At 40.8% G+C, this 144,179-nt stretch overlaps 4 protein-coding genes across 12 annotated transcripts; 3 read left to right on the top strand and 1 right to left on the bottom strand.

The window, feature by feature from the left end:
• The first annotated feature begins 35,824 nt into the window (after positions 1-35,824).
• Positions 35,825-87,460, top strand: Cry1 (cryptochrome circadian regulator 1). Its single transcript, XM_076919803.1, has 13 exons — positions 35,825-36,868; positions 63,938-64,046; positions 68,912-69,054; positions 71,562-71,746; positions 72,336-72,424; positions 73,511-73,651; positions 73,733-74,044; positions 75,550-75,701; positions 76,031-76,233; positions 76,339-76,437; positions 85,835-85,906; positions 85,979-86,086; positions 86,845-87,460. Exons 1-12 carry the CDS (start codon positions 36,711-36,713, stop codon positions 86,080-86,082), a joined length of 1,767 nt encoding a protein of 588 aa, XP_076775918.1. The 5' UTR covers positions 35,825-36,710; the 3' UTR covers positions 86,083-86,086; positions 86,845-87,460.
• A 5,516-nt stretch (positions 87,461-92,976) lies between these two features.
• Positions 92,977-122,273, top strand: LOC143435990 (four and a half LIM domains protein 1-like). 7 transcript variants are annotated; one of them, XM_076919795.1, is made up of 3 exons: positions 93,026-93,091; positions 95,221-95,283; positions 119,538-122,011. In XM_076919795.1, exon 3 carries the CDS (start codon positions 120,089-120,091, stop codon positions 120,926-120,928), a length of 840 nt encoding a protein of 279 aa, XP_076775910.1. In that variant the 5' UTR covers positions 93,026-93,091; positions 95,221-95,283; positions 119,538-120,088; the 3' UTR covers positions 120,929-122,011. The 7 variants fall into 7 exon arrangements, with proteins under 7 accessions (XP_076775909.1, XP_076775910.1, XP_076775914.1 ...); XM_076919794.1 differs by lacking the exon at positions 95,221-95,283 and having other exon boundaries at positions 92,977-93,091; XM_076919799.1 differs by lacking the exons at positions 93,026-93,091; positions 95,221-95,283 and adding an exon at positions 115,299-115,667.
• Mterf2 (mitochondrial transcription termination factor 2) lies at positions 93,012-100,313 on the top strand. The gene is made up of 3 exons (XM_076919793.1): positions 93,012-93,091; positions 95,221-95,283; positions 98,927-100,313. The coding sequence occupies exons 2-3, from the start codon at positions 95,242-95,244 to the stop codon at positions 100,136-100,138; spliced, it is 1,254 nt and encodes a 417-aa protein (XP_076775908.1). The 5' UTR covers positions 93,012-93,091; positions 95,221-95,241; the 3' UTR covers positions 100,139-100,313.
• Positions 96,799-116,304, bottom strand: Tmem263 (transmembrane protein 263). 3 transcript variants are annotated; one of them, XR_013106261.1, is made up of 4 exons: positions 115,934-116,069; positions 108,642-108,708; positions 103,910-104,426; positions 96,799-99,518 (listed from the first exon to the last, which is right to left on the bottom strand). XR_013106261.1 is itself a non-coding variant. In XM_076919802.1 (3 exons), exons 2-3 carry the CDS (start codon positions 108,700-108,702, stop codon positions 104,140-104,142), a joined length of 348 nt encoding a protein of 115 aa, XP_076775917.1. In that variant the 5' UTR covers positions 108,703-108,708; positions 115,934-116,304; the 3' UTR covers positions 101,433-104,139. The 3 variants fall into 3 exon arrangements, 2 of the variants coding, with proteins under 2 accessions (XP_076775917.1, XP_076775916.1); XM_076919802.1 differs by lacking the exon at positions 96,799-99,518 and having other exon boundaries at positions 101,433-104,426; positions 115,934-116,304; XM_076919801.1 differs by lacking the exons at positions 96,799-99,518; positions 115,934-116,069 and adding an exon at positions 114,906-115,058 and having other exon boundaries at positions 101,433-104,426.
• Positions 122,274-144,179: the final 21,906 nt, after the last annotated feature.

The following is a 144,179-nucleotide window of genomic DNA, read 5'->3' as shown; positions in this document are numbered from 1 at the left end:
AACAGTCCATGTATACTCCGAAACTGGAGTACTCACTTCACCTAGGCAACTAGATCTGCCCAAGAAGTCACTGAAGGAGCCCTTGCCAGGGGGAAGAGAAATATGACATAGCACAGTTGGAAGCATCGAATGAGAAAAATAAAACCTCAGAATGATATGACACTGAAAAGAACTGGGATTCTTCCCATACACATTATCACAGATTTGAGCTTCAAAACAGGTTTACGGGGCTTCCGTATGGCAAAGAACACCACCATTTGGACAAAGCAGCAAGCTACAGAATGGGTAAAGTTTTTACTAACTAAGCATATGATTGAGGACTAATATCTAAAATACATAAAGAACTAAAAAAAAAAAACTGGACATCAATAAAGCAAACAGTCCAATTTAAAAATGGAGTACAGATCTAAACAGAGAATTCTCAAAAGAGGAAATTCAAATGGCTGGGAAGCACTTAAAGAAATATTCAACATCCTTAGTCATCAGAAAGATGCTAAAACAAACTATCTTGAGATTTCATCTTACACCAGTCAACATGGCCATCATCAATAAAGCAAGTGACAGTTTATGTTTCAAGGGTGCAGAACAAATCCATTCATTGTTGGCAGGAGTATAAGGTTGAATAACCCTTATGAAAATTAATATGGCGGTTCTACAGGAAGCTGGGAATAGATCTATCTCAAGATCCCAGCTAGACCACTCTTGGGCATCTACCCAAAGGATACTTCATACTGCAACAAAGACACATGTTCAGCCATGTTTATTGCTGCTCTATTTATCATAGCCAAAAATCATAACTACCCAGATGTCCCTCAACAGAAGAATGGATAAAGAAAATGTGGTAAATTTACACAGTGGAGTATTACTCAGCCATTTAAAAAAAAAATGAAATCTTGAAATTCACAGGTAAATGGACAGAACTAGAAAAATATCCTGAGTGAGGTAACCCAGACCCAGGAAGATAAATATGATATGTATTTGTTTTTATGTAACTATTAGCTATTAAGTGTTCTTTTTTATTTATTTTTATTGGATATTTTCTTTATTTACATTTCAAATATTATTCCCTATTAAGTCTTCTAGAAGCAGATGACACTCCATATAACCACAGATCTGGGGTGTATAGAGTCACGGAAAGGGGAATGGATGGATCTTCCTAGGAAGGAAGAGACAGAGGCATCTGGGACTTGATGGCCGGCATCCAGGCAGAATGAAAGAGTCTGAAACATGACTTGCTTCACATGACCCTCCCTCGACATAAGCATTGGTGCAGGTGTGGGCACACATATACACACACACAAGCATGCACATACACACAAGCATGCACACACTCACGCACATGTGCACACACACAAGTAGAAATTATCTAGTAGTCTCGTTACTGTTTCTAAATTGAGAGCTTCCTCTCACTAGATGGCCTCCTCAGTGAGCCTCCCCTGACCCAGTGCTGCTGTCCTGTAGCTCCCTCTTTACTTTGCTGCTATTGGTTCTTCTCTCTGGTAATCGTCCTTCACATGCTAAATGCTTGACTTACTTATTTCCTCCTTCCTTTATAAGAGCCAGGGTCTGCTTTGTTCATTTCCATGCTCTTTCCCTCTGGAGTGCTTCCAAGCACACGGGAATCCACGATACAGTATATACCGGCAAGTGTAGCTAATCTGGGAAATGGCAGTTTGTCTGGCAGACATGAAACCTGAGACAGACTCACTAACATTTGTTGCTAGAGGGACATGAATAGAGAGAGGAGCAGAAGAAAAAGAAAATCATAGAAAAGCAGAGGAAGTCAGTCTATTTCAAAACAGGCCATTCTGCCCCCACACGCGGCTTCCATCATTTCCTGCTGCATGAGCCCCTACCATCATACCCCAAATGCCGGGAGGTACGCAACCTCAAGCAAGGAGATAGGCAGTCTGGGTCCTCCATTTCAGCCTCAGCATCCTCATTTAACATGAGATGGCTAATAGATTCTGTGATTCAGGAACCAGAGGCTGCAAGCTAAGCTTACATAACAGGTGCTGCCTCCTTCCCTACTCCACAGCTTTAAAAGAAATGTTACTATGAGTGCCAGTCTGCGCGAATAGCGCTGCAGAGCTGGGCACTCATGGCAGGGAACCTGAGACTCTCCAAGGAGGCAGAGCAGAGCCTTTGCCTTCAAAAAGAGGCAGGAGAGGGGTGCAGTTTTGCTTCCAAACCCTAAGGTGTTGGCCTTTGCAGTAAGGTAATCTCTTTCTTAGAGCGCCACCTACTGGTACAGCGGTTTCCAGCAAAGGCTAGCCTCAGCTTGTACAAAGTACTTAATCTTGACCTCAGTGTGTTTTAGAAAAGAATATTGCATATTGCGTGATACTTAAAGCAAGATCTCTCTTATAAATGAGGTTTCTATTGCAGCTTTACCATTTAAAAAATAGGGAGAAGAGCTTTCTGGGCCTTAGTTTTTTATAAGAAACAACGTTTGTCCTCTGCTTCACAAGACTTTCTTGACTTGATAAGGCAAGCAAATTCCTGAAGGGTCATGTGTGCTAGCCAAAGCTGAGTAGGGAGACTTACATTTTAATTACAGCGAGGGACATCCTGCTTTAAGTAATCTCAAGGGTAATCGACTCTTTTTTCTAAAGTCAAACAAGCTCTCCAGTTGTGTTTGCTTTTAAACTCAGCCTCGCCTTTAATTTGCTCCAAATTCAGGCCCACCTGTTCTCATAACGTTGGTTCTGGGCAATTTTAAACGACAGCATTTCACTCACACCCTCTTAAAACACAAGCCAATAGAGTCCGAGCCTTTTTGAGCTGGCAGCGAAGCCCGTGGAAGAGATTATTTATGAGGTGTTTTGCCTGCCTGAATCTGGGGGATGGGGAAGCAGTCCATAGGCTCCACACTCTTGTCCATCCCTGGCTTGTCACATGATGTCCTCAGCAGCCACTCCTCCAGGGTGCTAAAATTACTGTTTAGATTCCTTGATGCTGCCAGTTTATTCCCCAAATTAATAGAAGAATTTTTTGCAAGAAACATAAGGCGGTTAGTAACTAAGAGGGGAAGGGCTTGAACAAAAAGGATTACATATGACTTCATTGTGGACCAGGCAGGGGAAAGGCATTCTAACAGACTGAGATCCGAGGCACTGGTAACAATGGTGTTCATAGCAAGTAAGATCGTTTAAGGCCAACAGCCTTAAAAGATGGTATTATACACTCTTTTCCAAGAAAAGATAGCTCTGGGGAATTCCAGTGATCTTAAGTGAATGAGTTTGCATTGTGAGTAAATCTGAAAGAACTGATTTAAATCTTAGTTCTACTTCATTATCCTTTAAGATGCAGAGGAAATTATCTGTCCTCTGTTGCTTGATCTTCTCAATCATAAGATGGGATAATAAGAACACTGTCCTGGGTAGGCTGTCAAAACAGAGTGAGCAGCAAGAGCGGGAGGCCTCCAACAGGGTGATGGCTATTAACAATAATGACCCAAATGTCATATTTCTTTAGTCAACACTAACAAGGACATTCAAAGGCCAGAATGAGATAGTAGAAAGGGCACTGAGCTATACCGGGAGACTGATGGCTTTGTCCACCAATGCAAAAGAACTATACCCTTACCATAAAGGGAATAAGACATAGTCTTTATGGAACCAGTATAAGTGGCCATAGTCCAGGAGCACAGACTCAGGTTAACCCCCAAATTCCACATTCTACCATGGAAGTGGTTACATGAGACTGTATTTGTTACGGAACAAAGGAAGCCATACATCAAGGAATTTAACAGACACGGTGGTGGGAACCACAGGTAGGCAGGTTACTCAGAGAAATATCTTCTAAAGGCCTTAGATGCTACCCAGTGGCATTGTGGGTTGGTAGCATCTAGGTGGTCTCTTAATACATCCTAAGGGCTTATCTAGTATTCACAAAGAGTGTTGGATCACACAGAGAGGTAGACAATGGATGGTTATTTAGAGATCTAAGATAGGCCATGACAATCTTGGCCCTGGGCCTGCAACATTCCAACTCTTCCCAATCACTGAAGTTTTAATGACTCAATCAGATTTGTAGAACATTTAACACAGATTCCGTTCCCAACATCCACATGGCAGCTCATAACTGTCTGTTACTCCAGCTCCAGGAGGTCCAGTGCCATCCTCTGATCTCTGCAGGCACCAGGCTTGCATGTGCTATAGTACATATGCAGGCGAGGCACTCATACACACAAATGAATTTTTTGAAGTGACTTTCCAGTTCTGAGCACCAGAAATATAGTGATGATTATTCCTCAGGACCCAAGAAAAGCATCTCAATCTAAACTCTACTGTGTTTTTCCCTTCCGTTTGCAGTGCCATAAATAATGTATGTGTTTGAAGGAAGGGTCTCGTGTAGATTGTTACTAAGGGCTTGGTTTTAAAATGAGAGTGGGGACTACAGAGTGTGAACACTGTTGGCCCCAGGGAAGGGCTCTTTTGGGCTCTGTCACAACGTCTCTCTGTGGAGCTGGGACAGCTACAAGTTTGGTGCACAGTGGCCCTCCCTGTGGAGCAAGTCATTGGATGGCATTCAGGCAAAAGGAGGAGCTGCTTAGGAATTGAGCAAAGTGTTCCCCCAAGGATCTGATCTTAGTCACCACCATGCACTTCTCAAACTGCTAAAAATGACACGTGGGGAAGTGAATCAGAACAGCAATGTAAGGTCAGCTTAGAATGGAAGTGACTTCTAGAAATGAGATTTATGACTTGTCTTATGCCAGCAGCTTTTATTGGTTCCTTGGCTTTGTTGATTGGGGGTAGACACATTTAACATCACCAATAGCTACACTACTGTGGAATTTTGTTTTCCAGAAAAGTTGCTGCAGTCTTACTAACAAGTAAATGTGAGGGCCTGTCCCTTAAGAACTGCATAAAACCCAACTGTTGATGTCATATATTAACCCTTCACCAGGAAAGCACAACAAAACAGGAACTTCCAACGGAATCTAATCATGCTTTTCCCACCTCACCTGTCCAATTGGCAGTGTCCAGGAGAATGGCTTGGGCCTGGGAATGACTTTATGGGTTCTTTTGGTGAATCAACAGTACACATGTAAAAACAAGACTAAACTTTCATATAGGAAAAGTCTAACTGCCATGACAAAGGCTTCCCTTTATCCAAGAACCCAAAGAGAACCAATGAATCCGGTTTTATGGTAATTTTGTATAAATTTGTATACAGACATGAATAAAAATAGGATATACTCTAACTTTTTAGTGGGTAGAAGAAAGTTCTGGAATACTTTGGAAATCAAAGAGTTCAAATCAAATCAAGGGTTAAGCTAGAAGATAGGAACTCACTATACTATACGAAAGACTCAGATGAGTGTTTGGCTGTGTTGGCTGTCAAGAAATGCTACCCTGACGTGGTGGGGGTGTGAGGTTTTGAAGAGGGAGAAGACCTCAGGAGCAAGAACATCATGGTGGCCTCCCCTCGCTTTTCTAAGAGCAAGGCACAGACTCTGACTTACCTTGTCTGGAAGCAGATCATAAGACCCTCACCCCAGAAGGGCCAAGCCCAGTGCAGAGGAGGAAAAGCACAGTGGGCACAGGATGAAGCTGAGCACACAAGCCTTGTTAGTTCCCACCACAATCGCTAACACTGGGGCACAGCTTGCACCACCCACATTTTTACATTAACACTTTATACTTCATTGAAGCAAAGCGTAGAAAATAGTCTTTCCTAGACATTTGTATTTATTTTTCTTTTCAGAAAAAAAAACCATTATTTTATGTGTATGGGTGTTTTGACTAAGTATGTTTGCAGTCAGTGCCTGTCCAAGGAGGTACAGGAGGATGTCAGAGTCCCCTGGAACTAACAGAGAGTTAGGGATGTGCCAGGACTCAAATCCTGGTCCTCTCGAAGAGTAGCAAGTGTTTTAAGTCAGTGAGCCATCTCCCAGTCCTGAGTATACATGTCTGAAGGCTTTTGTGTCATGTCCAATTCTAACTAAATGAATTCATTACACTTTATTTTTATTAACCTGTCTTTTGTTATAAATATACCAGGCCATGACCTTCATAAAGAGTGGAGTGGGCAACATCTTCCCACCCCTACACTCTATCCTAAAGTATACTTTCAGGAAATAAAAACCATTTGTAACTACAAGACGTTGTCTTCTCCCCTAACCCCAACCCCCTTTGTCAGGTCCATCCCATTCCTTTGCATGGGGGAGGGGGCTTCCTTTGCTTTTCTTTCTGTCCCTTTTATTTCCTCCTAATATCTAAGCAGCCTGAGACCACTTAATTATGTCCTGCGCCTTTCTTTTAGTGCTCCCATTATTGGAAAGAGACTTCAAAGCATCCCCAACATGTAACCATTAAGATTCTCATTAAACAGCCAAGGGAAGTTAGTGGCTGAGAATATTATAGAGACTTGAGACTGAAAGGATTATATTGTCCAGTGAGAATAAAAGATTGCAATTAAAACTGATTGGATATGTAAATATAATACACTGCAAAGATCTTGTGTTTCAATAACATTAAAATGAGACCCCCCATTTGCTCTCTTAAGATTAAAGGATGCAGCTTCTATTGGGGAAGTTGTATAATCTATGAGGACTCGTGGGATTAGAAAGACATGTTTCATTACATGAAATATGTTATCTATTACCTATTACTGCCATGTGAAACTTGGCCAGATTTTTTTATGTACCTGCTGCACAAGACACACAGCAATCAAAGTCAAAGGGAGTTGGTGTTTCAAAAAGAAAACCTAGAGGCCTCAGATATGACTTAACACTTAAGAGCCCTCGTTCCTACAGAGTACCAGGGTTCAGCTCTCAGCACCCACACAATGGCTCACAACAATCTACAACTCCAGTTCCAGGAGCTATGAGTGGCTTCCTCTAACCTCTTTGGGTACCAGGGACACACATGATGTAGGCAGACAGACAAACATTCACACACGTAAAAATAAAATAATAAATCATTTAAAGATTTTTTTAAAAATGAAATCTAGGAGTCTAAAATTAACTGTATTAGCAAAATTCTAATTCATAGACAGAAGATCTTTGAATCGAAAGATAATTGAGAGGCAAACAGTATTAATGATTATTCCAGTAAATAGCAATAAAGTTCAACACACACTGAGTGCCTGTGATAGACAGATGCTAACATGAACTAACTCCTTTGATCCTGACAAAAGTCCCCTGGTCCTGTTCTGATCCCCTCCCCACTGAGAGGGTGGGGAAACCAGAGAGCAGCTGGCAGATGGCTAAGTTAGGATCTCAGTCTAGGAAGTCTAGCTCGGTGCTGAAGACCCCCAAACTCAGGAGACCCTTCCTCAAGTCTCAGGAAATCACGACCACCCAAAAATCACAAGAAACCATACCTGGATGCAATCAGCAGAGGTTTATTGGGGAGAGTTGGCTAGCCAAGGTCAAAACTGCATGTCCACACAGGAACAGAATTTCAACAAAAGGCCAGCAAGCTGAGGGGCTTTTTTTTTTATAGCACGGGGTGGGGAAAGGAAGTAATTTTCGAGTGGTTACACATGATTGCTTGTTTTACAAATTTTGAACATCAGCAGGCTGTAACACTGGGAAAACCTCAAAGGGGAGGGTAACCAAGAACAGTGGAAAGTTAGCTACTTCTTGGAACCACCCAGATGACTTGCATCCCTTTCTGTGGTCCAGAATGTGTCCTCCTGCCCTGGGCTTTCCCTACCCACAGGCGGGTCCCCCTCCCTGAGGCCTGAGGAATGTTGCTCTTCCCTGAATGTATTCGGGGCAGAGGCAGTAAAGACCTGAAATCTTCTTACATCCAGTTCTGAGTTCTGGAACCTGCATTTTTTCTGCTCAGGTCTAAGGACAAAGAAAAAGCCTGCATATATTTCATAAAATGGTCTTTATAATTTTTCACTCTACAGGTGCCTTTCCTCTTGTTCTCTCATGAAGTAAACAAAGACTGCCCTTGGTTCTTAATCCAGAGAACTCAGACATCTTTTAGAATTTACCAGAAATACTTCCCTCCAGACCTCCCCTGGTTCCTTAGGCCACATTTACCCCATTTCTTTTATTCGCCTGCCTAGTGTCATAGATGCTAACCAGCATTACCCTCACAAGTGTTGGAAGTTATTCCCTGAATACACTGCCTTCTTCGGTGTAATTCTCCAAGACAATGGGGTCTGTCATTATTTTTCTCATCTCTGTTCTCCTTAGGCCAGGCACAGAGGAGAAGCAGGATTGGTCTTCACTGGTAGATAAATAAACACATATCTGTCCTTGCTCATAGGAGACAACGAAGAACAAGCATCATGTGATATACAACACTCCACACTGGAGAAAACACTATGCTATGAGAACAGTTTACAAGCATCTCAACAGGGTCACGACAGATCAGCCATGACATCTGCTGGTGGTTTTGTATATCCAGGAAAAGCTAGTTTGCACACGGGAAGTCTGTGAAGTGGCTGGCTGGCACGCTGCTGGCACTTCTCAGCCACAAAGGCTATCCAGCTTTATTAGTCTCTGAGATGGATGCAACTGGAAACAGGCACGACACTACCAGCCTCACTAGCTCTGGCTGCAAAGCCTTGAGTGACAGTGACAAAAGGCAAAAATATTCCAGAGTTTTTGTTACTGGTTGCAATTTACAAGAAAGAAAGAAAGAAAGAAAGAAAGAAAGAAAGAAAGAAAGAAAGAAAGAAAGAAAGAAAGGAAGGAAGGAAGAAAGAAAGGAAGGAAAGGGGGTGTCCCCAAAGACTTGATTTATTATAAAGAGACAAGAGGCAGTGCCCTCACTTTATTGTAGGCATCTAATGAGAAGAGCTTAAGCTAAGATACTTGGACTATTTCCATTCCATTTTGAACCCTGGATCAGATGCCAGCTTAACCTGTTTATTCATTTAACCCATTTTACCTCCCAAAGTCATGTCAATGGGACACAAGAGTAAACAAACCAGAAGCAACCCTGCTGCATACAGACGGATTATACCATGGCAGGCAGAGGCTAAGGGCAAGTATAAAAACAACAGGGACCTACAGCTTGTGTGTGAACTGCAGGGGGTTCTTCTTTTAACTTTCTATTGTTTTTGTGCGTGTGAATTTGACATCATGTACCCCAATTCCACTCACCTTCACCCCTCGCACCCACCCTTGCAACCTCACCCCATCCCACCCAACAGAGAAAAAACTCTCATTGTGGAAGCTGTAGTGTGTCACAGTGTGTCCCAGTCTCCCTTTTGTCTACACTTCTTTGCTTGCCAATGTTCATTGAAATGAGTCACTGGTCTAGTATGAGGCCTCTGGCTTCTGCTACAGCATCAGTACAGGATCCTCACTGGGACTCCTCTTGTATATACTATGTAAGGGCCCATGATTCATCAAAGAATGATATCCCAGACTCAAATAGTATGCAAATGCAAAGAGTGTCATATTCTACAGAAGTCCAGCATGCTGGGGTCTCCCATTATCAAGATAGAGAGAGACCCCAAATGAGCTTGAAAGCTTAATTTAAATCACTTTAGGGAATTTTGGGATAGAAGGCCTCTATGCTAATCTATTGGGTCCATCTCTAGGGACATTCCATTACCAAGGTGTGGGGCTGGACACCTGCTGGGGAGGTCTGAAAACTGTTGCTGAGGAAGTAGCTGAAGAAGTCTGCTGCTGACCCATTGTCCTTGCCTCAGGCCAGGTGGCTGGAACATTCCATTACCTGGGCGTGAAGGCTGAAGCCTGGGGCTTTTTCTATTAGTAATTGACTTGCCTGGGCTTGCCTTGACTTGCCCAGTTTTTAGGCCTAGTCTCCTTAACTGCCAATTTGAGGTTTGTCCTGGAATCAGCCTAACCTTCTCACTGTTGCCCTGTGTCATAGAGATCTGTAGTTTTGGATCTGCAGGACACTTCATGAAATCCAACAATTCATCGGTGCGGTGGATGTTGGGGTGGGCTAATCCAACGACCTGGCTCTGGGCTTGAGAGGAATCTGAGCTGGCAAGCCTACCGGCACTCCTGCTTTCACACCCTCGGGGGCAGCTCACCAGCAACCCCTACAACCAGGACCAGCTCCTCCCTGCTGCCCAAGTGAGGTGCAGGTTCCACTCTTCCAAGTGTTGCAGCCAGAGAGGAGCAGGGCCAGGTCTCCCACTCTCAGGACCCTGGGGCCAGCTTGTCTAACTGCCATAGATGGCGAGGGACAAGGAAGGGGAGCAGAGTATCTCTCCCTCATCAGCACCATCACACGCAGACAAGAGGCAGGACCAGTCCTCCTGCACTCAGTGCCTTCAGGACCGGCTCACTTGCAACCCTCAGATTCAGAGCACACGCTCTCCCAAGTGCTGAAACAGGCAAGGGGAAGGGACAGCTCTCCTGCTCTCATGACCCCAGGGCCAACTCTCCTGTCTACTATAAGCAGCAAGGGGTGAGGGTGCATCTCTCCCTTACTCATGATGCTGCAGGTTGCAGGGCCAGCTCTCCCACACTCACATCCTTGGGGACTTGTTCACCTGCACTCCTGCTATCAGAGTCAGCTCTATTGTGCAGCCAAGGTGAGGTGCAGGACCTGCTGCTCTCCCTCAGCAGCAGCAGCAGCAGCAGCAGCAGCAGTGTTGAACGGCAGGGCCAGCTCTCCCACCTGCTGCGGATGGTAAGAGCAAAAGAGAGGAAATGGGATCCTTCCCTTGCCCATGTCACTGCGGAGAAGACAGTGGAGGGGCCAGCTCTCCCACGCTCATGCAGGGGGTTTCTTTTAAAGCTCTTTCAATAGCAAAGCAAAATACCAAAACTAAACATGTGCATTTCTCTGCATTTTTGTTATTTTCAGCAGACTGATTTTACAAAGACTTTATTATTGTTGTTGTTGTTGTTGTGCCTGCATGCATGTATGTACACCACATATGTAGTATTGGTAGAGTCCAGAAGAGGGCATTGGATGCTTCAAAACTTCAGTTAGAGATAGTTGTTAGCATTCTGTCTAAACACCACCCCACCATTACCTGGCAACAGCCAGGTAGGCCTGGCCCACTATAAAAGAGGCTGCTTGCCCCCTCCTCTCTCTCTTGATCTGCTCTCTTGCCTTCTTCCTCCCACTCTGTCCCCTCGCCCCTTCCTCCTTCCCTTCCCCCTCTCTCCACATGCTCATGGTTGACTTCTTCTTCTCTTCTCTCCTCCTCTTCTTCTTCTTCTTCTTCTTCTTCTTCTTCTTCTTCTTCTTCTTCTTCTTCTTCTTCTTCCTCTCTCTCTCTCTCTCTCTCTCTCTCTCTCTCTCTCTCTCTCTCTCTCTCTCTTACTCTCTGCCTCTCTTACCCTCTTAACTCCCCTCCCCATGCCCTGAATAAACTCCATTCTCTATACTGTTATGTGGCTGGTCCCTCAGGGGGAAGAGATGCCTCAGCGTGGGCCTGCTGAGAAATCCCCTTCCCCCATACCTCACCACACACTCCTATAGAATATATTCTTTATTTCTTTATCTTTTTATAAACACCTCAGTTGTGAGCTACCACTGAACCCTGTTCCTCTGGAACACTAACAAATGCTTCTAACTGCTGAGCCATTTCTTCAGCCTCTTAAGTGGATTCTTATCTAATGATTGAAGGAATTAAGAGGTCAAAAGTAAAGCACAAATGAATTATCCAATTTGGCTATTTTGAACTTGATGTATTATGTAATTGGACCAACTGGGAGAAGCTCTGAATTGGTTACTAAAAAATTTCTATTTTAGAAATTGTAGAGGGAATATTAATCTGGCAACATGGCCACTGTGGCAAGGGATCACATCCAAAGATATGATCTGGCTGAAATGCAGCTAACACCCTGGATTACAGTATGATCTGGGTAAAATACAGACATGCCCTTAGTACACACCTTTAATTCCTCTGATTGGAATTATTTAGTACACATCTTTAATACCAAACAATGTTTAAGTGAGGGGCAGACAAAGTGATGAATCAGAGAAAGATTTGACAGAATGAGTCAGAGTTAGAATACATCCAACTCTAGGAGAAAAGCTATTTAAGAACAGTTCAGGGAGAGTGAAGGCAGCTCAGTCAGTTCTGTTCAGTCAGTTCATCAGTAAACTGGAAGTTGAGTCAGTTGGGGATCACTGAAGTGAGTGCAGTGCAGTGGAGCTGAGTTTGTTTCCGAGTTCATGCAGTTCAGTGCAGGCCAGCAGAGGCAGTTCAAGTTAGAGAATAGGAAGGAGCTAGAAGATTAGAACAAATTACTGGTTAATATGAGGCCAAGCAAAGCAATTTAGTGAGAAGTTGAGAGAAGCTAGATGGATCAGCTTGGAGAGAAGTTTGGGCCAGAACTCAGTCCAGCTGAGTTGAACTAGTCAGAGTTCAGAATGAACTAGAAAGGGTGAGATTATTTGGCAGTTAGCCTTAGAGACAGCATTTACAACAGGTAAATAAACGTTACTTTTACAAGAAGTTCTGTGCATAGGCTACTCAAAGATAACAAAGAGGCAGGGGTTATAGAATGTGCCTTTGTTTCCTACCATTCTTCCCTCCCTCCCTGTGAGAGAGGATGACACTTCCCCAGCCTCTAAGACATCACTCCTGACCATGCAATTTGCTTGCTTAATGACATGTGCACAGAAACGCTGTATGTCTTGTCCAAACTGAAGCTTTGATATCTTTCTAGTAGATCTGCTCTCTTCATCCCCATACAACATCTATTCCAAGCATGAGGCACTCCTCCAGACTAGGTTCCAGAGTGGGAAAGATACAAAGCTGACCTGATCAGGAAGCAGTGTAATGCAAGCAAGGGTCATGTCATCAAGATCTGACAGTGGTTATTTCATATGACCTAGCAGGATACACTCAACCAACATAGTTCAGCAGCATCAAATAGGATTCAAATAGTGGCTTCAGGAAAGGTGCAGCCAAGACTCAGCAAACATAAAGTCCTATATAATGAGCCAGGAAATTAAACTCAAGAAAGGCTTATGGTCACAAAGATAACGAGGTCGGAAGCTTCGAAAAATGTTTTTGGTAACCATTTACCTGGTTACCAAGCCATTTGTAATATTTACCTATAGTAAGTATAGGTAAATATTACATATAACCATTTGTAATATTTGCCGATAGTATAATTTAGTCACAGAACTGCAAACTTTGCATCCTTTTCTAGCTCAATGGAATAACTTGTGGGGAAAAAATGACTTGTATTAACCATGAAATAGTCTCGACAAATCTCTGACCGTCTCTAGTTAATTGATAGTTAGAAATGGGTTTTAAAACAGAAATAATCAGTCAGATATGATTATATGGTGAGGCTTAGCGTAGTGTGTGTCAACTTGACAGAAGCTGGAGTTATCACAGAGAAAGGAGCCTCCCCTGAGAAAATGCCTCCAGCTGTAAGGGCATTTTATCAATTAGTGATCAAGGGTGGGAGGGTCCATTGTGGGTGGTGCCATTCCTAGGCTGGTAGTCCTGGGTTCTATAAAAAAGCAAGTTGAACAAGCCAGGAGAAGCAATCCAGTAAGCAGCATCCCTCTATGGCCTCTGCAACAACTCCTGCCTCCAAGTTACTGCCCTGTGTGAGTTCTTGTCCTGACTTCCTTTGGTGATGAACAGCAATGTGGAAGCATAAGCTGAATAAACCCTTTCCTTCCCAACTTGCTTCTTGGTCAATGATGTTTTGGACAGGAATACAAACCCTGACTAAGACACCCAGTAATCCAAACATTTGGGAAGGAGAGGCAGGGGGATCAAGGCTGCCCTCATCCTCTGCTACATAACAAATTCAAGGCCAGCCTGGGCTACATGAGATCATGTCTCATAGAGTCAGAACAAAACAAACAAAAGAACGGAAGGAAAGGAAAAAGAAAGGAAGAAAGGGATAAAAGGTGATATATATTTAAAAGTCACAAACACCCAAATCCTAAGACACATTATCATGCAAATCAGAACCAGGGATGGGCACTCAGGAGGGTGGAGGCAGAGAGACGGTGAAGTGAAGGCCACAATTCCAGACTCAGATATCAAAAAGTAAATGAAAGATAAAAGAGAGTATTTTGGAATGAACTGTACAACTGTTTGTCAAAACCAGATTAGGTGAATGTACTGTGTTATAGCAAAGCTAAGGCTTGGGAGAAGGCTCAGTGAGTAAGGGCAATGCTTCCTGTAAAGCATGCTACCCATGCTACCCATGCTACCCATGCTCAGACACCCAGCACCGGTGTAGAAAAGCCCAGCGTGGCTGCACGCACCTCTAACTCCCAACACTTTAGGAAATGTCACTGGGGCTTGCTGACCAGTAAGTGTAACCAAAATGGTAGCCAAGTTCAGTAAAGAGACCTCTGTCCCAAGAGGATAAGACAGAGAATGATACAACAGGACAGCCAATGTCCTCCTCTCGCCTCCACATGTACACACGTGGATCCACATACCACACACACACACACACACAGAGAGAGAGAGAGAGAGAGATAGACAGAGACAGAGACAGAGACGGGGGAGACTAAAACTAATTAACCATCCTGCTTTGTAAGTTTAAAAAATAATAAAGGAAATAAAATGCATCTGCTCTATCAGACATTAACTGGGATAAACTAATAAATTAGAATAAACAATCCTGAAGTAAACAAAACCATATGGAAACTTGATTTATTTTAAAGCCTATTATACACCACAAACTATATTTACAAAAAAGAACACATTTTATGATTTCTTATAGTTCTGTAGACTGAATGGTCAGTCTTCGCTGGTTTCTTTTTGACTCAACTTTGCAGCTATTTTCAACTTGCTGGGCCAGAAGGTCCAATAATGTTGGGGCCCAAGCTCGAGTCCCTGTTCGGGCGCCAAAATAATGTTGGGGACCGCACTAGCCCCAAGTTGGGGCGGCCAAAATAAATGTTGCAGCCCAGGCAAAATGTTGAGGCCCGGCCGACCCACGTTTGGGAGGCCACTGTATCCCGGCCCAAGCTGCTGCTCCAGTCTGCAGGTCGGGTTTCAGCAAGAGCGAGGGTGAGGGCAGATTCTACCTAATGTCTGAGATTCGTCTCTGATGATCCCTTGTATTCTCGGATCTCTGTCTATCTATTCTCTGATCTCTGGTTCTGTCTTCTATAGTCTGACTTCTAAGCCACGCCTCTAAGTTACACCTTTAATCATGCCCTTAGGTCTTGTCTCTAACTCTGATCTCTATAATCTCACACACCTTAATCTCAAGGTATCTAAACCAAGATTATCAGAGTGTTCTCAGCTGTTGTAGGCTATTGTAATTCAAATCTCATGTCAGGGTATATGGCTCAAGATGGCTGCAAAGCTGATAGCCGCTTTCTGCTAAAAGTCGGCCCCCAACAGTCCAAAATGGCTATTGTTAAATGACAGAGCCCCTAGTGCTAACTGTTGGGTTTAGGGTGTGTGTGTGTGAGAGTGTGTGTGAGTGTGTCTGTGTGTGTGTGTTCAATTGCTTCTATAGGCTCTCTCTATTTGTTAAAGCATGTTGTGGATTACACAAAAACTGAAGGGCCGGGCAGTGGTGGCGCATGCCTTTAGTCCCAGCACTTGGGAGGCAGAGGCAGACGGATTTCTGAGTTCGAGGCCAGCCTGGTCTACAGAGTGAGTTCCAGGACAGCCAGGGCTACACAGAGAAACCCTGTCTCGAAAAACAAACAAACAAACAAAAACAAAACACAAAAACTGAAGGAATTGATGGTGTTGTAAGACTCTGAGGAACCTTAGCTACTGGGGACACCTCCTTCCTTCCCCCACCCCCCACTCCCAGTGAACCATGCAGAGCCAGAGAGCGGAGGAGAGTGATACAAAAGCAAGAGGAGTCAATTGTTCCAGTGTGCTGGGGTTGTCCTACATCTAAAGGAGAGAGATGACCCCGGACAGCCCTTTCGGCCAGTTTTTATATAGTTTTCAGGGGTACAATAGAGCAACAGCCACTAGGTAAAATATGATTGGCAGAACAGTGTGACTTTTAAACTGATTGGTCCTTAGGAAATGAGGTAGCAAAGGCTTCCCTTGTCTGCTGGGGAGGGGAATGAGGGGAGGGGAGGACAAGCCAACAGTAGGTCTGCCCTGAAGAATGTGTCTATGTGCTCTGGGCTTCCCTTATCTGCAGGTGGTCAATGGTCGGTGCCCCTCCCTGTGGTCTTCCTGAGGAATGTATTTAGCCTCTCCCTTCCAGAGGGCAGGGGTGCCTACATGCTCTATGACCTCTTTCCTCCAGGGAATGAAGGATGCCTATGTGTTCCAATGACCTCTCCCTTCCAGGAAGAGAGGGGGGCTGCTGGAATTTTCCAAAGGCTCTGAGCTGACCTCTTCAGTGGAAATGGACACAAGGAAGAATTAGAAGCCAATGAGAATGAACAGACTTGGCTGACTTTCAAAAGTGAGCCACAAAAATCAAGCCACAGAAGACTAGAATCTACCTAGTTCAACATACATGAAGCTTAAAATAAAGAGATAGAAGAAATTCTTTGATTGGAAGAATATATATGTGCCTGTATGTATGCATGTGTTTGTGTACATTTAAAGATAAATAAGAAAAGGATAGACTTCACAATAGTGAGTCACCTTTCAGAGAAGACACTGAAGGAAGCAAAGAGCCCAGACTGGCTTCAAAGACTTGGGTAGCCTAGCTTTAAGCTACGTATTGCAGATGTAGGTGCTCATGGGATTATATATAAAACTTTTTTCTTTGTCCAGGTAGTTGGCTTAAGAAACAAGGATTTTTTTTTTATTTAAGTGTAACACCTTATTCTTTATGCTGTTGGTGACTAGGTCTTTGATTATTGAGTTATCTTAGTTTGGGTTCCATTGCTGTGAAGGGACAACATGACCAAGGTAACACTTATAAAGGAAAACATTTAATTGGGCTGGCTTGCAGTTACAGAGGTTCAGTCCATTCTCTTCATGGTGAGAAGTATGGCAGTATACAGGCAGACATGGTACTGGAAGAGCCAAGAGTCTACATCTTAATCTGAAGGCAGCCAGGAAAAGTCTCTTCCACAATGGACAGAGCTAGAGCATAGGGTCTCAAAGCCCACACCCACAGTGACACACCTCCTCCAACAAGGCCACACCCCTCCAACAAGGCCACATCTCCTCCAACAAGGTCTCACCTACTCCAACATTGCCATACTTTCTAATAGTGCCACTCCTTGGGTCAAGCGTATTCAAACCACCACATGTGGTTTGTTCATATGTTATTATGTAGCCTTCTAAATTGGCCATTGGAAACATTGTGCTATTACTTTTGCTAAACAGATAATTAAGTTCACATGGGATCAAATGCTTTTGAACTTTCTGACCCATCTGACAATGTCTAAAAATCAAATTTTAACTAAATCCTTTTGACTTTAAGCTAATGGGAGGTTCCAGAGTACCACTAGAATCTCAGTGAAATTTTCACCTCACCTTGTAAAGAAGAGATGTTAAATCAAATAGGTTTATTTGATGAGTCAGGTTACATGGGAAGCTCTGTCAAACAGGGAAGCAAAGCTAACATTATTCTAGGTTATATTTACAGGTGTTGCTGAAGTTATGTTAACATTCCTAAATATTTCATAGTGTGTTGTATTAGGGTTCTCTAGAGTCACAGAACTTATGGAATGTCTCTATATTTAAGGGAATTTATTGGAATGACTTACAGTCTGCAGTCCAACTAACCCAACAACGGGCAGCTGTGAATAGGAAGTCCAAGAATCTAGTAGTTACTCAGTCCCATAAGGCTAGGTGTTCTGTCTTCTGTATAAACTGGAATCCTGAAGAAGTAGGTTCCAACAGATGTGCTGGCAAGTAAGTGCAAGCAAAATGAAGAGCAAACACTTCCTTCTTCCATTGTCCTTATGTGGGCCTCCAGCAGAAAGTATGGCCCAGGTTAAAGGTGTGAGCCACCACTCCTGGATTTGGAACTTGCTCTGGCCTCAAACTCTGAGATCTGCTCACCCAGACCCTGGGATTAAAGGCATGTACTACCTTGCCTGAGCCTAAGCTTTTCATGGCCACTATGCCTCTAGATGTGGATAGTGGATGGGCCCTCCATTTCTGGATTGTAGTTTATTCCAGATATAGTCAAGTTGACAACCAGGAATAGCCATCACATATATGTGACTATAATTTTGCCTATTATAGCAGTGTATGTTACATAAATAAATTCTCTTTCAGGAAGGCTGGAAACAGAGGAAAGATGGATGTTTTCTGTCTGTGTCCATTTCCCTTAACAAAGCCATATGCTCCTGAAGAAAGTATATGCTATTCTTTTTTCTACTGTTAGATCCTAGCATAAGAGTCAACACACAATGAGCAGAAAATAAATACCTGAGACATAAATAAGAGAATATAGATGTCAGAAATAATAGCTAAATAATATATGGTCTTTATAAATCCTTAAGACATTCATCCTCTGTGGCTTAGAAAGACGACCATATAACAAACAATGTTGAACTAATATGATTAAACTTTATAGAAAGATTCTAAATTATTGATGCTATCCCCTGGAAGTCACAGCGCAATGAGTGGGGCTGTTCAAGAGGGATCCGAGGGACGCTGAGCATAAGCAAAGCTGTGCTAGAAGAAGAAAATCCATATCCACTCACTTGCTCAAATCGTTGGAAATTAGGTCTCAGCCATCTCAGCTGTTGAAATCTGGGAGAGAGCCTGCAAGTGAGCTGATCGTACAATGCTATGTGTGTCCTGAGTATTCATGCTGGAGGATTCACAAGGGAGAATATTCTCCTAAGTAGCTGTATAGACAGTGTCCACATCATGCACAGGGTACCAGAGAACACAGGGAAGATGGGAGTTACAGGTTTGGACATCTTTTGGAAATAACCAGGGTGTCAGCTGAAGGCAGAAAGCAGGTCAAGGTATAAGGACCACTGGAAGGGCCATCAAGTTTGGACAGCACACAGAGCATGCTTCACCTTGATGTGATATTTAGGAAGTTCTTTATAAAAGACCCAATGGAAGTTTCCCTTGGCTGACAAGACCTGTCCCTGGTCTAGCTCTCATCCCCTAAATCAAGGCTGATGGTTGCAGTTGGCCTTTCTTTTGCAGGAGTTGCTCAGACTTCCTGCCCAAATGCCTACATTCCCCTGTAATGGCTGTCTCCTAGGAACCACGGTCTCAACACAGTTTGGCATCAGTCACAGTATTTGTAGGAAATCTGTTTGACTATTGGCCTTGACCTTTGAAAGGTCAAATAGCAGACCTTTCAGACATTTCAACTTTAATGCCATTCTGGCATTCCTGCATGGACACATGATTGATGAGCAAGTGGCCAAGGAGTGACTATTGGATTTAATCAATAGAACCATGTCACTTAATCAAGTAAGGCATGCCATTCTTTGTCATTATTGATAGTTGAGCACATACTTTCAAATATAGGTAAGCATGTTAGATATAATTCAGAACAAACAGGACTGATATCCCTTGGATTTTGAATTCCTGTTATTCAATTAAAATATAATTGTTTGGCAGGGGTTGTTGTTGTTTTGCTTTGTTGTATAAGACAGGGTCTCACTATGCAGACCTATATTTAACAGGCCTAGAACTTGCTTATACAGACCAGACTGGCCTCAAACTCACATATCTACCTGCTTCTGCCTGTGAAGTTCTAGGATTAAAAACATGTGCCACCACATCTGGCTCAATTGTGTATTTTTAATATTTAAGAATAGAATGCCAAAGCAATTAATAATGACAGTGGGAGAGTTTTATTACATAAATTATAGTAAGCAATTGGTGATAAGTAGAGATAGCATTAACAAGAAAAGTTCCAGAAGAATACCATAATTTTTTTTGTTATTAAAGTTTCAGTAATGCAAACAACATGGATTAGAGTCCAATCTAATCCTCATAAAAGCATTGGGGGAGTTAGCAGTCCTGAAATTAGCCTTGCAAACTCTTTAGCATTTAGCGACTTCATTCCATTTACCCCATGTATCTTCAATTCTGTTTTCAGGAAGTAATTAGCATGTGGCCTAATGAAGCCAGATTACTTGCTGTAAACAGAACGATAAGAGGTGGCTTTCATCATTCTCCCTCTGCCAAGGAGAAACCACAAGGCAGGCAAGGGATTTTGGAATTGACTTGTCATGTATTCATACAAGATGTTCAAACAAGATGAAATAGCAGCTATTATCTTTTTGTAAAAGGCTTCTCAAACAAGACAGGGCCTTTAACAGCAGCACTTTGCAGATTAAAATACCAACATAGCAGCACTTGCCATCAGCACAGACTGTCTGCACAGAAAGTGGTCCACAGACCAGCACTGAGAAAACAACCACACAGTCATCCTTAAGGGAGCTAACATGTCTTATTGCTAATATTCCTATTGCACTTTTCCAGGGAAGATGTTAAAGTAAGTGTGTGTGTGTGTGTGTGTGTGTGTGTGTGTGTGTGTGTGTTTGCGCACGCGCGCCAGAAAAGCAAGTTGTAGATGATAATGCAGAGAAGTGTTATTTTGGAAGCTAATTAAACTGGTCCGTAATCACCCTTCTGGTCCCAAGATTTCAAAGGGAATTTTTCTCAAGCAGAAATTAGAGGCAGTAAGTACTTTCAAAAACATTACAAAAAAAAAAAATTGGGAGTCATTTGATGTCTGCTTCAGAAAAAAAAAAAGAGAGAGTATCTTTTTCAAAGTACACAGAGCTTTTTATTTATGAGATTATCTGAAAAAATTGTAAGCTAGCTATTAGCCAAATCTTTTTTTAAAAGATTTATTTATTTTATGTATATGAGTACACTGTAGTTAGCTGTCTTCAGACACACACCAGAAGAAGGCATCAGATCCCATTACAGATGGTTGTGAGCCACCATGTGGTTGGTGGGAATTGAACTCAGGACCTCTGGAGCAACAGCCAGTGCTCTTAACCACTGAGCCATCTCTCCAGCCCTAACCAAATCTTTCGTATCAGAGTGAAGAGTCTCATTGTCTCCCAGACAGAAGGGCGGGTTACTAGCAGTGGCAATATCACCACCCACTCTAAAGCGATAAACATAGTCAGTAAGGTTGTCTGGGTCTATTGGAATAGCTGAGGCCTTCACTAACATGGGTCACTTTCACCCAGCAGACCAACTTCATCTTGATCACATGGTGGTGGCCACAGCAACCCAAAATCAACAAAAGGGGAAAGCATAACACTTTCTTAAAATAGCTTCTATCAAGATATTCTTTATGGAGATGAGGATGCAGGAAGGTCAGGAATTCGTGGTCATCCTCAGCTATGTAATGAATTAGAAGCCAGGCTAGACTAGAGACCCTGTCTCAGACACACACGCACACACAGAAAGATTCCCTTTGACTTTCTCAAAGAGTGGATTTGACGAAGCCACCATGTTATTAACAGCTTTTCTCCCCTCCTGTTTCTGCTCCCACAGCAGGAGGCACAGCATCCTGCAGCCCAACCTGGCTTTGTATTTAGGAGCCAAGGATTAGAACTCAGGTCCTAAAACCTCAAGATGACTCTTTTAGCTTATGTGTTTGGATGCTTTGCTTGCATGTGTGCCTGTGCACCTTGTGCACGCCTGATACCTTCAGAAGCCAGAAGCGAATGTCCGATCCCCTGGCCCTGGAGTAACAACCACTGATAGTGGTTAGTCACCATGTTGGTGCTGAGGACTGAATCAATTTCAGGCCTCTGCAATCGGAGGCAGTGGTATTCACTGCTGAACCATCTCTTCAATCCATAATTTTAATTTTTATTCCCCTCCCGGCCCCCCAGGCAAGGTCTTTCTTCATAACCCTGGTTGTCCTGGAATTCACTTTGTACACCAGGCCTGCCTCTGCCTCCTGAGTTCTAGGACTAAAGGTATGTTCCACCATACCCAGCTCATAAATTACATTTGAATTGGAAAAACAATCATAGGAAACAAAACGTTTCTATTATCTAAGGAAGCCTTCCAGATGGGATGCTACAACCAACAGGAGTCCCTTACTCATAAGTGGCCCCTTAGAAAAGGTTGGTCCTACCATGGGCCTTCCCGCTCTCAGGAGCTCTCCCTCCTGCTCCAAGTTCCCAGTTCTTCCTCTTGAACCCTCAGATTTCATTGCAAACAGGGTCCCTCCCCCACTTAGCCAATTCTGCTGAAAATGAAAGCTCTTAGGGAGGAAAGAACTTAAAGACTTCTCTTTTAGTTTGCTGTCTGTGATGAGGGAAGGAGGGTGGGAATTTGGTGGTGTGTACTGAGATCACTTTTAAACTTCCATTCGATGTATTACAGTGGGGAAATGTAAATGTAGTCTCCTTGTAAGCCTCAAGAGATTAATCTTCTTATTCTGTTGATAAATCTAGTAGTCCATACTAAAAAGGGGAGGCTTGGGGTCATATTCTCAACTCACACAGACTAAAGTCCCTTTGACCAGTTCTGTTTACAGTGAGTTTAATTAAATCTCCCTTAAAACACTTTAAATTGCATTCATAAATTTAGCATTTTCAGTTTTCTTCTTTTAAGCACATTAGTTACCAATCCAGACAAGCAAAACATCCCCAAGTACTTACAGACTAAATTAAATTTATAAATATACTGAATCTCTTAAAGACACCAATACAGTACAGTTGGTGAGACATAAAATCTTCTCATACCTCCTAGCCATAGACCACAAATCTAAACCGTTTCCCACTGCACATTCCAAGTTGAAACCTAAAGATTAATCCCTCAGACAAACTCATACATCTCATTTTTTAAACACTGGAAACACCACACATGTGAAATCCACACAGATTGTCCCTAGCTTGCTAATACTGTGTATTTGCTATTACAGTCTTTCCATACTTATTTTCAAGTCTTCCCAAAGCTGAAATATATGGATGTGCACTGCAACCAAGGGAATAGGTGGTAAATCTCAAATTGAGTGGCTGTTTCTATCCAAGCAAGTAGCAGTTATCTTTTGCCAGAGACTGTTGGCCCAAAGTAAGATATGAATTCCAAAGTGATTTTATTTTCACCCAAAATTTAAAATGATGTATTTGCCCTTTCAGAAAAATAGTCACTCCGACTAGCTAAAATTCCTTTGTGGGGAGGACAAGCACTGTCTACCCCTCCTTCTAAGGCCCAAATGACAATTGTCTTAGTTAGGGTTAGTATTCCCATAATAGCACCATGACTAATAGCAAGTTGCAGAGAAAAGGTTTATTTGCCTTACACTTCCACATCACTGTTCATCAATGGAGGAAGTCAGTGCAGGAACTCCATTCAGCAGGGCAGGAACCTGGAGGCAGGAGCTGAGACAGACGCCATGGAGGAGTGCTGCTTACTGGTTCGATCCACTTGGTTTGCTTAGCCTGCTTTCTTATAGAACCCAGGACCAACTGCCCAGGGATGGCTCCTCCCACAATGAGTGGGGCCTCCCCACCAATCACTAATAAAGAAAATGGCCTACAGGCTTCCCTACCTGATCTGATGGAGGAGTTTTCTTAATGGAGGTTCTCTCCTCTCAGCTTTAGCTTGCGTCAAGTTGACATAAAACTATTTAGCACAGCACACTAAGGTGTGATTTCACACAAGGTCACCTGGGGAGACCATGAGTTTATTTAGACTTGTTTACAGAACATGAGGAAGACGTCATAGACAGAAGTACAACCAAGCATCCTGGATGGTTACCCAGCAGACATGATTGGCTCTCTGAGGCTGCATAGATTCCTTTTTTCTTCTCAATCATTCTTCGCGATTTAAATACTCAAGCCCCTCCCAGAGACCCTGAGGCCATGTGCTCATTAGGTCAGAATTCATTAGGTCAGAATTACATAGAAATGGTTGGGAGGGGTTGGGAGGGATGGCTTCATATTCAGAACGCTTTGACTTGAAACTAGAAAAGCTATTTATTTATTTATTTTTGGTTTTTTTAGACAGGGTTTCTCTGTGTAGCCCTGGCTGTCCTGGAACTCACTCTGTAGACCAGGCTGGCCTCGAACTCAGAAATCCACCTGCCTCTGCCTCCCAAGTGCTGGGATCAAAGGCGTGGGCCACCACATACTAGTAGGAACATGGAAGACAATGGTGCTGACAGTGATTTGAACTGGGCCTGGCTCAAGCGGTTCAGAGGAAAATATTACTATGTGACCTAGAGGCTCTTTTTGTGATATTTTGGCGAAGAATGTGCCTGCTTTCTGCCCTTGTACAAAACAAACAAACAAACAAACAAACAAAACCTGCCTCAGTCTAAATTGAAGAGTTATGGATTAACAGCTTTGGAAGAGGACATTCTCAAACAAGCTGTATAGTGTAGCTATTATTGGTCAGTCTTTTGCTGCCCAGTAGTGAAAAGGAGCAAGATGAACAAGTAAAAATGCAAAATGTACAACTGGAGCAGAAAAGGCGCAGCAAGAAGTATAAACAGATTTAAAGAAGATTCCATTGCTAGGTGGAATAAGGGGAATGGAGGCCTCAGAGCAAGACCCCACCCAACTAAGCTGCCAACTTGTGAAAAGGAATTTAAAAAAAGTTTAGGGTCAGGTGCGGTGGCACACACTTTTAATCACAGCACTCAGAAGGCAGAGGCAGGCAGATCTCTGAGTTCAAGACCACCCTGGTCGACAGAATGAGTTCCAGGACAGCCAAGCTTAGTCAATGAGGGAAACCATTGAAGCCAGGAAGCTGATGAAAAGGTATTTGAGCCCACGAAGATATCAACTTTTGCATGTGTCTGGAATTATACTCTTTAAAATTAAAGAAACAAATGTATCTTGAAAGTTGATTTTTAAGAAATGTGTCAGAGCTGGAGAGATGGCCCAGCGGTTAAGAGCACTGACTGCTCTACCAGAGGTCCTGAGTTCAATTCCCAGCAACCACATGGTGGCTCACAACCATCCTTAATGGGATCCGATGTCCTCTTCTGGTGTGTCTGAAAACAAAAACAGTGTACTCACATATATAAAATAAATAAATCTTTTTTAAAAAAAAGAAAGAAATATGTCTTTAATGAGTGATTAAAACTTCAAAAATTACATTTACAGAGAATAACCCTGTTATTAAATTCAACTGGAAAACCGATTTGATAGATTCTTAATAAGATTCCTCCTGGAACATGCAATAAATGTTAGCAATTGAATTGATTAGGCACTAGACAGGAAATAATCTCTCTTTTAAAAAAATCAATACTGGGGATTGAATCTATGGTGTCACACATGCTAGGCATGTGCTGTATCACTAACCTACACTCTCAGCCCTCCCCTGGGTTTTCAAATCGTTTTGGTTGGTGCATAAAGCAATGGGCTTCACTGTGACATCTTCAAGCACATATGTCACTACCCTTTGGTCCTACTTAGCCCCTACTATTGCCTTCCTTACCACCAAAGCCTTTTCATTATTTTTAGTTTGAGATGGGGTCTTATTAATTTACCTAGACAGGCCTTGAATTTATCCAGAAGCCCAGGCAAGTCTTGAAGTTCTGATTCTCCTGCCTCACCTTCCAAAGTGTCTTATAGTTAAGGGTTTTACTGTTGTGAACAGACACCATGACCAAAGCAACTCTTATAAGGACAACATTTAACTGAGTCTGGCTTACAGGTTCAGAGGTTCAGTCCATTATCATCAAGGAGATGATAATGGCATGGCAGCTTCCAGGCAGGCATGGTGCAGGAGGAGCTGAAAGTTCTACATCTTCGTCTAAAGGCTGCTAACAGAATACTGGCTTCCAGGCAGCTCGGATGAGGGTCTTCAAGACCATGCCTACAGTGACACACCTACTCCAACAGTGACACACCTTCTAATAGCGCCCCTCCCTGGGCCGAACATATACAGACGATCACAACAGGAAGCAGGATCTAAAACTGTGATGCTGGATCCAGCAAGAAATTGCTCTGAGTCTTTCAAACAAAGGAAAACCAGTGGAGGAATCAATGTTGGAAGAGCTATGACTATCGATCGATGTCCAAGAGTCTGGTGAGACCACCCAGCGGCAAGTCACAAGACTTGGAGGAGCAAATAGAAGAAATTGCCCTGTTTTGTTCCAAGATGCATCTCTCTCCTCACCCTGGACTTTTAAAAGTGTTTCACAGTGGGTACATGTGATCATGTGAAGGGAATTCAGTCGAGTTTAGAAACATAGGTGCCGTATGCTTTCTTTCATTTTGGGTTTTTTGATTTTTATGTAGAAATTTGATTGTCTAGTGGTCTAACGATCAAAGAGAAGGATTGTGGAGCAGTGGGCTGTGAGAAGCAGCTGGGTGCTTGGTTGAGCATAAGCCTGGCACCACGGACCCTTATTGGATGGCAGGAGTTCAGCTCTACTCCGGGGCCCTGGTTCTTTTCATTTAGCTTCAGCCTTCCACAGCCTCTCCCACAGAGAGGTCTATGGCCATTGGTCCCATAGGAACAGGCCTCAGCCCCTAGAGAGATTTACATACTAATGAGATGCCTGAAGGCCAGAGGGTGGAGCCAATTAAGCATTCTTCCCCAGCCCCTCCCCCTCTTTCCCTCCCTATTTAACTCAGGTCTGCCCTGAGGTTTGGGGGGGGGGGGTTTGCACATCCAGATCCAATCACCATCCGCCATGACATTAAAGCCTGAGAAAACCCATGAACTTTCTCGTGTCATTGGGGCCACCCTGTGAGGAACCGTAGAGAAGGCCTTTAATGAACTGTAGCCACAGCCGCCGTGCCTACCTTCCCGCCTGGAGGAACCCACAGCATTCCAGCCACCGTACCCACAAAGAATAAGAAAGGAAGAACCGCAGAGAGGGAGGGAGAACATGCTCCACATATAAAATATAAATGTATAAAGCCTTTTAGAGAAAAAAAAAACCCTGCTTAATTGGACTTAAGTTCCGCTTGATAGGAGGGAATCCATTCTCGGTACTGTAAAGCTGGTTAACTACCCCTGGCTGGAGAGGTCTCGGACCCCACAGGAGAAAAGAGCACTGTCATTTCCCTAATGTAACCTAATTTCTAACTGCATTCTAAACACTTACCCTGATGCCCACAGATGAACCCAGTCTCATCAACAAAGCAGATGGAGGCTACTACAGAGGTCAGTGACTGGTCAAAACATAGAGAGTAACTGACACTGGTTGCCCAACCCAAGTTATCCATCTGCAATGCAACCGCTGCACCTAAGACCCAGACTCTTCCATGAGAGTCCCCAAGCTCTATCCACTGTTTGGCTGTGAGTATCTGCATCTGTCTGAGTCAGCTGCTGGGTGGAGCCTCTCAGAGGACAACATGCTGCAAGCATAACAGAATATCATTAATAGTGTTAGGGATTGGTGCTTGCCCATGGGATGGGTCTCAAGAATGTGTCTTTATTGATGGCTGCATATGTTTACAAGGTGAGTAATCAGGTCACTTTAGAACTTGCTGCTTAGAAGTAGGCTAGCTGCTCATCAGTTACTGGTTGGCCGTTCCCTTACTCTCTGCTCCATCCCGGGCCTGCATTTCTTGTAGACAGGATAAATTTGGGGTTGAAAGTTTTGTGGGTGGTTGGTGTCTCTATCACTCCACTGGGGTTTCTGCCTGGCTACAGAAGGAGTTCTTTTCAGGTTCCATATCCCCAGTGTAATGAGCCACAGCTAAAGGCACCCCCACTGCTTCTTGAGAACTTCTTTTATCTCAGGTCTCTGTTTCTTCCTGGAGATGCCCCCCACCTCCTCACCCCCATCAATTGCAGATTTCCGTTCATTTTCATGGCCATCTAGCCATCTCTCCTGTCCTTCCCCACACCTAATCCTGAACCCCCCATTTCTCTCTTTCCTTCTCCCTCCTCCCTCCTCAATTTTCCCTCCTCCTTCCCAGATCCCTCCCTCTATTAGCTTCTTATGACTATTTTATTCCCCCTTCTAAGTGAGCTTCAAGATTCAGCTTGGCCTTCCTTCTTGTTTAGCTTCTTTGGTTCTGTGAGGTGTAATGTGGTACCTGTATTTTATAACTATCATCCACTTATAAGTGGGTACATACCATTCGTGTCTTTTTGGAAATGGGTTACCTCACTCAGAATGATATTCTCAAGTTACATCCATTTGCCTGCAAAATTCATGTCTTTAACTTTTATTATTGGGGTTGGGGGTTTAGCTCAGTGGTAGAGCGCTTGCCTAGCAAGGGCAAGGCCCTGGGTTCAGTCCTCAGCTCTGAAAAAAAAAAAAAAAAAAAAAAAAAAAGACAAAATAACTTTCATTATTATTGATCTTACACTTATCAATACATGTTAAAATTTTCTTTAGTTTCACAAGTAGTGCTTTCCTATCATTGTTCTGCACAGATTAAATGGCTTGCTAATTTGCTCGTTAATATGCATCTGGGTAGTATTGAGAGGGACAGCTTGTCTCTTGGCCATGTGGGCCATGCATGAATGGAGTCAAGAACACGTATTATGTCAGTACTGAAATACAAGGATACATTGTAAATTTTTGATTGGCCCAAACAATTACAGCTTGAAACAAGCCTTATTTTTCAGTTTTTGGTTTTTTTTTTTTTTTTTTTTTTTGTTATTTGAAATAATGCCCCTCCCTCTGCAGTCAGATTAACCCACCACAGGCAGTTTAAGCTGTGTTTTTGCTATCAATGCTTAACTTAAGATTTTCCACTGCTAGGGAGAAAGGAGGGTGCGAAGGCAGGAGTACCTCAGAGGACCAAGAAGTGGCATCCAGATTGTCAAAGATTAGGAAGAGTTGCCACCTCCTCTTCCTCCTCCTCTTCCTCCTCCTCTTCCTCCTCCTCTTCCTCTTCTCTCTCTCTTTTTGTGATTTCAAGACTAAATTCAATTAATGGTGAAAATGATCCCCTTCCCTCCTCCTTAGGGTAGCTCCCAGGCTCTCAGGTGCTATAGAGACATTGCATCTCAATTCTGTCTGTCTGTCTGTCTGTCTGTCTGTCTTTATCTATCTACCTATATAGTGTTTTGCCTGTATGTATGTATGTATGTATGCATGCATGCATATATGTACGCATGTGTACCATATAGAGAACAGAAGAGGGCATTGGATGCCCTGGAGCTGCAGTTTAGACAGTTGTAAGCGACCATATGGGTGGTGAGAGCTGAACTCAGGTCCTCTGCAAGAACAGCAAGTGCTCTTAATGGCTGAGCCATCTCTCTAACCCCCATTTTTGTTCCTTTAATTAGTAAACAAGTATTAGGTTGTGCTGTGGCGTTTGTAAGTATGATGTATTTCAGTTATTAGGCTGTCCTTCTTACCCCTCTGAGCCTCACACTCTTCTACCTCCAAGGATCAGACAGCATCAACTCTCAATCAGACTGCCCATCCATGCCTCCGTGCCTCTTTCCCATCTCAGATCCCCTTCATCATTTCATAACCTATGTTGAAATCCTCTCTTACAGATACATAGGTAGGTATATAGGTAGGTAGATAGATAAATAGATAGATAGATAGATAGATAGATAGATGACAGATAGATAGGGATATTGTCTTTCTGAGTCATCTCACTTAATATAATAATTTCCATATCCATCCACTTTCCTGGACTTTCATAATTTTATTTTTACAGCTAAACAAAATCCCATTGTGTTTATACAGTTACCTGTCAATGAACATCTAGGCCCATCAATTTCCTTGCCATTTACAGATATCACCTTTTCAGGAAGGCTGCCTATGCTGCAGTCTGATTTAGAGGTGATACTGTCTGATTCCCCAGGCTATAATCTCTCTAAACTGGCATCTGTCGAATACCTATGTCATCCTCTGCCTGCTAGTCACAGTTCCTTGTGACCCTTTGTGTCATACTGTCCCTTTGGTATAACTCTAAGTAGTTGTGGGTTTGGGGGGATTTTTTGCTTTTGTTTTTGTTTTTTTATTTTAGTTGACTTTCACACCTCTGAGGAAGAGTAAACATGGAGAAAAATCTGATGATAAAGTACTTGCCTGGCAAGCATAAAACTCTGTGTTTGAACTTCAGCACCATATAACCCTGGCATGGCGGCTCACACCTGTAATCCCAGAGCTCCAGAGGTGAAGGCAGGAGGAGCAGAAGTTAAAAGTCATTGTCCATTACAAAAAGAGTTGAGGCAGCCTGGGCTACATGAGATTCTGTCTCAAAAAAAACAGAACGGGGGCTAGTGAGATGGCCCGGAGATTAAGAGCACTTGCTAAAGACCCAGGTTCGATTCTCAGAACCCATACAGCAGCTCACAGCCATCTGTAACTCCAGTTCCAGGAATCCAAAGTTGGCTTCTCATGTCCTGGGATAGCAGACATACAGATGGTGCACATACACGCACGCAGGCAAAATACTCAAATACATAAAATAAAACTTAAAAACCAAAACAATAAAGGTGAAAACTCTGGCTGTTCTCTTAGCAGCTGGTAGTTTGGCTGGGCTTCCCAGGCTTCCTCTCTTCTATCGCAGCATTCCATACACACATTTTGCTCTCCAATGGCAGCTCCTCCATGAAACTTGGCCTCCTGATTTCAGACAGAAATTGGCTTAAGTCCTTCCTATCCTTAGATCACCCTGCATTTATCTAGATAACCTGGAGCCAATCCTAGATATTCAAAAAAGTGTGTAAGATATGACCTTCTTATTCTAGATAAGATTTAATCTTATTTTCCTTGTACTTATATCAATGTCCAGCATGGAGAGTGTTACATAGTGTTGGGGAAAGAGTGGGAAGCGGAAAAGCATTCCTGATTTCCACCTGGACCAGGGTCTGAGTTCAGAATAAGACTTTGTCCTCTAGTTCTGCTGCCCCATGATCAGAGCAGATCACAGATGCTAATGGTCTGGACTCATATCCAGTGACCTGCACAGAGATCACCATAGAACAACGAGAGCAAAAAGTCTGTGGGGCAGGAAAAAAAAAACATTGGATTTCACAAGATTATATTGCTACATTTGTAACTATTTACACTCTCTAAATGCATTCAGTCAGCAAGGAGGTAAGAACAGAGGAGAAGACTGTTCGCAAGGACATCCTTATAAACTGGGTCAGCTATGGACTGCATCAGTATACGGCCAGGAAACCAAAATGATGGCTTGCCAAATCAAATGGGGGGAATGTTTAATGAAAGGAGTTATGAGTTATAGTTATCTCAGCAATTGACTGAGATAAATAGAACTAAAACACACACACACACACACACACACACACACACACACACACACACACACACCACAGACAAAAACAAAACAAATCACCCCAAAACCTGTGTGTGAGTACTGAGGACACATCTGGAAGTCTGATGCTAAGGCTCTTCCCCCTGGGTACGATTTATATCTCACTAGACAAGGTGTGGCTAGGGGAAATGGATGGTAAGGAAATTAGACAGAACTTCTGCCCAGTCACCACTCTGAGGCTTGTAGGCAGAATACCATGGCTGGGAGTGACCACAGGGAATTCTTTCCCAAAATGCAGTTCAGCTAAGGCTGGAAAACTTCCAGGATGTCTGCAAAGCTCACTGGGAAGCCACCAACCAGCCTGCTACTCAAACATGATTAAAAACAAAATTGCTTCATTACATGTCCATTCTCCAAAGACATGTCCATTCTGCCAACCATGGAATAGGGATCAGAAAAAGAAACAACAATAACAAACAGCAGCAGCAGCCCAGAAGCAGCAGCAGCAGCAGCAGCAGCCCAGCAGCAGCAGCCCAGCAGGAGCAGCAGCAGCAGCCCAGCAGCAGCAGCCCAGCAGCAGCAGCAGCAGCAGCAGCAGCAGCAGCAGCAGCAGCAGCAGCAGCAGCAGCAACAGTGCAAGAGCACACCAGAACTCGGAAGAGGTGCTCCACCATCTCAAGTTTCCATCACTGCCTTCCCCTGGCAATGTGTAACATGATGCCAGAAGCAAAGGAGACATCTTTACCAGGATTTGCTCCTTCAACAAGAGGCAATGGAAGGTGAATTTGGAGTAAGATGCAATAATTAGTAACTGATGTGTCTATTAAGTACAGTGTTAGACATGATCAGTAAGTATTAGCATAGTCTCCAGAAAAATTACTGTAGGACTGAAGAGATGGCTCAGCATCTCATATTACCACATGGAAGACAGAACGTCTAACATGTGGACCCTCAGAGCACAAACCACACCCAAATCATAGCAATCCTGCAGTAGGTAATGGCAAGAGACTGAGGCAGTCTCTTCCTCTTAGTCCTGTATCCTTTCTACTATTTTCATATTAGACCCAACAAGAATTTCACCAGTAATTCTTTGCAGTGTGTGTGTGTGTGTGTGTGTGTTGTTTGAGACAGGGCCTCATTAAGTAGCCTTGGCTGGTCCTGAATTCACAGGGATCTTCCTATCTCAGGTGCATGAGACACCACATTCAGCTCGTGACAGTGGTTATATATAAAATTCACTGTAAAAGAAAGAGGGTCAGAGATGGGCTGTATGTCAAGAGAAAAGCTTTAGATTCAGAAACAATTTGGGTTTTCATCTAGTTTTACTACTTATGTCCTAGAGTTTTAGTTTCTTATCAATAAGATTTAACTTACCCCACAAGATTTAACTGTACCCTATCTGTGTTATAAAGATTGTATCTACCAGGTCTTGCTACTCATCCACAGTCACCTGGTGCCTCTGCAGCCACCATGAGGATCTTCCTCTTGTTCTCAGTTCTGGCTTTGTTCCAGAGCATCTTAGAACACCTACTGGACCAGCAAGACAGTTTAGAAAGACACAACTTGAGTATCCACTGACTTTGTCAAATGCAGAGAAGTTACTGCCAAGACCTGGAACTGTTTTTCAGTGTGAATAAGTTGAAAGCTACTTTATCCATGATGCGCCAGCACAACCCCATAATATCCATAAAACACGCTACAGAGGAAAAAGTATCACAAGCATTACTAATACACTGTATACAGGACATAGCACATACTAAATGTTCAACAAGTTATAGTTGCCATTAGATGATAATTCCTGTCCCTCAATCCAAATATACTAACATCATGCTCTATGTGCCACTAAAACCCTATTATATTTGAGGAATGCACTCTTGATGTGCTTTTACAACAGATTAATTCTTCAATGTTAAAGTTACAGAAACACCTACACACTGTTTAAAAATTTATTTTTTATTGAATGAACAATCCCATAAGCAGAAGCCAACTCTACACAGATCAATTTTGGCTTCCCACCCTTTCATCCAGATGCTTGAGAACAGTTTTTACGTGTTTAGACACTTTTTTTTTTTTTTTTTTTTTTTTTTTTTTTGGTTCTTTGAGACAGGTTTCTCTGTTTCTCTGTGTAGCCCTGGCTGTCCTGGAACTCACTCTGTAGACCAGGCTGGCCTCGAACTCAGAAATCCGCCTGCCTCTGCCTCCCAAGTGCTGGGATTAAAGGCGTGCACCACCACTGCCTGGCAAGGACTGTACTTAAAAAAAAAAAAAAAAAATAGAGTCCTGGACTACAACACAATCCAAGTGGAGGCACTGCGTCATCATCAGGCCTTCTGCTCAGGTGATGAGAGGCTCAGAAGCTGCCAGGAGTGAGCACAAAATCATCATGCCTCACTACAACAAGGGACTATGTGCTTAAGCCTCTGTGGTTTTCATGCACATGCTTTCCAACCTTTCTGAAGAAACTAAGAGAGAAAAGGAGAAGCTCCTGCCACAGCGGCCGGAGTGGGGATAGAAAAGACCATTTAGACAGTGGGTCCTTAAGGTATTGAAGTTAGTTTCCTGCTGTCATCTGTTAGAACTGCCATAATAAAGTACTGAATATTGGGCAGCTCAAAGCAACAGGAATTTATTTTGTCAGTTCTAGAGACCAGAAGTCCAAGCAGGCACTGGGAGAGCCATGTTGTCTCTGAGAGCACTAAGAGTCCGTTCCAGGTTTCTGCTGGTTTCTGCTAGTTCCTTGCTTTGTGGCCGGCCATAATTTCAATCTTCATATGGCATTCTCTCTAGACACATGTCTGTCTTCATGTCCAAACTTACCTTTTATTTGAGGATACTTGTCACATTGGATTAGGGAACAGCTTAATAATTACCTTATCTTAAATTGATTGATTTAAAGACCTTGTTTCCAAATGTGACCTTTTTCTGCAGGTAAGGGGGTGTTGTAAGAATTTGAAGGAGAAACAATTCAAAGTAACTATCTCTGTTCCCTTCCTCCTTTTAACTTTGCCACATATCTGGGTGCCCTGCAACTCTTCACTCATTTGCTCCTTCATCTACTCAATGAACATTCAGTTACACATGTCAAGCTCTGAACTGGGTATTGATGGCAAACAAAAATAAGACCTTGTCCTTGAGAAGTTTCACTTTGGAGGGACACAGAGACACTTTTATATAGTGTTAAGTATTGTTTCTTGAAGCAATATAGCTAGATATTGTGATAAAAACTTTTTTTTTCCAAGACAGGGTTTCTCTGTGTAGCCCTGGCTGTCCTGGAACTCACTCTGTAGACCAGGCTGGCCTCGAACTCAGAAATCTGCCTGCCTCTGCCTCCCAAGTGCTGGGAGTAAAGGCGCGCCGCCACCACCGCCCGGCTGATAAAAACTTTTTATTAGTCTTTGTAACAATGTCACAAGTGATGTATCAGACACACAAGCTCCTGAAGGCACTATATTTGTACTAGAGGTAAAGAATATTTTCACAAATTAGGGAGCACTTTATTTGGGTCTGAAGGGGTATGAGGAGATACACTTTAGGTAGTTGGAAGATGATTGCAGTGAGCTGTAGATCCCCAAAGAGCAATCCTCTATCAGAGGACAGTCCAGCACATGTAAAGAATAAGAAACTAATCATAGACTCCATGAGGGCTGGGGTTGTGTTGTTAGGTTTGTCTGCTATCAGTTTTCAATAAGTAATTGCTCTGCTGGCCCTAGTTACACAGGCCAATGACACCAGGTATCCCTGAAGCCGAGGCAAGGGTTATCCAAAGCTCACTTCGAGGCTTTCTTGAGCTGCAAAATGAGTTAAAGGCCAGCCTAGACAGTTAATGGTATCCTGTTTCCAAATATAAACAAACAAACAAACAAACAACCCCAATCGACCCAGGATATGCACATAGGTGATGCTAGGACTCAGGGATGAGGGCAGGAGAGTCAAGAGCCATCTCCTGTTACACAGCAGGTTCAAGGTAAGCCAGGGCTACATGAGACCCCGTCTCAACAAAAAGGGCATGGTACATGTAAGGCATGGCCTGTAGGTTATTGCTAGAAAGTCTAGGAAAGGTGCTCATGCGGCCGTGTTCTACTTAGATTTCAATTGCTTTGATAAAATACCATGAGCAAAAGCAACTTGGGCAGGAAGGAAGAAGTTGGTTGCCATTTACAGTTAATAGTCCATCATGGAGTTCTCTCCAGGGCAGAAATTCAAAGCAGAAACCTGGAGATAGAGCTGAAGCAGAGGCCATGGAGGAAAGCCGTTCTGGTTCCCTGTGGCTTCCTCAGCCTGCTTTCTTGTACAATTCGCCTAGGGCTACCTGTCTAATGGTGGCACCACCCACACTGGCCGGGTCCTCCCACGTCACTCATAAATCAAGTGCCCAGACTTCCTACAGGCAACCTGATGGAGGCCTTTACTCAGCTGAGGTTTCTCTTCCCATATTAACTTCAACTGACAAAAACAAACAAACAAACAAAAAAACCCAAACCCAAAACTCCAAAACCTAATCAAGATACTTTCTAAACTACACTTGGCGTAATAGATTAGGGTTGATAAATTGACGATGTATCAGCAGTATTATGAAATGCTGAGTAGTGCTGAATATCTGGAATCGGACCTGAATTCTCCAGAGCTTGGGCAAAAGTGTCCGCCCCAAACAGTAAAAAGCTAAGGGGTTGGTTTCTGCTTCTTCCAGAGAACAGGACTCCGATGAACACCGGGTTGAAGCTGGCGGTGACTCCGACTGTGCCTCTTGCCCAGCTCCGCAATACTCTCAGGGTACAAGGAACTGGCTTCAGACCTTCCACACAGCCCATAGGAAGAGCCCTGGGCGCGCTCCCGTACCCTGGCCCTTCTCTTACACCGCGAGAGCGCACGCGGGCCGTGCCCAGCAGAGCGCGTGCCCGCGAGCTCCCCGCAGCCCCGTGCTCATCCGGGTCCCCGTGAGCCTTAGCCAATGGAGGCGGCTCCCGGCCGGAGGAGCAGAGTTACGCCTCCTCCCTCTCCCCGCGGCCTGTGGTCTCCGCGAGCGGCCTGGGGCTGAGGAGACCCGCAGAGGCTGCGAGCCCGGCTCCCACGGGAGAACGCAGGTCGAGAGCACCCAGCGATCGCAACCGTCCCCAGGCACCGAGCGCCACGGCACACTCTGGGGTCCGAGCCAGCGTAGTAAACACACTTCAGAAACGTGAGGTGCCGGTGGTCACGTGGGGCCGGCGCTGCCCAATGAGAAGCCGGGGGCGGGGCGGAGGCCGCTGACGCGGCGGAGTCACCAGGGCAGCCTCGGGACCGGTGGACGGCGAGAGTCCCGCGGCCTGGAGCTCTAGCCCGCGCTCTCCGAGCTCGCTGCCCACTCCGGGGCGCACAGGCCGCATCGCGTGGAGGCCGCGTGAGCTCGTGTCCATCCGTGGAAGCCGCGTCGGGCGCGCCACAGTCTTTCCACGAACCGCTCGGTTGGGCGAGGTTTGCGTGACGAGCCTCCCCGGGTGGCTGCGACCAGCTCGGGCCGTCGTGGCGGCTCGAGCCCCGCGCGATCGCCTGCGCTCCGGGGGTCTCAGGCCCTGGAAGGTATGCGTGTCCTCCGGACGCTGGGCGCGGGCTCCTGAAGGACGTCGCGCGTGGATCCCGGCGCCTTGGCAGCCTCCATTCATCTGCCAGCTGCGCGCTCGCCGCCTCCGCGCCCCTCTCTGCAGCCCTTTCCCCACTCCTCGGGTGAGAAGGTTCTCCTGGAAGCGCAGGTGTCGGTTATGAACCCGGCTTCCCCGCCTTGAAGCTCTCGGTAGAGGAAGTCGGGGTGACCGCCGCACCCCGAACATGGGGGTGAACGCGGTGCATTGGTTCCGAAAGGGACTCCGGCTCCACGACAACCCCGCCCTGAAGGAGTGCATCCAGGGCGCCGACACCATCCGCTGTGTCTACATCCTCGATCCCTGGTTCGCAGGCTCTTCCAATGTGGGCATCAACAGGTGGCGGTGAGTCCGAAGCGAGTTCGCGGTGTCCACGAATCGGGTGTCGATGCCTTAGTGACACATCTGAGAGTTGGTTTTAGTCCAGGGGCCCAATTGCCTACACCGTTGAAGAGTTGTAGATGTGGTCAATATTAAATAGTTCAGACTTGGTAGTAGAGAGTACCGACGACCCTGAAACACTTTAGCTTTCACCTGTAAGTTATGTGTCTGTGTTTGATGGGAGCTGCTTCCCTGATTTGTGAGAAATAACGAGGAGGAGAATTAGTCACCCCCAGATCTTAACGGCCTTGATATTTTAGGCCTCCGAAAGGGTTGTAATCTTTAATGTTGACGTGTGTGTCTAGGTAATTCATAGTGTGGAGAAAAACCATTCATTTATTATAGCTCCGGATCCAGCTTTCTTCCCCCTTGAGGATAGGGGAGGAAAAGCAAGGGGAAGAATTACCTGATTTCTCTTTGCTCAACTCTCTCTCAACTCCTCCTTGTGGTTGACAAGATAAAGCACAGTTTTTCTTTCGAGGCAAAAGTATAATCCTTCTAGGGAATGGTCTCTTGACGTTTTATGAGCTGTACCTGGAAAAATAGGATAGATGATTGTGCAGCGGAATGAGATGAAAGCATTAGTTCAGCACATATATTGATAGCTTATGTGCCAGCCATATCTTTAGATACGAGGGGTAGAGTTGTGAACGAGAAGTCTGCCCTCTTCAGGCATGTGTCCAAGAAAGAAAAATATGTATGTAGTCCTTTTGGAGATGAGAAGTGCTGCAAAGAAAAGACGAGGTAAACGGGAACAGGGATGGGGACACAATTTAAAATAATGTTGGTTCGCTGGGGACATAGCTCACTGGAAGACTTACGGAAGCTAGGTTGCGTGAGTGAGGTGCAACACTAGGAGCCATGGGGAAAATGTTGATTGATATGAAAATAATGGAGAAAGCGACCGCAGATCTGAAGACGTGATGGGATGCAGCTATCTAAGGGAAGAACATTCCAGGAAAGGGTTCTGAGGGGAGAATGTGCTAGAGCGTTGGAAGGAACGGCCAGCCAGGATGACTGGAGCAAAACGACTGGGGGAAAGTACTGGGTGATGAAGTCAGAGTTGTAACGGGGCCAGGTGAATAGAGAGAGCTTTATAAGCAGTCAGTAAGGTCTGTGATTTTACTCCAGGGGAGTGGAAATGATTACAGGATTATTAGCAGAGAAGTGACACGATCTTAAAAGTTAGAGAAAAGGTTCTTTGGTTGGGATTCTGAGAACATGCTGAATCGGGCTTTGAAGCTGGACAAGAAGTGGAGAAACCACTTAGGAGACGTTCATTTCCAGGTGCAAGCTTTGAGAATGGCTTGCATGGATGTGCTGGCAAGTTGGTTATGGGGTTGAGCAGAACAAAAAGAGCTATGTTACCATAGTCAAAAGGTGAAAATAGCCCACATGCCCATCAACTGATCAATGAGCTTCGTGACGTTTTATATCCGTGCACCAGTTACTTGGCCATGAAGGGATGAAATATTGATGGATGCTATAAAATGTGTAGGTGAACCACGAAAGCTTGCTGGCTGAGAGAAGCTAGTCATAAAACTTCATACTATACGATTGTGCTTATATGAACTAGCCACAGTGGGCAGGTACACAGGGACAGAGAGCAGGTTAGTGGTGAGTTAGTCCTGGGGAAACTGGGGGGGTCAGGAGGATATCTCTGTGGGCACAGAGGTGGTTAAAACTTCCTGGAAAGTTTTTGTCAGAACACGTCCATGAATAGCTATTAAACTGTGAGCTTCAAGAAGTCTGCTTATCTCTTCAAGACTCAAACCAAATATCACTTTTTTTTTTTTTAACCTTCATTATCTGGTCTAGGATGATAGAGACTTCTGAACTCTTATACCATTTGCTTGTCATTGCTTCTTATATTTTCTTAGGATGTACAGCTTTTGTAAATGAATATTTGGTATCATAAGTTGGTTTGGGCTGCTGTAACAGAACACCTTAGATTGAGTAATTTACAAATAAAAGACATATTTCAGTACTAAAGGCTGAGAAGTTTGGGGTCCAAGCACCTAGCAAGGGCGTTTTACTTCGTAGATGCATGCTGTATATGTTCTTAGATTATGGAGAAAATGAAAAGACTCTCACAGGTCTGGTCGTGGGAGTAATCACACTGGTGAGGGTAGAGTTCTCCTAGCTTGATTGTCCCACAATACCATCACATAGGAGATGAGGTTTTATCATAAGAGTTTGGGGGAATGGAAATGCAGCATTCAGATCATAGCAGGTGTAATATGTATTCACTCCTCTCTTCCATTCAGCAGATTGTACCTTCCTGAAGAGAACCTACCATTTTCATTAGATCAATAATTGATTCTCTGCTCTTCCTGTTTGTGGGAAGGTTCTATTTCTAGGAATTTGCAGCAGTGACTACAACAAGGTCTCTGCCATTGAGGATTTTCCATTCTTGTAGAAGACTCCGTGTGTGTGTGTGTGTGTCTGTGTGTGTGTGTGTCTGTGTGTGTGTGTGTGCGTGCGTATGGTGTAATTGAGAGAAAAAGCAGAGCGGTGAAAACATAGACCTAAAGGAAATGAAGAGACAAACTGTAGGATATGGGGAAGGGTCTGCATTCTTTATTGCATATTAACTGCACAGTAGTCACCTGATAAATATCAATTTAATTTTCCTTACAGATCTAGAGTTTAAGAATGAGGCACTTACTTTATTTAAAACTTAGATACTGATGTATACCTGAAAGTTATAACTGAGAACCTTGTTATAACCTTGTTAGCTAGGTGTGTGATATGTGCCTATAATCCCAGCCCTTGGGGGATAAGAGAATCAGAAATTCAAGGTCACCCTCAGCTATATAGAGATTTTGAAGTCAGCCTGGACTATATTAAAGACTATCTCAGAAAATAAAATTTTAAAAATTCAATGAATACATTACTTTTACCATTTAAACTTAATTGCACAATTGAAGTCATCACATATAAGACCTCTTAATCTACTAATCTACTAAGTAGTTAGTACTAATCTACTAATGTACTAAGAACTAAATTTATAAATGTGCCTGCATACTTACCCATTTTTCCTTCTAGTATATGATTTCAGTAAGCAACATATAGGTCATCTTTGATATACTTTTCTAGTTTGATTATTTGACTTTATATTCATATTTTTTAAATGTCTCTAACCTACAACTTTTGTTCTTTTAAAGACTACAGTTGTTAGTTCTGTTCTTATTTTCCTAATAGGCAATTGGATTTTCTCTTTTTTGGGTCTAAGGTTTGCTGTTTTTCTATTTTGCTGGTCATTACTCAACATGATGATACACATCTGTAATCCCAAAACTCGGGAAGCTAAGGCAGGAGGATTGTTGAAAGTTAGAGGGCAACCTGTAGTCCATTACAAGATGATGTAGGAAGAAAGGAAGGAAAAGGAAAGAAAGAAGAGAGTGAGGAAGGGAGAGAGGATGGACAACCTCCTATAAAATAATAAATAATAGTAATATTTAAAAGAGTACCTTTACAAAAAGCATGAGGTCCAGGGTCCACTTAGTTTCATAGTTAGGTTTGTTGAGTGACTTTTCCCAGACAGATGTAAAGTAACATCTACTGACATCTCAGGAAGTGCAATGAGAGAACAAGGAAAAGATTCCATCCAAATCCAACCTCATAGAAAAGTTGAGTTCCTGTGCAGAGACAACAGTGTGTTGTATTCTTTGCCCAGGCTCTGTTCTCTAATAGTGTAGGGTGGTGGAGATGTGAGATAGTAGGACTTCATCAGCTGTGAATATTCTTCAGGGGTGCAGCAGAGTACACCTTAGTCTTCCCAGCAAGAAGAGTTTCAAGTCTTCCAAAGCCCTGTCACCTACTTCTGCCCATCCTCCTCCTTCTCTTTCCTCAATTTGTCCAATGCTTCTGGAATTCCCTCCACTAATCTCAGCTCTGCGGTCTTGCTGTTAGAGTCTTATCATCTTCTCGTGGTCACCATAGTGTCTTGGGGAAAGCTTATTTTTTGCAGATGTAATATGTAAACTCAAAAGTAATGCATTTAAACAAAAAATACTGTTGAAGTGGAGAGCCTCTTTCTAATGTATATCCTTGAAAACAAAAATAAAAGATTGGTAAATGTAATTATATAAAAGTTGTACATGCCAATATCAACATGCCAGAGAAACCTTAGTGACATGCTAAGTGGTGACAGTGTGTGTAGTATTCTGGATCAGGCCATCTCAGTCCTGTCCATCTAGTGTATAGTGCAGACCATGTTGGCAGAGCCTTTGGTTTCAGTGTACTCCGTAGTGTTCATATGTTGGATGGACACGTAATCCTCAGTGTGTCAGTGTTGAGAGGTGCCCTTTAAAAGGTGGTTAGGTCATAAGGGCTATGATACTAAAAATGGGTTTCCTCTCTAGTATTCCCATGTGCAAATCTTACATTTCCACCTTCTCTAATGGGAGGAAAGCAGGCACTTGCCAGATTCTGGTTCCTGGATCTTGCACTTTCTTGACTGTGACTTTCTATAAATTATGAATTTTCCAGTCTTAGCTAATTCTTTTGTAATTGCACAAAATGTCCAAAGATAGTAACTTTTTATTAAAGACTTACACAGTGAATATTTTAGGCTTTGTAAACCATGAGTATTTCATATTTTCATTTCATATTCATAAATATTTTCACATTCATATTTTTATGCAACCCTTCACAGATACAAAAATGGCTTTCAGGCCATACAAAAGCAAACAGTGGATTGTATGTATTCATCCTATGGACTGTGGCCTACAAATCCTTCTGTAGCTTATTCCTTATGTGAGTACTTTTGGCTTTGAATAGTGTTTGTTTTTATTTATCTGACTTATCTTTGCTTTGCCTTTTTCCTTAAATGCTGGTTCCTTCTCCTGATCTTCCTTTGTTTTGTGGATGGGAGGGGGTTGTCAGGACGCTATCCATATGCTGTATGGCTGAACTACATCCCCAGCCCTCAATTTAATTTTCTGAGATAGGATCTCAGAGTTGCTGAGGTTTGCCTTGAACTTTGAGTCCTACTGCCTCAGCCTTCAAAGTAGCTGCAATTTCAGGCCTGTGCTACCAGGTTCACCTTGAATGACTCTTCTATAGCATAGATGAATAACCTGCTTTGAGTTCTTAACCTTTGATAGCAAAATATGATCCCTTCACATTTATTGTTATTGCTGACTTTAGAATTTTATATTTGCTTTATTTCTTCCATGTTTTTCTTTTTCTCTTTATTTTTATGTAAATTTTATTCTTTATTGACCTTTTTAGTAGATTGACAATTTATATATATTTTTTCTTTTGCTTTACTAGGGGTTGCTTTAAATTTCTAACAATATATTTGAACCTAATTTTATCTTCTTAACAATTAAGAATTAAGGAGTGTTTTTGACCTTACCATCAATAATATGAACCTAACAACACATTTTCTTTTGCATCTGCTGTCTCTATATTTTATTTCTAGAGTATTTTTCAGCAGTTAAATTAAACTTCTATGGCCACATTAGTTATAATTGTTTGGAATTGACTGAATTTTTAACTGCTTGATGACCACTATTTGTGTACCAGTTTTTGATATTTTTGAGTTCCAGAAATTGCCTTAAATTATTTATTTTCCTTTTCTCTGGATTTTTTTTTTTATTCTTTGCACTCTGGGGCAGGCTGTTCATTTGTTTGTTTTGAGATAGGGTCTCACTAGAGTGACATTGTGGTAACATTCCTGCCCTAGACATCTGAGTCCTGGATTATAGATATACACTGCCTATTCTTTGTATTTTTAAATAGTCTTAAGATTTAGATAACATTAGGGCTTTTAAAATAATGACCTTTTTAAAAAGAAAATACTCTTTATAACAGAAACCAAGCAAATCAAAATAGTAATAAAAGAGGCTTAAAAAGTCTGTCAACTACAAAGTACATCTTAAATATTGTGTAAATATTCAGATATTTCTTTCAAAAATTTTTCAGATATCTCTTTCTACACATTTAATGGTAGAAGTTTGAGTGGAAAAAAAGTTTAAATAGGGAAATACCTATGGGTTCATATTATATTCGCCATTTAAAAAACAAGAATTTACTGCCAAGCATGGTGACACATGCCAGCTCCTGGGAGGTGGAGACAGGAAGATGGGGAGTTCAAGGCCATCCTTACCATGTAGGGAGTCTGAGTCCAGCCTAAGCTGCATGAGACTTTCAAAAAGCAGGAGCTTCAGAAATGGCGCAGGAGTTAAAGTGCTTGTTGCACAATCAGAGAGATCTGATCTCCAGCTTCCCCACCACTTGTGCATGGAGACAGGCAGATACTGAGAGATTAGCTCCAGGTTCAGTGAGAAAACCTATATTAAAAAACGAAGTGCTAGATGTGGTGGCATAAGCCTCTAATCTCAGATCTAAGAGGCAAAGGCAGGAGGGGCTCTGGGAGCTCATTGAGGCCAGCCGAGATGCATAACAGAGGGAGCTGTACTAAATAAAGGAGATCTGAGAGACACCTGACCATGTACATGCACACACAAGCATGGACACGCCTGGACACCCCACACAGACACATACCAGAGGGGGGAGGGGAGGGAGGGAGGGAGGGAGAGAGGAGAGAGAGAGAGAGAGAGAGAGAGAGAGAGAGAGAGAGGAGAGAGGAGAGAGGAGAGAGGAGAGAGGAGAGAGGAGAGAGGAGAGGGAGAGGGGAAAGGAGGGAATTGCATTGAATTGAACATGAGGAAATAAGATACAGGAATTGCTAAAGGGGATAAATGGATACAGGTATCAGAATAATTGTTTTATTGAACTATAAAGTTAGTGGTGGTGTGGTCAGTAAGATCATCTCCTTCTCAGTTGCAGGGCAAGGTTAGTAGTAGAGCTTTTGCCCTAGGTTTAATGCTCATGACCACTACTCAGAGAGAGAGAGAGAGAGAGAGAGAGAGAGAGAGAGAGAGAGAGAGAGAGAGAGAGAGAGAGAGAGACAGGCAGGCAGACAGACAGACAGACAGACAGACACACACACCCAAGTGGATTTACACCAGGAGTTGTACTGTTGAAAATAAGAGCTGGTGGCGCACACCTTTAATCCCAGTACTCAGGAGGCAGATATCTCAGTTCAAGAGCAGCCTGGCAGCCTGGTCTACAGAGCAAGTTCCAGAATGATTGGGGCTACACAGAGAAACTCTTGTCTCCAAAAAGCAAAATAGAAAGAGAAGAATACACTTGTTCCCTTGTCAATAGGGATATTTTCCAAGATGTTCCCAGGTGCTCACAGACACCACCAAATATAAAACCATATATATGTTTATCAAGCACTATCGATATGTATTAACGCTTAAGAGTTACTAGCAATAACTAATAAAATAATTTTAACAATATAGTTCAATAAAAGCTATTCACATCTATGAGTTTCTGATCCTTGTATTTAATGTTGGAGGCCTCACGTGGCTGCCAGTCATTGAGAATGTAGTAAAAGAAACAGCCGGTAAGGAAGAGGCCGCCACCGCCGCTGTAGTAAAGAAGTGCCCCCACATGGGAGTGTGTGACGCTGTCTAGAGAGACAAAGCAGGCTGACGGGGTGGGGGGTTGGGAGGGAGAAGAGATAGATTGCTCGATTGATTTCTATAAATAGGTATTAAGAATGGCCTGGGCTATCTCTGAATTAAGACAGATTTATTTAGCAAAGGAGTCACAGACTATGCCAGTTAACTCTCTGATGTTACTTCATAGAGAGTACGACTACATCCTGCAGACCTCGCATTTGAGAGGCTGAGACAGAGGGGTCTTGAGAGTTTGAGGCCATCCTGGGTTATAAAGAGAAACCTTATCTCAAAAAAAAAAAAAAAAAAAAAAAAGGCAAGAAAGCAGGGGGCAGGGGAAGAAAAAATAATGGAAGCTCATGTATTCTTGGTTTTCCTCTAAGGATTATGAAATGACATGGACACAAGGGACTTTAAATATTACATCTGTCATAAAAAACAAAAGCAGACAAATGAACAAAAAACCCATCTCTCACTTCAAAGGGAAGAAACGAGTTTATTCTTTTTTTTTTTTTTGGGGGGGGGGTTGGTTTTTCGAGACAGGGTTTCTCTGTATAGCCCTGGCTGTCCTGGAACTCACTCTGTAGACCAGGCTGGCCTCGAACTCAGAAATCCACCTGTCTCTGCCTCCCAAGTGCTGGGATTAAAGGCGTGCGCCACCACTGCCCAGCGAAACGAGTTTATTCTGCAGCCAAATATGAGTAACTTGGCCTGGGAACAGATTCAAGTTGCCCCAAACATCATGTTTCACAGTGGAAGTTAATTACATGAGTTTTATTAGTTATAGAGCAAATAGTCATTAATCCAGGAATTTAACAAGCACCGATAGGGACTACAGTAGACAGGTTACAGCAGAGCAGAGAAACTCCTTAGACGTTTCAGATTGTAGCTGGTGATATGATATCCTTGGCTTTTGGGTTGGTAGAGGTTGGTGGTCTGTTAAGAACGTATTTTAAAGGTTTCAGTGGTAATCATGCTCTTCCGTCAGACAGGGCAGGCAATGAATGACTTTCAAAGAACTAAAAATACCCTAAGATAATTTGTTTATTCTTCATAATCACACAGTTTGGTAAATTAGCCTTGTAGAAACTTTAACACAGACCAAGCTATGTTTTCCCTGTGGGGACTTCAGTTTACACATGTTTACTATCATGGGTAAACCAAAGTGGTGTGCCCTGCTGAGGCCCGCCTCACCCTGCTAAGGCCGCCACACTTTTCCTCTTGGGCTAGGGCTGGACGGGCATCGCTAGCAGAAACTCCAAAGCATATTACCTTTTGCATCCTTCTAACTTCATTTTGTTCACACCTACTACTGTAGGCCAAAGGTCAGGGCAACTAGGTAGACTTCCTTCTAGAAATCAGTCTCTATGGGCGAGGTGATACACACCTGTAATCCCCGCACTCGGGCTGAGGCGGGAAATTACAAGCAACTTCCAGGGCAACATAGCAAGACGTTTTCTTAAAACACAAAGCAAACCAGTCTCCTACTAAATAATCTAAGCACTATGAGGATTGTTTTAGCAAGAAGTGGGGTAGGGGGTAGCTCTTAAAAGCACACATAACGTCCACTACAGAGTCTATACATCAGTGTCTGTTTGGAAACAAACAGCCAGAGAAGGTGCATTACACATGAATGCGGTTTTATACATAAGCCATAGGGCTGGAGTAGCTGTTAGTGACAGAATGTCTTGCCTACCCAGATGTGAGACACTACAATAATAATAATAAAATGAAAATATTATAATTTTCATCTATGGAGTTGGAGAGCTGGCTCAGTGGTTATGAGTACTTGTTGCTCTTGCAGAGACTCCAGCTTGTTTCCCAGCACCTACATGGCAGAACACGACTTCTGTAAGTAGTTCTATGGAGATCTGATTCCCTCTTCTGACCTTCCAGGGCTCTGCTCACATGTGCTACACATAAGTGCAAGTGAACCGTTCATACACATAAAAATAATAGTAAAAAAAACCCCTTTAAACAAAAACCTTTTATAAGGTCCTATTTTATAGAGGTCATGGTTCCATGATCATGGGGGCTTGTTAGAAACTGCTCCTTGTTCCCCTAGCTGCTCCCTTTTGTTTCCAATTCCCTCTGCAAAAGAGAAGCCCCTCCTTAGTTTCCATTTAACTAGCTGCAGATCAAAGCAGTGTGATATCCATGTTTGGATCTGCCTAAATATGTCATCATGTCACAGGCCTTCCATTCTAAAACTACCCAACCCCCGCTCCACTCAGCACTAAGCAGCCAGGTTAGAACAACCTTGCCCCATATCCCATGGAAATGGAACGATTATCAGTGGGGAACATAGCAGTCTAGAGAGGAACCATGCATACACACTGTAAATGTGTGGGTGTAAATGTGTGTATACGTAATGTGGACGTAAAAGATAAAATAATGTAAGAACAGTTACTAATTCTATTCTTAGGAGCGTAAGATGATGAATTGGGAGGTGCATTCTTTGGAGAAGGATATGTGCTACCCACAAGCTGAAGGAACTAGGCTGCCAAGTACATACAAGAAGGGTAGGTGTACATGACCTGAAACCAAATGAAGATCCCAGGGTACTAAGCTGTCACATTGCCAGCCTCAGATTCTAAATATATATATAACTTGATGGGTTTTGATAAATTGATATGTCCAGGTAACAATTATCCTAATTACAATAGAACATATCTTTTACCACAGAAAATTCACTGATAGCCCTCTTCTAGTCTTTTGAGGGTTTTCAAAAAAAAAAAAAAAAAAATACACCTCCAGTTTCTGACCTGCATCTTTCAGATATTTACTTAGGGTGGGGCTTGGTGTTTACTTCATAAACTGCTTTTTCCTACCCCAGTATGACTGTGACAAACCCTGATTAAAAACTGACCTAGGGGCTGGGGGGTGGGCCAGTGAGTGTAAAGAGCTTGTCAATCATGAAGACCTGAGATGAGATCTGTAGCACTCACGTTAACAGCCAGACATACGATGTGCCTGTGCCCCATTGCTGTGGAGTGAAGGAATGAGGCAAGGCAGGCAAATCTGTGGAACTCACTGATGGCCAGCCTGCCATTCCCTTAGCTATAGATTCAAAAAGAGATCTTGTCTCAAAAACTCAGGTGGAAGACAACAGAACAAGACACCCTGTGTTGGTCTTTAACTTTTACACAAATATACCACATATACACAGCAAATAAATAGCATTATTAGCAAGTTTTGCATTTAAAATTTATTTTTAAAATTCCTAACACATGAAAGTTGTTAATTTTACTTGATTATGAGCTGATTCTCCCATCTTCAAGCTTTGGGCCGATGAGAAAACTCACAGTGATAGAAAGATCTTGATCACAGCTTTCTTGTTATTAGATACATGGACTTTATGTTTTTAAACTGTTGTGTTATTTTGCTTCCTGATTTGTCAGTTTATCATTCTTAGTCTGTTTTACATTGCTATTATAAAGTACTAGACACTATACTTTATAAAGATAGATTTATTTGTATTGCAGTTTTTCTAAATAGCATGGTGCTGTCCTCACAGGTCTATTTTCCCTGTCCAGTGTCATAACCTGAGTGAAAGCAGATAGGGACATAACTGCATGCAGAAGTTACTTCTAACAGGGCCTTCCTCCTCCTCCTCCCCTTCCTCCTCTTCTTCCTCCTCCTCTTCTTTTTTTTTTTTCTTTTTAGTTATCCAAGAAAGTTTCTCTGTGGCTGTGGCCATCCTAGAACTCCTTTGTAGACCAGGCTGGCCTCAAACTCACAGAAATCTACCTGCCTGTGCCTCCTGAATGCTGGGATTAAAGGCTTCAGCCACCACCGCTGTCACTACCATCACGTCGGGACCTTCCTCTTAAAGATCTGCCACCACTTAGTACCAGTAAGTTAGATAACAGGCTTCCAGCTATGAATTGTCCAGGGACACACTCAGAACATACACTGACTGTACCAAACTTCAGTCCATCGTTTGTCGTGTTTTCCCACACACACAGGCCTATAGGCACTTCAAGGATCTTTCCACTTGGCAGTTCTTGAGCTTTTCTGTTGTGTTTTTATGATTGACTTATCAGTTCATATTTTTTACCCTTGTCTACAGAAGCATCATTAAATATTGTACAGTACTTGATTGGACGTTAGGTGTTTTTGTAACGATTTCCTCCTGCATTGTAAGTACTTACAAGGTATGAATCCGGCAGTTTTCTTTTACCCTTTCTTCCATACCTTGTCATCATCTGTAATCTCCCTACTTATGCCTGAAACATACAATTTAGACTTTCCTTCAGTGACATCTTCTGAAGAAAAAGGCTTTTTATCAAACCGTGTCTCGTGTTTATCTTAATTATTGAAGGCTATTTTGATGAATATAGAACTTTATGTTTCTGGGATTGTTTTCATCTTGTTAAAAATAGTGTCCTCTCTTAAATCCCATTGTTGCTGTGGAGAATGATTGTTCCTTTAGAGGGAAACTGTCATCTACACCCCATAGCCACATTGAAATTTCTCATGCAGTCTTTGAAAAAGTATGGAACCATACAGAGGTACAGAAGGTGTGTTTCTGCAGAGTTTAGACTTCTTAGAGGTAGGAGAGGTACTGATACCACTCCAGGGCCTTCTTGCAACACATGGAAAATTTAAACTTGGTCCGCAAATCTACTCAAGAGTTAGTCTCTCCTTTCTAGTTTACCCCTCCCCCTTTATTTAGAGAGCCAAGGAAATCTCACCATAAAATGTGGAGGGGGGTTTATTTCTGCCTTACCTCTTCCCTCCCTTGTATGTGTAGCTTATTAGAGAACTGTTGGCTTAATGCTTCAAAGTGTCTTCATTCAGACACTTTATATGTTACTCTGGCTTTTTATCAAACTGTGTCTCATGTGTTTATCTTAATTATTGAAGGCTGTTTGATGAATACAGAACTTTATGTTTCTGGGTTTGTTTTCATCTTGTTACTAATACTGTGTCCTCTCTTAAATCCCATTGTTGCTAAGCCTTGACTTCTATCCCCCTGCATTGTAAAGCCATCAGAACCAACAGTTCAGGTTCTCTGGGGCCAGCACTCTGTGAGGGCAGAAGCTAATTATATGATCTGATTACCATTTGTTTGGTGGTTGTCTTAGTTAGGGTTTTATTGCTGTGAAGAGACCATGACCACGACAACTTTTATAAGGAAAGTTTTAATTGGGGCTGGCTTACAGTTTCAGAGGTTTAGTCTGTTATTGCCATGGTGGGACATGGCAGCATGCAGGCGGACAGTGCTGGAGAAGGAGCTGAGAGTTCAACCTCTTGATCTGCAGGCAGCAGCAGGAGATTGCCATACTGGACATAGCTTGAACATAAGAGACCTCAAAGCCTGACCCACACTTCCTCCAACAGGGCCACATCCACTCCAACAAGGCCACACCTCCTAATAGTGGGCCAAACATTCAAACAAGCATATGAGTCTATGGGGGCCATTCCTATTCAAGCCACTACAGGGATTCCTTATTTTCTATTAGGAATGCTTTTAGGAAGATTTCTTATTTACCTATTTTAATTTCTGCTTTAGTGAGAAGATTGCCCTGAATAATCTTGGTTATTATTTAAAATTGAACGCATTTGATCTTTGTGTGTGTATATATTATATATATATATGTATATATATATACATATATATATGTAAATATATAGACTTGAATATACATATCATCTATACTCATTTTGCCCTTTTCATTTTCTTTTTAATTTTCTTTAATTTTCATCTTAAAATTTTAATTATTTTTTCTACATTTTAAAATTATAATTACATTGTTTTCTCCTTCACTTTTACTTTTCTCCCTAAAAATCCTCCATCATATACCTGTTTTTTCTCTTTCAAAATTTATAACCTCTTTTTTCCTTTTTTTTTAATTTAGAAAAATTGTTTTTCATATAAAATATTTTGATCATGTTTTTCTTTTCCATGTTTCTCCCAGACCCTCCCTTATGGGCTCTCTTTTTCATTAATTGTTGTTATATTTATATATACATATATATCCATTCCTACATACATAAGTGCTACCTCCTCAGTCTGTGTGATGTCACTTGTATGTACATCTTTAGAGATAGCCATTGGTATTAGATAACCAGCAGGTGGGCCGTTCTCTGGGCAAGCCTGTCTCTCCCACTCTCAGCACTCCTCAGTTGCTGTCGTTCCTCGTTCCTCGTGCATGTCTGTTGTCCTTGTTCAGCTCATGGAACTCTAGCTGGCCTGGAATGTGCTATGTAGGCCAGGCTAGCCTTGAACACACATGTCCCTCTGCCTCCTAAGTATAGTGTTGGGATTAAAGATGTGCACTACCTACCCAAGGTGGGCTTTCCTTTTTCTGAGGAGAAGGGGAGGGGTAATGCGGGGAGAGATTTGTAAGAATGGGACTGGGAGAGGAGGGGAGGTTGAGGTCAAGATGTGAAGTGAATAAATAAATTAATTAATGAAAAAAAAATGCACCATCAGCCTGGCCCTTTTTTATTTCTAGTAGTTTTTATTTATGTCTTTTCTCTTTTTCTCTTGACTAGCTGTTAAAGATCTTTTGAGAACTAAAATTACTATTCTTTTCTATTGGGTTTGTTGTCGTTGTTTCTTCCTTATTTATTTACTGATATTAGGGATTGAATACATGTCCTCGCACATGCTAGGCATGCATTCCACCAGTGAGCTGTGGCGACCATCCCAGCACAGTGCTTTGTTATTACCAACCTCTCCTCTTTCCTTTCTTCTTCATACTCTGAAGAAGCAGCCTCTCATGCTTAGTAAGTTTTTAGCCTTTCCAGTTTCCTGGGATCAGCGTTTTGGTAATAACTGTCCCTCTACAGTTGTAGCTGACAATCTTCTTATGTGACAGTTTCATTGCACTGCCATGTAGGTGCTGGGAATTGAACTCTGGTCCTCTGCAAAAGCAGCAAGTGCTTTTAACAGCCGAGCCATCTCAACAGCTCTGTATTAGTCATTGCATTTTATGTTTGCTTTTTGTCATTCCTGTTCTGTTGCTTTATCTTATTTTGATTTTATTTATTTAAATTGTATTAATATCTTTCTACTACTTTGGAAAGTATACATTATTTTAACTGTTCACTGTTTATTATCAGTGCCTATAAATTCAAGTCTTCAATTAATCAATAATTTGTCCCTTTATTTGTAATAATATATATTTAAATTGTACACTGATTCAGCACCTTCTGATGTGTGTTATGTTTCTAGTCGCCGCGGCCTCTTATTATTTATAAGGGCAGTGGTGACTTCTATACATAGTTACCAAGTTCTGTGTTCTTTATTCCTCCTTGCATGTCAGGTCTTCCACTTGGGACCACTTTCCTTTTATCTGACCTGACTTTAGAGTTCATTGTAGTGGAGGACGTGGGCCAGGTTCATCCCTTCGTCTGAAGAGTTCCACTGTAACACAGAGCACTGAGATCAGCTAGGGAAGAAAGAAGTCTTACTTGAGCTCATGGTCCCAGAGGTTCCGGTTTATGTGGCCACATAGATTGGACCTAGGTCAATGTCAGATGGCTTGGCAGGGAATTGTGTTAGAGCAGAAGTGGTCGGTGACCTCATGGTGTCTAGGAAACCGTAAGAGGGAGAAGAGGAGAGGAGGGTGGGTCACAAGTGTCCCCTTGGTGCTTAGTAGCACTTCTATGACCAGGCCCTATTTCCAAAAACTTCTCCTACCTTCCAATAGTTCTACAAGTTGGTACTCAGGCATCTAGCAGATGCGCTCTTGTTGATCATAAACATCCCTCCATACCGGAGCCTGTCTTCTTTTACACTGTGGTGTATAATTATAGGACAGTCGTTAATTTTTCCCCCCTAAATACTAGAAGCTGTTGTTCCCAGTATTAATTCTATGAGGGCAACATACAATTTTTTTCTGGCTTTAAATATTCCCTTTCTCTGATGTTATACAATATAGTGACTGAGGATTTGTGTATTACTCTATATTCCTTATGGATATGCCCAGCTTTCTGAGCCTGTGCATTGGTGTCTTTTGTCAGTTTAGAAAATGTTTCAATGCTTACCTTTGTGAACCCTGATTTGTTTTATCTTCTTTTAAAACTCCATTTGTATGTTTTAGATGGTTTTACTATATATTTTATGTCTTTTTTATATTTTAATCCCATTGGCTCTATTTTATGTTATAAAGTGTTTTATGCTAGCCTCTTTCCATTAAAATTGGCATAATAATAGTCCATGGTCACTGTACATTTACATAGTATGTCATGATAAAGTCACGCTAGCATAGTTACCACTTCTGACTGATATCTACTATTTCTTTAAGTGTTCCCTTTTATCTCTTTATGGACTGTATAGTAATGATTACAAGCTGTTGCACCCAGCTACTGGGCTGTTCTTCCTGAGTAGCTGTGCTTTAGACCTGTGTCCGGTCTTCCTTCATCCCTTCTTTCTGTCTTCTTCCTAGCTTCTGGTAGCCATTGTTCTATCCTATACTACTATGAAACCAGCTTGTTTAGCTTCCGTATACTATCTCAGGATATCTGGATTGTTTCACTTGAGGCAGTGTCCATGTTGCCTCAATTCACAAGAATTATCTTTTTCCTTGTCCTTGCTAGAATTTATTATTGTTTTTTCTTTTTGATATAGTGACTCTAGAAATTTATATTTCTCTGATGAAAAACTTTATTATATTATTTTTCTTCATTCTGTAATTGTTATAATTTATTTTAGTATTCTCCTAGTGTATCTAAAAATAACAGCAAATATAACTGACTTCTCAAAGCCCAAATAAATGATGTGTTTATTACTTCTTTAACAACACAAAGACTCCATTTGGTTCTTGCTCATGCCAGGTGTGATGGTTTGCACATGTGACAGTATGACCATGGCATGAGCATTTCTGCCAAAGCTCCTATTGAAATTTAATTGACTTTGGGACAGTTATTAACTAGAGTTTTAAGAGTTGAGTGGGTCCTGTCGTTATCTCTCATGAATTAATTAAAGCTCTGTTTCAGAGTAAGCTGTCCTAAGAGTTGACTCCTGATAAAAGAGTGAGCTCTGCCCAATTCTGCTGTCTCCCATATGCTTGCTAGCTCCTAGCCATGTTTCTGCATGGTTAGAAGGCTCTGACCACTCTATTCTTACTCTTGGACGTCCCAGTCTCTTGTGAACCAAAGAACTTCATAATGATTTATCTGTGGTGTTCTGTAAGAGCAGCAATTGTATTTTAAAGGTAGACTGTTAAGATTTGCTCTTGTTATAAATGTGGAGCTTGGAAGAAAGAGAAGTCACGGATGCTGGGATAGTGCTCACCATTGTCCAGTTTGTCTTTCTGACTCTATTCATTTTCCAGCCTTCTCTGCAGTCTGCCAAAGCTGTGCTACTACTGTGGACAATGAGCTATGTGAGGAAGTACTTAGCTGAGTGAGGCAAGTCCCTTGTATGATTCTCTGGTTCTTCCTCTCCTGTGAAGGAGCCCCCTTGGATCGAAGCCACTGGAATGGTAAAACTTTATTTAGAGGGTAACTGCCTGGAGCTGCAGTATAAACAAGCTAAAACGGCATGACTTGGTAGCCACTGCAGCTACCAATACAGCTGGTTACATTCCATCAAGTGAGTGAAGCTTACTGAGATGCAGATGTTTGGAAGGAGAGTCTAAAGTCACCTTCTAAAACAGATGTTTGGATGGTCAGTGCATAACATCAGTCAGCCCTTCTGTGGCTCAGCTGTGTCTGCAATATACCCCAAGGCCACCCTTCACATGAAAGATTTTGTCCTCAGCCAGTAGAGCCATTGGACTTGATGAACCCTTTAATAGTTTGGGGCTCAGTGGGAATTATTTGAGATACTGGGCCATACTTTTGAAGAGGACTGTGGGGCCTTTGTACCTTCCATTCTCTTCCTTTTTCTCATTTCTGAATCATTCCTGCAACACACTTCAGCCATGATGTGCTGTTGTGCCTAAACAGCAGCAAAAGCAACAGGCTCTGTGGAGTGGACCTCCACACTGGGAGCTGAGAACGGTTTCCTTTTATGAATTTATTAACAGGCTCTATGGAGTGGACCCTCCAAACCTGGGAGCCCAAAGGACAGTTTCCTTTTATGAATTTATTTACTTCAGGTATTTGTTTCACTGAAAATATGCTATATGATATAGTATCATACTATATAAAGTTCTAACCCCACCTCTGTATCCCCCCGCTCTGTTCTAGTCTTCTCCATAGAAGTTACAGCCATTAACCATTTACTGTGGTGCTTCAAGAGGTTGGAATTTACACCAGGTAGACAGGGCTTAATGTCCTGACTTTGCCACTTTAATAGGAAATTTCCCTAGCTTTTACATGCCTCAGTTGTCCATTATTAGGAATTTAATACTACTTATATCAAAGGATTATTGTGTGTATATAAAGAGATTCCTGTCTGATACTGATAGAAACTTTCTAACATGCAAACTGTGGTTGCTGTTGTTGTTGGTTTCCTCTCTTGCCCTCTGTGAGTTTTTGGTAGATTGATGAATGGATAATTGGTAGTGTTACATGACTGACATTCCTTGTAGTACTGTCCTTATGAAAAAGATCTTGGCCATTAGTCAGATCTTCAGCATACTGAATACTTAACATATGCTGGTTATGGAGGGTTTTTTTAAGGTAGATTTTTTTTTTACTATTATTAAGCTCAAGGCCAGCAATTTAAAGTAAGTCTGTTAGACGACAGAAAGCGTCAGACCTAGATCTAGGACAGCATGCTTTTAAGGACATATTAGGCAGATGCTATTTAGTTATATATAAGTCCTCTAAAGCCTCCAAGTGTATATTACACTTGATTTAGCCTGAGTTTGTGGAGTCACACAGGAGTGTCTAAAAATAGACAAGGAATATGATTTCTAGATTATAAATAGCTATGGCGTTTGTTTTGTTTTTTCTTTTTTTGAGATCAAAGAGGAGTAAGGATATTTTAGTTTTTGATCTGCCCTCTTTATGAAACAAGAACCTCTGTAAAATTAAAATTATCCATTCCTTGAATGTTTAGTAGAAGTTTGTCTATAAATCTGTGATTTCTTTGTAACCTTTTAACTATTGATTCTCACCTACCTCCTCTCTACCCAGCCCTATTTTTTGAGACCGTCTCTTACAGGCCAGGCTGACCTTGAACTTCTGGTCCTTCTGTCTCTGCCTTCTGAGTAGTTGGATTATAGGCATGCACTGCCATGCCAGCTTTGAGTGTATCCGACTGGCCCCTACTTAGTATACAGCCCCAACAGGGCCAGTGTCTCACCTGTTCTCTTGCCTGTGTGCCCCCACCCTGATGTCAGTGTTCTTAGTAGCTATTAGGATTATTTCATGCATTGCTTTTGCACTTGAGGCCATTTTGGTAACTTTATATTTCTTCAGGTCATGTATAGTCAGGAACTTACTTCATCTTTTTATTTTCGTCTATATGAACACACACACTCTCTCTCTCTCTCTGTGTGTGTGTGTGAGAGAGAGAGAGAGAGAGAGAGAGAGAGAGGGAGAGAGAAAGAGAGAAACAGAGAGAGAGAAGGGGGAGAGAGAGAAACAGAGAGAGAGAAGGGGGAGAGAGAGAAACAGAGAGAGAGAGAGACAGAGAGAGAGACAGAGACAGAGACACGGTGGGGGGGACTGGGGAGGGCAGAGTCCAATGTTGTGTGTCTTTTAAAATTATTTTCCACCTTATTTTTTGAGACAGGGTGTCAGTGAATTTACTAATTCAGTTAAACAGGGTGATTACCAAGCCCCTGGGGTCTTGTCTCTACCTCCACAGCATTGGGGTTGTAGGCACACAGCACTGTGCCAGACTTTTACATAGATGCTGGGAATCGGCGTGAGAGCTCCGTGTCGGCCATCTCCCACAGACCTTACATTTTTAATTTATTTGCATGACATTTCTTCATACTGTCTTCTAATTTTAAGCCATCAGTATCTGAGACTATGCCTTCCCTCACTCTTAATATTGCTTCTTTTTCCCTGTCTTATTTTCTTAATCAGTCTTACCAGAAGTTCATAAATTTCCTTTTGTTTTCTTTTACTTTATTTTGTTTTTTTGAGACAAGGTCTCACTCTGAGCCTAGGCTGGCGCATAGTAACGACCCTGACTCAGCTGTCCAAGTGCTGGGACTGTGGGTGTGAGCTACCCTACTTCTTATATTGCTTTTATATTCTTGCTTATATTACTTTCTTTATATGATAACTTCAACCTTTTTCTGTTATAAATTTGTATTCTGTTTTCACATCATTATAATTTGCTTTTTCTACTTTTTTAGGGGTTCCTGCTGTTTTTCTAACTTAATTTAAAGTCTTCTTTCTAGTAAGTATCTAAGCCAATATATTTCCTTCTAAGCTCCTATTGTGGTTTAGGCATTGGGTTGTGTGTTCCCCAAAGTTGCATGGCTGAAGACTCTACAAGTGGGTGCTGCTGTGAGGTGGTAAGACCCTTAGGGGAGATGGGGTCTCGGAAGGAGTGCTCTGGTCATTAATGTGCTCTCAAAGGGGACAGAGGTCCACACCCATCCTTTCTTTCTTTCTGCTTCCCAGCTACAGATGTGACTTATTTTTCCACAGTCCCACCATTACCCTGTGGCACAGAGGTCCAACCTATATACCAACAACCAAAATTACAATCTAAATACACTACTGCTCTTAACAAAGTTAGTTATCTCAGACATTTTGTTGTAGTGAGGCAAAACTGACTAACACAGGGCCACTGAAGTGTGTTCAGCAGGTCTAGCCGTGTTTTTATTAGTTTTCAGCTCTAAGCATTTCCAAAATGATTGTCTCTATGGCCTCACACCCCCTCTTGAGGTTTCTCTTTGATTTCTTTTTCTTTCTTTAAACTCTTCCCTTCCCACAAAAGCCTGCCTAAAGCTTTCTCCTTGTTACCTTGCTGAAGATCCATGTGTTTCTTGAGTTTGTACTTTTCATGGGTTGTAAAAAGTTGTCAAATGTTTTCAGAACAAGTGCAGCCCAAGTTACTCTCCTCCATTTTGTGATTGATTTACAGTGGAACTTTTGGTGGGGTTTCTTTCTAGCATGTATTCAAGTTAAGACCCTGAAAGGATTTGTTATTGGGTGTGTGTGTATGCTGGGAATCACATGTTTCCTGCTGGGGGCCATGAGAAGGCATCGAGAGACATTAGCTGTCTCAGATTACTACAAACCTGGCACTACTTACATGCAATGCTCTGCTGGAAGTGTTTGCTGTCTATAAATTCCTTGAATTTTCAATGAGATAGCACATTCTCAGGGCAGATATTTGTCAATATCTGCATGCATGCATGGACTTGCACATATATACATGCATACATTATGTAGTCTGTGTTTGGATACCAGAGAATAACTACAGGAATCTATTCTCTCCTTTTACCATGTGGATCCCAGGGATTGAACTCAGGTCTTCAGGCTTGGTGGCAAGTGCCTCTACCTCCTGAGCCATCTCACTAGCCCCAAATTAAAATTTTTATTCCATTTCATTGCTGAGTTTTTAGAAAATGTACATGATAAGTTTTTGACTCTGTAGTTTTTAAAAATGTGATACAAGGTTGTATACCTTTATGCCTATAGAGATAGACTTGCATCAAAGACTCCTGTATCAGTAGCCTAGGATTCTGGAATGCTGGAATGCAAGTGTATGCTGCCATTACTTTCTTAATTTCTTTTTTCTTTTTCTTTTTTTTTTTTTTCTTTTTTTTGGTTTTTTGAGACAGGGTTTCTTCTCTGTGTAGCCCTGGCTGTCCTGGAACTCATTCAGTAGACCAGGCTGGCCTCGAACTCAGAAATCCGCCTGCCTCTGCCTCCCAGGTGCTGGGATTAAAGGCGTGCGCCACCACCGCCGGGCACTTTCTTAATTTCTTAAGTGTTGATGTTTGAGAACTGAACCTAGAGCCTCAACCATGCTGATTAAGTGTCCTGCTGTTGGACTGCACACATAATCACTTTCCTGGCTCACCCTGAGCACCCACACTAAAGCCCTGCACTGCCTCTGTGGGTCCTTTGGGAGGAGCTATGAGAGGGTTGTCTACACAGTTTGTCTTGGATTTTAAACAAAGCATTGCAAAACGTTTGTTATAAAAACAACTTTTTGTTCTGATATGTCTCTGGATCTGTGCTTTTACTTTTGAGTCTGACAAGTGCAGAATTCACCTTCATGATGTATACTTCATCTGGATTAAATGCTTAAGTATTACCTGTTAAGAAAATGTGTATCGCAGTTGACAGAATAAATGAAAGTACTAAACGTTTGGTTAGAAATTTAAAAAATGGAGCATATAAAAACTTTATGCTTAGAGACACACAAATTGCTGTTTATAATTTTAAAATCTCTAATCAAATACTTTGGGGTGTGGCTGAAAAATCTTCATTTTTAAAAAATTTTCATTTTATGATAGTAGGTCCACACCTTTGTTTTTGTTTTGTTTATGTTTTTTTTGTTTTGTTTTGTTTATGTACAGAATACATGGAGATGTTTTTCATGTAATTTTAATGATTTTTAGTATATATTCTTTAAATCAGTTCTCTAGGGTCAACACTGTATGGTTTTGGTTTAGAGAGTCTTAAGCGTAGTTTCCACTGATGACTGTGTATGGCACAGTGTAGAAGCTATGGCATAGAACAGATGGCTGTATTATGTGAATTCATAATGTCTTGTTTTCAATAGCAGTAGGATTATGTTGTATCTTGTCATTGCCTTTTTCAGACTATTTTATAGACAGAACTAGAAATACTAGTTATATAAGCTGTTCTAGCACAGACTAGAAAGTAGGTCATTGCGATGGGAGTATGCTAAATCACCCACTGGTTGCTATAGCGATGACCTACTTTAGAAACTATTTCTGTTGATTCATGTTGAAATCATCTTTTGGAAGTGGCATAAGGAAGTCATTACATGTACGTTTTTATAGTAGTAAAAGGTAGTGATTTCTAGAGGAAAATTCCTTAAAATGTTTAAAATGAGCAAGTGCATTAATCTCTTCATTTCAGAATGGTTCATTCAGAATTATAATTAAGTTGTGCTTCTATACATAAAGGATTGTAGTGAGTTTTACTATCATTTGACTTATTTAAAAGGCAGTCTGTTATTTTATTAGCCAAACCTTCTAATGGGAGTACATAACTATGCAGTCAGTGTATGCCACATTTGTCTGTTCAGTGTTGAATGATGTTTTAAGACACATCTTTATAATATATGAATGTTGAAATGATGTTCTCTGGAGCACACAATCTGAACTCTGCGTGACCTCATTCTAAACTGGGGGCAAAGGACAAAGGGTTAGATTTTGTATAGTTTTCAAATAATAGTTTTTATTTATCACTGAAAAGAAATTTCACTGATCAGTGACTTGATACTTTGAACCTACACTATTGGAGGTTTATTTTTCTGTAGTACTACCACAGAATTACAGGTTTTAAGATTAGCTAATTTTGAGTTTTTATTGTACTGTACTTTTTAAATAAATAGATATTTATATTAGCATTGGTGTTGTTACTGGGGAAAATCAAACCTTGGCTTATAGTCACATTCAGATAAAGGTACACATTTAGTGAGATTCTGTGTAAGCTGAGCGTCCAGCTAATTCACTCTTTCTTATTGTCGTGCTCAAGTATTTACATATATAAATACATGGGACTTTGTTTTCAAAAACAGGTATTACCCTTTTTTTCTATCTTTTTTTTTAAGATGGGTCACATGGGTCTGCCTATATGCCTCTTGAACTTGGGATCCTCCTGCCTCACATCTTGAGTATTGGAAGTATGAGTTTGCACCTCCCTGCTCACCTTAAGAATAAAAATTATTCTGAAGGGAAAGTAACAATAACTTCTGTTTAATGGATTTTAGCCATTGTGCTACTAGTTGGTTTTATGTGTTACTAATCCTCTCAAAAGCTATGTAAAACAAGCCTTCTAGCATCTTACCCTACTTCAGGTCTTTTCAATAGACTATGTAAGACCTACGATGATATTTACCAGATATAGAAACTAAAACATAGGTTAAGAAAGCCATGTAATTAAGAATCAGACACAGGTACTTAATATGAAATCCACGGAAATGAGTGGTGTGTGTGTGTGTGTGTGTATACACATATGTATACATGCTTGTATGCAGATTTGTGTGCTATAATAAACTGTGAATTTTCTCTAGGACTAAATACATTCTCCTCTGACAGTTGAGAAAATAGAGAAAGTACCTTCAACTGTAAGACTTAAGACTTAATAGATATAAACTTGAGATAGGAATTGGCAAAAATTTTCCAGACTGAAGAAATCCCATGTTCCAAGAGAATGAGTGTGTCCAGAGTAGTAGCTTGGTGTAGAGGAGCAATGAGAGCAGGGTGGAAAGTGACCTGAGACCGTTGGATGGTAGCTAAGAACATACGTTGTTCTTTACTATATAAGGAATGAGTCCTGAAGACCTTTGTACAAGATCATATGTCTCACAGTGATTTGATAATGTGTACTGAAATGGATTATGGTGATAGATATAGTTGGTAGGCAGATCTATTTTAAGGCATTGCAGTAAATACAAGCAAGAGATAAAACTAGAATTATTGTAGTAAAAATAGAAGTTGGTAGCAAGGAGGAAACTGAAAAGTATTAACTAACATATAATAGTACTTAATGTGTACAGACACTGTTCTGTGAGCCTCACACATGTGAACTGATTCAGCTCTCACAAAAATTTCTGATGATATGGGTCCTATTATACTTCAATTTTATAGACAGGGAAATTCAAGATTTCTCACAGTTGATCAGTGAATAATACTACTGCTAGACTTGTTAAGATTATGGGACATCTGTTTAGTGGGTGCTAGGACGAATGAAACCGTCTGCTGCTCTGTAGAGGTACTCAGCAGCAGTAAACCAAGCGCAGGAGATACTCTGCTCTGAGGGAACGTGTGCTGGTTGTCAATTCTGAGATTTTTTTTTTATGAAGCTAATATTAGTCCATTTTTATCTCTAACCAAAACTTCATTTCTCAAGGACATATATAAAAACACCTTGGTCAGTAAAAGCACATCTAAACATGCAGTATACATTTTATTTGATCAAAGAAATATGCGTATATTTTTCTGTGCCGTGTATGATTATATGAGTTCTTGTAGGTGCGTGAATATGAATTCATGTACATGATGTTAATCTAGACTTGGTTGTCTATCTTATAAACTAGTTATATCCTTTTGGAGTTGTCTTTTCCCACCTTACCTCTTATAGACATGGCTCTACCATTAAGTTTAGTATAAGAAGCTCTTCTTGCCAGTTTCAGTAGAAAACATGGACTTAGTGATCACAGCAGAGACTCAGAGATTGCCTTTGCCTCGGATTAATTCTACAGGGTGTATGAGCTTTGTGCTCTTCCTACGTAATCAAACGAGTTCATTCTAGTTCTTTTACCAAAAAATTATTTGATCTTTTAACATCTAAGGTATCTCAAATATGCCTTGCCGAGAGGTGGGCTTGAGACTAGTTAAAAGCAGTGCACAATTCTGAGGACCAGAATTCAGATCCTAGCAAAAATGTAATAAGCCTGGTGCCCCTCAAATGCCAGTAATACTAGTGCTTTGGAGAAGCAAAGCAGAATTGTTGAGGCTTGCTGTCTGCCAGTATAGCCGAGTTAAATGTGAGCTCCAGGTTCAGGGAGAGACCCTGCCTCAGAGGAATAGGTGGAGAGTTACAGACAAGAATATCTGGCCCTTCTCTGTCCTCCGGTGATATGCACAGGCACCCCCTGTTCCCCCCACCACAAACCAACACACACACACAAACATAAAATTCACCTTTTTAGCCACATACTCACAAATAAATAATCTTTAACAATTATTTTTTAAAAATAAATATTTCTTTTGTGGCTACAGCTGCTGAATTGAGAGAGAATTTCACATGTGAGAAATGCTGGATTCAGTGTCTTGTGCCATATAAAGAAACCTAGCACAGTGACACATACTTAGAGTCTCAGAACTCAGGATCAGAAGTTTAAGGCCATCCTTGACTTTATAGCAAACTTAAGGCTAGCCTGAACTACACAAGACCATGTGTCTTGTCCCCATACCCCCAAAAAAATCTTGCTAAGAAAACACATGAAGTTCCATGACTGCCCATAAACACCTCTCACTTACTAGAGGTTGCATATTTGTGCACACTACCAGGAGCCTTAGATGGTTTTGTGTGAGTGTGCATCTACTAACATCAGCCTTCTCTTAAAACAGATATTACGGTAGTAAGTCGAGTGGGGTTCTGGTGCTGGAAAGCAACTCCAAACCAAGACAGAAAGATGGTAGTTAAGATAGAAAAGTGAGAACTATGATTTCTGTCTAATGACACCATGAGACTTCCTAAGATGAAATGATGAGTACCTTTTATGTCTACATGAGTATATCACTAGGGCCCTCAAAGCTATGGAGAGGGTACCTACTGTATCGTGCATTCCTGGGGTGCTTTTCCTTAATTACTTCTCATTGAGAATGTAGCTTGTGGGATAGGCAAAAGAATAAGAAACTTTAACCCAAAGAATATGGAAGAAACAAAGTAGACACAAACTGAGATCTGCCCAGCTGAGAGGAATTAACTGGACAGACAGTGGGACTGGACTTTGCGGAGTAGGCTTCCCTTTGGATTGTTCTTGGGAAAGGCTGTCTCCTCACAATAGAGCATGCACAGTCAGCAGTCTCCTACTGCTCCAGATTTCCCCAGTGTCTGCTGTATGTAAACCTCATTTCTGCTTACCTCACTGAGAAAGTCTGTGGTCTCGCCCACTTCATGAAACTCAGTTAATTTAGTATTTTCCACAGTCAAAAGCTAATGTCATATGATTTAGTGTCTGTTCTTTTTTCTTAATTTAGAAAAGGATGTTATGGTTTCTCTCGCTTAGGTGATGGCAATATTCTCTAAAAAATTACTCATTATTGTTTGTTTGCTTGATTGTTTTGTTTTCTGAATCAGTTACGTGTAACCCTGGCTGACCCCAAACTTGCTACATAACTGAGGCTGACCTTGAGTCTGCGGCCAGCCGCCATCTCGTGTTTGATTGCTGGTGTGTAGCACCACACCCTGCACTGATGACTCGGGGTTCAGTTTCCCAGTAGAATGCTTTCATTTTCCCAATAAAAGATAGTCTAGATTTTCCAAAGTGACTTTTTTTTAATAAGAAAAAACTCATTTTTATCAGTTTTGAACAATAAAACTAGTTCATTTAATTGCTGTAATTTTTGCTTACATAATTTTTTGTTTAAAGTTAATTTTTGAGGCAGAGGCAGGCGGATTTCTGAGTTCGAGGCCAGCCTGGTCTACAGAGTGAGTTCCAGGACAGCCAGGGCTACACAGAGAAACCCTGTCTCGAAAAACAAAAAAACAAACAAAAAAATAAATAAAAATAAAGTTAATTTTTACTAGATTATTTAAATGAAAGTTAGTGATTTCATTCAAGACTTGCTTAAAATATTGGAGATTATGATGTAATAAAAACTCTTTTAAGTATGGTTTCTTAAAATGCTGAGCCACCAGTAAAGAAAATGACAAATTAGCACTTACACTCGTAGAATAACCCAATGTTACAATATTTTATACCTTTTAAATGTATATCTTAAGAGTTATAATATTTTCTCTCTAGATTTTTGCTTCAGTGTCTTGAGGACCTTGATGCCAATCTACGAAAATTAAATTCTCGTCTGTTTGTGATTCGGGGACAGCCAGCTGATGTATTTCCCAGGCTTTTCAAGGTAATTTGAAAAATATATGCAGAAATAATAATTTTTGCTGGAGAAAATAAAATACTTGGTAAATAAATAAACATTTATAATCAAGCAATATATTTGGTAAATAAATGATGAAAGCATAGGAAATAGTATTTTTAAGTAAAAAAATTTGGTCAGGCAGTGGTGGCACACACCTTTAATCCCAGCACTTGTGAGGCAGAGGCAGACAGATCTCTGAGTTCAGGGACAGCTAGGGCTACACAGAGAAATCCTGTCTCAAAAAAATAGAAAATTAAAATTGAAGCTTTTTTCTTCAGTGGCAGTGCCAATAATAAAATTAGACCATAGAGGAAGCTCCAAAAGACAAGTTTCTTCTTTGACCTCAGACTCCTTCTCCCCACAGAGCAGCAGCTATTCAGATTACTTGTGTATGCACATAGGAACAACAACTTTCGTGTGAATAAGAATGTATGGGATAGCTATGTTTGTCTGTGCTAACTAATCTCTGCTTTAACAGTCAGATGAGAACCTTCTGTTCCATGCTTTATTCACACACTGGAAATCATTTCATATATCTTGAGTCTTTTATAGAGTTCTATAGTAGTAACATGTATAGCTGTATTATTATTTCTTTTGCTAGTTTTCTGTTGAATGTTTGGCTATTCTTTATTTAGGTCTCTTGCTAATACAGGTGTTGACAGTGAACATCTTTGTTCACATTTATGTTCCTTCTGAGATAATTTTTTAAAAAGATTTATTTATTTATTATGTATACAGTGTTCTCCCTTATGCCTGCATGCCAGAAGAGGGCACCAGAACTCATTACAGATGGTTGTGAGCCACCATGTGGTTGGTGGGAATTGAACTCAAGACCTCTAGAAGAGCAGTCAGTGTTCTTATCATCTGAGCCATCCCTGCAGCCCCATGAGACAATTTTTTTTAAACGAGGGCAATGATGGTTAATCTCAGTTGTCAACTTGATATTTAAAATTACCTGGGAGATAGGCCTCTGAGCATGATGATGGGGGATTGTCTTGACTGTGTTGGTTGAGGTGGAAAGACCCATCCACTGTGGGTGGCACCATTCCTTGCCTGAGATCCTGTCCTGTGAATGGAGAAGTTGAGCTGAGAAGCAGCAAGGTTCATCAGTCTCTGCCTCTTGTAGATGTCATGTGATCAAATTGTTTCAAGGGTCTATACTCGAGGACTGTGAGTCACAGTAAACCTTTTCTGTCTTAGGTTGAGTGTGTTCTTATCACAGCAGCAGGAAAAGACACTATGACAAGGACATCTGGAATCAAAGGATTGTAACATTGAAACTTTACTGATAAAATAAAATGATAGTACTTGGGAGTTTTGGTTTGTTTTGATTTAATTTGAAACAGTCTTACTGATCTCCCGGTTTTAGTCCAATGAAAACTTCTCAAAGGGGAAATTTGGTCTAAGGGAAGTTAAGTGAATTGCCCAAGATCATACAGTTAGCTCGTCTCAGTATCTCAGAGCAGACAGAAGCTGATTCCCCTGACTACCCTTTTATATTCTCCCTTCCTACTTACTGCATATATGCTTCCTAACTGTATATCTGTGTATGTTGCAGCTATCTGAGTTTTGTAAAATTGCCTCCTCTTCCACCCCTAGGGTTTTTGAGACAGGTTTCTCTGTAGAACAGGCTGGCCTCAAACTCAGAGATTCATCTTGCCTTTGCCTCCCCAGTGCTGGGATGAAAGGCTTCTGCCACTGTGCCCAGCAAACTAACTAACTTCCTTCCTTCCTTCCTTCCTTCCTTCCTTCCTTCCTTCCTTCCTTTTTTTGCTAGGATGAAACATTTAATACCTAGCTAGTATAAACTGCTCACTACAGTAGAGTTCGCATCTAACCTAGGTGTGTGGAAGAGTTTTAACAAGAAAGCAGACTAGAAATAATAGCAATACCTCATCCACAGCTTATAAAAAGTGGAGAAGTAAATGTCTTCTAAGATTTTGGTTATTACAAATACCAAGATTTCTGTTTTGTTTTTAGAGAAACCTTTCCTCAGGCATGCAACTTTTTTTGTATTGTGTTGAATTTTCTTCTCTGAGACTGGAGCGAGGGCTCAGTGATTAAGAACACTCACTGCTCTTCCAGAAGACCTGCATTTGGTTTCTAGAACCCACATAACAGCTCATAATCACCTGGCGCTCCAGTTCCAGGAGATCCAGTGCCCTCTTCTGGCCTCTGAGAACACTGCATGCGTTGTGAAACACTTCATACACGCAGGCAAAATGCTCATACATATAAAATAAAAGTAAGTAATTTAAGCACATATTTTTAAATTTTTTCTTCTGGATAGAATAGCATTTTATTGTTTCAAGCCATCTTACACAGAGTCGGTGGATCATTTAGCAGGAAAAGCCCTTGTCACCACATCTGTCAACTTGAGTTTGATCTCTGGACCCACATAATTAGAGGAGAAAAGTGAGTCCTGCAAGTTGTCCTTTGACCTCCACATGAATGTTGAGGCATGCACACTCTCACACATACATACTAATAAATACATTTACTAATGAATATAATGTAGATACGTGAATACACACACATAAGGAGAGAGCGTCCATTTATTCCGCCTTTCCCTTCAGCAACATAAAAAGGAAGAGCTCTGCTGGGTTTATTCACTGTGTCGTCAGTCAGTTTGATGTACCTGGTATTTGTAGAACAGGACATCCAGGAATTATAAGAGTAGACAGATGCACAAAAAACATTTACCAGAATGGACCAGACTCTCATAAAATAGGCATCAGACAGTTGAAGTCTCACAGATTGTACTTTCTGACTTCAACAGAATTAAATTAAAAATCAATAGCAAGAGAATACCAACTATGTATAAGTATTCGGGAGAAAGTTAATAGTTTTCAAAATTATAGAAAGGAAGGAATCAGTGAAGTGACTTTCACCTCAAAGATGGAAAAGGAATAATAAGTCAGTTACAAAAGGACATGGCAGAGAAGAAGGACCTTTCTGGAACTATTTGGTGTATAAACACATTTAATGTTCAGGGAATGTTCTTCTCTCTGGCTTTTCAGTTTTTCTTACAGAGTTGTTGACTAATTCACTCCCAGGGAAGAAGTGAGTGATGGAGAGTTTAGTGAGCGTAGGGGGAAGCATGGCGAGTGTGCCTCGGACAGCTCCTGTTCTCCTCCACATGCACTTCCTCCTCCTGTGTCCTGTTTGAGAGTGACAGCTCTTAGTGCAAGGGAGGTGCTGCTTATGATGGGCAGAACAACAGGTGATGGCAAGTACTGCTGTTCACTTCAGCAGTGAACCGTCAGCAAGCTGATCTGTCCTAAACCTAGTAATACTTCCTCCAGCTTAGCTTTACTGATGATGCTTCTTATATCTTATTTTACCTCTCCGATGTGCATGCCTGAACTCAAAAAGAAAAACTAGCAGGAAGTATTATTTATTGATTCACCTCAAACACCATCAGGCATATTAGCTCTCAAAAAATACATAGAACTAATTACAAGATACTCATCAGGCAAAAGGTTTTCATGACTGAGACAATAAAGAGCTCCAAGAAACACAGCTAAGTGCAACAGAATCAGGAGGACATCGGCTACCGTGCACACAAGTGCACACATGGAAGCCGTGGTGCTCAAGTTCACTGTATTTTCACAGACATTTTTCTAAGATAACTAATACATGCAGCTGCCAGGAACTGTAGGATACTGGTATTGATGGTGTGTAAGTCAAAATAGCTGAACATGTGCTCATCTATCAGAACTTTAAATGTGTTTATTTTTAATTCATTGATTGTTTCTCAAGGATTTCTAGGAAGAAATAGAATAAGGGCCTAAATATGCTTTAAACGTATATACTGGGCTAGATGGCCGAGCAGTTAGGAGAGCTTGCTGCCTTTCTAGAAGACCTGAATTCAGACCCCAATGCCCACAGTGGTCTGTAACTCTAGCTCCTGGGGTCTGATACCTCCTTCTGCCTTCCGTGCTATCCACACACATGAGCACACACTTGAAAAAAAGTAATTGAAAGTAACCAGCTGCAAAATGTATAATATGAATTTAGAAGGCTTTATTAGGAACGCCTTTGGTCTGTTACAATCTGGTATCATATAGTCAGTTAAGTAATAGTAGAATTATAGGATTTCTTCTCCTTTTTGAAGCAAATCAGAATAGATTTTAGAATTCAACAAAACTTGACTACCTTCCTGAGAAAATCATTTAATTATCTTAAGTCATAGTTTCCTTATTTATAGAGACTATATATACAATTGTATATATATATAGTATATATTGTATATTTTCTATATACAATATATATTGTATATATTGTATATTTTCTATATATACAATATCGGTCAGGAGTTGCTGTTTTTATTCCTGGTTCCAAATTTTTTGCTGCTAAGGTTTGTAATGATGGGAAATTAAACGCTCATTTTCGACAGAACAGTTCATGCACATCATCTACCAAAGGCTTGTTAGCGCTCCTCGAGTCCACGGGTGGGGTCATGTGTTCTGTTCCATGAACCTGAGCATGTCCCTGGTAAGGAAATAGTTACTTTATCTGCAAAATGCCAAACTGAGGTGCTTTTCATCCAGAATTAAGTAAGGTAATGTAGGTAATTAAAAAAGAATGCTACCTAAACACTTTACATAAAGAGTACATTGAAGTATATTGCTAGACTGGCTCATGCCAGGCACAAGCCTGAAGTCTAGTTAGCATATATATGTCATTTGCATATTTTCACATTGATAAATTTTATAATTTTCTTCATATTTGAAACTTGATTTATATATAATCGTTTGATACGGATTTTGAACTTCTTATTTACTGTTATAAGAAGAACATAACTATAAATTTGTAATGTGTTATTGTCCCTTTTTGTTATGTTTTAGGAATGGAACATTACAAAGCTTTCAATTGAGTATGATTCTGAGCCTTTTGGAAAGGAACGGGATGCAGCTATCAAGAAGCTGGCCACTGAGGCTGGCGTGGAAGTCATCGTGCGCATTTCACATACACTCTATGACCTGGACAAGTACGGCTTTTTTTATTACAAGAAAATATATAATGATATTACCATCTTAGACATTTTTAGGTACATAATTGAGTAAGGTTATAACAATGGGAAGTATTAGAATCAGAATTGTAAGAATTAAATGGGTTTATTTATATCAAGTCCTTAGCATTTTACTTAGCTGCTGTGATGTTTATTCACTCAGTTGTAATACCAAAATTGTAGACACAGTGCATAAGATAAAAATATTTAGCGCTTCAGTTTTAAACTAAGAAATGCTGATTTACACATTTTTTCTTTTTACTGCTACCTTGATCCACTATTAGCACTTTCAGGGCTGTCAGCATAATTAAATAACAGCTTACCATATCCATATCTTACTTTGATATATTTTGTGTGATTTTGTTATATGTATACTAGCTTATCCTTTCATTTAGTTGAGATAAGAACTGAAGTAATAACCTACTCAGAGTCCTCTGAAGGAACCACAGCATCAGACCCTGTCTGCCAGTGTGTCTGTTGACGGGATGTGTGCTACTGCCAGGGATGCTTTGACTAACAGTCTGTGGACAGTTGGAATGTAGAAAGTAACCCGTGCTGAGAGCTGAGCTCCATGAGCTGTGGAAGCTTACAGTGACTTCTGGCATGAAATTGTCTTTATAAACATGAAAATTCACAATTTATGTATCTTTTAAGCAATTTTAGCTTTTAAGTTATTTACACATTGTACCAAGGAAACAAAACTAAGTCTATAAATAACAACAAACTGATTTTACTTGTGTTAGCAAGTAAATGAATAAAACCATCATTAGATCTGGACAAGCATCTTCCCTTGGTGTTGACTTACGTGTGCTAGACCTTTTGGTAACAACACCTCATCTGGTCCCAGTTTTCTTACCATCAGTGGGTGAGCAGGAGGAGACAGAATAGGATGAGAGAAGTTGCTTCTAAGTGGGAGACTCAGCCATATCATAGAATTAGTTCTTATTGGTTTGATTGTGAATACATACCAAAGGGGTGTGTGTGTGTGTGCGCGTGCGCGCGTGCGTGCCTATGAGAATTGCTGGTGAATAATTAAGAGATACTTAATAGTGTCATTTTAGCATTATTGAGTTCAACAAGCTTCATTATAGCCTATATGTAATCTTAAGATATTAAACCAAAACAAACTGTACTTAGAGCAAGGAGGATAGCTTTCCTGGTAGTTTCTTCCTGTAGACATAATCAATAATATACAGGGTATAAAGAGAAATACATAATGTTTTGAGTGAAGAAATACTTGATTAGCAGTTTTATTAGTTATGTGATCTTGGCTATTTTATTCAACCTCTAGAAGGCTTTCATTTCTACATCTATAGATGGTAAAGCTGGATTTTAACTGTAATTATAAGCAAATAGCTATAAGGAAAAATGTAATTAGTTACTCTGAAACCATGTCTAGACTTAATGCAGACCTTCGGGGGCGCTGCTGGCTTTTCTTTTCCTAGAAGTATGGTGGGATTGAGGTACCTAGCAGTGAGCAGTGACCACTAATGTACTTAAATATAAATGACTTGGAATTCAGGGTGCATGTTTGCTTAGTATTTCTCTCCTTACCCATGAGGGTGTTCCAAACGCCCTGGTGGATTTGCAGAACCACTGATCACATTGAGCCTTGTGTCCACTGTGCTGTCTGTCTAAAGATCACACTATGATAAAGCTTGGTTGTAAATTATAAATTATAGGAGGCTAACAATAATATTGAACAATTAGAATAGTATGCTACAGTACATTGTGTGAGTCTAGATATAATATTTTTGCAGCACAATTGAACACAAGTAATTGAAACCACAGAAAACAAAAGCCCAGCTAGGGGCTGCTGCTGGGTAGCAGATCACATGTGCTGAGATCTGTAATAAGAGCACACACAACAGAACACAGCATATAGTCTTCAAGTCCATAGAGGAAATGGGGACACAGGAGAAAGGGCAAGAGGAGACAGGGTTTCTCTGTGTAGCACTGGCTGTCCTAAACTCACTCTGTAGAGCAGGCTGGCCTTAAATTTATAGAGACCTACCTACCTCTGCTTCCCTCCTGAATGCTGGGATTAAAGGTGTGCTCCACTACTGATAGCAAATTTTACTTTTATTGATTATTTTTGTTATAATTATCAGCCTATTTTTGTTTTGTCAGTGCCTCTTGAGATTTCTTGAATTGGTTTGTTTTCACTTGTCCACTTACTAACTTCTATATACATAGCTTATAGGCTAGTTGAACTATTTTGTTATTTTTTTAGTCATAATCGTAAATATTTGTCATCAATGATTTGATGTTTGCATACTGTATTATTTGACATCTAGTAGATATCTAGGAATTCAAGAGAATGGTTTTAGATTCATTAACCATTTCTGAACACATTTTCTGGTCACATCAGACGCTAACCTTCAAAAGATTTTAATTGATAAATTTTCTGACAGTAAGCACTTCTGAGCTTATCATCCAAACTATATCATCATTTATTAACTGTGTCTTACTCACTCTTGTAACAGGATCATAGAACTCAATGGTGGGCAGCCACCTCTAACATATAAAAGGTTTCAGACTCTCGTGAGCAAAATGGAGCCACTGGAGATGCCAGCAGACACCATCACGTCAGATGTGATGGGAAAGTGCACGACCCCTCTGTCTGATGACCATGATGAGAAATATGGAGTTCCTTCCCTGGAAGAGCTCGGTGGGTGCAGGGGTGACAGTCACCCAGAGGGCGTGGGCAGCACAAAGTGGGCCTGATGGGTAGAGAGATCTGGGTGGATCTGGGAAGCTTTAGGGGGGTGGGTCAGGGGAGTGGGTGTAATCAGAATGTGACGTCTGAATTCCCAAGTAATTTAAAAATATATTTTAAAATGCTTAGTAATCATAAATCACTTGGAAATTTCACTTCTAATGTATTTTTACTGGAAGAAGAGAAAAGTAAAGGGGAAAATAAAAGAAAAACCTAGTAACCAAAAATACCTGTGCATTCTTAACATGTGACCTGCTGTCAGGTGAAGATGTGCATCCTGAAGATAGGAGCTGTACTGTGGTCTTTGGGGCAGGAGTCTGACGTGGGTGGGGCCCAAGTAGGCCTGTGCAGTCCTCTGTAAGCCACTGTAAGCCAGTGTAGGCCTGTAGACTTGTGTCTATTTGTTTATCTTTATTTTATTTTTGCAGAGTAGTTTGTTTCCCAAGTAAGTGTGGTCAGGTAGAAAAGTTTTGTTTTATAATAATCACAGTATTAATGATCGTTTTCCTTCCTTTGTTTCTTTCATTTTTTTTTTCCTTAGGCTTTGATACAGATGGCTTGTCCTCTGCAGTATGGCCAGGAGGAGAAACTGAGGCACTTACTCGTTTGGAAAGGCATTTGGAAAGAAAGGTACAATGTAGATTCCAAATGAACATTTCAGAAATTATTTCACTCTTGTTCAGATGAGGTCAGGCACATCCAGAGAATCTTGCCTGTAAGCTTTAAAACAAAACCAAAACAAAATCAAAACAAAACAAAACAAAACAAAAACCCTGTTGACCAAAGAAGACTGACAGCAATGGTTACAGCAGCACAAGTGTAACGTTTGAAAATCACCATTAGTCGTCGCTTACATGCCCTTTCCTCCCTCTGGCTTATTCCCGTTACTGGTGTCATGCTGTTGCTTCTGTTCCTTCCCCTGTGTCAGCCGACATAAGGAGCTGGAGCAGGATTCTGCCTACCGCACTGCTCCTCTGTCAGGACTCCAGTGGATTCCATGATACAGTTTCACTTGTCTATTTTGTTAGTAGCACTGTTAATGCATATTGATTGTACAAATTAACAAGATGCACATGTATTGATCATGTTCATCTACCCTCTCAGACACTGTTCCCTTTGCTGACAACCCTCATCCTTGAACTCTCGGGTCACTTACTAAAGCTTGTTCATAAGTTATATGCATCAGGAGATGAATGTACTCACTAATGGTAAATAGTATCATTGTGATCTGCTATAATAAGTTATTTAGAACCTGTAAGTTATTTGTGGAATTTTCCGTGTAATGTTTTCCAACTATCATTATTTGACCATGAGCATCTGAAACCTTAGGAAAGGCAGTGGTGGACAAGGCACACCACTGTATTCCACTTTTACCTCAGCGTTCAGAGAGACAGGAGGAGGTGCTTTACTCCTGATGCTGGGGATCCGAAGGTGCTTTACTCACTTACTTCACATGTCAGGGAAAGACAACTCACCTTTAAAGTCCCTTTCTAAAATGACTAAATCAGATATTTATAGCTGGGATAATAATACATTCTTCAAAATCCTCAGTTTTGAAGTGTGTGTTTGTGTGTGTGTGTCCTCTCCTTCCATGCAGTGTTGGGGAGTTCTTGGCAACATATGCTTTACACATTACTGAGCTTGCCCACTGGGGTAATTCTGAACACTCTTTTAATGTGATTACAGAAGTTGAAGTGTTTGTCTCTGTGTTTCCAGGCCTGGGTGGCGAACTTTGAAAGACCTCGAATGAATGCAAACTCGCTTCTTGCAAGCCCGACTGGACTCAGCCCTTATCTCCGCTTTGGTTGTTTATCATGTCGGCTGTTTTATTTCAAACTAACAGATCTCTACAAAAAGGTATTATCTGAAGTCAGAGTAGATTTTTTGAAATACTTTAAATTTTTTTTTCTGATAATACTTTTTTGTTTTTATTCGCAGGTAAAGAAAAATAGTTCCCCTCCCCTTTCTCTTTATGGGCAACTCCTGTGGCGTGAATTTTTTTATACTGCAGCCACAAACAACCCACGCTTTGACAAAATGGAAGGGAACCCCATTTGTGTTCAGATCCCTTGGGATAAGAATCCTGAGGCTCTGGCCAAATGGGCAGAAGGCCGGACCGGCTTTCCGTGGATTGATGCCATCATGACACAGCTTCGTCAGGAGGGCTGGATCCACCATTTAGCCAGACACGCGGTTGCCTGTTTCCTGACTCGCGGTGACCTGTGGATCAGTTGGGAAGAAGGGATGAAGGTAAATGTTCTGATTAGTCTGTGGCTGCACTGAGATGTGCTAGTGCACATCTGAAATCTGAGCAGCCTGGGAGGCTGAGTGAAGGGAGGCGTCACCAATTCAGGGCATCTTGGGCTGCAGTGTGAGGTGGGCAAGAGCGTGGCTTGTGGGGTGCAGGGGTGTAGTTTAGCTTTCCAGTGGATAAAGCATATAGTGCCCACAGTATAGACACAATTTTCAAGAGCAAGGGCTAGTTACATTGTGTAACCAAAGTCAGTTCTACAGTTAAGCCATCCTACTAAGGGCTGTTACTGTTCAGCACTCTGGCCTTGTATGGTAGTACAGGCCTGCAATCCCATGTACTGTATGATAGACATGGGAAGACCTGGACTACAGGCCACCTGGGCTACATCATCGGCCTGTCTCTAAGAGTAAGAAAAGTAATTTATTGGATAGATGTATTTATAGGTGGCAGTCTCTGTCGTACTCACCCATGAGCTCTTAGAAATAGTGAGTTCACATTTGCATGAACTGTAAACTACGTCATCTTACATCACATTACCATCTCGCTAATCCTTTAATGCCTATGTTGAAGCATATGTTTCATGACGTGACCATGTAGTCACACTTCAGACCTGTGTCGTGTGTTACCTGTCTAGCTAGTCAGCAGTCTTTCCAATTCAAGGGATATTTCGTTATTTAAAAAAAAAAAAAAAAAAAAAAAACTTTTAAAAATGTATGTGTATGTGGTTCTGTGGGGATGGGTTAGAGGACAACTTGTTGGTTCTCTCTACCATGTGGGCCTGGGAATTGCACTCAGGGCATCAGGCTTGGCAGCAAGCTATCTCATCTCCTCGGGGACTGTTTCTGACCCCATTCTTTAGTTTTTAATTATTAAGGATTTGTTTTCCATCTCATATCTCCTAGTACCTACTTAACAAGTTTATTAATACATTATTTAGTTATATTTTCTTTAGATCAGAGCATTTGAAATTTAAACTATAATGCTACTGCATTTATGGTACCTTAGAGTGGCATGTTCCCTTTGTCTATGCAGTATACCAAGCTTCTAGATTTTTCTTTCTGATTTTAGTTGGTGATATTTTTGCTTTCTTAAAAGTGGGATACTATCCTTTTTTTAATCTACTAATATCGTACAGCTCTTTAAAACTCAGTAATTTGGGTGATTTTTTTTTTTTTTTTACTCTCCCCACAGTAGTACTTCCAAGGATATTGTCTTAGTTATTTTTCTATTGTCATGACCAAACACCATGACCAAGGGAACTTAGAAACAATAGCAGTTAACTAGGGTGATGGTTTCAGAGAGTCATACAATCTGTGGCTGTCTTGATGGGAGCACAGCAGCAGGGAGGCGGGCGTGAATGTGGAGCCGGCGTGCAGAGCTTACACCTGATAGAGCTTTCAGTTGTATGTATTTCTTGTCTTGAGTTTTGATCTACAGTGGCCTAAGAAATGCTGCTTTGGGTAAACATGTGTAAATTGATTGGTTACTGTTACTTCCCAAGGTCTTTGAGGAATTACTGCTTGACGCAGACTGGAGCATAAATGCTGGAAGTTGGATGTGGCTGTCCTGCAGTTCCTTTTTCCAACAGTTTTTCCACTGCTACTGCCCTGTTGGTTTTGGTAGGAGGACAGATCCCAATGGAGACTATATTAGGTAAGGCAAGGGTGGCCATTGTTCAGTTTGAAATAGCTAATCCCAGGAAGAGCTTTTCCTGCTTAGCGACCCTTCAGCAACACTAGCACTCTCTAGTCTTCCGGGGCGTGGCAGCACACACCTTTAATCCCAGTACCCAGGAGCAGAGGCAGGCTCATCTCTGAATTCAAGATACTCTGTATTCTTGGTAGGCAGCAGAACTGAGAAGAGTAAACATACCATTTAAGTGATACTGATTTGCTTTTTGTCATTCATGGTTCATATTTTGTTGTAATGTATTTATAATGTAGTTCATTTAAAAAAAAAAAATCCCTTCTTTCTTCCAAAAGGCGTTATTTGCCTGTCTTAAGAGGCTTCCCTGCAAAATATATCTACGATCCTTGGAATGCACCAGAAGGTGTCCAGAAGGTAGCCAAGTGTTTGATCGGACTTAATTATCCCAAGCCCATGGTGAACCATGCTGAGGCCAGCAGGTTAAACATCGAAAGGATGAAGCAGATCTACCAGCAGCTTTCCCGGTACAGAGGGCTAGGTATGTCAGTCCCCGTCCCCTGGGCGGCTGTGTCTCCTTGCCAGCTGCAGAGCTATCGTTGAGTTTTTCTTGGTCATAATTTAATAGGAAAATGTTTCCCTTCAGGTCTTCTCGCCTCGGTCCCTTCTAATCCTAATGGGAACGGAGGACTCATGGGCTACCCTCCTGGGGAGAACGTCCCGAGCTGTAGCGGCGGCGGCGGAAGTAAGTGACATGTTTCTGAACTTGGGAACTAACATAAAGAGGGTAATGACCAAATACTTCAGTGAGCCTTGTTGGATAGGCTCGACTTTTTAAAGAGCTGTCTTTAAAATTACAAGTTGTTTGTGTACATGCATACAAGGTAGGAGCACGCGTCCCCTCCCTTCCTCCCTTGGTAAAGATGTTAAAGATGCAGGTGTCATTGCATGTGATTGATGCGGAGTCAAGCTAAAACCCTGTAAAGTGAATGATAAGGAGTTCTGCTTTGTTTGTTTTTATGTGGTTCTGAGAGCAAGCTCAGGTAAGCGCTCTTCCACTAAGCAACTCCACTCTCAAGATCAGCTTGAGTACAAAGTGACACTCAGATCTGTTTTCAGAATGTTCGTTCGTTTTCACTCTGACTAGATACACATCAGCTAGAGAGCAGTTTAAAAGGTTGGTGGTCTGCAGACCTAGCTGAACCATCACCATGTGCCAGCATCGTCCCTGTGCATCTTTGTTTGTCCTTCAAAGTCTTGTCTGAGAAACTGTTCATTTCTTAATCAATTTTCAGTGTGTGATAGTAGTGTCAAAAGTCCCTCTATGGGCTGAAAGATGGTTCAGTGGCTAAGAGTGCTTGCTGCTCTTACAAAGGACCCAAGTCAGATTCCCAGATGACACAGCAGATGTCTCACAACTGCCTGTAACTCCAGCTTTAAGAGCCTGACACCCTCTCTTTAGATACCTCTTTAGATACCTGCGCGCACACACACACACAGTGTTCATAGAAACAAGCAGACACACAGACAAACGCAACTTAAAAATACTTATCTGTGTTCCTTAGAAGTCAGTGTATATTGGAAATTTACATCATTACATTAGTTTTCTAAGGTTACAACCAAAACTCATGTGAGACTGAGCAATAAGGTTCAAAACAAACATCACTTCAAAAATGCTTTTTTATTTTAAGATACAGCATGTTCTAAGCTGTTATGAAGAATAAAGCTTTTTTTCTGTTTTCTTCTTTTTTTATATAGTGCTGAGAATTGAAGCCAGAATTTTTCTGTGCTGTATTCCCAATCTGAGACTAAAACACCTATAAGAAGTAACTATTTGTAATCAGAAAGTTCCTATGTCTCTATGAAAGCTGCATGTATGCTATCTTCCAAAGATTCCTTTTGTGGGGAAGAAAACACATGTTTTTTCCAGCCAGTCTTGTACCCAGAAGTAGAGGATTGGGCTGCCTCTGGCAGTAATCTCGGGACGATTAGAGGTGGGCTCTCACTTGAGGAAGGCTAGCTGGCTTACAAGACTAGTAAGTAGTTGCGTCAGACTGAATCCAGTCCAGCTCACGCTTTCTGCATCAGGAGGCCTGCTCTGCAGATGCAGTTCTGCATGTACTGTTTATAAGGTAAAATATTTCACTGCTGGGACATGACTCACCCCGAACAGCTGCCAGTGGTGACAGTTCACTGCAGGCGTGTTCCTCTGCAGGACTCCTATAATTTGAAGTAAATCTCTGTATGTTGTTTTGAAAGTTCTTTCAGATCTCTTGTTCAGTTCTCAGCCTGCCTTGTCAGCTCCCACAGAGTGTGAGAGACAGAAGCTCTGGGGAGTGCTCTGATGGCAGGCAGGAAGCAGAGGGATGGGCGCTAGGTGGCTATAGGTGCCTCGCTGGGGACCTGTGAAGGACCACGTTGCTCTGAGCCCTTTGTTTGAGTTATCATAAAGGCTAGTCACAAGAGCAGGTTAAATTGAGCTAGTTTTGTTTCATAAATGTATAAAATAAGATCTTTTTCATGTTACAGAAGTTACTCATGAAATTACTATAATAAATTAAATAAATAAATAAATAAATAAATAAATAATTGCCTGCACTACCTTTGGGGATGTTTCTCTGAGGTGTTTAAAGGACATAAAGGATATAAACCCACATAGTACTTCCGGTCCAAAGTGTAGAGGGCAAAAGGTAAGGAGCTCTAAGTCGCAGCCTCATTGAATAGTGTGCCAGGGAAAAAGCATGGAGGGCCAAGGGAACAGACAGGGCTGGTTTCAGAAGATGGTGGGCTGGTAGTCTGCTGATTGTCAGATAGAAGCAAAAGCATTTAGAACTAGTCACTGCAGTGTTGTGGAAAGATCTCAGGGTTCAGTCTGCACGGGCAAGCCTTTCTTTTGTCAGGAAGCCTTTCCTGACTTGAGAAGATGTACATGCTTTTAACTTCCGTTGCTTCATGCCCAGCACCTGCCTGTTCTGTGGGCTGTTGTCGTCAGTGCTGACATTCAGGATCCTCAGTGACACTCTTGTGCAGTGCACTACTGCTAAGCTACACATGTACCGCTCTCCGAGGGATTTTTTTTTTTTTTTTTTAATGACTAGAAAGTTCCTAATCTCTGTAGTACAAATAACATTTTTTTTTCATTTTTACACATTTTTATGTGTAGGAAAGTAGCCATAGACCCAATTATGTCTTAATGTACTTTTGTTTTTATATTTTCTAGTAGGAAAGTGATTTAGTTTTAATTTTATTTTTGGTGTACTTTTTTCTATTGAAAATTGTCTGTTTATCAGCATTATTGCTCATCAGAGAACTGCAGACTGAGCACTGTGAGGCAGTGCTTTGCAAATCCCCATAAAGTGGCCAGCCACGTATCACCGAGTCCAGGATAGCGTGACAGCCTGGAAAGAGCCAGGCAGACGGGGGTAAGATGGTTACTATATACCTGCTAGGGTAGAGGGGAAGTGCTAATACAGAGGAAAAGCCTGAAGTGTGAGGGCTTTGGAGAAACTGTAGTTTGTGAAAAGCAAGGATGAATTTACTGTATAACCCCCAAACCCCACTCCCAGCTACTCTCCCAAAGAACACACATGTTCCCCATAAGCTAACAATGTCTTGTTTATGACAACTTAATAGTAAAAGTATGTAGAGTGCTCATACAATCAAATGTTATTTATAAAATAACAATAAGCTAATATGTGTGTTTTATGTATGACCTCAAAAACCTCTTCTGAGCCAGATGGGAAAAATAACATCTTCCAAAAGTGGCAGCTCTTCAGAGCAGTGCTTCTTGACCTTTCTAACGCTGCGACCCCTTAATCCAGTTCCTCATGTGAGGTGACCCCAACCATAAAAGTATTTTGTTGCTGCTTCCTAACTGTAATGTTGCTCCAGTTATGAATGATAATGTAAACATCTGAGTTTTCTGATGGTCTTAGGAAACTGTGAAAAGGTCGTGACCCACAGGTTAAGAATCACTGCTTTAGAGTAAAAAGTAAGTTAGTGTTTACCTTGGGTGCAGGAATGAAATGACTGCGTGGCCAGGAGGGACCTTCCAGGTGTGATAGGAAAACATGAATTTAGTGCGTGTGAGGTGTGCTGTAAACCTACGGTCCTGTGACCCACTCACACCTGCTAGCCTCACCTCAGGGCTAAGGCAGCAGTCTTCCAGGTGCTTGTTTTCTGATTTTCTGCCCAACTTAGTCTCAGAAAACTCAGTGTCCTGGGGCAGCCATTGCACTTGCCTTTGTACCATGTGCTTTGCATAGACCCACCCCTGCTAGGCAGACACTAACATACCCTTACATAGCAAGAACTCATTGTGAGTGCTAAAAGGTAGGGTGTGTGTGTGTGTGTGTGTGTGTGTGTGTGTCTGTGTGTGTGTGTGTCTGTGTGTGTGTGTGTGTCTGTGTGTGTGTGTAGATGTGTAGATGAACCGGTCTTCCTCTGGTAAAATGTGCTTGTGAAGTTGAGTTGCCTCATCCAGTTCACCTTTACTCTTGATAAAAGTCACGAACTAGCCTGGCAGTGGTGGCGCACGCCTTTAGTCCCAGCACTTGGGTGGCAGAGGCAGGCGGATTTCTGAGTTCGAGGCCAGCCTGGTCTACAGAGTGAGTTCCAGGACAGCCAGGGCTACACAGAGAAACCCTGTCTCGAAAATACAAAAAACAAAAACAAAAAAAAAGTCACGAACTAGTGCTTGTGAGACTCACTGTAAACCCCTGATTGGTTGACACTTCATTTCTAGAAATTGCATGCTTTTGTTGTTTGTTTTTTTTAAATATTATACAGGGAAATAAACTTGGTATCTGGAAAACTGATAGCAAAAATAATTCTTTAGAAGCAATTGTTTCTGTTTTCTGTGGGCAGGTGAAATTTATAGGATTAGAAGATTAGAACTAGTGATTTTAATAACTGTGGTATTTAAAGCTCAAGAACCTTTGTTTCTTTGGAGATAGGGTCTTAATGTAGCCCAGGCTGCTTTCCATGGAGTCTCCTGCCTCTGCCGCCTGGGTGCTGGGATTACAGCCATGTGCCCAGTTTTTATGAGGGGTTGAGGATTAAAGCTACATCCCTGCCCCGCTCCTTTTTTATTTGAGAGTCTGGCGCTTTGTCTTAGGCCCTCAACTCCATTGTCCCTCAGCTTGCAGGGCCTGGGATCATGGACATGATAATAGCTGCCAGGTTTGGTGCTGTGTTTTGCAAATGAGTACTCATAAGAAACCATGGATTTGTTTCAAAAGCAGAAACTCTGCTCTCCCAGATGCCTGATGAACTGAGTTTAATCCCTGGGACCCATTCATTGGCCAAAGGAGAAAATTCCTGAAAGCTGTTCTCTGACCTCCATACAGGTGTGCACACACACACACACACACACACACACACAGGACACAGTACATGCACTGTGCATACACATAAGCTTATGCCACATTCTCAGCCATTATATTGTTGTGTAAGTGGAGGGATTACTTGAGCTCACTGTCAAGGATGGACTCTGCCATGGCAAGGAAGCGATGACGCAGGAACTGAAGGCATCGGGTCACATGACATCCACAGTGGAGAAGCACGCGCCCGGCGGGTGCTGCTCCTCAGCTCACTGTATTCTTTCATTCAGTTGGGATCCTAGCCCATGGTAAGATGCTACCCATGAGCATGCCCAGAGACTGCACGTTGACGGTCTTACCCACCATAGCCTTTAGATGACTGTTAGAAGGCCTATCACACGCTCCTGTCCCAGACTGCACATGAACATGTAATGAATAGTAGGCATATGTGATTCATTTTAGGAGGAAATTAATTTTCAGTGTAATTTAGAAAACTCAGAAAAATGTAAAAGAGAATGCCTATAAAGTTGTAGCTGCTGTAGTCCTTACTAAAATGTCAGAACCTTTTTTCTGTTTGAAAATTTCATAGATGCAGATAGTGTTTTGATCAAACCCACCCCTTTTCTCTTTCCTCCAGTCCCCCATCCCCACATGGGCAGTCCAGTTTCCTGTGCTCTGTTCCTACAACTCAGAGTTCCCGTGGTGCTTCCCATGCACAGCCATCCACAGGAGCCGGGAGCTCTCAGGACCCACAGCCTTCAGTAGCTCCTCCAGCTCCTCCCGCATCAGTGCTGGGCTTTTGTGTGCCCTGACTCTGTGTAGGTCTTGTGCATGCAGCCATAGCCATTATAGTTCCTGTGTGAGACTTTCCTGTTGTAATCAATTTCCAGTGTATTTTATGAAGCTTTTGCCCAATCTGTTTGAGTTTTTAAGTCACAATTTTGTGAAAAGCCCATTCTGTGCCATTGTCTATAACATAAAAGGAAACAGTGCTTTTGCCCTTACAAACCTGTCTGGAACAAGATTGTTTTTCCTCAGTGCAGGAATCAAATCACAGTCTTGTGCATGCTCTGTAGTCTATCACCTGAGCCATGCCTTATCCGCACAGGTAAACTGGTTTTGTTTGAGAGACGGTGTCTTATTGTATAGCCTGGTGCAGCCTCAAGCTCAAGAGCAGCCTGTTGCCGCCTCCTGAGACCTAAGATCACAAGCGTATATCCCCACACTTGGTAGGAAATACTTTTTAAAGTGAATTTCAGGTGGGCAAGTTGACTTAGGAAGGTGCGTGCCACCAAGCATGACCACCTGAGTCTGATCCTTAGGATCCACATGATAAAAGGACAGAACTCCCATAAGGTGTACACACACACACACACACACACACACAGAGTGTAGGAAAACCGTATTTTCATTTCATTATATCTTACATGCATTTTTTGAGCATAACTACAATAAAGACCTTGAAGACATAGGGATTTAAGGATGTCTCTCCCTCCTTCCTTTCTTTTTCTTTTCTTTTCTTTTCTCCCTCCCTCCCTCCCTTCCTTCCCCCCTCTGTGTGTGTGTATGTATGTATGTATGTTGGTCCAGCTGTTTTAACTCAGTACGATGTTTTCAAGGATATTCACTTAGTATCTAAAGAATGAATAGAACTGATGAACTTGAGAAACTGAAACCAAGGTTATTATTTTATGCCTTGTAAGGACCTTCCTGTGACTCTTACCAAAAGTTGATCTGTCTCTCCTCAGAATCAAAAAACTGTGTCCTAATAACACCTGTAATTAGTAAGCCTGCTTACTCCTGTAGTCTGAGCCCTGTGGTGTAGACCCTGTGTCTTTAATAGTTATATCGTAGTATCTGCAGCAACTGTGTGAAACACAAATGAATAAAGCAACATGGGAAGTGTAAGTCCGATAAGTGAGGATGTGTTCTTAGCAGGGACTGATGCACCCTTGTACCTGGAAAGGCTCTTAAGGTCAAAGCCAGCCTGAACTACATGATATGGCCTGATCTCAGAAAGAAATGTATTGCTGACCTTTTATTGTAATACATTGTGTTACATAGAGCGTGAACTTACCCTGTATCTGTCTCTGGATGTACATGTCAGTGACATTACAATACATTAACATAGCTTCGTGAAGGTGTAGACAGTGCTGTACAATCATGCATGGCAACAGTTTTTAAATATGGTGACCCTTAGCCCCGTACAAGTTCACATGTTGTGTGTTTTCAGTATAATTAGAAAATGACCATTCTGTGAATGACAGTATCAACATTTAAAAAAAAAATTTAAAAAGGAAACAAGAAAAAAACCTGTGAATTAAAGTGTCAACAGGAGTGTTTCTTTTCTTTTTTTGTTCATTTTTCTTTTTGTTTTATTTTGTTTTGTTGGTTTTTCCAAGACAGGGTTTCTTTATGTAGCCCTGGCTGCTCTGTAACTTGCTCTGTAGACCAGGCTGGCCTTGAATTCAGAGATTTGCTTGCCTTTGCCCCCTCAGTGCTGGGATCAAAGGTGTGCACCACCACCACCTGGCTTGCTTCTTTATTATAGTATAGAGATATCCCTTCCCAGGGATGGTGGTGGTTATCTGTGGGCCAAGATAGCCAATTTTCAAATTCTAAGTACCTGAAAAATGGAATTTCTTATTCAAAAAAACTTGATGAGCATTTAATAGAAATATGTTGTCATGAAGCAGCATGCACAGGCCTGCGTGGGTGTGCACCAGGTTCTCTGCCTATGTATATTACAGCTCTCAACTTAGTATTTGTATCGGAATCCTGAGTGTGAGAAAGAGTGGGTCTCTTGTCCCCTTGTGCCTGCTCTGGGATTTTTTCCCTCCTGTTGGGTTTCCTTGTCCAGCCTTGATGTGATGGATTTTGCTTTGTCTTACTGTGTTTTATTTTGTCATGTTTGGTTCTTATCTCTTTCAAGAAGCCTGTTCTCTTCTAGTGAGAGACAGAAAGGGAGAGGATTAAAAGCATGTGCAACTACCACCGGCAAGAATCTATTTTTAGTAACAGGGAAAATAAGTGAATAAGTGTCTTTTCAGTATTCCTTTCTTTCTTTATTAAATGGAATTCTGCTGTGTGGCCATAGATGACCTGGAACCTGCTGTGTAGACCAGGTTGGGCTCAGAGTTGCGGCGGTCTTCCTGTCTTGGCCTGCCCAGTATTGGGATTGCAGGTATACACCACTGTGCCCTGCAAAACAAGTATAGTTCCGGGGTGACATGGGCCATGTGGCTACATGTCTTCTTTTTCTCTGGTTTGTTTTGCGTTACTGTTTGTTGGTTTGTTGTGGAGCACTTTCATCTATCCCTGTCTGCCCTTGACTCTGTGTGTTGAATGTCTTCTGCCTCCTGCTTTTGCCTCCCATTTCTGAGATCACACATATGCACCCACACCCACATATATGAACCACACCCACACATATGCACCACACCCAGCTTACATATGTTGTTCATCATCTGGGCACACTGACTGAAAGACAATGGTTCTGTAAAGCTTTTCTGATCTAGAAAATCAGTTTCCTTACATCACTATTTTCTTTTGGAAAGGGTTGTTAAATTGCTTACGAAACTGCTCCATGTGAGTGTCTTGCCTTTGTGATCTGAATTGTTTAGCTCTCAGCTGTCAGACCCTTACTCCCTCATCTCCACTGAGACACATTTTTAAAGGGCTGTGACAGAAGGATGTGGAACCGAAGGGCAGGGTGAGGGACCAGGATCTTTCTCACTGCTGCTGTGTGATTTCCCTTCTTGGTCACTTAGTCAGGGTTTTACTGCTGTGAGCAGACACCATGACCAAGGCAAGTCTTATAAGGACAACATTTAATTGGGCCTGGCTTATAGGTTCAGTCCATTATCATCAAGGTGTGAGCATGGCAGCTTCCAGGCAGGCATGGTGCAGGAGGAGCTGAGAGTTCCCCATCTTCATCTGCAGGCTGGGAGGATACTTGTGTCTAGGCATCGAGGATGAGGGTATAAAGCCCATGTCCACAGTGACACATCTTCTCCAACATGGCCACACCTGCTAATGGTGCCACGGCCTAGGGCAAGCATATACAAACCATCATAGTCACGTTTCCCGGTATACCCGGTTTAAAAACAACAACAACAACAAAACCTATGCTAGAAAAGGAAGACTGAAGAGATAGCTTAGTAGTTAGGAGAACACACTGCACTTGCAAAGAGCCCAAGTTCAGCTCCCAGCCCCCCACTTTGGGTAGTTCATAACTGCCTCTGACTCCAGCTCCAGGGGATGCTGCTGCCCTGGCCTGTGTGGGACCTGCACTCACATGCACATACCCACATAGAAATGCATAGCTAATACAGAAAACCTTTTTTAAAAGTAACATGAGATGGTTCACTCGGCAGAGTGCCTGCTGTGCAAGGACTCAAATGTGTAAAACTAGGTTAGTGATGCACATCTGTAGTGCTGGCACCAGCAAGAACTAGGAAGCCCAGGAGCCCACTGGCCATGCAGTCTAGCCAATCGGTGAGCTCTGGGCTCAGTGAGAGGCTCCTGTCTGAAGAACTAAGCAGGAGAGCAGCAGAGAAAGATACCTAACATGAACCTCTGGGCTGTACACATACGAACAAAAATACATACATGTAAACATTGCATTCAAAATGAAAATAAAGTGTGTTTTGCCTTGAACTGCCAACAGTTTTCCTGATTTAAGATTGTAATTTTTTGACTGAGTTAAAATTGAGAAAAGTATATAACTAAACTTAAATACAAAAGCTAAAAATTGGCTTTACAGTCCTAATACATATATGCCTTAAGTTTTTAAGTCATTTTCTTTTGTTTTAAATCCAGATTGCTCTCAAGGAAGTGGTATTTTACACTATGCTCACGGAGACAGTCAGCAAACTCACCCACTAAAGCAAGGTAAGGACAGTGTGCTCGAGCCCACCGACTCTCCTCCTGGCCCAGCTCACACATGCCTTTGTAACTGTGTAGGAAGAAACGCCGTGGGCACCGGCCTCAGCAGTGGGAAGCGCCCTAGTCAGGAAGAGGAGGCACAGAGTGTTGGCCCCAAAGTCCAGCGACAGAGCAGTAACTGATATGGTAAATACTTAGGTTTTCTCTATATTGTAGAATATATAATTAAAATTAAGTAATTTCTACATGAGGACTGATCTGTTCTCTACTATGTGAGCAGTTGTTATAAATGCAGTTAATGATGGAACAGGAGAGGAGCCCCTGTACCAGACATAGCACTGAACTCAGAGCCAGGCTTCCAAACCACTGTCTATAGTTCTGAAGAAGACATGGTTCTCTTATGACAGAACTGTGAGCCTCCTCCTTTCAATAACCTAACAAGATCCCTCTAAAACCCTCCCTCAAACCTTTCCTCTAAATACTGATGTGTACAGAGGGAAGGTATTTGAGACAAGGTTATCCACAGGCCAGCCTCACACTGCTGGGATCCTTCTGAGCCATCTTTCCAAATGCCAGGATTGCAGACACACCATAGTCTCAGCTCATCCTGTCATCTTCTGTTGTGCGGCTTTGAAAACCTCATCCTTAGTTTTTTACTCAGTGCTGGGCCTTGTTAGAAGCAGCAGAAATCCTGCCTACATCCAACTTAATTCAGTTTATGATACTGTTTTGTGACTCAGTTAATAAGAAAAGTATTTACATTCTACTTTTGTCAGTTTTTAAAGATTTCCATATCTTTGGTTATCTTCAACTGTTTACATGGTCACTTAGTTTTTATGCTAACCTTACACATTTCCTGAAGTAACAGTCGGTAAATGCTCATCAGTTTTTGATTATTTAATTCTTTGCAATGAAGTTTTACTTGTTTCCCCTTTAAATCACAGAAAGCATGCAGAAGGAGTCTTCGCAGCTGAAGTTGGTGGAAAAGTCAGTACTTTTCATTTAAATTATTTAAAAATGTCATTCATCCATGGAAAACAGTTACATTTTGAACATATTATTTCTAATATTTCTGTGGTTTTTAACTTTTTAATGAATGTCACAAAGGACAAGTGGTAATTTGTATATAAAGAACTTGTTAAAAGATTTGCTTAATGTAAATACAGCCACAGTTAGAATAGACTCATCAGTATATTTTTGATAATTTTTCATGTATGGTAAAAGTTAAAGTTAACAGATATTCTGATATAAATCTCAAGAGTTTTGAGAGTCATTGCAGGAAAGTGGGAAGTTTTTAGACTTTCTTAAAAGACTTTGTTAAAATTTTAGGACACATTTTTCCAGACATCATTGTTTGACCTAATTTTGCAGTCTTTGATAATAATGCTTTAGAAAATACATGTACTCCGGTGCACATGCGTCTGTGGGCGTGGACAGTCTGTGTTACAGCCTCCTGTGTCGCTGTGTGGACTCGCTGTACGCTGCGCTGTGTTCCTTTGTCTCCCCACTCGTTTATTTACAGCCACTGTGACTTTGTTATTAAAGTATGCAAAGATGGAATCTCGTGTACTTGTGTTCATTTCTCATTTTGTTTGCTTGGTAAGAGAATTGCTATGTGAGGTATGATCAGATTACAGACACAGAAGGCACATGGCACCATTTTGAACGAAAGACTAGGCACTCTCACTAGCAGATTGTGTCTGTAGAACTACAGCCTGCCTTGTGTGTTCTCACACAATGGGTTCTGTCGCTGTGAGGCAGCCTGTGTGAGGCAGCAGCTGAGAGTGTGGGTTCAAAGTCAGAGCCTTCCAGTTACTAGCTTTGAGACCTTGGACAAGACTTTACCTTTCTGTCTCCATTTTTCCATCTTAAATGGGAGTAAGGACAGTATCTGCTTCATAGAGCAGTTTCATATAAAGTGCTCTTAGTACTGCGGGCCACACAGCCTCGCCCAGTATATGTGTTAGCTGCAGGCTGCATGTGCCCTGGGTGACATGAACTAGCTGCCCCGTTCCCACTGTCACTCCTTAGTGAGCTCTATTAGGCACTTTCATACTAAAGGCTGTGTTGATTAATCATTGGCTTTTCATTTGCCTGTCTCCAGTAGTAACAAACAGTATAATGGGGCAGTAGGGGGTGGGTCATAATAGGGCATTTGCCTAGAATGTGTAAGGAAGGCCCTACGTTCAGTCCTCACTACCACATAGACACACACAATCAGTGTAATTTCATTGTAAAGGTAACTAAAAGTATAAATTTGACTTAAACAGAAAGATGTTTTTATATGACAGGCATTTTTAAAATATATACTGGATAACAAATTAATAATGCTTAATAAATTCCAACAATAAGAAAGTCGAGATGTTCCAGTTGCCTTTCACTAATTTCTCCTGTGGGCCTGATTATATTATGCAGAGCTGCAAGTCATGGGCCTGAGTGTCACCATCCAGGAGGAGCAGACTCGGTTCTGATAGAAACTCCTCTTGGCATAGAACAGTTCGGCCATGTGGGCAACTGGGTGTTGTTGGGTGACATGTTTTCTCTGCAGAGATTTTCTGAAAGCTGCTCAGAAGGAATCACTAAAAGTAAAGGAGCCAAGGTGTGGATCAGAGTTCCAGTTGGACACTGTCCTTGAATAAAATATCCCCCCCCCCAATCAGCCAAATTAAGTCATCAGAATCTTCCCAGAGGTTGAAGTATTAGAAGTGTTTTATTTCAGCCAGGTGTGGTACATATCTTTGATTCCAGCATGGGAAGCAGAGGCAGGTGGATCTCTGAGTTCAAAGCCAGCCTGGTCTACAGAGTGAGTGCCAAGACAGCCAGGGCTACACAGAGAAACCCTATCTTAAAATAAATTAATATAATAAATAATAATAATAATAGGCTTTCTGACTTTTACCTTAACAGTTTTATTAGAGTTTGAGAGAAAATGTATTACAGGTTAGGTAAAAATCATGGCAGTGCCAGGAGGAGAAAGAGAAAAGGTCATGTCTTTTAAATTGGGTGTGGAATAGAAGTACCGTAGACTGTTAAGGAAAAGGCACGCAGAGTGCAAGCCACTTCAGGAGCAGAGGAAAGACCCAGCTTCCTGAATCTGACTTCTTACTACTTCACACTCTGGAACATTGAGGGAACCAAGCATTTGAACAAACTTACTGTTTCCCTATGTTTTCCTCCTATCCCTAAGGTAGTGACTTTCACATGCACGAGAATGACAACCATTGTTTAGTTACTTTTCGGTTGCTGTGATAAAACACCAGTGCAGCTTATAAAAGCATTTAATGTGGATAGTTGCAGAGGGTTAGAGGTCATGATTGCAGAGCACAGGAAGAGCTGAGTGCTCACGCCTTAATCCATAACTAAGAGGGTCAGAGTGGGCCCCAGGAATAGTAAGAATCCTTTGAAACCTCAAAGCCAGACCCAAGGTCAACCTCCTCCAACAGGGTCTGGCCTCTGTATCCTTCCCAAACAGTTCCACCAACTGAGGCCCAAGTATCCACACAGTAAGCCTGGGAGGACCACCCTCATTCAAACCACTATACCCATTATAATTTTATTTCTTATATGCCAGAGACTTAAGAATTGTCTGATTTTGTTATTTAAGAAAATATACACAGTAGTAGTCTCGTCACCTGCTCTCCTAAGGCTTTTTTTTTTTTTTTTTTTTTTTTTTTTTTTGAGTGTCAAGCCCTAGAAATGCACTGTAAGAAGAGGGCAGAGTCTGAGCCCAGTCATTGGCTGCAGTTGGTTGGTGCAGCTGAGTTAGCATCTACTTTTGCTTACAATGCACAGGTTGTGTAGAGCCTTGTGCAAGCTTCTCGCACCATGATGGTTCTGCTTCCCTCTCCTAACATAGTCTCCTATGTGACTGCATAGTATGCAATCCCAAGTCTTGACTTTTAACGTATAACTTTCTTATACTTCCTTCCTTTTTTTTAATTGTCTGATTTTTGGGGTGGGAGGTTGGTTTGGTTTTTTGAGACAGTACTTTAGACTGTAAACAAAACTGGCCTGGATTACTATGTAATTCCAGCCTGTCTTTGAAGCCCTACTAATTCTTCCCCATGCTATGATTGTAGATGTGACGACTTACTCCTTTTCTATATACTTTCTGTAATTTCCTTTTCCCAAGTGAGAATAACACATCTTAACCATGAATCCCAAATTCTTGTAAGAAAGTGTGCAGTAAATCCATGAATAGTGTTGCTGTGCCAAGGAGGTTATTCGACATCGATAACCTACTCATAGGTAATAGATGCTCAGTTAATTCCAGAGTTTCCTGAAGATCAGAACTGATCCTGAGATGAGGAGTCAGAACTCAGCTATTGTGAAACTCAAGGGCAAGTTGTGGGTTCCTCTAACTAAAGCCCACTGAGTGTAAACCACAAGGCTGTTCTCAGATTTGATTAACATTTCTGGAGTTCTTAACAGTGGGCCAAGCATTGTTCTTAGCTAAGGACATAATGAGGAACCAGGAGCCTCCCTTCCACATGAAGGGGAGATGTCAACCGAAGTGTACCCCAGCCCTGTGTGAGAGACCCTTAGAAAGGCAATGAGTCGGGCTACCAGCCTAGGAAACACCATTTTCCTTGCTCCGACTGCAGACAACACAGGGTGGGCACAGGGGACTCTGTCCTGGGTAGCACTTCACTCTAATTGCGGTTAACATTGTTAATGTGTCTCCGTTCCTGTCGCCCTGTCCAAGGTCCTAGCGCTGCAGTTCTGCACGCTTGGTGCTGAGGCGGCAGTCTGTAAATATTTATTTGATGGACGGATGAAAAGGATTATGGCTTTAGTTAGTTTCGTTTATGAGTTTGGGCATCACGAATAACTAGAATGTAAAGAAAGCACAAGGCAATTTAGCAGTATTTGGGCAAAGTCATCTAGGAGGAAAGGGATGAGCGGCCTTTAGGAAATCAGACCTGATGTTTACAACAGCGATGGACAGGAAGGTCAGGTTTCAACGTTTCAAACTTCTGAGAATTCTGAATGGCTCCACCTTAGAGGCAACAAGTTCTAATCCCCAACCCCTACCTGCCCCTCTCTCTCTCTCTCTCTCTCTCTCTCTCTCTCTCTCTCTCTCTCTCTCTCTCTCTCTCTCTCTCTTGTCTCTGTCTCCCTCCCTCCCCACCCCCCCACCCCCCCACCCCCCGGTTGTGACGTTCTCTAGGGGACAAAGCGACCGAACCACCAGAGTTTGCTGAGACAAGCGCCAGGTGGCACTGGTGGCAAAAGGCCCTGTTGCGTAGCTCGCTGATACCCACAGGAGTCTGTGCCCAGTGGTCTAATTGGCTGTGCTCAGGGATGGGGGCGTGACTTCCTGCTCATCAGTTTCCCGAGCTCTGATTGGTTACCAGCCTAGGCAAAGCCCTGCCAGTTACCTAAGATCTGTTTCCTGGGTGGAGAGGCCTGCGGAACGGGGTGGGAACTTAGCGCAACACCTGAGCCCAGGGGCTCTCCGCGGTGCTCCCACGTGCTGCCCACAGGTGAGCCACCCTCCTCCAGCTCAGGCTGATCCTCGTGCCTGCCTACCGGGGTCAGGGTTAGCAGCTGCCACCGAGAACGTCCCCACGGACACTCCAATTCGGGGCACCGAAAAAGGGAGGCAGAGGCCACTGTAGCGGTCCTTGCAGTGCCCTTCCTCTGACCTACTTTGTGGTTCTTTGTTTTCAAATTGGGATTCACCTGAAACTGTCAGATCAGAATTTAATTGGTGTTATAGAGAGGACTATTTTAAGTATAAAAAATGTATTTCGCACCTCAGGATTGCTTACGAGAGCACTATGTGACCTTTTTACCAAGAGCATCGCAGTACATAGGACACAGGTCTAAGAGGACTGCCATTCTCAGGTGGGCAGCCTTGAGCAAGCTACACCTGCATCCTGACCTCATCTTTAGGGGGAATTGTGGTTTGATGAAGAGTAGAGGTGAGGGTTTTGTTTTTTTTAATACTCTGAATTACTGTTAACTCATTTAATATGACCTTTCACCGAGGAGTAGTGTCCCTATGTTCCCGATGCCCACACTGCTGACACAGAAAGGTGACATTACTTCCTAAAAAGTCACAGCTAATCGGAAATTAATCCCAAGACAGTGTGGCTGCGCTAAAGTAACTCACTTTTGCCCTCTGCATTGTTTCATGGCCCTGATTTGTTAATTTAATGTTATGCTTTGTGCGTCACTTTCTTTGCTCATTACAGGAAACAACAGTCTCCGCCCTCCCCTGCATACACGGTTACTACAGGCTGTTCATCCTGCCCTCCCCTGCATACACGGTTACTACAGGCTGTTCATCCTGCCCTCCCCTGCACACACGGTCACTACAGGCTGTTCATCCTGCCCTCCCCTGCACACACGGTCACTACAGGCTGTTCATCCTGCCCTCCCCTGCACACACGGTTACTACAGGCTGTTCATCGTTCTTGCTAAAGTCATCTCTGAAGTGAAAAAGGCATGGGCCTTATTTTTTTGTAAAGTCTGTAACTCTCAAGTTCACAGATGGTCTGTGATCCCAACAGAAATATGAAGTGTTTGACCAGGACAGCTAGTGCCTATCATCCTGAAGGCAGCCTGAGGTTAAAAAAAAAACAACAAAAACTACCAGCTGTATAAATGGACAATTGATAAATACTATAAAGTAAAAAAACCAAACAGCGACAAACCACTGGAAGGTGCCTGCGCCTCTCTTTCCCAGAGTCAGTGATGCCAGCCCATGAAGGCAGGGAGACAATTCATCAGAACATGGTGATGCAAAGTGGGCAGTGTGGGATATTGAAGCAGAAACATGAGCGGTCACAGCCATCCCAGGTAGAGCATTGCAGTCCATGGTGCCATAACACCCTTAAAGGGGACCTGGGGCTTCATCTATTCTGAAATGTCAGAGACATTTCCTTAAGGAAATGGAACTTACTTCTGGGAGTTGTTTGACAAAAGTACAGTCAGAGTGGCCCACAGCCTTTGGAGACAGAGGTAAGCGGTGACTGGAGATTGTGAGGAAGGAAGATGGGGATTCAGGTGGCAGCAAAACTCAAAAGAGTCTTTCCTACAAATTACTGTATGTCTGTCCTAAGGTGCTGCTGAGGTCTATTTGCAGAGAGGTGGCAGAATGACATTTTAGAAGCTACAGAGAAGTCCTAAGTGGACTGACTGAAGCCCTGGACAAGGCCAGAATCTCTCAGGAGACACTGAAAGGTAAGAAGGAAAGGATATTTACTTGTTTGTTTGTCCATTTGTTTGTTTTTCACTAGAAAAAACCTGTCCATTTTTTAATGCTTTTAATTAAAATATAATTACATCATTTATACTTTTCAAGCACACCCCCCCCCATTATTCTCTATCAAGTTCATGGTCTCTATTTCTTTAACTGTAATATATTTGTTTTTGTTTTTGTTTTTTTTTTTAACAACTTGTTACTTTGCAGTTTAGGCTAGCCTAAAAAAAACCTCTAGGTAGACCAGGCTGGTCTAAAACTTAAGCCTCAGCCTTCCTGGTGCTGGAATTTCAGGCTACTAAGCCTAAAGGTGAGCATTCAGAGGAGATAGATAAAGGGTGGCCAGAGGGCAGCAGTGGAGAGAAGGAGAGGGGAACAGTTTGGAAGTCAGACAAGAGACTGTTTTGAAAAACAAATGGTCGAATGCTGGTGGATGCTACAAAAGCCCAGAAAAGTAGGAACTGAAACTACTCCTTAGCTCTGATAGCAGGGAAGTTGCTTTTATTGAGAGCTATGTATTTGAAGAGCAAGGAGGATATGCAAGAATCAGCTAAGAGGATGGAACAGAGGAGACCAAGGGGAGGAGCAATGAACATCAGAAATGCAGAAAATGAAAGGTGGATGCAACCGAAGGCATAAATGGGACCTCATTTGATTATTTATCTTTATTGTTCTTCATAGATTATATGTTGGGTGGAGAGAGTTGGACGTTCTTAATAAAGTAAAAAAATATTTAGGGGTGGTGGGGAGGTGTGTGCCAAAGTAGTGCACATGTGGAGGTCGGAGGACGACTTGCAGAAGCCAGTGCTCTCATTCCACCACGTTCGTTCGTCCCTGGGACTAAAGTCAGAGCAGCAGCCTTAGCGACAAGCACCTTTACCTGCTGAGTGTCTTGATGGCTTTTCTTTCATTTCCTTGTTGACGTCCAAAGTCCTAGGATATGGACAGAGTTCGTTGAAAATCTTGTGGGGAGAATTCACTATTCCAGCTGCGGTTGAAAACGTGTGTGGGCGGGGCTAAGACGTCAGCATTATGGGAGTTGGAGGGAGCAGATTTCAGTCCTCACAGCTGTCATTGAGGGGAATCTTAGAAAGAAACACAGAATGTGGCAGAAGTAGAGTTAGAAATAGACTCAGAGATATGACTGCATCGTTTGGTCACCAGCTCAAACTTTAGCAGATGTGGACTTGCTTCCCGGATGACCAGGGAGTGGTTACTTGAGGTGAAATCCATTCTTAAAGATGACAGCAAAGGACTTGGAGTGTCACATAAACTTAGTTGATAAAGCAGTGGGTCACCGGATGGTGGTGGCCCACGCCTTTAATCCCAGCACTTGGGAGGCAGAGGCAGGCAGATTTCTGAGTTGAGGCCAGCCTGGTCTACAGAGTGAGTCCCAGGACAGCCAGGGCTACACAGAGAAACCCTGTCTCGAACCCCCCCCCCCGAAAAAAAAAAAAAGCAGTGGGTCTAAGAAGCCTGACACAATTCGCGTTTGAAACAATTCTGTTTGAGGAAAGTGCTATCAAGCAGCAGACTTTTAAGAAATTGGCAGGGCTGGCAAGATGGCCGAGCAAGCAGGATACTTGCTTAGGCAGCCTCATGGCCTGAGTTCAATCCAGAATTTACATAAAGATGCAAAGAGAAAACCAACCCTGCAGTAGAGTTGTCCTCTGACCGCCTAGGGTGTGCACCCCAACACACACACACACACACACACACAAAGTCCATTGTGAATAAATGTGCCTGAAAAATTGAAATGTGCCTTGTTCTGACACTCGATGTAACATGGACTTTGAAAGCATTACACTACATGAAATAAGCCAGGCATTTAAAAAAATGTGCTCTATGGTTTCACTTACATGGCCTATCTGGAAGACACATGGAGATAGTGGAGTAGAGCTTTCCAGGTGCTATGGCAGGAGTGGAGAGTTATGGGAGAGTTATGCACTGTTCTATAAGCACAGAATTTGTGTTTGACAGAAGTCCTAGATGTAGTGGTTAATACTTGTACTGTGTTGTCAGAGTACCCTATGCCTCTGAACTATACACTTGAAAATGGTCCAAATACTACCATGTCTTTATTAACATCTTACCTTAACTTGTTACAAAGTGACAACTTTAATTCACGCCTATGACACCAGCATTCGGGAGCCAAAACAGAAGAAACTACAATGTAAGAATCTCAATCTCTGTCTCTCTTATCTCAAAAAGTGATAGCCTCTAAAAATGAACCAAAGAACCAATTCTAGAAAAACTATGTTGTTTTCCTTATATAATTAGAGTTTATACGTGTTAATTTTTATGATGTATCAAGGACAAAAAGACAAAGAGAAGATAGTAGCAAAAGGTCAGCCTCAGTAACAAAGCACTTCACCAGTGAGTTATTTTCTACACTTCAGATTAACAGAAGAATCATTTCTATGCTCGTGTTCTTTAGGAGGTCGTCTGAGATGGGGTTTCCTGACTGTAAGTGTAGCGACTTTGCAGCTCTCCACTAGTCTCTCCGGGGTTCCAGCACCTCACTTTAAAGGGCAAACATGAACTGCAGGCAGGCAGATGCTCAGCATGTAGCAGAATTGCAAACAGCACAGCCACTCAACAGCAAGGGCATTGAGGATGGCAGTGCTGCTCCTTCTACTTTCTCCAGCATTCTAATGCTACACTTAGGCTTCATAAGAAGTTGTCATTTACATTTATTAGTCAGGCTTAACATTTTCACTGCTAACCATGTTTGCCCAGCAGAAAGGTAGCAAGATGGGCAGCCTCAACTGTCCTGATGACTATCCCCCCAGTTTACCTTTAGAAAAGCAGAAAGTGGGTTACTGCCTGCCTTTTCCTCCGTCTCAATTGATAGGTGCCTGCTAGTGGGAATGCCTTGCCATGGAAATGTGGCTCTGATCTTCTGCCATTTGGCAAGATGAGACCCTCAAACTGAGCTAGCTATCTTAACTGGTGCCTGAGCTACACAAGATCTTGCCCAATCCTCAAGGAACCCTTGGCTGTTTGGGACTTGCTTAGAGATTAAGTTTTTTCAATTTCACTTTATAGACAGGATTCAGATGTAATTCCCATGTACAGCTTTGCTCTATATATTTAAAGAATCACAACAAGTGAGAATTGTACAAAACAGAACATAGTAAAATATGAATAGCTATCAAGCATGGCACACACTTGGAATTCCAACACTCAAGAGGCTGAGGCATGACTGCCATGAGTTTGAATCTAACCTAGGCTACACATCAAGTATCAGTCCATCCAGGGCTAAATAAATAGCAAGACCTGATCTCAAAATAAATGGAGTGTTAAATTATCGACAAGCAGTAGGGTTATATGCTTTTCTTCTGCTTATGTACCTCAGAGTTCAGCAACTCTACAGTGTGTTTTAGCTTTATGGAGTTATTTTGAAAATGTGACATGCTTAAACATTCTCATTTGCCCTTTGTAAGTCATACTTCTACCTAAACCCCAGAATTTGGAGTTTGTTTAGCAGAAGAAAACATTTTTCTTTAATGCATGTGGACTGTACAAGAAAACAGAAAGGTTAATTACAAGCAGTAAAGGCTTATTACCTTCTGGAGGCTGCAGTGGCCAAGGCTACGATGCCTGCAGACTCTTAAGGATGCTCTCCTCCTCACAGGTGGCATCTTATATGTGTCTCACAGTGAAAAGACAAACAATCTCTTCAAAGTCTTTTTTAAATATAGTTTTATTCTTTGAGAATTTCATACATACATACAATATATTTCGGTCATATTCACCTCCCACATCTTACCCAAACTCCTCTTCCAGATCCCCACTCCACCCTAAGTCACATTAAAATTTAAAGTTGTATCACTACAAGACTTTGGTTCCCAGCGATGACTACCATTTATTAAATACTTACTATGTGTCAAACTGTCTTCAAGTATTTGATATGCATTTGACTCTGGCAGTATTCCTGTAAGATATGGATGCTGTTCTCATTTACAGAGCAGTGCTGTTTTTAATGCCCCCTGACAAGTTTCCTGTGAGACAATGTTTGAATCACTATGCTTTGTCTGAAGCTAACAAACTTCAGGATCACTCTGTAAGTGAAAGCCAGGGCTGGGAATAGGCAGTTAAGGTAAGGAACCTGCACCCCTCCCCAGTATGTGGAGCCCCAACTCATATGTGCCTGGGATTCATCATACTTACCACCTCCTTCCTCTTAAAATTGAAAGTTCTCTTAGAAGTTGCTTTAAAATATATTTCTATCTTGTCTTATGGCATTAGGAATGACCTGAAGAAAACTGTGAGTAAAACAGAAACTAAGTCTACAGTGTTAGTGTCCATCAGGCCCAACAGTGAGCCACCACTATATATCAACATTCCTCTGAGTAATCATTCAGATTAGGACAGGTTTGTAAAGTCATCAGCCTGTGCGGCAAAAGCACAGGTAGTTCAGGCAAGGATCTGAAATGGCCCTTTCAAATCTATGAATACAGGAAGCTGTAAAAGACACAGCACTAGGCGTGGCAGGGCTGACACTCTGAACACTCCTAGGAACTCAAAGTTTACCAAACCCTAGAGCACATGTGCATTCCCAGAAACAAGACACAGTGGTGAATGGTTGGTACAGTAATGTTGAACACCATGACACACTTGGAAATACGTGTTGGGTCATTCTGACTCTTCTGCTCAAGAGTGGGTAAAAGTTACATGGGAAAAATCACCCTCACTATAGTAAGAGGAGTAACATCCTTCTTAAGGATAACTTGGGACCAAACCTTACTGAAACACTGCACTTTTAAGCTCCTCACATGGTAGAGTTGCTTCCTTGCATCTTACTGTCTTTGTCCACATCAGTGTAACCTATCCTGCTTTGGGTCTTGTTGTCTTTGTATGGCCTTCCATGACATGGACAATTTGTATGAAAGAAATGTGCATGCTTTCTTATTGACCATTTTGTTACTTTATTGCATGCGCCCAGCCGGGATCCCAAGTCAGAAGTGGAGTATTGAAGGCCCCTTATATCAACAGAGCCTGCAGCATTTCAGACAGTGTAGCCATCTCCTAATAGATGATGGCAAGGGACTAAGAGGCACTGCTGAGATTACTCCTGTGTTTAGTTGAAGGCAGCTAACTTACCCAACACTGCTTCAGGAGCGGGAGCCAGGTTTAGGCACGAGCTGGAGTAGCACTAGGTCAAAGGGCACCATCAGCATCATATCACAGCCGACCTGATTTCCAGGGGTTTCACTAAGGCTGGCACATAGCACTTCTCATGTTGCCTGGCTAAGACTTACTTTAATTCTGAGTTTATAAAAACAAGTTGCATTTGCCAAAGTTCTAATAAAGCAAACATGCATGTATGTACCCATTTAAAATAAAACAAACTGACCTGTCTGGATTATAGCTTATCAGCAAAAATACTTTAAAATACAATGAAAGAGGACTTCTCCCTTCCTAAGCATCTACCTGAGTTAAACACCAACTTGAAAAAAAGCAAAATCTTAAAAAAAAAAAAAAAAAAAAAAAAGACCTGTGTAATATGCCACCTAAAAAAGAAATCTAACAGTTGTAGAAAAGAGAATTTGTGTCAGAACTGAGGCCTATGAACCTTTGAACCCCATGACATTCAACGTGTAATTGGGACACCTGCTTCACCATTACATGGATGGATGCAGAGCTCAAACAATGTTTTTATCAAGGATGAGGTGTCTTAAATTGTGATAAAATGTATTATAATGGAATAGTTTTCCTTGCCAGCTTAAATCGTTCCCCGTTACTGCTTAGAACTCAGATTTCTATGTGTTCTAAAAACCAGTGCTCCTTTTAAGTCTTCATCTTCCACACAGGCACAATGTGGACATCTCAGCCTTAGGATGTGCAAATTAGCCAGAGCTCACAGTATGCCGTGGAGGTTGCTGACAGGATACCAACTCTGCAGACTGTGTCTTTTCAGAAAGCCACAACCAGCTCTGAAAATCAACTCCTCTTCAGCATGTGTCACCTATGGAACGGACAGCCAGTCAAATAAAGAAAACAAGAAAACGGTGGAAAGGCTCCGTGCATGCTCAGTTGACCTCAGGAAAATCCGCAGGCTGAAAGGATGGGTGCTTCTGGAGAAGGAAACCTACGTTGAAGAGATTGCAAATATTTTGAAAGAACTAGGTGCCAACAAAACTGTGATAGCCAGTATTTTAGAACGCTGTCCGGAAGCAATTGTCTGCAGTCCCGCTGCTGTTAACACCAAAAGGAAACTCTGGCAGATGGTCTGCAAAAACCAGGCAGAGGTAATCCAGTTAATAGAGCAGTTTCCAGAGTCTTTCTTTACTGTCAAGGACCAGGAGAACCAGAAGCTAAATGTTCAGTTCTTTCAAGAGCTGGGACTCAAGAATGTGGTGATTAGCAGGTTTCTGACAACGGCCTCTAGCATTTTCCATAATCCTGTAGAGAACAATAAACAAATGATAGGGGCTCTCCAGGAAAGCTACCTAAACTTAGGTGGCTCAGAGGCCAATGCTAAAGTGTGGCTACTAAAATTATTAAGCCAAAATCCGTTCATCGTGTTAAATTCTCCTACAGCTGTAGGTGAAATACTGAAATTTCTTCAAGGACAAGGCTTCACAGACTCCGAAGTTCTTCAGCTTCTGTCCAAACTTAAAGGATTTCTTTTTCAACTACAGCCAGGAAGTATCCAGAACAGTATTTCCTTCACTAAAACTGCTTTTGAGTGTACAGAGCACGACCTCCGACAGTTAGTCATGAAATGCCCTGCCCTTCTGTATTATCCTGCTCCTGTTCTAGAAGAGAGAATCCAGGCACTACTCAAAGAAGGTATCTCCATAGCTCAAGTAAGAGAGTCACCAATGGTTCTTGAATTGACGCCACAGATAATTCAATATAGGATAAGAAAGCTGAATTCTTTAGGCTACAGAATAAAGGATGGACATCTAGCAAGTCTAAATGGAACAAAAAAGGAGTTTGAGGCTAACTTTAGCAAAATGCAAGCCAAACAAGGAAGGCCATTATTTAACCCTGTGGCATCATTAAAAGTTGAAGAGTGAGAGGGCAAAGTGACCAATCACAAAGACTTAAGCAATTCAGCTTATAAGCACTAATGATTCTCAGGATCTACAAAGATTCTGGGTTGTATTCAAGTTACCTCATAATTGATGGTTTCTGACTCATTTGCTGTATTTTAAAATATAAATTGTGATTAAATAAAACCAGTAACTTTGATCTTGGAACTTTATTCCAAAACATCATATATTAAGTGGCAGGAGTTTGACAGTTCACACGAATCATTCTGAAGAAACTGACAGTACACACTCTTGAGCAGAGTACAGGAACACCTCCTTTCCATAAGCTGTTACCAAAGTATAATTCCTCACCATCAGCTTGAGTCATTAACAGTCCAACGACACACTCCTTTACAGAGAGCTAACTTTACCTTGAATTCAATTACAATTTGTACTTGAATATATACATACGTGTATATAAGAAAGAGAACATGTGCTTCATTTAGCGTAGCACAAAATGAGAAGCGAAACTGGTCTGTCTAAGGAGCAGGAGTCCATACTGTGATGGTGAACCTTTAGACCTGTGTCCTGGCAATTATCAGCAATACATGCACTCGCTCACTTTCTTAAAGCAGGTCTGGAAAATGTTACAGGCTACAAGGTCCTCTCCAGTTCCCTGTCTGCTGTGAGGTGGTTAGTCACAGGCAAGTGGCCAAGAATGAACTGTGAGAAGTCAGCCGTGGAGCTAAACATCAGCACCACTTGCACTGCTGTGGCATTTACAGTCGTGGCTATAGATGAGACTGTCACAGAGAGGCAGCTAAGATGTAGGGAAGTGACTAATGAATCTGGGAAAGAGCCATCACTGGTTGACTTATCAAGAGTGACTGGTGGGATAGGGAAGTGAGAAGGCAATGTAGAGTGGGTTGATATGGATGGAAGAGGAGGGCTCGGGACAGATCAGTCAGCAAAACACGTGAGACATGAGGACCTAAGTTAGGTTTGGGATCCCCGCAGCAGCAATCTTAAATTGACTCCTTAACTACACACAGTAGAAACGTGTTTCCTAGGTCTAACTCCTCAGCTGTCACACTTCCGTATGCCTAAGAATAATCCACAAAGGTAGTTAAAGAGACTGAACAAACTGAGATGACGAAACCTGGACATCTGAATTTTCAGACCTTTAGTTGTTTGTGTTTGTACTTTCCTGTTGTGTCTACATTCGTATCATCAAAAACAATTGCTTACACTTCCTGAACTGCTGTGTAACCTTAACTTTTGATATGATCCAATTTACAGATTTCCTTTATTTCTGTTGATCTATATGAAACATTCCATCTTTGCAGATCATAGTCCTTTATTATCAGATTCAGGTATTCTTTCCCATCCCTTTAATACAAAAATCCCCACATTATTCAATCAGGTATTTTCATCTGACATTTCACTAAGTACAGTATTCATGTCAACATTATTAGATCAGTCATTCAAGTGGGTAACACAAAGTTATCTTCACTGTGCCAAACCCACTCAAAAAAAAAAAAAAAAAAAAAAAAAAAAAAAGAGCCAAATAACAGATACCTCCAGGTGTATACAACAAAGTGAACTAGTCCTGTTTAACAGGTCAAATTGCTAGTCTACTTAACTAGAAGAGACTCAGGTATATAGCTGTACACATCATCAAATGGCAAGTTCATTTCAGTCAGAACTACAGCTACCTGTATATTTGTACAGTTCTCTGCTATCATTTGTTGTAAAAGCCCCCCTGAACCACATTGTACTTTAGCATTTAAGACAATTGAGAAAATTACCATTGGCTTTTCTGTAGCAGAAATTAACTACAGCCATTTTCCCTCAAGTGATTTTAAAGACAAGCAAAGTTGAAAATAAATATGCAAGCATATAGTATACTAAGCCTACACTTAGACTAATTCAAGTACAAAGCATAGCAGGGCCTCTAAGCTAGAATACAAACCAGCAATGAATCAATAAATTCTTCTAAATAGCAGGAATCAAGTTCTCCAATACCATTATTTAGATCACTGAGAATGGGTCTATTCATTTTAGAATTTTAAAAATACTATTTGTTAAGACATTTTACCAGATGTACCAACGAATGTCTCTTAAATGATATTGCATGAAATAAATGACCATTTAATTCCTTCTAAATTTAATTCAATGATTTTAAGTTTTGTATAATCATAAAGTTCCAAGAACATTTGTAGACTTGCTTGACAGTCCTGTTATTTATGAATGCTTTTAAAATTTTTATTTTTATTTAACTGTTGGTCCACATTACTAAAAGAATCCTCTAAGAGTTCCAAACATTTGAATCTACATATTCAGGTGATCTCCTGTTCTCAGGAACACTACTTATGTCAAGGCACCACTCCCTTCCTCTCTCCAGGGAGTTAGAAGGAGCAGAATGGAGACAGACTTCTAGTTTTAGGTATAAAGAAAATTAAGATTTTTTTTCAGGCTTAGATTATAAGATAAATGCCAAATATATATGTCACTTATAAATTTCCATAAAACTAAGCATTAAGACAAAAAGAAATGAACTTTGAGTTACATTCTGTGCGAGTGAATGAGCTATGATAACACATAAAGACACAACACACTTACCATCCATATCAAAAACCTTCAACTCCCTACCTGAAACTGCCTTGAGAAATGGCATATCTATAGCTGCTTTAAAGGGTTGTAAGAGAACATGTTTTAAAGCCATGAATAAATGTCACTGTGGATGCACCTCAGTTGGTACAGTACTTGCCTACTATGCATGTAGTCCTGGGTTCCATCTCCAATATCACATAAGCCAAACATGGTATCTCATGCCTGTAATCCCAGCACTTGGGAGGTGAGAGCAGAATTAGAGAAGCTCAGGGGTCTCCTCAGCTACATATGCAGTTCAAGACCAGCCTGGCCTTTAGAAGACCCCATCTCAAAAGAAAAAACGCCTAAATATGTCATTGTACTTATGTATTTTTTTTCAAAGCCAATATATGGAGCCCATCTCATTTATTTAAAGAGTCAATCCTCATATATTAATGGTTGATTTTATTGTATTTTTAAAGGAATTACTACTAATAATTTAAGACATCCTAAAGAAAGAATATGCATGAAGGATTATCTTAGATTCTTCAGATAATCATAAAAACTTAAAAATTAATATTTATTCCTTCTCAATATGAACTTCCCACACAGGTTTTAATGAGCTAAGAAATGTTCCATAGATACTGTGGGGTATGTTAATGATGGGACCATGAATTCAACTACTAAAGCATATGTTTCGTGTTAACTACTCACAACAGCTAACAAGCACTGTCTTACCCACTGACACCAGGAAACTCCTTTACCTCAATACTCCTGAGATTTTTAAGAGGGAAACTAGTTTTACAACCTTTAAAAGAATTCACTGATAATTATAAGAACTGCAAATATTTAAGATTATTAGAAAAGATGTTTTCTTTTGTAAGGCATCAATGATTGAACAAATCGAATGCTTATCTAACCAAAAAAAAAAAAAATTAACAGTATCATAAAACCATTTGTCTTCTAACCTTTTGAATTCCTGCTACTTTTCTGCCAGCTTAAATAAGAATGCCTCTTGGCCTAAACCACTATAGTTATAAAAACTAAGACATCTGAAACTAGTAGGCACATCAAAGGTACAGTTTATGTAGTTCGAGTCCCTTTGTAAGGGTCATATGGGTTATCTGGCACGCTGTACACATGGAACTGTAAAATCATCTACTAAGTTGAACTTTCACATTTTTTAGTCAAACTGAAAGACTTAGAGCAAATATTTAAACATACCATATCTTCAGTTACAACTGAGCAAGTGTAACATTTTACCAGATAAAAAGCTGAACTTAAGGATGAGAAGCCTTCATACACTGTGGTAGTACTGGTCTCTTCTTGTTTTAGATGCAGCCAGTCAACAATACTTTCAACACAGCAGTTTAGCGGTTGACTTGGTTGTAGTCTGTAATTGAGCTGTTCAATGCCACTGGCATCATATGCTGTGGAGAGCAAGTGTACTCCTCTCAATCAGACTTGTCTTTCTTCTTTCCTGCTAAGGGCACTTTGTTTACAACAGCAGACCCAACGGCTGTCACACCTCCAGCCACAGCAGACACGCCTCCTTTCACCAGCCCTATTCCCATGGAAGGCACAGTTGTAACAGCTGTTTTGGTCACTTCCAGACTCTTTCCACCAATCCAAGCCACACCACCAATAGTGGCACCAACAGCTCCCTTTGTAACACTGAAGATACCTCCAGTCACACGAGACAACATGCCTGGCTGCTGCTGTGGGTGATCTTTCATTGACCCTAATGAGAGAAAATGGTACGACAGTCAAATTCAAGTCTAAGCACAGTTCAAATCATTAAGTAACCTCCTCACAACTAGCAGCTTAGTCTGATTAGCTCCGCTTTTCTACGTAAGGAGCTCTTGCCTGAGTACAGCTGCAGATGTCTTATACCTTGGTCTGCAACTAAGTCTTTTGAAGCAAGGTCTTGTTAATGTAGTCCCCGCTTTCCTCAAACTCACAATTTTCCTACCTCTACCTCACAAAACACCGAGATTATAGGTATGTTGTGTAGCAATTTCCTCTGAGATTAAAATCTTCCATTTTGGAGGGAAGCTGGTTAAGACACAGAATATTTTATTAAAAGGAAGGTTAAAGTTCTAGTCTACATAGAAGTTTCTTAAGTGCAGAAAGTAAATCAGAAGAAAGTAAATCAGAACAGCTCCCAGAAGTTCCTGAAACCGACCAGATTCAATAGGCCCCTCCTTCTCCAAGTATATATAAACTATAAGGACAGGTAAAAGACATTCATACAAGCTGAGGAGCCTGAAAGAAGCAGAGAGCAGCTGAGCTACCTGGGAGGGACACTCTAACCTGCTGAGTTCCCTGCAGGCTGTAAAGTGAACTCCACATTTCCAGCTTCTGTGAGCTATCAGATACCACACTAGAGTGGACTTTAGTGATGCAGCTGTCTTTGAATCACTACTACTCTTCTAAGTAAACCAAACTAAACTTACTGGATTACCAAGCTGGATTCCAGTATATCAATAGTTCCCTATGTGGAGTAAGTAGACATGTATCCATGTCTACTCAGGAGTATATCACACATGTGTGGCTCAATACTAAATCTTATCCATAAAAGGAAATCTTTTTATAAAAAGAAATATTATAGAGACTAAACCACTTTATACACTATAATTTTATTTTAAAAGATGTATTTTAAATGTCTTTCTGATTTGCAGTTTTGCTAATAAAATTTTACCCTAAAATGTATGAAAATTGAAAATATAAGCATATGTAGCCTTCAATTTCTTATTCAAGATGCAGTTATTAGTTATCAAAACAATCATCTTCATATAGTGTAGTTCTGAAGGTACTTTGGGGATCTCTAAGGACTTTGAGGAGAGGGGACACATGATAAAAATCTCCTTCAAAGTAATATTAAAATGGCTTTGTCTTTTCACTTTATTCTCTCACAAATTTATAACTGAGAGTTCCAGAAATTAGATTATGTAAAGCGCAAAAGACAAATGCAAAAGCAGCTGCAAAAATGTACCTGTCTTCTCTCCAAACAGTAATGAGATTTATAAAAATATACAAATAGTATCAACTAGGTAATAAATCTCTTATCTGAAAGTTCTAAAATTGAGCTTTTCTAAGACACAAGGAACAAATTCTTCTTAAGACATTTTTTCATTGCTTGGAAGCTTTACATTCTAACTGGGGTAGTCTTACTGATTATTCCAAATAGTGCATCAGGCAGGAAATAGCACTCAGAATTAACAATTAGAACTACATGATATTAAAAGATTATTGCATAGCACAAGACACTATAAGAAGAGCAAAGAGCCCACAGAAAAGAAGAATGTCTTTGCCAGCTGTACATCAGAGAACAAATATCCAGACTTTATTTTCTTAAAGTATAAAACACTATATACACAAAAAGCATTAACCAAAGTGTTTGATATCCTTAGCCCTCAGGAAAAATGCAAATTAAAACTACTGTGAGATACCATCTCACCCAAATAAGAATTGTTAGCATCAAAACTAATAGGGTCAGTTGCAGTGACACATGCCTTTAATTCCAATACCCAGGAAGCAGAACCAGGCAGATATATCTGTGTATACTTATTTTCCACCTTAACATACAAAGTATCATTATGGCATTTCTAATCAAAATTGGTTCTATCTGATTTCCCCCATCAACATACCAAGTTCCAGACCAGCCAAAAACAGAGAGACCCTTGTCTCTAATCAGACAAAAATGTAAAACTAGTAGCAAATGTTGGTGAGGAAAGAGGAACCCCTATTCATTGCTTGAAGGAATGCAAAAAAAAAAATCGGTACGGCCATTATGTATGAAGGTCCCTCAAGAAACTGAAATAGAATTATTGTATGACCCAGCTATGCCATTCCTGGACACATCCTCAAAGATAGCATACCATAACATAGTATTTGCACATCCATATTCATTGCTACTCTATCTACAACAGCAAAGAAATGGAACCAGCCTAGATGCCCATCAAGAGATGATATTGAAATGTGACACATATATACATGGAATTAAATTCAGCTGTAAAGAAAAATGAAATTACAAAATAAAAAAATTAATGGATTTGGAAAGTATTAAGTGAGGTGATGCAAATTCAAAGAAGTAATTACATATTCTCGTTCATATTTGGATCCTAGCTTTAATATGCATGTGTATACAAGTGGGAGGAAATGCAGATAAAACCTAAAAATCAAAAACAGATCAAAAGGCAGAAAGAAGAGATGCTACAGAAAAGGGGACATGAAGGCAAAGGAACACATGTGGCCTGGAAGACAGAAGAAGATGAGAAAGCAAGTGGGAAATGGGGGAAGGAAAATCAACTAAAACAAATTTTGCTTTAAAATTCCATGATACTTGTATTTAAATATGAAAAACAAATATTAAAAACCAACAAAATATTACACATATAAGGTATATTTACTGCTAAACTTGTTTTTAAAACACAAATATTAAAACTACTAAGCATAATAAATTTTAAATTTTTAAATGGCTAAAAATAAAAGACTTAAGGTATAGTAATATATTTGTTATAAAATTATATAAAATTAGAGTCCTGAGGCAGCAAGAAGATCTCAGTTTGAGGGTAGCCTAGGCTATATAAGATGACCCTGTCTCAAAAAATAAATAAATATGTTTAACTTGATTATAATACATAGTCTTTTCCTAAAGATAAGACTCAGGAAATGACGGCACATATGTGTCAGAAAGAGACACATCTTCAAAGAAAAACCAAGAGCTCAGTGTTTTGTTTTGTTTCACTTTGTTTTGTTTTGCGACAGGTTCTCACTACGTAGCCCTGGCTGTCCTGGAACTCACTATATAAACCAGGCTGGTCTCCAGCTCACAGAGATCTGCTTGACTCTGCCCCCTGAGTGCTGGGATTAAAGACATGTACCATTACACATGGTTAGCAAGTTTTTAAAACTTCAAGACACAGAAACAGAAAACATACATTCAAAATATATATATTTGTAAATTACATATACCTGGAGTATATAATAAACTTATACAAATTGTTCTTTAAAAAAAGCTGAGCTAATAACTTTCAGGTTATTCTACCTTTAAGCTAAGTTAAACTAATTAGATAGTTTCTCCTCATTCATGAGGAGGGTCTCACTATGTAGCCAAGCTGAGAACTTGATATCCTCTGGCTTTTATGTCACATGTGTCAGCCGCCAGGGCAGACAAGTACATCTATCTTTTTTTAGGCTTACCTGTAAGATTTTTACTTATTTTTATATCTTCCCAGAAATTTGATTTGTGACTAATAATATAGGAAGAAACTTTCAGACAGGGGAAACAGAACTGGGAAGAAATTCAACAGAGTTAGGAGGACATCTAGCCCAGGAATCACCATGCAGTTCCCAGAGAAGGCCATTATTTAGATCAAGCTTAGAAAGTCTATACCAAAACCACAAGTAAAATAAGACTATAGTCATTTTCTGTATAGAGTTAGGACATCAAGAGAGAGGAGACAAATTACAAGACTTTAAGAAGCAAGTTTAAGAATAACATGTCAAAGTTTTCAAGCTAAAATAGTTATGACTTAGAATGAAATTAAGCAGAACCCAAGACCATATATGAACACAGAGAGCAGTATCAATTATACTGTAATAAATGATAGGAATTTTTTCATTCTCAAATCTTCAATTAGGTATGTTTGTATGCAGGATATCAAAAATAAACAGTCCATCCTGTACTTCGAATACTCTTGCAAATAAAAAGATGATTTGCTTGTGAAATGGTCTTAAAATCGAAGTGTGACATGAAAATAAACCTTAAGTAATGGAAATTGTGTCTCTATACACCAAGGTCTATATTTTCTTATTAAAGGCTCAATTATTTTTGGAACACATCCATTGACTATATAAAGGTTATAATTCTTTACATTTAATTTTTAAAAATGATCATAGCTTTAATTTACCATCATATTCCTTCCAATCTTAGTGTTGGGTACATGCTTACCTTCTGGGGGTTCATCACTAAGGTAAGATGGAATTTCTTGATTTTTATCTGCCTGATTCATGATCACCTATAAAACAAAACATCTCAGAGTAAGACTACCACTTTTTGCATGCTGTGTTAAATCAACTTAAGCAAATTTATTTAGATAAAGAACATTTTCAAGTACGGACCAGAGAGTAACTCATCCTATCTCCTATTTTAAACTGTAGAGTTTACAAAAGACTTGAAATTTCACCAAGGAACAATATAAACCTTATTGGCAGCACTAACGAAGAACAGCATGCTGACACAAGTTTCCCTTTGTTGTTCTCACTGTGGCACTTCAACTTAAGCAGAAAACTGCTAGCAAAAGAAAGCTGGACAATAATAAAAAGCGTAGAAAAATAAGATCCCTCTCTGAACACATAACACACCTAATTGGAATCAGTAAAAGACTTCAATGTTTTGTTTCTCTTATAGTTATATACAGAAATAGTGACAGAATTGAAAAACCTGTGGAAAAACATAAACTATAATTAATTCCAAGTAAAGATATGGAAGAAATTGAAGAGCTAATACTCTACTAAGAAAAAAATATGATTAGAATTCCTTTTCCAAATTCATTTATGATCTGAAAATATTTGCTTTTTAAAAAAAATAAATAAATAAACATGACTAAGTAAAGGCAAGACAAGATTGACCTAAAACTGACTATATGATACCTTGCTTGGACAGAAAACTAGGATTGTGATTCCACCAGTCAAATAAGTATTTTTCCTATGTCTCTAAGGCCTTACAGTCAACTAAGTGTTTGCCCTATGTCTCTAAGGACTAAGTTATTATATCTATGCATAAACAACAGATATTTAAAAGGATATTGTGAAGAGGCTGAGCAGATGGCTCAATCAGTCAAGTACTTACCACACAAACATTGAAAACTTCAGTTCTGAATCCCAATACCCACTTTAAAGAAAAAACTTAACATCTGGTTATATGCTTGTAAACCCAGAAGTGCTGAGGAGGCTGAAGAGCTATGAGGCTTGCTGGCCAGCTATTCTAACTAAGTTAGTGAGCGCCAGCTTCAGTGAGAGACCATGTCTCAAAAACAGTAAGGTGGAGAGCTGACTGAAGAACACAACAAATGTTCATCCCTGGCCTCTACATGCACACACACACATGTACATACATACACAAAATGAAGAATTTAAAAAGACATTGTGAAAATGTACAATGAACTTTAACATACTAATTAACAAGTAGTGATTAAGTACCAACTTGAGCTAAACAAAGTTCTAGGTACAAAGGGCAATGAATCCCTGCCATAGGGCAATAGTCACACTAGCTGGGGAGGATGATATGTTAGCACTATAGTGTATGTCAAACAGTGCTAAAAGCTATAGATGTGGAAGAATGGAAAAGAAGAAAATGTGATGTTTTAAATGCACAATCTGTGAGGGCTTCATTTCGGGTGCATCCCAGAAAAGGTAGAGCATCAGTTATTTAAATGAAGAGTCCTCAAGCAGAACAAACAGCAATAAAAGGGACCCTGAGGTGAAAGTTTACCAGGAGCAGCAAGAAATAGGAGCTAATAAAGAATGAAGAGACTACAATCAAAGGGCAATAAGAGATAGAATCACAAAATGTGGTCTGCAGCATCCGAGCCCCGGAAGTCAATGGTGGAAACTGGCTTTTAGCAGAGCTGGAGAACCAATGAGATACACTGAACAGAATAATGAGGTGTTCTGGTTTGCAGTCTTTAAATGTTAAAACAGGTTTGGGGGCTCAGGCCTGTGATCCTAGCACTCAGGAAGTTAAGGCTGGAAGACTTGTTCAAGGCAATCCTAGGCTACCCACCTATGTCCTACCTAACAAAAAGAAGAAGAAAAAGATCACTGACTACCATGGAAAAGAACCAAGAGTAGGAAAGCTCAGGCCGCTGCAGAAAGACCTGTTACACTGTATTTCAATAATCCAAGCTGAGAAATGAAATAAAAATGGAGACTTGGATATAGGAGGCAGAACAGACTATAAAAAAATAGACTTTAAAAGGTAATTTTAATTTCATGTATTACATCTTGATTTTACAACCTAAATCCCAAAACAGACTTCAGTAGGCTCTAAAATCCAACAACATAAACCATGTAATGATAACTATCTTTCGGTTGCTCTGGTAAAAGTCCTGACTCCAGACACTTAGTAGCAGCACCTAATCTGGTCTGCCTTGTGAATTCAGCACATGATTTCATATGACTAAAAAAAGTAACAATAAACCTATATAATCTTGCACAGAAAAAAAAACAAAACAAAAGAATATCAGTTGGTTCTTTGTTTCAAGCCAAAATTCTTGACTATCTTGACTTAATTAGAAAACTCTCAAACTAGAAAGCTACATTTATTTCCACTTATATCTATAAACATGGTAAGAACATAACAAGTTATACTGCATAGTATTCAAGACTCTAGCTTTAGAAAGCCTAAGTTTGAATCCCAACTGATATAAAACATATGACAAAGAAAAAAATAACTTTAAGAGATTTAAAATAGACACTAAGATATTCCAGCCCTAACCCTAAAATGAGAATATTATTTAGCAGATTCTACAGCAAAACATGCAGAAAAATCTTCAGAAAATATGTGTTCCTTCTGTGGAAAAACAGTAACTATTATATGGCCACTTTCTTCTCCCAACAGACTGTTAATTTGAGAGACAGCTCTGTGTAAACTGTTCAGTATATCCAATTATACAACACACAAGCCTGTATACATATGCCTGTATACATAGAAACTCATGCTAAATTGCTGTTGGTCAACGTGATCAATAGAAGCTATGATCATCTATACATAAATACAAAAACTAGCTACAATTTCTTGTCCATCACTAGGTAAGCAGTCTCAGCTACAAGTTTCCAATATCATCAATTCTGTCATGCTCTTCTTGCTTTGAAGCACTATATTCCCACAAATCCTGGAGCCAAATTAAACCCCTCCTCCCTTACAAAACAAAAGCCAGTAGCTAAAATCTTTAGAAAATCTAAGGAAACACCAGCCTATAGAAAACTTTTGCCAACTAGACATCAGAGGATTAATGTCCAGACTATTTATATATAAATAAAACATTGAAAGAACAAATAATGTAACCAATAAAATGGGCAAGTGAACTAAATGTATGTAACCAATGTATGTATTAAAAAGTGCTCAAAACCCTTAGCCATCAAGGAAATGTGAATCAAAACTGTAGATTCCCTCTCACCCCAATCAGAATGGCTATCTTCAGGAAAATAAAAACAAATGCTGTCAGGATTAGAAGAGATTAAGGGGGTCCTTGTATAAGTATCTCCTTATAAGATCTCTAGGTAAGCACTCTCTACTCTGCCTATCATTTTTTACTTTACTCTGATTTCTTCATAGCTTTTATTATGATTTAATACCTATTTTATATGTATACCCATTAGAATATAAACTCTGTGAGAACAAGGGTTTGAAGTTTGTTCACTATTTCATCTTTAGGTCCTTAACGTCTGATACAGTCAAATACTTGAATTTCTATATAAAGCCAACTTGTGTATTTAAACAAGTTTATGGGGAAAATCTAGTTTGTTAGACTTCTAGAATGAGCAACTAGTATGCAGAAATGATGATCAAGATGGTATACATTAAAAAAACATTTTATCAAGAGGCTTCTGAACAAGTTATATTTTAGACACCTTCAAAACATCCAAAGAAAGTTATAGAAGATGCCTGCAGGGAATCCACAGAAGATATCCATTAAGCAATTGTACTTAATAAGCTGAGACAGTCTGAGACAAGCTGAGGTTTAGACAATGGCTTTAAGTGATGACTTAATCTATGGAGGGTGGGTGATGTGCTCATGCTAATGAGTAACTAAACAGACTTACACCCTTCATTAGAGTGTATTTAAGAGTCATCTGAAGAAGAGGATTTAGCAAAAACAAACCTTCAAATGAATAGTCAGTATGCATTGAATAGTTAGTATAAATTATAGAGAGCAAGAAAGGAATTTATAAAATTCCTAAAGTTTCCTACAAATTTAACACGAAGACTAGTAAAGATTAGTATCAAATAATCTGATTATTTTTACAATGTACACAAAAAGATTGAATCCTAAACTTTTAATTAAGATTGCAAGTAGGAACCCAGATATCCTGCAATCCTAGAATCCCAACCCCTGGAGACTGAAGCAGGACTGCCATGAGTTTGAGGTCAGCTTGGCTACATGGTGAGCTCCAGACCAGCCAGAGTTAGAAAACAAGACTGTAGCTCAAAAGAAATAATATAGAAAATTTACCCTTTTGATAAGAAAAAACTATTTATGTGTTTTGGCCTGTGTGCACAAATGTATGTGTGTGCACCGTGTGCATACACTGCCCATGAAGACCAGAAAAGGGCATCCAACCCCTTAGAACAGGAGTCACAGTTGACTGTGAGCCTCTGTGTGGGTGCTGGGAGTTGAACCCCCAATCCTCTAGAAAAGCAGCCAGTTCTCTTAACCACTGAGCCATTTCTCTAGCCCCTCCCCCAAATTATTAATTTTTGTACAATCCATCTGTTCTAAATTCACTGAGTCATTGATTTAGCATACATGTGAACCCTACTAAACTGCATCTTGTTATGCATTTAGACAATACGGGTACTGCTCAATCCTAAAACCTATTTAAGTAGGAATACACTTTTCAAGCAATTACTTTGATCATACCTTAAGAAGAAAAATGTATTAATATATTATCTGTTTTTTAGGAGCTCATGGTGCATACAAGTTTCTAGTTTAAAGAAAGTTTTCCTAAAGAAGGCAATGATGACAACAGCCTTTAGATCAAAGCAAAGGACTTAATTCATTTTATAAACATAGTTCAATCTTTTGGTCCTGGCATGGATAAACCATTATAATACCAACAATAAAATACTTCTTTTCTACAGACTGTATAACATGATAGCAAATAATGGGAAAGGGATAATTCTTATCTAGTACAAAATAATACAGCAGCTGGCAAATATATTGAGCAAATATCAATACCACTATTCCCTAGAGGATAATTTACTCCAATAATAGAAACAAGCAACCAAACACCTGTTGTAAACCTTTCCTTCTGTTATATATGTGGGGCTTTAAGAAAAATAACACCACTGATGAAGAAATGTTGTTTGTAGGTTTCAGTAACATTTTATATACAAATTTAATTTTGGGTCACAAAGAAAACAAGATCTAAAAATATGCTTTTAAAAAAGCCTCGGGGTATAACCCCTCTAAAGCCAAGTAAGTTAACAGTCAAAAGCTCAACTACAAAATACAGTGTGCAACACTTTACCTTCAAAGTCACTTTAAACATTTGTTACACAAGTAACAGGCTTCTTGTATAAGAAAAAGACTAAGCTAGGCCTGGGTGGCTCACACCCATAATCTCAGCTCTCATGAAGCTACAGCAAAATTTAGGAAGTCTAGGCCAGCCTAGGCTCTAGAATGAGAATCTATCTAAGAAGGAGGGAGGGAATTCTTCTGCATGAGCTATATGGAAACTGGCACATCCTCATTCCTTCCCCAACTAACTCTGAGGCATTTCAAAACTATACATATACTAACAAGCAATGTACAGCTAGACATCACCTTGCTGGTTTTATGCGTCTGTAGCTAACAATACTGACCACTGCTTGTATAAAAGGTGACTCCTGCCAACTAAATGAACAGCAAATAGACGACAGGAAAGGCACTGAGTTTGGCAACAAAGAAAAATTTATCAATGAAAGTTTAAAAATCCCACACAGTGACAAATAATTGAGAGAAATTTTAAGTATTTTTCTTAAAAGAAACATGATATAGTATTAAAATATTCTGCCAAGCCAGAGAATCAGTACCTATGTCATCCTCACTAACACTTCATTTGTTCAGTAGATGTTGGCATCCCTAACTTTGTGCCAGATCTTGTTGAGACAATGAATACATAAAGACCATACTCTTAATTGTATATAATCTGGTACAATATCATCAGAATGTAGGAAAAGGGCAAAGACTCAAGGACTGAAACAGGAAAGTCAAGATTTTCCCGGAATTTAAAAAAAAAAAAAATTATCAAACACTTGACTTTTGAATTTATATGTTAAAATCACTTAAACTTTTCGAATGATGTTTTCATTGAACTTAGTTTCTGGTATAAGTGCTATAACAAAGACCAAAAAAAACAAAAAAAAAAAAAAAAAACAAAAAAAAAAAACGAAAGCAGACGTGTATGGGTGTATTAAACGTTGCTGAAGCAAGAATGGAAACACACTTACCTGTTGGTGTGACAGTCCTTGAGCGGCAACAACTAGAAGTTTTGTGCACTAACCAATAGCAGATACAAACACCCACAATGTTTCCTTTTGGGTTAGCAGCATTCACAAGATACAAAAGACACAATCAAATAAGATTTCGCTTCCTAGCCTAGGTGTTCCGAACTCTTCCCAGCAGCCCTAGCTCCCCCTCATTGATCCACCTTTAGCCTTTAGGCACAAGCAAGTCTTTTTTTTTTTTTCCTTAGCAGAGGAGTGACGTGGCAGGAGAGGCAAAAAATGACCCTAGAGGCTGGTGCTGACTTGGACACCTCCTTCCTCCGCCCCTTCGTTGTCCACCCAGCACAGCCTAGCTCCTGCGGAATTCCAACGTAAGACAAGTTTAAGAGAGACGATCCAGTGTGATCCAGAATGGAAGCTCCCAGGCTAGTCTAGATGCTGCTTGTGCTCGGCAGGCTCGGTTTTGGATGGAGCCTGGGGTCGGCAGTGACTGCACTGGCGCCTGCTCCGGAACTCCCCAGTCGCTCCTTGACACTGCCACCGCCCCACTTCATTCCCACACCTGCGGGTTTGGAACAGGCGTGGGAGTGGAGTTCCCGATTTAGGAAGAGCAGCGGGAATCTCCGCTTGGAGCCAAGCCCTGTGTACTGGAACCCACCCGGCCCGTTTATCAACAGGTCAGAAGTTACGTGGGGCAAGGAAGCTGGGCTCCTCCTCGGATGCCCCATCTCCTCCTCCGCACCAGCCTGACACTCAAGGCAAGAGGTCAGACCCAGGCTTCCAGGAGCGACTCCCCTAAACTGCAAACACCGCGTCCGCGAACTCGCGACCCACTGGGGTGACCCCATACCTCCGTACACCCTCCCCCCGCAACGACTCCCGCCCATCCCCCTCCCCAAAAGGCCAGGCTGGAGCGGCCAGGCCCCGGGTCGTGCAGATGAGGTGCAGACGGGGCTAACGGAAAGGGCCCCGGAGTGCGGCCACTCAGACCGGCGACCCCCGGCCCCCAGCCACGGGACAGACTCACTCACCGCGGGGTCCGGGCCGGGAGCTGCGGCCGGGCGGAGGGAGCGCTGGCACCGAAGACAGCAGAAGCGGCCGGGGTAGCAGAGGCCCTGACGCGGCCCGAGGCGGCTACGCGACCCAGATGCTCTCCTCAGGCTCAGGAGTCGGAAGACTCTCGGTCCGAGGCGGCGGCGGCGGCAGCGGCAGCGGCGGCCTCTGGCTGCGGACGTGGCGCCTGACGCGACCCGCCCCCTCCGCAGCCTCCGGAGCTCCCGCCTCCTCCCGCGCCTCGGGTTCCGACGCGCACGCGCGCTCGCGCCCCCGGACCCCCTCCCGCGCCCACCGGTCGCTCGGCGCGCGCAGCCCTCCCAGCAGCCCCCGGCCCGCCTGCGCGCGCTCCTCGTCCGGGGTCTCCCCGCCCCCTCCGCCCCGGCACCCAATCAGAGCAGGCGAGGGGGCGCTGCCCGGTGAGGCGCGCGCCTCCGGCCTCGCCCGAGTCTCCAGCCGCTCTGCGGGCTCGAGGGAACTAACGGTCATGGGGATTTAGAACTTCTCCCCTGAGGAGGGCGGCATGGTCGCCAGTGTCTCCCTCTCCTTCGCCCAGGGGCTTCAACCTTTAGCTGCTACCCTAAGGGAGTGACGGGCAGGGCCTTGTGTCAGCCGTTCTCCCCAGAGCGCTCTGCGAGCCCGTGTCACCAAGTAATAGGGTGAGGCGAGGCCTTGCTAAGTTGGGTGGGCTTTTTTTGTTCTTTCCTACAACTGGATTCCTTGAGCGTAAAACTCTGTCAGGTTCGCCCTCATCACACAGCGGGTGCCCGGGCCTTTCAGGGGGCCTTGAATTGTGGTAACGAAAAAGATTGGTTCATCGATGTAAGAAATGAACTGGAAAGGGAGGGAAACCTCTCAACTTCGTAACTAGGGCTTCTTCAGGTCTCGGCCCCTCCATTCCTTTTCATCCTTGGGGGAAATTCCTGGTGGGGTCCTGTAAAGGATTGAGCAGCCTAGGAGGATGGGAAGTCCTGTGAGTTCAGCCTTTCCTCTGCTTCAGGTGGGAAGCAGGACAGTGAGTTTCCAAGGGGGCTTGTAATAGCTGCCTAGGTAGGCTGTTGGGAGGAAGCAGAGGAGAGAAGGGCCGCAAAGGCTACCTGACTAGGTAAATGTATTAGCTTTTCCTTGACTCTCAACATCTTTAAGATAAAAATGACAATAAATCCACCCTAAGCTTTTTGAGAGGATAAGAAGACTGTGGGTGTAAAGGGGCTTTATAAACTGTGAGATCGTACCAAAACGTGAGATTTTTCTCTTCACGACCTAATTACCAAGTGGGAACATACACGGGATGGGAGACCTCAATTTTTAAATGAAAGTAATTAGCATGGTGTAAGTGGATAGTAAGTGTTGACAAGTCTCAGAAAAGGGGTGCTAACAAAAAAAAATCGTGAGAGGGAGCTAACCTAGAATGCACTAGAGTATGGCTTCAGCTTAACCGTTATCAAATCAATGAATTAAGTCCATTTAGATCACTTTGCTGAAACTACCATGATAATTTTGTTTTACACAACTTAAAGAGAATGTTAATCTTATCACTTTACTACGAGATGGATGATTACGAGAGTCTGAACTGTGGTGTTAACTGAGTATCTTCTATTGTCACAGACTCCTGAATTCTTAATAGGGTTTTAATAGGTGATTTTCAAGATTGAACTCTGGGCAAAATTACAATATGCAGAATTATACTTTATTACTTTCTTTCCAAATTGACTTACAGTTTTGCTAGTAATTAAGGCCATAATTCAAAGCAGTATTTTATTCTGTTTCATAAACCAGTGAAGGTTCTGGGCAGCTTTCGGCTCCTTCTGAAACTACAAATACAGGTAGTCCAGTATTTCTTACAGATCTGACCCCAGTCATTTCTTGCTGTCTCAGTTTCCTTACCTATTATAATGTAACCAGAGCTGGAGAGATGGCCTAGTGTTAAGAGCACTCACTGCTCTTCTGAAGGTCCTGAGTTCAGTTGCCAACACCCACATGACAGCTCACAACTATCTGATGCCATCTTCTTTTTAAAAAGAATAGCATCCCGTTCAATTCTAAACTACTCTTGTCTATATGAGAATAAGTATGTAGATCTCGATTGAATTGTTTCTCTCTTGATTTCAGATACCTTGATACAGCCAGAAGGAACCTCAATGAAATCAGGCCCTATTTATTTTATAGGCTGACCTCCATTGTAGTTCTTGATTCTAATACTGTAATATCTTTATTTCTAGATAATATTTTAAATGTCTTCAAATAATGAGTTCTTAATGCAGTAACTTAAGGCAAAACTTTCTTGTAATACATTATAAACTATAGCTGAGGTTATGACTCAGTTTAGAGCACTTGCCTAGCATGCCCCAAACTGTACTGCCACCACCTAAAAAAAGTTAATCTACTTTCTTAAGTGCCTGAGTTTTTCTCTAATTGGTTACATTCAGAGAGTCAGTTACTTTATTGTGACCCTGGAGTAATTAGAAGTGACATTGCTTACCAGACTGGGGTAGTTCAAAATGTTAAGACCAGAAAGTAGCAAGACAAAAGACAGAACTGTGAAAGGAAAACATAAATTATGTGCTGTAGCACTGAAGCTGAAAGAGGGGTCCAACCTTCTGCCCAGTATAGGAAGTTGATCCAGTTCTTTGCATAAATAATTTCCTTTGTTGAGTTGTCATCTTCACAGTATTCTTTTGGACTTTATATGATAAATTAGTGTAAGGGCAACACATTTTTATGTTCATATATATATATATATATATATATATATATATATATATATATTCTTTTGGTATTTTGAAATTAAATGATCAGGAGTTTTAAATAAGTTACCATCAATGTAAATTATAATACCTTCCTATTCTCACATTCTTACTGGTTTCCTGGCATAATTTACTTGAACTGTTTTTGCCTTTTCTTGACTCACTACCCTTTTTAACATATAGTTTGACACCATTGTTAGTCTGTGTCATACCATCTCTTTCAGTAATGAGGCAAGCACTATATTCTATATTCATGCAAAGAAACTGAAGCAAATAAATTAGATAATTTGGCCTCTCCTCACAACTGTTGAAGATAAAATTCTACAGTCCAATTTTGTGTCCACAGCCCAAGTTCTAGACCCTCATACTATTGTTTGAGATGAACTCCCTGTATAAGCCAGGGTGATCTTGAACTCACTGTCTAATCCAAGCTGGCCTCAAACTTTTGATCTTTGTAAGTTCTGGGCTTAAGGTAAAGCTACTACACTTAAACCACTATATTCTAGAGAGAAAAGCAGTCCCTAAAAATCTAGCAAATGGTCCAGTGCTATCAGGAGGCTGTAACATTGCTAGGAGCTGGCTTGATATACCTAGGCCTAGGTATTTTCTAGTTAAGCCAAACAGCATGAGGCAAAGCTACTTCACAATCAGTAATGGTCAAAAAAAAAAAAAAAAAAAAAAAAAAAAAAAGACTACTTTCTAATATTTGAACCTGAACAAGATCATGAATATAATCTAGGTCACCAAATAGAATATGCAAAAGTGAAAGTGACTAATAAGTGCTATGGCTTCTTCACCAGTTAATTTTACTCATTCTAGCCTTTCCTTTTTATAGGTAAAATTTATGAAGATAACAAATCATACAATCACTCACTCCTGCTTCATCACGAAAGTAAGGCAAGAAGGTTCTACTTCCTTAAACTCTCCATCAAAACATCTAACACAATCCTAAATCCTAATAGCCCTGCCTGACATCCTACTGCTGAGATGCCATGTGATTCACTGTGATGTGTGTTCTCCATTTCTCCGATGAGTGATAATCACAGCCTGTACAGCTTGCAGGAATTCTTGGTGATTTCTGGCAAAAGTGTGTTAGCAATTCTTTCTGTGTTATCTGTACCATCTATTTCTATGGAGTGGAAAACATGCTGTTAGGTAGAAAATAGACATGAGTAGTGGAGCTAGGAAGAGTATTCCTAGAAAACAGCCTACAACATCTTCCTGTTTGTACAGCCTAATCCCAAACTACAAGCTTTGTATCATCACAGCCTACACTGCTATGTATGAGCAAGCATCTCCAGGCAACAACTGTTAGCTGTTCTCAATTGTATCCAATTCATCCCAAGCACTGCACATCCAGTGTGAGTTCCCCCAATATAAGGTACCATGTCTGAGTTCAAATGCCACCATTGTGCGGAATCCTTGCAAGGTAAAAAGTATGTGCAGAAGGATGGAGCCAACTACTGCATTACATGCTTTGATGAGCATCGTGCCAACATCTGTGAGGAGTGCCACAAGCGCATAGGTGCGGATTCCAAGGAGGTATGTTATAAGGAGCGCTTCTGGCACAACACCTGCTTCCACTGTTCCAAGTGCCATCAATCCTTGGCTACTGAGACCTTTGTGTCCTGGGACAACAAGATCCTGTGCAACAAGTGTGCCACTCGAGAGGCCTTCCCCAAGTGTAAAGGTTGCCTCAAGGATATTGTGGAAGGAGACCAGAATGTGGAATACAAAGGTATCATCTGGCACAAAACCTGCTTTGTCTGCACCAACTGTAAGGAAGTCATTGGAACCAAAAATTTCTTCCCTAAAGATGAGGGATTCTACTGTGTGGCTTGCTATGACTCCTTATTTACTAAGTATTGTATGAAGTGCCACAAGCCCATCACGTCTGGAGGAGTCAGTTACCAAGATCACCCCTGGCATAATGAGTGCTTTGTATGTGTTTCCTGCTCTAAGGAGCTGAGTGGACAGCGTTTCACTGCTATAGATGACCAGTATTTTTGTGTGGATTGCTACAAGAACCATATAGCCAAGAAGTGTGCTGGGTGCAAGAACCCCATCACCGGGTTTGGTAAAGGCTCCAATGTGGTGGCCCATGAGCAAAATTCCTGGCATGACTACTGCTTCAACTGCAAAACCTGTTCTGTAAATCTGGCCAATAAGCACTTTGTGTTTCATAATGAGCAGGTGTACTGTCCTGACTGTGCCAAGAAGCTATAACTTGGCAAGGGCTCCTATCCTGTAAAATGGCATTTGAACCATGCTCTTTGTCCTTATTGTGTCTGTGCTGCACCAACCATAGGGGGTGAGTAGGCTTTCACCTCTATGAAGCTGCTCCTCTGTCTTTTCTGACATTTTATAGTATTACTCAGCCAAGAACACACAGTGATGTATTAGGATTCAACAACCTTGCAGCAAAAAAATAATAATAATAATTTCTCTGTTGTTGCAATGGAAAAACAAGTTAGATTGATTCTACTGCGTGAGATCAGAAAAGTGCTAACTGTAGAGCCACATGATGTGAGAAACCTAGGCAGTAAACCTTCCACTGAGAAGTTCCAGAAAATAAACATTTTGAACTTAGCCACAATTCTCAGCTGACCTTTTCTATATACTAACATTAGATTGGTCCATATGGATTATTTTCTTCTGCATGTTTCTTATAAATCACAGAAGTACTAATGATGTACCACATAATGTAAGCAAGAAGCATGGGTGTTCCTATTTTAAAATATGGGAAACAAATAGTTTGAAAACTATAAGCTGATCTAAGAAAACAAAATTTTTTCAGAGCATCTTAATAACTGCTTCTAGAAGCTTACAAAACTAACCCTCCTATACTTTTTTAAATTAATATTTTTGTTTAATAGCTAGTGAAATAGTTTGAGTTTGGAAACTTGCATGACAATATCCGAGTATCCTCAGACATCCATGCAGTTTAGAGATTCATTCTGTAGAAGTGACAGACTAAATGGGTAGTCAAAAAATGCAAAGCCATCATCAACATTAATATGACATTTTAAAGTCAAGACACGTTGATCCCTTGTAACAGTTGTTGTCTGCCCTTGGCACAAATATTCAAGAAAACTGCAAAGTTCCTTATGATTATAGGAATTTTTCTTAAGAAGTTAACTGGATCTCTGGGGATATGGGTTGGCTACAATCCTTCATAGGTGATCCTTGGTTACCACCTCCTACTTCTCTGAAATATAGGATTACCCAGCAACTATATTCTCTGTTGTGATATTCCATATATAATGAGACAATGACAAAGTAAATGAAAATGAGAGTACATATCATGTTCTTATAGGAGTGGTTATAGATGCCTATGACACATTTTGTCAGTAGCTTTTATTTACCATTTCAGTGAAGCCTTACAAAAAGCATCAAAAGAAAGAAGGGGGAAAGAACAGCCTCAGCTGTCATCCTAAAGCTTCTATTTTAATGTTTTAAGATTGCTATCACACAAAAAATGTCTTAACAGACAGATGTAAGATCAATCATTAACCTCAAGTCTCAAAAAGAAGGCAACTAAAAAAATATAGCTAGCTCCTGGTAGCTGTGTCTCCTAATGTTGACTTTCTGTGGTTATATGTCCTTTGAGTTGCAAATAGATTGTTCCTGCAATATCAGTGACTGACATATATATATATATATATATATATATATATATATATATATATATATATATATATATATATATATTCCTGCTGCATCATAGACCCACTTATGGTCACTACCTCCCCACCCAACTTTTGTGGGCTTCTCTAGAAGCTAGAGTAGTGTTTCTCAACATATGGGTCAAATGACCCATTTTGCAGAGGTTACCTATAACCTCCAGAAAAACATATTTATATGACAGTTTGTAACAGTAGTAAAATTACATTCATGAAGTAGCAACAAAAATGATTCTATGGCTGTGGGATCACCATAACATGAAGAGCTATACTAAAGGTATTAGGAAGGTTGTGAACCACTGTTCTAGATGATCATGGAAACACTCTGCAAGGAGATCCTGTTGAGCATAACTTGACAGAGAAAGAGAGTCACCTTATGTCTTACATTCTTGTCCTATTGCTGTGATACAAAATTGACAAAAGCAACTTGAAGGAGAAAGGGCTTATTCTAACAGTCAATGGTACATTGTGTCAAGGAAGTAGAGGCAGGAAAAGATTGAAATAGCCAGTCAAATGATTCACAATTGGAAAGCAGAAAATAAACAGTGCTAAGCTTTGCTTTCTCCACTTCACAAGGTCTAGGATCTCCTGCCCAGAGAGTGATCCTAGTCACAGTTAAAATGAACCTCTCTGCATCAATTAATATAAAATACCTTACCCATACCTACAGATATAGATTCTGTCTAGTTGACAGCACTAAGCATTACAATTTACCTCACTGATATGCCACTCACCTCATAAAGATATACAAATGTCTCCTCAAAATCCACCCATTGGGCTGTTATCTGTCCCTATTGGGTACATCTCATTAAACTATCTTTAATGGTAATTTTGACTACACTGCCTTGGCACCCATGTGTCGCAATGTGTGCAACCATCAAGGAGCTATCTGGATTCAAGAATGACACACACACACACACAAACACACACCAGTTAATTTGAATCTGCCTCAAAGGCTAGGCAGTCTAATCCTCTGCCTGGCTAGCATACATTTCCCTCCAGTACTCCTGACTCAACACCTTCTAAGTCTATGTTTTATCTTTGCTGCCTTATTACCTTCTGGGCAGCTCCTGAGTCTTTGCTGACCAAGAGGCTTCTGGACAGTCCTTCCAGGGGCTGCATTCCTTCTCACATTTCGGATGATTTTCCTCCTGTAGCTCTAAATCTGATCTGTCTCCCTCAGAATTATGGCAATTCTCCCCTTTTCACTAGTTCCTACTCCATACAAATCTAAAAGTCCTGCCTCAGTCTACCTGTCCAGCCATTGGCCGTTGGCCCTTTATTGATCAATCAAAAACCAATTGGGAACAAGGCCCTTTAGTGTTTGGTCATGCAGATTCCTGATTTGGGGGGCTGGATTAATTCAAAGCATTAGAACCAAACCCCAGCAACTATCTTGGAACTATATGTTTTGCTTTGATAGATAATCTTATGCTGAAACTTTCTGTGTTAAGTTCTTCAAGAAGACAAGAATCCAGAAACCCCCATAATAATACTTGTTAGCCCTTTCTTACAAAAAGAAACTAAAAAGCACCCATCTGCAGACATCAGATTGTCAGAACTAAGTTAGGTTATTTCATTTTCATGTATTATATATACAGTGACTGTTAAATGACCATTAAAAAAAAGAGTCTAGCAGCTCAGCCCTATTATCCAAACTACCCAGGAGGCTGAGGCAGAAAGGTGGTAAGGTGAAGGCCTACCTGGAATACATAGAATTCAAGTCCATCTTGGTCAATGTAGACTCTATTTTGAAAAATGACTGAGATACAGCTCAGTGGTAGCCTAGCATGTGTAAGATCTTAGGTTCAACTCACAGTATCCCTCCCTGACTACCTCCAAAAAGGAGCTGAGAGTGAGAGCAACAGGAAGCTAAGGCAAGAGGATTGAAAGTTCAAGGCATCCTGAGCGCATAACAAAAACTTGTTTCAACAAAACAAGATAATAAAAAGAAACACATGAGTCTGAAATCATTGAAAAAAATTTTTCTGGGTGCTAGGGATCAAGGTATACCAGGTAAATAATTGGTCATTGAACCACATCCTGAGCCCTGGATATCATCATTTCAAAGAGGAAAAAAAGTACTTAAGCCCATCAACTCAAAGCTTGTATTGTGTACAACAACTTAAAGTAGGCCATAAGTCTAAATGTAAAATTATAAAACTGTTAGAAAAAAATCTAGGTGGTCTTCAGTTAGAAAACTACATTTCAGAACATGAAACGTAATCCATAAAAGTTATAAACATTTGTGTGTGCACATGTTAATATGTATGAGTGCACGTGTGTACATGTGTGTTTCCATGTATATATTTGACATTGTGGAAAGGGCTAACACCAAAAGAAATAAAACAGGTGTTAGTGAGTGTAGAAGCTAGAGATGAAACTCTAGTGTCTTTCCTCAAGTACCATCTACCATGTTCTTTAAGGCTATCTCTGACTTAGAACTTAGTAAATAAGGGTAGTCTGGCTAGGTAGCAAGTCTATTAGTAAGGCTATCTCTCCAGTACTGGGGTTACAAGTATGTGCCACCAGTTCCAGAATTTTTACATAGGTTCTAGGGATTGAACTCAGGTCCTCCTGCTTGAAAAACAGTTTACCAACAGGCTGTCTCCAGGCCCTCTAAATTCAACACACACACACAAAACAACCCTGATCTTAACATGGTACTGCTAAGAAAATGAAAACACGAGTAGCCGATTAGGAGAAAATATTTTCAAAACACATTAAAGTTATATCCAAAGCATATGAAAAATTCTTACCCCTCAAAGCAAAATAATTTTTAGATGAGTGTTTAATTAAATTACCAATAATTAAAGAAGATACATTGGTGGCAAGTAAGTGCAGGGAAATGAAAATCAAAGCCATAATGAGATGTTGAAGAGATGGCTCATTTGATGTTTGCTCGCCATGCAAACATGAGGACCTGAGGTCAGATCCCCAGAACCCCTGTACAAAGCTGCCTTAGCATCAGGAGACAAATGACAGCTGTATTGGTGGTGTGCTTTTGTGACCCCAGGGATGGTATCTCTGGGATAGGCAGATCCCTGGGGCTTAGCTAATCAGTGAAGAGAAATCCAAGAAGATGCCAGAATTAGATCTGTGGCCTCTACATGTGTTTGTGCATACATGCACACATACATACCTTCAATGAAAATCTACTTGGTTATATATATATTTTAGTACAAATGCCATTAGTGGAGAGAGCAACCAAAACACTTAGTAGAAAAGCAAAAATTTGGGGAAAATGGCTTGAGAGTTTGGTTACTTATGAAATTAATAATACACTTACATTATGACCCAGATATTCAACTAGATATCAACCTGAGCAGATATACATATATCTAAAAACAATGACATATTTTATAACAACCTAAAACTAGAAGCACTCTAAGTGCCCTTTAATTAGTGAATATATAAACAGATGTTAGCACATATGTTCAGTGTAATCTACTGAGAACAAACTACACAAAATGAATAGGTACCAGTCTCAGTGAAAGATTTAAGACTAAAAAGCATATGTACAGTATGAGTCCATATATACTCTATGATATTGTTGAAAGGCTGGAACTCCTAGAAAACATTTGTTGACTAGGAAGAAGGGACTGTTGACTAAAGGGGCATGAAAGATTTGAGGAGGCAGTGGAACTATTCTGTTTAATTGTGATATGACTATACAATGTATGTATCTGTCAAAACTATGCCAACAAATCATTTTAATTCATAAATGATACTTCAGTAAACTTGATTTAAAATAGAAAAAGGTGCTGAAGTGAAAAATGGAGTTGAAATAAGGAGAGGCTACTTGGCACCATGAATACTGCGGCTCTTCTAAAAGAAGACAGGACAGGTTCCCTATGCACCTAATGGACAGCCCTTCATGGGAGTATCAGCAATATTGCCACCTTTTAAAATATTCCATTTGCTCTTAGGTTTTGCATAACTGCCCAGAAAATTTGACCACAGTTGGCTACTTTCTGCTCTGAAATGCCCTTTGACAAAAACAAGTAGAGAAATGAACATTACTGTTTGAGTCTGGATTCTACCCTAGCATAATAAACGTAAATTATGCTATACCCTAATTCTGTTACAGAACCTATTTTTCCTGTGGACTACTGAACTTTGTCCTGATTCTTTTTTTGTAATCTTCCTTGTTATTTAAGGAATTGTAGCCTGTGTATCTTGTAACCAGGATAATCTAACCAAAACATGGAGTCCTTTTACATATTTCCCAATCATTTAGCACTAGGTAAAGGACAGCTATTTTAATATTAAAGAGGTTACTCCCTTAAAAAAAGACATGTCCCTCGAGCATTTACAAATTATGTTAAAGGTGATACAAATAAACTGTAAAATGAGGAGTTAAAACTGGGGACTGAGTGTATAGAAGATGCTATGTGAAACTGCAGAGGTAGCAGCTCCAGCTCCTCTTCCTGAGGACTGGGATTCTATTTGCAACATCCCCTACCTAGAGGTCTGTAACCAATTGTGATTCCAGTTCCAGGAGATTTTAGTGCCCTCTTCTGACCTCCAGGGATACCAGGTATGCATGTAGTACATATGCATCTCTCTTAAGGTGTTACTGCTGTGAAGAGACACCATAACCAAGGCAAGTCTTATAAGGACAGCATTTAATTGGGGCTGACTTAAGGTTCAGAGGTTCAGTTCGTTATCATCAAGGCAGGAGCATGGCAGCATCCAGGCAGGCATGATGCAGGAGGAGCTGAGAGTTCTACATCTTCATCTGAAGGCTGCTAGCAGAATACTGGCTTCCAGGCAGCTAGGATGAGGGTCTTAAGCCCATGCCCACAGTGACACACCTACTCCAAGGCCACACCTCCAAATATTACACTCCCTGGGCCAAACATATTCAAACCACTACAGCATCCATGTGGGCAAAACACCCTTACATTTTTTTTTTAAATCCTTTCAAAGATAGAGGGTTTGAGGAGATTTCTCAGTCTGAAAGATGCTTACCTTGCAAGCATAAGGACCCAAGTGCAGGCCCTAGAGCTAACTTCTGTTTTTAAAAGCCAGATCTGTTGTCTGTTGGGTGTGTGTGTGTGTGTGTGTGTGTGTGTGTGTGTGTTTATAATTACAGTGCTGGAGTATCAGAGATAGACTGATTCTTGGAGTTCTTTGGCAGTTCCAGGCCAGTATGGAAAGAAAGAAAGAAAGAAAGGAAAAGAAAAAAGAGAAAAGAAAAGAAAGAAAAGAGAAAGAGAAACAAGACAATCTCCTGGGAAATGACATCCATCTATCTAAGTTCGTCATCTGGCCTGTACTTACATAAAGATATAGCTATGGATCTGAGCTGGAAAAAATATCTGGATGAAAATGTACTTAAAAATTTTAAGGCACATTTTATGATGCACTGCAGATTTTTCTCAACCTTTCCATCCAATTGCTGCCACCTCCAGCCTTCACAGCACCTTTTCGTACGAATAAAGTGTACGTTTATAGTTTCCAAAACATACTTTTATTAAACGATTACAGTTATTTGACTACAGTCAAACATTTGAGATGTTTTGTTGACAATTTAACATTATTGAAATTCCTTATCCTCAAGGACAAGAAATTGTGAAAGAGAGATTATGAAACTTTAAAATAATATCTTCATAACTCTCTGAGTGTGGGAAAAGCAGCTATTGGTGCTTCTTCCTTGGTTTTACAAAAACTCTGAAAAATTGGCTTTTTAAACTAAAGGTGGGGGGAATTATACCCTCCAAGGTCACCAAAAACACATCTTGCTTTTGTGTTATTTGTTTTAAATTTTCTGCAAACTAATGTTAAAGGTCAGTCTGCAGCAGATTGCCATTGGCATCCAGTCACTTCCAGTTCATTTGCTAGGGTCAAATGGAGAGACCCCCTAACTAATACTTTGAATGGTTCTGACCCTGTTTTAATTTGGGGTCGTGGCTCAGTCTGTATTTTTTCTAAAAAAGAAAATGGAGCCCAAAGGCTGATTGAAAGATTGGTCATCAAGTGGACACAGATCTTGAGCCTAATAATTATGATTCTGATGATGAAGATGGCTCGAAATCCTTATAAGTCAGCTGATTTAACCTGACATGTAGTCTCCATCAATACTTAAAGCCACTCACTATATACCTGGTGGCTAGACTTTGTGTCTGATCCCTGTCAACCAGCAGTTGGATTAGATACTGAAACATTTCCACTTTCAACTTATTTCTTACATGGATTAAATAATCATGTTGCTGTTAACTTTTGAATCTTGTGTCTCAAGCAGATAGGTTGCCTTCACACAGGATCTCTCTCAGTAAGCCCAGCCATTCGTCATGGCAGTTATTCATCGATACAAAGAACTGCATTGAGTACATGCTCACAGGTCCTTTGGACTGAATGTGGTTTTGGTCTATATGGGAAAGAGTGAGCCAATGATGGCTGGTTAGTCAATGATGGGTAAGAGTGTTCTTGAGCTCCTATAAACCTAAGGCAGAGGCATACATCAATATGCTATGTATGTTTTCCTCAAGGACGGGTAATACAGGAGCAATATAGATGCCAACCTAAGCCAGGCAAGGTCACCCGGCCACTCTGTACCTTAGATGGGATGAAATTGTGTACCCCATCCAGCTGCTGGCACTGCTCATCTTTATAAACTAAAAAGGGGGGAACTGTGCCCTTCCCCCAGCCATGAGCAGGCCTGAGAGACCTTGTTTACCACAACAGACCAAGTGATAGGATCTAGGTGGAGTTACCCACCTTAGCTGCACAGAACACAGAAACAGAACTGCCCCTGGGCTTGCCTTGAGATATCTCTGGCCATGACCTAGAATGGATTATGGATTATCCCACCCATCTCCGACTGAAACCAGGAGGGATTTTGGGTTGGGCCTTCCCCTTTAAATTGAGAGCTGAACATTAAAGCTTTGAGCCTTGATCAGAGAACTTTGTCTTGGCTTCATCTCTTCTTCCGTCCCCTTTCATTCCCAGCCCCCCTTTCAGGTGAACCTAGTTGATTCATGGCCACAGGCAGCTACAGATTGGTTCTTAAACACTGACTTCCCTTATACCCCACTAACCAAAGGTAGGAGAGGATGATGGCTAATAGGACAAGAAGGATGTGGACTTGTTTAGAAGTAGCTTTTGCGGTAAGTCTAATCTTTGTTGTCAGTAGTTGTTGTCCATTAGTAAAACACCAAACACAAACCAGCAGTTACAGCTTGATCCAGAAGATGTCATGAGGCTCCACTGAATCAGCAGGAATCCACAAGTGAAGATCAGCCAAAAAAGCAAAGCGAACTAATGCAAGAGCATCATCAGTGAAGACCAGCATAATCAAAGCCCAATGAAGACCAGCAAAGAGTAGCAAGGTGTACCAATTCCAGTGCATCATCCACTGTCTGTTGAGTTATACATATACCCTTTCCAAACATCACATGTCGTCTTAAGCATTCGCTCCAGCAAAACGTCACATGCCTTTTACCAGATAGCTTCTAGATAAAAATCACATGACACAACTGAGTCTCCAACAAAAACAGAAGTTACCACTTCATATCCTTCTTTCTGTTTAAAAGATGTCCTTTTTCTAATATTATCAACCTATACACAATAGGAATAATTATAAGAATCATAAACTAGTACTTTACCTTGCATATTAAATAAATGGCTTATGTACAATATAGAGAAACAATAATCTAACACACAGCCTTATGTTTTAATCAATTTACAATAATTTAAACAAAACATCCTTAAATTTTATCAATACATAATAATTAAACAAAAAAACCTTAAATTTTTATTAATAAGCAGGAATTCAAACAAAGGAACCTTAAATTTCTATCACTATACAATAATTAAACAAAACAACCTTAAATTTCTATTGATATATAATAATTAAACAAAACAACCTTAATTTTTATCAATATACAATAATTAAAACAACCTTAAATTTCTGTCAGTCTGTAATCATAACCAATAACAACCTATCACCCTAGATAATAATAACCATAACACATTAAATGAACAAAACCATCCACTCCAACTTAAGGGACCAGGGTCATAGTCTTCTTAAAATTGCTTCCTGATGAATTGGGGCAAATAATTCCTGTATGAGGGAAAAAATGGTTAATTTGTAAAAAGCTATCTGTAGCATTTGTTGCCCAATCTCTGTGTATATTCATTCTCTGTGTTTATTCAGTCTCTGTGTTGTCTGTCCAGTCGCTGTGTTTTCCAATCTTTGTGTGATTGATCAGTTGGGCTAGCCCTTTTGAAGTTGATGTGCACGCATATTTTCGAGAAATTAGTTACTGAAACAGTCTATGAGAGTGAATCACCTGGGCTTGTTTGCTTGTGGAGACATTCATGTCTTAGCTGATAAGAGGTTTTTCCTGGTCATATTTAATTTTTATGTTTGGTTGGTAACCATATGCTTTCATTCCCTGTAGATACATGAGCATAACCATGTCCCCACCTTAAAACTATTGCAGGTTTCCATTCTAATGTCAACACAGCCTTATATTATATTGGTTGGCCTAGTTCCTCAGTTTTTTCGATAACCCAGTGTTTCTCAGCTGATGTTGTTTCTTTTTCATCAATGTTAAGAAAATCAAGAGTTAATAATGCCGAATTTAGTCTGTCCCTGGAGGTTTTTACTCTTCCTTTTGTTTAATAAGCATCTCTTTCAAGGTACAACTGGCTCTTTCTATAATGACTTGTCCTGTGGCATTGTGTGGTATACCAGTAACATGCTTTATATTGTAATATGCAAACAATTGCTTCATCTTATTAGATACATATGTGGGAGCATTATCAGTTTTAATTTGTGCAGGTATCCCAATAATTGCCATTATTTTCAATAAATGTGCAATTACACAATCAGCCTTTTTAGAACTTAAAGCAGCTGCCAATTCAAACCCTGAGTACTGCCAATGGTATGATGTATATACCTTTGTTTTTCAAATTCTGCAAAATGAAAAACATCCACCTACCAGATGTCATTTCTTCTGGTACCCTTAAGGTTACTACCATCAGGTAACAAAGTTTGGTTGAATAGAGAACACACAGAACTTTTTTTTTTTATACTATCTCTTTGGCTTGTTGCCAAATGATAGAAATTTTTTTTCTTTAAACCTTTCCTGTTAATATGATGTTTCTCATGAAATTTTGAGGCTTCTAACACATTTCTTATTAGTAATTGGTCAATTTTCTCATTTCCTTGAGCTAATGAACTGGGCAAACCTGTATGAGATCAAATATTAGTAATGTATAATGGATAGTTTCTAATTCTGATGACCTGTTACAATTGTATAAATAATGAAGTTAATTCTCAGTTATTAGGTACAATTTCAGCAGTTCTATATGCAAAAAAACTTTTCCTAAATATCAAGAATCAGTAATTATGTTAAGAGATGAAGGGTAATATACCATAAGTATTGCATATAATTCTGATTTTTGAAATGAGATATATGGACTTTTGTCACCTTGCTTATTTTATCTGACTTAACCTGATATTCCCATTTTGTTTGCATCAGGATAAAATGTTGATGCCTCTGGAATTTGTGTTCTCTTTATAATACGTGGAAGAATCCAATTAGTTCTTTTTATAAACTGTATATGTTTGATTTTCAGATATTTGTTATTAGTTTTACCCAAGTAGTTACTATAAGCTTTTTGCCAGTATTCATTGATCACCCATAATGACACAATCTCAGCATTTGTAAGAGATACTTTAATTTCTGCCAGATCTGTTCCTGATAATTGATTTAGGCTTATTCTACCTTCTATAATTAATTCAGAAATATTTTCTATATGTTTTCAATTTTTTACTTTGTATATGAGCTAAGAAAATCCATTCCATAATAATATCTTCCCTTTGTATAATGAGTCCAGTAGGAGAATGAGTTGAAGGAAAAATTACCAGAATACAATCAAGTTTAGGATCAATTTAATCTATATATGCTTCTTGCAGTTTTACTTCTACAAGAGTTAATTTTTTCTGCTTCAACTGTTAGACATCTTGGACTGTTTAAATTTGAATCTCCTTGTAATGTTTGAAAAAATGACTTAACTCATATGTATTTAATCCAATTGTAGACCTCCACCAGGTTAGATCTCCCATTAATTTTTGAAAGTCATTAAGAGTTTGCAATTGGTCCCTATGGATTTGTACCTTTTGTGGTTGAATTTTTTGTTGACCAATTTTACAACCCAAATAACTAAGTGAATATCCTCTTTGTATTTTTTTCTGGAGCAATCTGTAACCCACAGAATAATAGAATTCTTTGTGTTACCTTAAACATATTCTCTAAAACATCTTTGTCAGAATCAGCCAACAAAACATCATCCATATAATGATAAATAAATGATACATTAAGGGAATTGCTTAGCCGGGCGTTGGTGGTGCATGCCTTTAATCCCAGCACTTGGGAGGCAGAGGCAGGAGGATTTCTGAGTTCGAGGCCAGCCTGGTCTACAGAGTGAGTTCCAGGACAGCCAAGGCTATACAGAGAAACCCTGTCTCGAAAAACCAAAAAAAAAAAAAAAAAAAAAAAAAAAAAAAAAAAAAAAAAGGAAATTGCTTATGAAGTATTTCTAATGGTTGTTGCACAAAATATTGACATAAAGTTGGACTATTTAACATTCCCTGTGGAAGTACCTTCCAGAGGTACCTTTTTTTTTTTATTAGACAACTGTTATTCAATGCAGGTATTGAAAAAAGCAAACCCTTCCCTGATCATGCAAGGCTATTGTCAAAAAGCAATTTTTAAGTAAATTTTTATAGGTCATGATCTTGGTAACAAAGAAGGTAAAGGAAGTCCAGGTTGTAAAAGACCTATTGGTTGAATTACTTCATTAACGTCTCTTTTTTTTTTTCTTTTTGAGACAGGGTTTCTCCGTGTAGCCCTGGCTATCCTGGAACTCACTCTGTAGACCAGGCTGGCCTCGAACTCAGAAATTCACCTGCCTCTGCCTCCCAAGTGCTGGGATTAAAGGCGTGTGCCACCACCACCCAGCTTCTATTAACTTCTCTTAAACCCTGGATTCACCAAACCTTCCATGTCTACATTTACTTGAATTTCCTTTTACAGCAAACACAGGAGAATCCTATGGGCTGGTAGACTCTTCTATATGCTGAGCCTCTAGCTGCTCTTGTACCTGTTGTTCAAGTACCTTTTGTTATGGGCCACTGCTCTTGCCACACAGGTCTGTTTGATAACACATTTTAGGGGTAAGGTGATTAGTATGTCAGCAGCGGCCCCTTTTATAAGTTTGGAAACTCAATCCCTGTGATGTCCTGTGTTTGGAAAATGGGCATAGCTTATGGTTGTTCTCAATTACCTGTGTCAATTCCTTCCCCAGGAGTATCTATTACCCCTAATTAGGAGTAACGTATTACCCCTAATTTCCTCATTTACTGTCCCTGGAATTGCAGGAATATTAATTTGAGTACCCCCATTGTTGTAAACATTCCCTTCCCCATAAACTTATGAGTATATCAGCCACATAAGGTCTCAACTTCCCTGTTTGCCCTTCTAGTCCCACACAGGTATTCCATCAGACACTTTGTCTTATTTGTGATAATATACCAATTCCTATAAATTGTGTGTAAACCTTCTAAAGTGGCCAATCTGGATTCTAAGACTTTTGGGAAAGTGTATTAACATCAGCCCCTGTATCCACCAAACATTCTAAGTCAACACCATTCATTTCTACCATTAATTTGGTTCTCTGATTATTAACCATTGTTTACCAGAACACACATTTTTCAGTACTCCCCAAACCTTCTGTTTTTTCTACTGGAGCAGCTTTGTCCTTGATGTAAGGGAACAACAGTTGAGCAATTCTACCCCCTGCATCAATTTACATCTCCTTTTCACATATGCCATAAGTTTTATTTCTTCCTTGTTATCCCCATATACTATACCTGGATGCCCAATAATCCTTGAGAAGTTAATCTACTTATTCCCAAGATTACTCCTACTGTCCCTGAAGATAAAGGACTATACACAACAGTGGTTAATTTGTAACATTCAACTTTTGGAAATAATGTAAGAAGTGGTGTCTATGGCCAGATCCCAAGCTGCATTTCCTTCTGTAACATACATAAGGTCAGAAATACTTAATTTTGATTTTCTTGCCTACTTGGTACCACCTGGCTGACCAAAGGAAAATGGCTTCTATTGTTTGCTGTGGGGCCTTGAGCTGACAAGCCCTCCTTTTTCTTTCCCAATGGCAAAGGATTACTTTGTATGTCTCTCTTGGACAGACAATTCTTAGATCAATGTTTGCCCTTTCCACAGCAGCTGCAATATCCTGAAAGCCATTGTGGTTCATGGCAGTCAAAACCTGGGCTGCTTTATCTCTTTTTATAAAAACCATATTCTCTAGAGTCAATCAATGTACTTGCTATTTTGAGATGTGAATCTTCTAGTCTTACAATTTCTTTGGATTTCTTTGGAAATGACCAAATTCACCTCAATTAAGGCATCAGAAATGTTGATTACTGAGCCTTCTAGCTACAGTTTCCCCTACAATATTGGCATGATGCTCCTGAGAGCCAATACCAGTTGTTTCTTTTCACAGCTAAACTCAATCTCTGTAAGAAATTGGTAAAGCCTTCTGCAGAACCCTGTTTTACTTTACTAAATGAGGTTGATTTTCCCCCAAGTTCCTCAACCATATCCCAAGCTCTTAAAGCTGCAACAAGACAATGTTTAATTGCAACTTCATTAGATCAAATTTGTTCTTGTAAGGCAGCATAACGCCCTTCACCAAGCAACTGGTCTATTTTTGTGGGTTTGTGCCTCCACCATGACAACCATTGTAATTATTGACCAGTTTCTAGAACAGCTGACACCAATCCCTTCCAATATTAGGGAATAACTCTATGCTGCATAGCCCAGTTACTAAACATTTCTTTAACAAATGCAAAGTGCAATCCGTAAAATACAATAACCTCGTTAAAAATGCTTTAGATCTAGCATTTCGATTAGGTGCCAGGTCAACTCATTTTAAGCACAACCATAGTTGTTAGCAGGCATATGCTTCACAAAGACTGGGAAGGATGAAGGTGCCTGTGTAGCCGCAAGCAGGTGCACCTTATATTCCCTCTGGGACAGTGATTCAGTACTTGATAATCTAGTATTCATGGAAACCTTACAAATGACAGAAATAAAGAGAATTAACTGTATATCTATATAAAGAAGCACTATTTGGGTGCAGCACACCATTATACAACTTTCAAAAACAGTATGCTACTCAGGAAGAGACACCATGACCGTGGCAATTCTTATAAAGGAAAACATTTAATTTGGGCTGGCTTAAAGTTTCAAAGATTTAGTCCATTATCATCATGGCAGGGAAAATGAGACTTAGTGGAATGTGCCAGTTTGTAAACAAAGGGTTCTTTTTATTCCATTTTGTCTCCATTTCAGAAACTAGGTCATAAACCATTTGCGAACCATCCTAAGTATAAGGTACTTTGCTTCCAAAGCTGATCTGCCTGTCTGAGTTGCTCTGAGGCTAAGCTACAGTCTCTGGTTTAGCACCTTATAATAAAAACAATGGGAGGCTAGGTAAAGAAGCCTTTGTTCTATCTCTGCAGGAGTTGTGTGCCTCTAAGTTGAAGCCTCCAGAAGAAAAGGGAAGAGAGAAACTGTCTCTGCTCTCAGCACTTGTACGACTTTCAGAGTGTGTGTCCACATGGTAAAAAGTTCACTAAGAGTTTGCACATAAATTCAGGTCATAAACTAAGAGGTTTATAACAGAGAAAGTCTATATGCATATCCACTAGGAGTAATTATCTGGCTAAGCATTCACCATTTGTTATTAGCTTACAGGTTCATGGAGAGTTAAAAACCATAACTAAGCTGTCCTTGAAGTTTTGTATAGATAAACCCAGTCAATATTTTATCTCCTGTCTTTGCACCTCTGCTGTATATCTTTAACTCCTTCTTTATGACCTTCAGTTAATTTTTTTATAACCCCTTGTAATGTGCTCTAGGTTTTAGAAGTATGTGGTTATCTCAGAAGCATTTAAGCAGTTCTGTTACAAAAGGGGCTCAAATGTCTTTGTTTACATAGCCATTCTGAAACAGTGGTGACCCATGTTGTTTCTGCAGAATAAATACTCTTTGTTTTTGTGTACTATTTGAGTCTGAGGTCTTTCTTCAGCGATTTTCAGGCCCTTAAAGTAAGTATGTAGAATTACATGATTTTAATACTGATGAAAAATACCAGAATTTAAAAATTACACAATGGGGGCTAGAGAGATAGCTCCACACTTAAAAGCACTGACTGACCTTTCAGAGGTCCTGAATTCAATTCTCAGCAACCATATGGTGGTTCACAACCATCTGTAATAGGATCCATTGCCCTCTTCTGGTGTGTCTGAAGATAACAATAGTGTACTCACATATATAAAATAAGTTAATTTTAAAAACAAAAAGAATCCTAAAAACAAAAACCTACAGAATGCATACCAATAACCCACAAATGAATACAAAATTATAATGGATTTTTATCTCACATCATTTTAAATTAAAATTTCAATTGTTATGTCTCATCCATGTTGAGTAAATAGAAGCCATTTTTTAACACTTTTTAGTAATCATACTGAACTGATCCAAAAGTCTTTGTCATAATTCTCTGTTCAGCTCACTCTGGTCTACTGGTTTTCAAAGTTATCAGGCTTACTCTGATGTTCTGCTATCCACTACCTGCAGTGGCCTCTGGGGGCACGTTTAGCATGATTAATTCCATGCTTGAACACTCCTCAGTAATGCTAAATGAGTCATTTCCTACATGTGAAAGAAGTCAGATGCTAAGGACTGCATATTGTATTATTTCATTATATTAAATGTCCAAATCTAGATTGACAGAAAGCAGATCTGCAGTTCTCTGGGACTGATGGGCTGGGCTAAGGATTTACTGCAAATGAGCATTACGACCTCCTCAGAGTGATAAAAATATTCTACTAGTAGATTATGACAATGTTTGCATACTATGTAAATCTACTAAAGTTCATTATGTTGTACATGTAAAACAAGATTATGTAAATTATGTTCATCAAAGCTGTTGATGAAAAAGAGAGGAGCCCGGCGGTGGCGGCACACGCCTTTAATCCCAGCACTTGGGAGGCAGAGGCAGGCGGATTTCTGAGTTCGAGGCCAGCCTGGTCTACAGAGTGAGTTCCAGGACAGCCAGGGCTATACAGAGAAACCCTGTCTCGAAAAATAAAAAAAAACAAACAAAAAAAACAAAAAACAAAAAAACCAACAAAAAACAAAAAAAAGAAAGAAAAAGAGAGGAAATGTTTAGGCAGCTATACCAAACCTTGACACATTTTGAAGAAGGAAAAATTAGTTTTCTCTGAGTTTTTCCTCTCATTTCATGACCTGCAGCAATGTGACTTTGTCACTCTATTGATAAGAAGAGGGGAAAACCATACATTACCCAAGCCTGCAATCCCAGCACTCTGATCCCAAACTCAAGGCCAGCCTAGGCCATAAAAAAAAGTGAGTGTTAGATTGTTGGGCCCAATTTCGGCCCTGGTTTAGACCTTGTGGACAAACCCAAGCCTGGCTTGAGTTTCTGTGGCCTTGTGGGAGAACCTAAGCCTGGTTCAAGTTTTGAGATCTATCTCAGTCACTTCTTTATTGGGGTGACTCAACAAGACCTGTTTGGCCCTGCCTCTGCCCCACTGTTGCTGATGTAGAGCTTTGCCATTGGCCCTGTCAGTCACCCCATACCCTCTGTCACTCTTCCCTGCCTCCTACCTCATCTCACCCCACCAAAAATTCCCCTCCCTATGCTCCAAGTTTATATAAGTTTATATAAGTTTATATAAGCTGATGCAATAAAGTTGAGTTCCTGCTTCAACAAGACTCCCAGCCTGGTGTGTTTCTTTTGGGCGGTTGACACTCACCATCCCGCTCAGCCCCAGAGGTCCCAGTGGGACCTGCCAGCAAGGAGCTGACATTAAATACTCTCATAACCATCAAGAGGAGACAGAAATGATGATGCATCTGTTCCAATGCTGGGTTTTAAAAAAGGCCCAAAGGCTCCTTCAGAAGTCTATTGAAATATCTCTCCTCTTCTTCATGGATACTGAGTGTCAGAACTCAGTACCAGCAAGAAACACAAAGTCATATGGAGAGGCCACATCTAAGTTAGGGTTTCTATTGTGAAGATTTTTTTTTTAATGACCAAAATCAACTTGGGGAGGAAAGGGTTTATGGGATTAAAGTTTCACATCACAATTTATCATTGAAGAAAATCAGGGCAGGCACTCAAGCAGGGCAGGAACACAGGGGCATGACTGAAGCAGAAGTCATGGAGGAATACTGCTTACTAGCTTGCTCATCATGGCTTGCTTCCTTATGCAGCTCAGGACCACCTTCCCAGGGGTAGCAACATACCTTCCCACATCATTAATCAAGACAGTACCCAACAGGCTTGCCTACAGATCAATCTTATGGAGATGTTTTTTCAATTGTGGCTTCCTCTTCTCTGATAACTTTAAACTGTGTCAAGTTAACATAGAACTAACTAGCACAAGCCACATGTAGACAGACTGTATCATAGCCTAAACAAAGCCCAGCACTTCTGAATCCCTGTCAGACAACAAACTAAGAAGCTTTCAGACTATGCTGCACCTGAGCTGTTTCAGTCACCCAGAAGTTATAGCCTTCCTAACTGAGGCCCCAAATGTTGTAGAATTAGGCAAGCCTTTTGCTGTGGTTCATGCAGATTCTGATCCTGGGAACATATCAGACAGTTGTATTTTCTATCACATATTTGGAGGATACAATCATACAACAGCATGTCAGAGTGATTCTGTGTTCTAGGTGGCCTGTGTCAACATATTCCATTTAATAGCTTGTTTAATATGGAATCCCATACTACTAGTCTTTTATCATTATAATAAGTTGGGTTTTTTTTTACAGAGACAATGTAAGACTTTGTAAATATTCCCATTATTCACCCAATTTTCAATTCATTTATTTGCTTATTTAAATAAATATAGTCATGAATTTATATTTTATTTGGCGTTTTGTTATCCACTACTATTGTTACTTGATGTTCATCCAGATTTGGATAGTGGGAGTCCAAGTTGGCAGAACTCTATACTATATATAAATACACAGAGGGAGGTGTAGGATATTTCCCTTCATATGGACAACCATGACTTCACACCAATAACTCTAATTCTAATTCATTACCATATAGGTAATTTTTGTTTCCCATCTTTCCATACTATGTGTCTTGCTGTGACAGTGGGACACTGTGGTGGTTTGAATATGCTTGGCCAATGGGAAGTGGCACTATTAGGAGGTGTGGCCTTGTTGGAGGAAGTGTGTCACTGTGTAGACAGGCTTTGAGGTCTCCTAGAGCTCAAGCTCTGCCCAGTTTGGAACAGAACCTTCTTCTGGCTGCCTTTGGATAAAGATATAGAACTCTAGGCTCCTCCAGCACCATGTCTGCCTGCATACATGTTTCCCACCATGATGATCATGGAATGAACCTATGACACTGTAAGCCAGGCCCAGCGAAATGTTTGCTAGAAGAGTTGCCTTGGTCATGGTGTCTCTTCACAGCAATGAAACCCTAACTAAGACAGATACCTAGTTATGATATTTTAATGTATGTATTTGATTAATCCCACTCTAAATAATATCTTGTTGCCTTCTCTTCTGTGTGTATACCTCCCTCCCCTCTTAGCTTTAGCACCAGGAAAGTAAGAGTCCTCTATTACTTTCTGACAAGGACGGTTTCTGTCAGAAGAGCAGGCACCCTTAATAGCCTTAGACTGAGTTTTGCACATAGAGAGGAAAGAGGGAACAAATAAGGAGAGAGAAAAAAGGAAGAAGTGGGAACTTTGTTAAATTTAGATCGAGGGCTAAAAATACATTTTAAAGAAAAGTTTTTAAATATACAAACTTTATATTTATGCCTTGAGATATTAAGAAATATATTCATAACCCATACTAAACTATAGTCACTCTATCTATCTATCTATCTATCTATCTATCTATCTATCTATGTTGTTTGAGACAGGGTTTCTCTGTGTAATCCTGGCTGTCCTGGAATTGGCTCCATAAACAGGCTGTCCTTGAACTCACAGAGATCCACCTGCCTCTGCCTCCCAAGTTCTGAGATCAAAGGCGTGTGCCACCACTGTCCATCCCACTTAGTCACTTCTTAATTTGATGTCTGTCCTTGTTTATACATGCAGCTGGTGACAAAAACCCAGCATCTCAGCTTTCTCACTTGCTCCTCACAGGCATACATGTTTAAGCCCCATTTTAAGCATTTTGATTAAAGTTAATTAAAACCCATAGTTTCAACAGGATAGTCACTCAAAGTAAATAATGATTTTTAAAGTTTATATATACATACTAGAAGTCACATTTCTTGTAAGAAATTTATTTACCTAAAGTATACTTATCACTGAAGTGAGGTACATGCATTATTTCCTTATCAGGATAGCCTTTCCCTCTGGAAGCACTGTGACTGAAGAGAAGGTATGGGTAAGTAAACTTGACAGTTCTGTTAGATTCTGCACCTGTAGGCAGAGTAACTCATCTTAATATGGGACAGCCACACATTGCATATGTATTGTCCTGGATTTTTATGTTAATGTTAGTTTCCAAAAGTAGCAGGCTTTAAGAACTCAGTGACCCAAGGTCTCTATAAATAAGGCAATGTGGGTGAAATTCAAATGAACACTACTATCTAATGAATTCAACACTTAGCAATGCTTACTGCTTTAAAGTGTTTATTTCAAAACATAATTTAAAAAAATATTTATTAAACAAGCATCTGTTTAATGCCCAACATTTTTTTCCAAAAGTGTTTTTTATAAAAATAATAATTATAAAAAATTCTTATAGCCAAGCAGTGGCAGTGCATGCAAAAATCCCAGCCCTCAACAAACAGAGGCAAATAGATCTCCTGAGTTTTAGACCAGCCTGCTCTACAGAGAAAGTTCCAGTACAGCCAGGGTTACACAGAGAAACTTTGTTTCAAACAAACAAACAAACAAACAAATTCTTGAGGTCAGACATTGTAGCACACACTTTTAATCCCAGAACTCAGGAAACAGAGGTAGGCAGTGCTCTTTGAGTTTGAGAGCAGATTGGTCTACCTATAGAGCTCCAAGCACAGCTACAGTTGCATAGTGAGACCTGAAAAATAGATTAATAGTAAATACATAAATCAATAAAACTCTGAAATGATGTGAAGTTGTAAAGTTGCAGATTCCATCATTAATTCACATCATCTTAAATGCTATGTATATGGTTTCATAAACAAATTCTAGCAAAGAGCTGTTCATTATAACTAAAATACTCTACCTTAGCTTTCTATGATAAACAAATAAAAAGAACATTTAAATTCTTTAGTGAATGCCCTCTAAGAATAAAATGAGCCAGAAGACCAGGTAGACCAGCCACCCATGGACCTTCCCTACTCTGTTAGTTCCCTTTTGCAGACACCTCCTGCCCAACCACAGGCCACTCCTGCCAGAAGATCAGGTAGGAAATTCCTCCACTGTCTGTGGACACTATCCCCAGTGCCCTTCTTGTTACCATATATCAGCCCCCAACTCAGGCCTGCCTTTGTAAGCACAAACATCTCCTTCCTTACTATCTTTCTGACAATCTGGCTCATAGTTCAGCTGTCTCCATTCCTTTAGATATGAGAAGCTCTTATATAATTCCTATTGTATCTTTATACTTTACATAGTTGAGAAATAAAATATTTTTGAACTCATGTTTTTAGAGTTCTTTCCCACAGCCTTCAGGGCTGTCCTGAAGGTCTCAACATTTAACATTTTGCTGAGACATTAGCTACACCTTTGCCTCCCAGAATCATGCTGTCTCTGATTATCATGGAGTAATTAATATTAACATTATTATGGAGTAATTTACATTAACAGGAACATTAACATGTTCCTGAGGGAGGAACATGAAAATATGTACATTATTACACAAACAAGCCTTTACTCCCACAACATAATCATTGACACTTGTGTAGCCCATGCTCTGCTGAATCTGTTGCAGGGACCATGTCATGGCCATCCCTGCCATAGCCAAGGCAGATTTGGCAATTACCTCAGCCTAAAGGATTAGAAAAAGATTTCCAAGCAAATGAACCTAAGAAGAAAGCTGATGTTGTCATTCTAATATCTAACAAAATAGACTTTAAACCAAATTTAATCAAAGAGATGGGGACAAGCACTTCACATTCACCAAAGGAAAAATCCACCAAGATGACATTTCAATTCTTTGTTGTTTGTTTGTTTGTTTGTTTGTTTGAGACATGGTTTCTTCGTATAAGCCTAGCTGTCCTGGAACTAGCTCTGTAGACCAAGCTCGTCTCCAACTCATGGAGATCTGCTTGCCTCTGCCTCCTGAGTGCTGGGTTTAAAAGCCTGAGCCACCACTGCCCAGCAACGTTTCAATTCTTAACATCTATGCCCTGAATGCAAGAGCATCCAAGTTTGTAAAAGAAACATTACTAAAGCTTAAGTCATACATTGACCCTCACCATTGATAATGGGAGACCTAAATACCCCCACTCTTACCAATAGACAAGTCATCCAGACTAAAACTAAGCAGAGAAATACTGGAGCTAACAGATATAATAAACTAAATTGATCTAACAGATATTCACAGAACAGTTCACCCAAACATAAAAGAATATACATTCTTCTCAGCACCTAACAGAACTTTCTCCAAAATTGGCCACATACTTGGTCACAAAGAAAGCCTCAATAAAATAAAATAAAAATAAAATAAAATAAAATTGAAATAACCCCCAGCATTCTATCAGACCACCACGATAAAAGGTAGATTCAAAAACAGAAACAAAAGAAAGCCTATAAACTCATGGAAACTGAACAACTCTTTACTGAATGATCACTGGCCCAAAACAGAAATAAAGGAAGAAATTAAAAACTTCCTAGATTTCAATGAAAAATGGATGTACAGCATACTCAAACTTACGGGACACAGTGAAAGCAGTATTAAGAGGAAAGTTTGTTTTCTTTTTTATTGGATATTTCATTTACATATCAGATGTAATCCCCTTACCCCCCACCCACCCACCCAGGAACCCCCTATTTCATCCCCCTTCCTCCTGCTTCTATAAGTATATGCCCCACCTACCTTCCCACTCTCACCTCCCCACCCACAAATTCCCCCAAACTGGGGTGTCCAGCCTTCATTCGACCAAGGACTTCCTCACCCACCCATGCCTGACACTGTCATCCTCCCCTACATATACAGCTGGAGCCATGGGCCTCTCTCTATGTGCTCCCAGGCTGGTGGTTTAGACCCTGGGAGCTCTGGTTGGTTGGTATTGTTGCTCTCCTCATGGGGCCGAAAACCCTTTCATCTCCTTCAGTTTTCCCTCTCGTTCCTCCATTGGGAACCCCATGATGAGCTCAATGGTTAGCTGTGACCTGCCTCTGTATATTTCAGGCTCTGGCAGACCTCTAAGGAGACAGCTATATCAGGCTCCTGTCAGCATGCACTTCCTGGCATCCACATCAGTATCTACCTTTGGTGAATGCACAAGGGATGGATACCTAGGTGGAACAGTCTCTGGATGGCCCCTCTTTCAGTTTCTGTCCCACACTTTGTCTCCATATTTGCTCCCATGAGTATTTTGTTACCCCTTCTAAGAAGGGCCAAAGCACCCACACTTTGATCTTGCTTGTTCATGAGCTTCTTGTGGTCTGTGAGTTGTATCTTGCATATTCCATGCTTTTGGACTAATATCCAATTATCATTGAGTACATACCATGTGTGTTCTTTTGTGATTGT

The sequence above is a fragment of the Arvicanthis niloticus genome, chromosome 22, assembly GCF_011762505.2.
Source record: "Arvicanthis niloticus isolate mArvNil1 chromosome 22, mArvNil1.pat.X, whole genome shotgun sequence".
NCBI lineage: Eukaryota > Metazoa > Chordata > Mammalia > Rodentia > Muridae > Arvicanthis > Arvicanthis niloticus.
This window is presented reverse-complemented; position numbering and strand designations above follow the sequence as displayed.

What these genes read in the sequence shown, in the direction of transcription:
- Cry1 (XM_076919803.1), top strand. Translation starts at nt 36,711, where the DNA reads ATGGGGGTGAACGCGGTGCATTGGTTCCGAAAGGGACTCCGGCTCCAC. An exon ending in GTGGGCATCAACAGGTGGCG is followed by an intron (nt 36,869 to 63,937) that starts GTGAGTCCGAAG and finishes TTTTCTCTCTAG; the next exon opens with ATTTTTGCTTCAGTGTCTTG. An exon ending in AAAGGCATTTGGAAAGAAAG is followed by an intron (nt 72,425 to 73,510) that starts GTACAATGTAGA and finishes CTGTGTTTCCAG; the next exon opens with GCCTGGGTGGCGAACTTTGA.
- Mterf2 (XM_076919793.1), top strand. Translation starts at nt 95,242, where the DNA reads ATGACACCAGCATTCGGGAGCCAAAACAGAAGAAACTACAAT. An exon ending in AAAACAGAAGAAACTACAAT is followed by an intron (nt 95,284 to 98,926) that starts GTAAGAATCTCA and finishes TCTTCCACACAG; the next exon opens with GCACAATGTGGACATCTCAG.
- Tmem263 (XM_076919802.1), bottom strand. Translation starts at nt 108,702, where the DNA reads ATGAATCAGGCAGATAAAAATCAAGAAATTCCATCTTACCTTAGTGAT. An exon ending in TAGTGATGAACCCCCAGAAG is followed by an intron (nt 104,427 to 108,641) that starts GTAAGCATGTAC and finishes TTCTCTCATTAG; the next exon opens with GGTCAATGAAAGATCACCCA.
- LOC143435990 (XM_076919796.1), top strand. Translation starts at nt 120,089, where the DNA reads ATGTCTGAGTTCAAATGCCACCATTGTGCGGAATCCTTGCAAGGTAAA.